The sequence below is a fragment of the Opisthocomus hoazin genome, chromosome 24 (assembly GCF_030867145.1).
Source record: "Opisthocomus hoazin isolate bOpiHoa1 chromosome 24, bOpiHoa1.hap1, whole genome shotgun sequence".
NCBI classification, from domain to species: Eukaryota; Metazoa; Chordata; class Aves; order Opisthocomiformes; family Opisthocomidae; genus Opisthocomus; species Opisthocomus hoazin.
Window position 1 is genome coordinate 4,320,019 of NC_134437.1, and position 142,505 is coordinate 4,462,523.

At 45.5% G+C, this 142,505-nt stretch overlaps 3 protein-coding genes across 11 annotated transcripts in view; 2 read left to right on the top strand and 1 right to left on the bottom strand.

The window, feature by feature from the left end:
- The first annotated feature begins 2,258 nt into the window (after nt 1-2,258).
- Nucleotides 2,259-105,311, top strand: GRAMD1B (GRAM domain containing 1B). Of its 9 annotated transcripts, none has more exons than XM_075442619.1 (20): nt 2,259-2,503; nt 14,939-15,016; nt 65,182-65,392; nt 72,747-72,767; nt 81,149-81,251; nt 82,156-82,259; nt 82,413-82,508; nt 82,990-83,070; nt 85,219-85,334; nt 85,823-85,979; nt 86,669-86,858; nt 87,240-87,383; nt 88,065-88,183; nt 89,652-89,794; nt 90,380-90,483; nt 90,903-91,106; nt 91,317-91,407; nt 93,789-93,896; nt 97,234-97,351; nt 98,064-105,311. In XM_075442619.1, exons 1-20 carry the CDS (start codon nt 2,274-2,276, stop codon nt 98,151-98,153), a joined length of 2,508 nt encoding a protein of 835 aa, XP_075298734.1. In that variant the 5' UTR covers nt 2,259-2,273; the 3' UTR covers nt 98,154-105,311. The 9 variants fall into 9 exon arrangements, with proteins under 9 accessions (XP_075298734.1, XP_075298727.1, XP_075298728.1 ...); XM_075442612.1 differs by having other exon boundaries at nt 2,266-2,503; nt 81,167-81,251; nt 98,064-105,310; XM_075442620.1 differs by lacking the exons at nt 2,259-2,503; nt 14,939-15,016 and adding an exon at nt 30,725-30,763 and having other exon boundaries at nt 98,064-105,309.
- SCN3B (sodium voltage-gated channel beta subunit 3) lies at nt 105,186-113,581 on the bottom strand. The gene is made up of 6 exons (XM_009942232.2): nt 113,497-113,581; nt 111,785-111,948; nt 109,961-110,186; nt 108,794-108,932; nt 108,100-108,196; nt 105,186-107,597 (listed from the first exon to the last, which is right to left on the bottom strand). The coding sequence occupies exons 1-5, from the start codon at nt 113,570-113,572 to the stop codon at nt 108,133-108,135; spliced, it is 669 nt and encodes a 222-aa protein (XP_009940534.2). The 5' UTR covers nt 113,573-113,581; the 3' UTR covers nt 105,186-107,597; nt 108,100-108,132.
- Nucleotides 113,582-140,705: 27,124 nt separating this feature from the next.
- ATP12A (ATPase H+/K+ transporting non-gastric alpha2 subunit) overlaps nt 140,706-142,505 on the top strand; it is a 19,104-nt gene continuing 17,304 nt past the window's right edge. Inside the window, exons 1-2 of the mRNA XM_075442425.1 lie at nt 140,706-140,790; nt 141,526-141,716. Coding sequence (XP_075298540.1) covers nt 140,706-140,790; nt 141,526-141,716 — 276 coding nt within the window. The remainder of the gene's footprint in view (nt 140,791-141,525; nt 141,717-142,505) is intronic.

Genomic DNA, 142,505 nt, shown 5'->3' on the forward strand with positions numbered 1-142,505 from the left:
CCTAAGTTACACATCATTTGCTCTTGGCTGAACTTTAGGAATGATATTGTGGGATTTTCATTGTCAGATGCCATGGGAAGGGAATGGAATTGTTTTGTCTGTGTAAATAGCTAATTTGTAGTATCTTATATACAGGTGGCCTCTGAATGTGTGGTGACATCTTAGAATTCATGGCAACAGGTGACTGAAGTACTTAAGTTCAGGTTTGTCCATGTTGCAGAGGAGGAAGAAAAAGTATTAGTGCTTGAGAGGCAGAGAGGATGCACAGCTGCTCATGCCCATCTTCAATTAGGGAATAAAGGAGTTTTGTCTAATCTGTAGATTTTTGTTTCTTGGACTTGAAAAAACTGCTTTGCTTTAAGGGACTATTTGCAGAAGGCATTCCGATTGTGCACGTACCTGATACATAGATACGGAGGTGACAGGAGCTCTAGAAGTCAGTTTAACATTTGCTCAGCTGTTAACTTGCATGATGAGCAGAGCAAAAAGGACAGTATGAAGTAGAAGGTAGCGACTGAGGATTTTAAAATAAAAAACATATTGAAACATTGTTTCCTTGCACCCTTGTTCCTTTTGTTACGAACATTCCGTTTTGACCTATTCAGTTATGTGTCCTGGATGGCAGGCTTTAATCTTCAAAGTTTATGTGGAGTTTATGTTCAAACAAAACTGAGGCAGTCAATATAAGAAAATCTGTTTTGTTTTGGCTTGACAAATATTTTATGAGATAGAACTAATATTTTTAAAGGCTCAAGCTGCTGAACAGTGAAAATAAAAGCTGTCAAGTTCATGTAGTAACTTTTTTCCTTGAATTTTAGTCACTCCCTTAAATTCTTTAAGTTCTATGTCACTTTTCCACTGGAAAATACAGCTTCATTCAGGAGTATTCAGTGAAACTCTGGGAATCTTGATGGAGAATGTCACACTGTTTTCTCTGGTGATGTTTCATTACCAGATTTCTGCAAGGCTTGTCCTGAGGCTGCTGTTCTTCCAAGTGTTTGACCCTTGGTAGTGCTTCCTTAACGTGTTAAATGCTTGGAAATGTGCTGTGTAGTATGTTTTTCTCTTGGTCTAAAATCTGTTTTGCATGTCTAATTGTCTTTGTGGTGTCTTTGGTTCCCGGTACTGACACAATCCATCATCCACTGTCATTTTGGAAGCAGCATTGCCCTTAAGAAATGTATTAGCTTTCACTAATGTTAATCTGAGCTAAAAACTGACCAGCATCTCGGTTCTAGTGCTGATTACTGCTACTACCTTTTTAGCTCTTCCTTAATCCTTCTCTGAGCAGTCAGTGGGGTCATAAAAAAACTAGCTGTGAAAGAAGCTTCTAAGTACACGTTTGCTTCCTGCCTCTGTGGGGTGGGCTGTCAGAGAAGGAGGGTGGGACAAGGGGAAAGCCTGTCCAATTCGCTTATACAGAAGACTATTATCCCTTCTCCTTTTTCATTTTGTTGATTTGTAGCAGCAGCATATCTGGTAATATAAACCCTGCCTCTTGGGATTAAGAGTGCAGTTACACTTGCAACAGCTGCGTGCCTTATTTCTTCCCAGCTACAGAAAAAGAACATGCTGCTCCTCCTACATTTTCTCCTGATTTTTTCTGGTATTGTTGCTTCCCTCCCTCTCTTTGTTTCTCTTTCTGACCTCCCCACAGCTCCACGCTGCTCCACTCCATACTTGGTTCGTCTCTTGAGAAGACCACAGCTGAGTTTTCTAGAACAGCCCTGGGAGTTTTTCTTTCCTGAGCCAATGTTAGGCAAAGAGGACAGAAGGCAAAGCGGGGAAGGGGCAGGGGAGAAGGAGAAAGTCAGCTAAGCTGTTGCTGCAACCCTTGGCTCGGTTCTCAACCTACTGCTCTGGGAGAGACCAGGCACGGGAGGGACCTCGTGTTGTAGAGAGAAAGAGAAAAGAAATTTGAAACTGGTTTCCTTTGCGGTATGTGTGTCCTGAATGTCCCCTCCCCACCCGGCTGTCTGTTAAATGAAAGCACGTGAATAACATGAGGTTTCCTGCTTGAGGAGGAGGGCAGCACTGGACTGGGTGAGGGAGGAGGAAGGCAAGTTTTGGTGTTGTGGTGTGGTTTACACAGACATCAGAGCTAGTGTGCCTGCGGGTGGGAGTAGAAAGAGAAAGGGCATCTGATACCAGCTGCCAATATGACAGAAACACTGCAGCTCCCAGCACTGCAAGTCCCAGAGCAGGAGGTGGTGGAGGGTGGCCGTGCCTGGTCCAGTTCGTCCACCCCAACCCTGCGCAGAAAGCGCTTCAAGATGAGGCGGATGAAGAACGTGCAGGAGCAGAGCGTGGAGGCCAGCAGGTATCAGGATTCTCCTTCCTCCAGCAAGGAATACCTGCAGCTCCCGTCCATTGAAATCACTCCCTCCAGTGATGAAGACACTCCCTGGTCCAACTGCTCTACACCCACTGCCTCCCCGCGGCGTAAGCGCTTCCTCCTTCGGAATTGGCTGCGTGTGAGAGAGAAGGAATACAGTGAGAGCAGGTATGTTCTTTTCCCTTCCCTGCTTCCACAAAGAACCTAGGCACAATAGGTAGGCAGGGTCTATTGTTTCTCTAGGAATCCTGACGCGCTTGTTGCTGGGACTTTGTCCTCACAGTTTGTCTGGAATGGGTAATGTAGTTGGTTGGACTTCCTGTGATGCTGGACAAAATGGCCTAATCCTTACGTGCGAACAGTAGGCAAGTTAGAAACTCAAGTGCTAGGCTCTGCACTTGGTTGCAGTCCTCTGCGTACTCTCTACAGGTAATAGAGAGCTGGTGAGAAGAACTTGCTTCTGAGTGAGGGGAGACTATCTTGAAATAATGCGAGGTAAGACTTAACTTGATTAAGGTGTCCTGAAGAGATCTGCAAGAGTGGGGATGTGTCCTCTTTGGGATTACCAGGGCAGGGAGTGATGATGCCAAACCTCTGTCTGCGTTTTGTCTTGTTGATATTTACTCTTACTGCTGAGAGCTTCTCTGAAATTCTTCCTTGGGTTGCTGACATTGGGAGAGTGTGAGGACAAGGGAGAAACAAAGTAGCCTTGTGGCTAATGGGTGGGTCTGTGTGGCAAGATGTCTGGGTTCAGTTCTTGGCTGCATTCCAGATATGAAAGTCCTTGGCCCTTTGGCTCAAAAGAGGACAAATAATTCATGAATTTCTGCAAGAGCTTGTCAACACAGAAGAATTATGGCCTGAGGAGTTAGTGGGTTACCCTATGAAGAAAAAGCTGTACTTCATGTAATCCTCCGCAGGTGCAATCAGGGTCTACTGCAGGCAATACGCTTCACTTTGCAGAGTGGAAGTGTCTGCCTTTCCGGGAGCCCCAACATAGACAAGACACAACCAAATTTCTCTGAGAAATGAGTTAATTATAAATCCTTATTCTAGCTTAGTTCTGGCCAGTTTCTCTTTTGTTGCTTTGCAACTGCCATGCAGTCTGTGTGGGTTTATGCCTGAAAGTGTGTGCTGCACTTCCATAAAAAGGAGGAACTTGTGTCTTTGTTGTTGCACCCAACCTACTAGGTTGACTTACTGATGTCTGTGTTGCTTGAATGTTTATAGGACAGCTCTTTTTTCTACTAATATCCACTCTGATTATGTGGCAACTTTTTTCCATGAGGTCCTTTTTGCAAGGTCAGTCTGTCATTTGTATTAACTTTTGGAGAAACTTCATTGATAAACACAAGGCATCAAAGATTTAATAATACCTCATTTAAAAAGCTAACACTGAAAAACATCTCGGTTGAGAAATGTTACTGATTTTCCCTTAGCTGTGGTGATAGAAGTAGTAATTCAGTTACAGCATAGAAAGCAGGGGAAGGATAATGCATAAGGCATGTGCTAAAGTGTCAAAAGCACAAAGTTCAGGTTTGAAGTTCAACACACAGGGTATCTTTTCCAACTAAAGGATTTAACTGGGGCATAGTGATAGGGAATGTGTTTGAGACACAGGCCAAGATTGATTTCTTTTGGTGTGAAGGCATAAGAAAACTTGGTTCATTCACATACACATCTCCATGGCTGTTTTGACAGCTTTCTCCTTATTCATCAGTAAGACGTTTCTTGCTTAACCCCAGTCATGTTTTTGAAGCAGTGACTGGAAAAAAGCTGAAGTGGTTGATGGATTAGGTGGAAGTAGCATATCAAAGCCAGCGTCGCACCTCCTTTCGTCATATGTAGCAGGCTCCAACTCTATCCCTTTTGCAATGGGAAACATGATGTTGTCAAATGGAGCCTTTCACTTTCCAGTTCAGAGAAGGGGAAAAAAAACCCTTCAACAACTGTTTGGCCACTTTGTGCTGAGCACCTGGGCTTGCGGAATGCAGAGATCATCATTGTGCTTTCAAAATTCAGCAGGCATGGAAACAACACAGAGAAAGCAGAATCTGTGGGGAGTTAGTCACAGAAACTGAGCCCTGAAGAATTTTGTGGCTTTAATTTGGAAGACTAGCAGCTAGCGCTCTGGGGTAAACCTTACTGTGCCCTGAGGCTGTTACTTAAGAAAATCTGTTATAAAACAGCAGGGTAGGAAGCTGACTTTCTGTAAAGCAGGTAGATACTGGCTGTCGACCTTTCCCTACTTCAGACTTGGTTCTTTAGGGCAGTAGCTCTTTCTTGCTGCTGTTTTATTATGATGTTGCTGTTTGTAACAGATGCTAGTGATGTCATTTACTATATTAAGCATTTCTTCAAGGGCAACAAGAACTCCTGTGCTAGAGCAAAGGTTGCAGCATTTCATCCAGTGGTTTTTCCACCAAGCCCTGTCTCAGGTTTGAGCTAGTGCTGATGCTTGAACTGTCCAGCTGGTTAGTTGTAATCCTATGGTAACAGGAATTCCCAATGTGGTCAGTCATGTGTCTGCTAGGGATGCAGCAGACTAATAAGTACCCATGTTCCTAGATTTCACCTAGTAAAGGGGGCAGCCATCAGTGTGCAGTTGCCACCAGAGAAATGAGTACAGTTTGCTTCCAGTTGTTCCTTTCTATTTAAATTGTTATAAAGCAGTTTGAGATTTTTTGGAGTCTGGTTAATCTTTACCCGTGTTACTTGGCCAGATGTCTGCCTGTTTGTATGGGTTTTCCTAGGAAAGCTGGTAGTTGAGAGCAAGCTGCACCAGCTGACTTAATTTGGTGATGCATGTGTTACTTGCATGCCTCTGAGCAAGAGCAATAGCTCTGACCATTAGCATACAGTAAGCATCCAAGTGAATAAGCAAATACTTTTAGGACTCAAAATGCTGTCTGTAATGCTCCTGGTCTGATGAAGGCTGGTTGCTTTTTTTCACGTGGGAACTCAGCCCTAAAAAAAGTCCTGTATCACTGCTTAGTTTGTAACAGCCTGGATAAGCTTAAGGTTGGTTTATCTGCTGGTTCTCTAAAAGCTGTTCAGTGGCTGACAGCGAGAGCAGAAGAGAGACTGATTTCTTTTCATTGAACAGCAGAGATGGTGTCAAAGAGCCTTGCTTGCCTATGACACAGTTGTTGAAGGTGAAAGAGCAGGAAGAAGCCATTTCTTGGGGGTAGGGGTTTCCCTGTAACTTGTCCTTGTACAAAAGCGTGAGGATTCAAACAGGAAGTCTGATGCTCTGATGGCCTGCACAGATGATAAATAGAATTATTTTTTTAAGGGATACAGACAGTTTCTTGCCTATACTCTTCATTTGTTACCAAGGTGTTGATAGAAGTTATTTAGCTGCATACAGCTTAGTATGAACCCTGCACTCAAGTGCACAAACTTGTTATCAAGGCATGACGATGTTTCTTTCCTCACAGGCTAGTAGAAGCAATCTGTTAGCCTTTTGCTATGTGTGTAATGAACATGCATTTTTGATTTGTGGGTGTGAGAGTGTATCTGCTTTAATTTATTGACTCTTAAAGCCACCCTTGCTAGTAATCTCTGGAACTGCATGTGATTCCTGAAGTGCAAAGCAAGAAGTGCCGAGAGGGTAGATCATAGGTCTTAAAGGACTTCTCTTTTTTTGGCCTAAGTTTGGTATTGGAATGAGATCCTGTGCTTCCACCCTTCCATTGGTAGAAGCTGAATGTAAGTGGGTGGGCTCTGCGTGATCGTTGCCTGACTTAGGCTCCTGTGTGAATGCTCAACAACAGTGCATACACAACAGTTGAATTACGGTAGATCTCTTATACTTGAACTGTTTCCTGTGAGGCACTCATGCTGGGCGAAGGTCGTGCTAGTGGTAATCCAAACGTGCTCCCCTACAGTGGGAAGAAATGAGTCAGAACGCCAAGAATGGTAAAAATTTTGAGTTGTCTTTTGCTCATTATTATTTCTTCCCAAATCTTATCTTGTAGGAGGTCTTGGAAGCTGCTGTGTCCTGATGCTTGCAATCCCTTCCCAGAGTTCCCTTTCCCTTGAGTTATCCAAGATCCCCTGGTTTGTCTTCTGCTAATCGTTGTCCAAAAGACAGATTTGTTTGGTCATTCACAGCATCCAGATTATTTAATAAATACAAAATGTTGGTGCTCCTAAGAATGTAAAACTTGTTGTGGGTTTCGTTGGATCAGTGAGGAATAGATGGTGATGTAGCTCAAGACATTTCTAAAGGTGAAGGTACTCTGTTACATCTTCCGCTGGGAACTCTTGACACTTGCTGAAGTCCTAAATGACAGGTTCAGCTAAAGGGAAAGACTCACCTAAGTTGTAAAATGCCTCTAACAACATGTTAAAAATGCAAAAGACTACTACTGTATTTAGAGAATAGTAGTAGCAGTAGTTAATAACCTCGGAAAAGTACTTAATGAGGACAGAATGGTTCAAGCCCTGTGCTGCTTGTCATTAGAAAGGACTAGAAAGGCTTGGGGGACTAAAGTTTTGTTCACTTCATGCCATACAATTCCAAGAAGCTGTGAAATGAGTGCAGAGTAAATGTTATAGTTCTCAGTTTCTCTGGCTTTTGTGAACTTCCATGTTTCAGTTATAGGTCACAGGAGAGGAAGTGGGGCTTCTCCTTTGCTACAGCAAGCTGCTGCAGGAAGTCGTACATGTGTGCATGCTGAAATTGCCAGTGCACTTTTGCTTTTTAAGGTTTTGGTAAAATGCTTGTTGGAATCTCCGTTGTGTGAGCCACTGACAGCTCCACAGGGATTTCATAATGGAAGAGGCAAATGGATTGCGGTTTTTTTCATGTTCTGGTTGTAGCTCAAGATGGTTGATTGGTGTTTTTGGGAGGACAAATGTCAGATATAATGTATTTCAAAGTGTAGAGGGGAGTTGGCACAAATTATTTGTTTACATGTTCTAATACTGTCCCAAATTTTTGGAAGATGTCTCTTCTTGTTAATCCCTTAAGCCATGTTTACAACTTAGATTTCCGGAGAAAACTGAAGTAACAGGAGACATGGGAGTATCCTATGGTTTGAATTTGGGGCTCGAATACTTTATTGGGTATTTGGCTTGTATTTGTACTCTGTTTGCATCTTCAAAGCAAAAACGGGAAAAGCCTTTTCATGTAGCGCTCTATAGTAAGCAGCCAATCGTGTCTGCTTTTGCTAGCTCTGTGAAGTCCATAAGCACAAACTGCCATTTATGTGGTATCTCTTCTAATCTGAAGCAGGAGAGTACATGAATGATGACTTAGTAGCAACAGAGCTGTTAATGTAGTCTTTTTCCTTTTTGAACCTGCAAGTTCAAATGAGACCTGATCTGTGCTTCCAGTGAACTGAATTTTCTAAATTGATGTATGCATATCTCTTAGGAAGAGTACTGATGTACCATTTGAATTTTTTTTTGTCACTTGTTTAGGACAATGTGTGTGAAGTGCCTGGGAATCCCACCAGCTCTTTTTTTTTTCGTGGCTTGATCTTACTGCCTTTGTGCACTAGTTCATGGTTTTCTTTTCAAATATTTGCTTTTTGGTGTTGTTTAGGATGGCCAGTCACAAAAGAGTATCAAAAATGACTAATTTACAAACAGCCTGGAACTTCAATGCTATTTATCTACTCAGCAAATATTTACCTTTGGACTGTCTGAATTTCATCTCTTAAACAGCACTGTACCTGTTAGTGGCATTTAACAACTAAGCATTGTGTTCACATGATCACACAGTTGTTTTTCACTGGATTGTGTTTTGAAATTCAGGATGTCTATTGTTAATTATGGAATGTGATGTTGATGAAGGGGCTTGCCTTGACAGCTGTGAAGGTTGATGCTGATCTTTTCATTTATTAATTTAATCCAGTGAAAGGAGAAAACTTGTCCATCCTGTTACTTGTAACCCTTTCCAGGACGATGAGATCACTCTACTGCAGTTTCAGACTCTGGCTCTCCAACTCTGACTGCTAAGGACAGAATTAATGCTTATCATGATGACGGTCTAAGTGTTAAAAGCAACTGTCCGTTATCTTTTTTGAACATTACTAACAGGTTTAGACTGTAAACATTGCTTTACATCCCCCCCATATATGAAACTGAGTTATTAAAAAAAAGGAAGGTTGGGAGTAGGAACTGCTGCTTGGGTTCTTGGGAATGCTGGCAGTATGCTAGGCTCCAGGCAGTGCATGCTCTAAATTGAGGTTAAAAAAGGCAGTAGAAATTTCACCTCCTAGTTTTACCTTCCATTGTTGCACTGATCCACGGTGACAGCTTGGGTACAATTTTTCTTCTTGCCTCTGCATATCCCCATTTCAAATTCAGTTGGCTGACAGGGTGCTTGCCACCTAGTTCTTTGAGGAAACTTCTTCATAGTCAGTCCTTACGCTGAACAGGGTTGTGTAAACAAAGGGTGCTGTGATCCTTAGAGATGTTGTGGTACCTTCCTTCCATAGGGCTTGGTATCAGTTGAGCAATTAGTTTGCCAAACATGACTCTTCCTTAACTTTTGTAATGAAGCCTGATGTTAGCTTGCTGCCTTGAGTGTTGAGGGGTGTGTTCCCCTGACAACTTTACATGTGTGGCTGAGAGTGGGAACTTGCAGCACCAGTGGGAAAGCTGTATTGCTGAAGGTGCTTTGGCTTTTAATTCACAGACTGAAAAGTTCAGGTGTATCAGAAGGCCAGCCCTTCTTGATGACGGAGACTGTTATCCCTTGGAGCTTAGGGTAGTGATTTCGGACTCATGTCCCTTATTCTCCTTTCTTTCCCTCCACCTGACAATTCCTTGATAGTTCTAATAGCACAGTCATTTATATATCTATGCAACCATAGTAACAGTGCTTTTGATGACAGGAATTTAATTGGCTGAGGACAAAGAGGTGCTGTTAGGCAGCTGGGGCTGGGAGGTCTATTTCTGCTGTCTCGTGAAAAATATGAGCGGGGCTATGTTCTGAAAAATGAGTCGAGTAGGAGGGTGAAACTCAAAGACAATATTACTGCTTTGTTTTTGACAAGCTCCTGAAGCCCTCTCTGGGAAAACAGAGGGACCTTTTCTGTCACACCTGAGGCTTGAATTTGAATCTAGTTTTGTTGTCCTGTGTTGGTGATGCCAAGGAAAGATGGGCAGGAACACTTATCTGAAGGGTTTGCAGATGAAGACTGAGCATCATGGAATTGTCTAAAACATTCTAGATTTTTCATGAATCTTTTAGATTTAAGAGTTCTGGCTTCAAATGATATGGGTTTTGGCAGTATAAGAATACCACTTAAAAGGCATGATGTATTTAATTTCTTTGTCACCTTGGAATTAAATCAGACCAGGTATTGGTACTGCTATACATTTTCTGGTAGCAGTTCTTCAGACATTTCAATTGATGTGTAGCATCTTTTAAGGCAGATAGATTGGAGTTTTTGTGTTTGCAGCTGTGAGGATGAGAAGAACCCTTTAGTTCTTCAAATAGCAAAAGAGCTTTGTAAATTTCAACAGAAATCTTGGTACAAGTTGACTGCTGTATTGATTGTAACCTGCACGTCTTGTAGTTCCCAAATCTGTGGATGTCAATATTCATGTATTGTGAGATATCATGAACAGTAGCTTTTAGTTCCAAAAACTGTTGCTACAGTTGCTGAAAGCAATTGAAGAATTTATGTATACCTGATAGACAACTGACAATTTTGCTACTTTTTGGAATGATTAATACTGAACCTAAAGCCTTATGAATAAAGGAGGTTAATTAAACAAAATGAACAAAAAATATTCATGTGGGTTAGACGTAGAAATCTTGCTAACAGCTGTGAAGAACAATAGCATTGTGAAGGCCACAGGTTTTTATGAAAAACACTCCAAACCCATTAACTGATCCTATCTTCCAGGGTATTGCCATTTCTTTCCTATTTTTTTGCCCCATTCATCTTTCACTGCTGAAAAAATTTCCTTTGAATAAAAATCTGCCAAACATGTCTGCAGATCTAAAAGTGTGGCAGACTTATCACCCACATCTGGAGGGTTATAGAAGTTCCAGAAGGTTGTTTGTGTGCAAATGTCGACCTGAGTGTCTAAGCTTTGTGAAATCTGGACAAATATATTGTACTAGAAGACCTGTTTAGCTTTAAAAGCCTGTTCATGTGTAAAACGATAAGAGATCTTGGCTCTGCCTCATTTAGACTGATATCACAGAATAAAATGAGATTATTAAAAAAATAGGAGGATAAGAATAGTACAAACATCTGTAGTATGGTTCATAACTTGCCAAGTTGGGGTACGAGAGAAAAATTTAAATATTTAAGACACAAAAGTTTTGCGCTTTTTTTAGCACCTGTAGTCTGTTCACTTTTGCTTCTGGCAAGATGTGGAAAAGAAGGTTCTTTTGTGTAACTCTCCTGAGTGTTCATCTAAGTATATGTGTGTTTACATGGGTCACGAAGTCAATTAAATCTATTTAAGACCTGTAACAAATTACAGGTGGTAGAAGAGAAAAGTAACAAGCATTTTTAGGAATGTGTTTTTCTGTAGAACAGTGGTGGCTGGGTCTTCTGATGCAGTGGAAAGATGAACTGGCAACTGAGCTGATACTTTGAAGAAAAGAAAAAGGACTCTGAAGATGTTTGGGGATTTGTTTTCCTTTATGCACTTATCAAGATACACTGTAGACGAAACAATACAGAGATTCTTACACTCCAAAACAGACTCTTATTTTTCTTCAGTATTCAGAAGTCTTGCAAATAGTGCAAAACTGACATTTTTATCTCCAGCTTGCAACGAAGTGGGGAGGGTGCGATCAGAACACCTGTTTCTCAGTCAGTAGAAAGATGTTTCTTTTGTACTTCAGCTGCCTGGGTAAGTTGTGTGAGAGCAGTGAGACAGAAGAGTTGTGGAAGTAGACTCTTCAAAGATTTAATTGTTAAAAGATGTGGTTAATCTGTATTTAAAGCTCTTCATCAGTTCCTGAAGTAGTAAGTAATGCTATGAGTCTGAATATTTGCAAGAGAAATGAGGAAAAACCACAGGGTATAAGCCTTAAAGTAATGTTTAGTGTCATGGAAATCATGAGAAGGAAGCACATTGGGCCTGTGTACCCAAAGACTTAAGCCTTGTCCAAATTGAAGTTTATGATTGAGTTTAGGAATGAGGTAAGCTTGTTTTGCAGGTTCTCTGAGATTGTTTTTTTAACCAGCTTTTGGCCTTCTCCGCAGATACAAAACCAACATGACTGTATCTAAAACCTTCCCCCCTTTTTAGTCCTCTGTACAAATCATACCTTTCTTATCTACTTATATTATCTCTAGTATAACAGTAACTTGTTATTATACTGTCTCAAAGGTACGTGGTCATCTTAAAAGCAGGTCAGCTTAAAATCAACTGAAAAGCATGGTAAGACAATAGTCTCTGCATTTCAAGTGCTCTGTACTTTCTAGGGAGTTTAGTAGCTGCACTGTCTAATAGGCAGAATGCTGAAACTATTTTCTCTGTGTGAAAAGCTCACAAAGTTTTGCGAAGTTTCCATGCAAACCACTGCTGTAGTGGAACAGCTCATGTTGAATACCTTCAGACAGACAAGTGGGTAAAAATTAATTTCTTTCTCCTGGTCTCAGTTTATTTCATCGCTTGTAGCCTTGTGCTCGCTAGTGACAAGGGGGTAAGGTGCTGTGTTGCAGTGTGTTGCAATATCTGGATTCCATTAAATTTTAAACCTTCATTTAGAGGACTTTCTGAATGAGAAATTTAGTGGAAGGTGGGTGAGCATGAAAATGTCTAAGGTTCACCTTGTATAACTGTCCAAAAGTGAACTTTCACGTGGGATTACCGGCACAGCAGGTGCTGCTATTGTTGGGCTGCGATATATTGGGAGTTCTCCTCTGGTAAGTTTTGATTGTATCTGCTTGACCTGAATTAAAATGGCAAAGTTTTGTGGGAAGGTATTTTATGAAGAAACAAGTAGTTGTAGAAATAGTCCCTGCCATGCTTTCTCATCAAAAGCGTGACAATTTGTTAGAATTAGGAGGGAAACTGTGGTTCCTTTTGTGCCTCTTCCAAACCACTTTGCTGGGCCATGATTAAGCTCAGAAGTACAGGAAAGATGCTACTTTGCTTTTTGGGGTATATTATTCTTATCCAGCTGTTGATTTATGCCTTGAAGCCAATACAAGATTCTTAGTCTCTAATTATCTTTTCTACTGTGAGACACTTAAGAAAAGAGTGACTAAGTATGTGGGTGTGCGGAGCAGAAAATTAAGTGTCCCCTTGCTGAGAGGCTTTTGCAAAAACGTTTACCTGTCTTTGCACTGATGGTAAAACTGTATACTGTGTAATGGGGAAACAAGCAAAGCGTGTTCTGGGATTGTGTGTGTGCCCACTCAAGTTGTGTGCCTATGACTTCTGTGCAGTGCATGGACTTGGGATCTGTAGCTGGAAGTCATAAATATTGCGTGAGTTTTACGGGTTTGTATGTCCAACCTCAAAGGCTACTTTCTTACTGTTTCTTTGAGGATTTTATAAATACCTATCCCTAATTACTTTTTTTCTGGAAGTTTTGACTTGCTCTCCTTTCTATCAGAACTGTAAGAAAAAGTTTTTTGCCTCATCTTCTGAACAGGTAGCAAAAATGGTGGACAGTGCTAGGTGTGTGTGATGCCTCTCAAATGTTAAGTGGGTCCCCAAGACAGCTTATTGTGGTGCTCAGAAAGGTCTTGTTGAATAAGATGAAGTCCTTGAAGATCTTGGAGAAGCAGGTGGTCAAAATCAAGGTGGTTGAAAAAGTTAAATGAAATAAGATTGACTTTTTTTCTTTGCAGAGGAAACTGCAAACATCTTCGGCAAAAACTCTGGCCTCAAGGGGGAAGATGAAGTACCTCTTTTAAGAGTAAAAGTCATGCTAGAGGAATATGCCATGTTCACCTTAAAACCTGTGAACAGTCTTCCAAGAAAATAAACTAATTAAAAGCATACTTGGTGGGGAGTAAGGCAGGAGTTTTAGGTATTCAGACCCCTCGAAAGTGAACATGGGGGCTTGTTAGAGCCATTTATACGGATTTGTTGAAATGCTGTTTAGTGGCAGAGCATGTACTTCCCATCTGTCACTGAGGTATTTGCTCGCTGTGTTTCGTCCCCTGCCTGCTTTGGCTGTGTTTAGTCTTTCTTTGGAAGAATGAAGACAAGATTATAGATAAACTTTTAAACCCTTTCAGGTATTTTCTGTGTTAATACTCTGTGGTGGTTAAAGTAATCCTTTTTTTGGCATGGGGCTTAATTTATCAATTCAATACACTTGTTATTGTTCAAGGGATCCTTTCTGTAGTTGCGCTGTAAAACATAGGTAGATAAGAATACCTATATTTTTTCTGTGCAAGTGTAGAGTATGTCTAGAGAAGGAAAATGTCAATTTTTTTGAGAACCTAATGTAGAGTGAGACAGAGTATTGCTGAGAGAAGTTAAAGAATGCTTTTTGCACAGCAAAGGCAAGTCTTTTCTTCTAGGAGATAGCATCCTCCTTACAGTAGTTGAAATGGTTAAGGCCCGGTAAAAAGTCCTAAACAAACAAGTAGACTTCATGGAAAAATCCTATTGCTGTGTTCTGGTACTATGTTTTTCCCTTCAAAAAAGATATTACTGGCTGAGAACTATTGCTTTTTAGAATGAAAAAATGCAATTTGTTACTTTTTGATACTGTGTTCTTATTTCTGTGCCTTTGGGCAATGTGATGTGCAGATCTGTGTGCAGTGTGGTAGAAGCTGTGGTTGTGTATGTGTACCTGAATTGGTTTCTTTAACAGTTTAGGTCCTACCAGCAGTGAAGCCACAGCATTTTTAGTGCAGCCTGTGTGCTCAGACAAGTGTACCCAGTGTCCCAGGTGGGAGTGCGCTTTGTGCTAAAACTGTTGCCATGATTCCACAGCTAGTGGTACCCAGGCGAAGCAGATTAAAAGTAGCCTTGGAACATCTGCTCTTTTCACTGTGATCTGTTACCTGAAGGCAGAATCGGATCTATCTACAACTCGGAAGGAAAGCTTTCGCAAAAAAATGAAGCTATACAAGTGAGAATCGGGAACCCCGATGGGTCCCTGGAGCAGGTGGAAGCTGATGGAAAGGAAGAAGGCTAACTCCATGCAACAGATGATGTGCTGGGAGCGGGCTATTCACCCCCAGAACAGCGTGTTAAATGGGGACAGTGACATCTTGTGGGCTCAACATGCAACTCTCCACCAGATACTTTGTGTTGGCCACTTCATCCGTAGTAAGAGTTCGCTGTAACTGCTGTTTTGCCCTGCTGCTTAGAAGGGGGAATATAGGAACGTGCAGCAGTTAGGTGTATGAATGTTAGGCTCTATGAAACTGTTTTGGGATGGCATGATGAAACACTCTTTATAGGTGATGTGCAAGGTGACTTCTTTATTTCAGAAAATTCTTACGAAAGTGTCACGAAGTGAGGTTAGGAGGCTTCAAACCTGTTATGCTCATTGTAATACAGATACGGGCTTACTGTCTGCTGTTGCTTTCTCTTTGCACCCTTGAATATGAAGTATTAACCTGGTGTTTTCCTTGTGGCTTGAGTGTTTCATGGGGGCTTAGAAAAATCTAACTGCTTTTGTTTTCCTGTCTCATCTTGCAGCAGCCAGCAGAGCAGCCAGCAAAGCAGCCATGATGATGACTTATCCCTATTCGTGAGCGCTCGTATGTATACCGATGGGTAAGTGTGTGAGCAGCTGAACTGAGGGAATGTTGGAATCACTCAGGGAAAATAGATGGGCTGGACTCGAAGTCCTTATTTTCTCTGTGTTACTCAGAGTTGGGTAACAAGTGTGATTTTCATTGGTCTTAACGTCTAAACAGATTTCACCTATTTAAAAGTAGAGCTTGTGGGACAAATGCATCCAACTTCTGAAGTACCCTGCATTTTCTTTTGAGACTAATTCCTCAAAAGTGTATCTGGTGTAGATAGCTTCATCAAACTTGTTGTGTATTGATGGTTAGCAGCTCTGATCTGTAAAAATATGCAAGTAAAATTTCGTATGTGGTTCTTGTCGTCAGCGAAGACAATATTGAGCTTAACTTTTGTATTTCACTTCTGATGTGCTGTGACAATCCTGAGGTATATAGAGCTTGTGTAGCAGCTGGGTGAGACCTGCTATGAAGTTCCAGAAGAACCCTAAGTTTCTTGTACTTAAGGTTGATTAATGACTGCTTCAAACTGCAGTATAGGCACAAAAGCTGTTGAAAAATGAGTGCTTATTGTGCATGATTTATTATTGTTGCTTTGCTCAGGGCCACAAGATTGAGTTTTGCTGTACTTGCAGTTTATCTTTTGAGCCTTAATCTGCTTCATTTTCTTCTGCTGTGCATGAACTGTGAGCCCTGAGCTGCCACTGCCTTTCTATCCTGGGTCAGCTCCTGGAGGCTTGTTTCTGTCCTAAAATCCTAGGGTCCAGTGTTACGTCTGGAGTCTGGTTTCTGAACTGCCCGTTATTTTGTTACTGCTTTGTACAGTGGAGTTATGTTGCATTTTACTTAGCTTCTTTTGTGTCTGGGGGCTATAGTGAGCCCGCAGGAGGGCATATGCTGAGATTTGGGAACTGCCTCCTTTGTGCTGCTGTGCAGTGGATTACAAGAAGTGTCTGAATGTGGCGTCTTGCAATCTGCATGCTTGTATCTGGACACGATCCCTCAGTGTGTCTCAGTTCTATTAGTCAGCTATTCCATGTAAGCTGTTACTGACATCAGAGGTCTTCCATGCTAACCATGTAGCAGGGTAAATGCTTAGTGAACTTGAATTCCCTGCTAGGATATCAAAGGCAGATGGGTTGAGTAAGAACTGAGTGGCAGCCGAGTAGGCCTCTGAGGAATTCTCTCATCTGAGAGAACATCCTGACCTGAAGAGCTAATTAATATCTCAACAGAGTTTGGCTCAGAATTAACACTTGGTAGTTATAGTGAACCTTTTCCTCCATATGTTGGACTCCAATTACCAATCGCTCTGGTGCTGCAGAGCCTGGTGTAATTGACTGGTGGGGAGGGGTGTTAGCAATTGGGAAATAAAGAATCTGACAGCAAAGCAGATGGATACTTAGGTCATAACTCGACTTCGTCTGTGTAATGCGTGCTATTATACTATTTGGTCTGGGGTTACACAGGTTAAAGAGCATTGGGCTTCATTAACACTCAGATGGGGGATTTCTGGGCATAGCAAGAAGGGAAGAAGTTGGAAGTGCTTTCTGTTTCTGATGTTGACCTCATTGGAGCCTTCAGACTGGTGCTAAGAATATCTTCCTGGCCTAAAATGACCTGTATGACGGCTAGTGAATTGCCTTTGCTGCTTCATTTTTTTTTTTTTTTTTTTCCTTTGCCAATGCAATTGTATCAGGCTCCACAGGTACAGTCTTCCTTTAAATATCGGTGGCTTGTGCTCATGCAACTTAATGAAAAACAACCGCACATTCTGAGTTTCATGTGAAGTGGGAGGCTGGAGATGAATTAGTAAGAAAGCTAACAAAACCTTTGGGAGCTTGTTATTTACTATTTCTCTTAGCAATCTTGAAGGCTGTTTGTGAGCCATCTTGAATCTGCTAGACTCTTGAAAATCAAATTAAGGTTGGTCTTGCTGCTCTTACGGTGGTTTTTTTGACCACTAACAAGGTCCTTCAACAGGTTTAGAGCTATCTGCTGCTGTTAAAGATGTACAGGCAGTTCAGTTTGCTTGATAAATTGACTATGGTACAACAGCTTTTTAAAAAACCTGAAAAAACCCTGAAAACCAAGCAAAACCTCAGCCACTCAGGGTTTCAGTAGTCCTGCAAGTTGTGACAAAGGCTGAGCAGAGTAGGGCAGAAGAGGGCAAACCAAGAAACCATGTGGTATGTACTGAAAGGTGCCCCTTCTCTTGGCATGCTGCCTCTGGCATTACAGGCAGAAGGAGCCTGTGCTACATTTGAAGGATTAGAGCAGAGATCAAGCAAGGATGCGCACCAACCTCAGTACATCTGGGAAAGTGCTGAAAGAAGCTACTCCAGCCGAAAGTAAAAGCGTGTTGAGTTGTGAAGTTGTCTCTGGGATAAAAAAAGTGGTGAAGAATAGGTAGTTGAGGGTAGCTGAAATCTGGACTAGGCAGAGCCAAGTTCTTCACTGCCTGCCTGCTCTTACTGTAAAATATGGTACTAAGGGGTGCTGCTAGTGGAACTAAATTGTGATGGATTTTCAAGAACCATGCTATAACCTTCGGGTACTTTCAGAGAGGGCTGACAATTCTGCCCTGCTGCTGGCAGATGCATTCACTGCTATCTAATCCTTTTTTTTTAAGACATGAGCACTGCTGTTGTCTTTTGCATGGTGAAGTACAGCCATGGTCCAGAACCCACACTGTGAAAAGGTGTCTTGCAGCACAGCAGTGAAGCAGGTCTGCTATCTGCATATGTCTTCTCTGAGGAAAAACGTTTCCTTCTGCAGTGTCATAGAAGTTGCTATGTGTCTGTCATGCTTGGCTCTATGCTGAGAGGGAGCTTGTAAATATTTTTTTGTCTTGAGGTAATTATGTGCTTTACAGGTATTCTTAGAGCTGTAGAAGGGAAAAGTTAGTCGGACAGGCTAGAAAGAGTCACCTTTTGTATGAATTTGAGTTTGGGTGAGTCATTTCACTTTTCTCCTTATGAAAAAAGGAGAATTTGTTTTTTTACTTCACAGAAAAGTAGAGATGGTGAATTAAGAATGAGTTGCTCAGATGCTGAAACACCACAGCTGTGTAAGTACAAAGATAGGCAGAGCTGAGTTACTTAGTGTCTGAGTAATTGTGCTTGCAATAGTAGCTTGACTTAGAGCAGTTCAAAGAGCGGGTAAGGTTTGGATGCAGATTTGGGTGAAATGTGTGCATACAGCAGACTTGATAATCACTCTAACAAGACGAGGTTATGTATGAATTACCTTGAGCTTTCACCTAGATCAAATCAAAGTTTAAGAGCCTGTTTCTGTTTGATCCAAGGACTTGTTCTTTGTGGTGACACTGAAGCACCAGTCAGGCTTAGGGTGCTTGAATATCTTTAAGAGTTTGAGTTAAGTTACTAAATTGGAGGAATAAATCAGTCCTTGGACTCATACTCAGTCTAAAGAGGAGGCAAACTGGTGAAGAGAACAGTGTGCATTGCGCTAGGACAGAAAGCCATAGGCCTCAGGGAAGTGAGGGGTGCAGAAGTGAGTGGCAGTTTACAAGACATCATATCAAAATGGAGCAAATAGGAAGCGATGGATAGTTTGAAAAAATCTGTCATACAACTGGGTTGCAGCTTAATTAGCCCCTTAATCTGTGTGGTACCTTATTCTGCTAGTTCTAGAGTTGCAGGGCTTGTTTTTAATTTATGTAAGCTAATAAGGTTTTCTCAAATAATAGATCAAAATTCACAATAGAGAGCCTGCAAGATTAGGGAATGGTTTAAGACAGGGACAAGTTTAAGAAATTCTGCCTGCTGCTTGAATTCCCAGGAAGCTGTGTTAAGATCAGAAAGGAGGTCAAACTTTCAAAATGTGCCAAAGTTTACATCCTTGGGGTGTGTGTGTAAGGGATCAGGATACCTTCTGTATTTTCTTTATGTACTCAGGGATTGCTTATTCATCTTCCGAGCCTGTGTCCCTTTCCCCTTGATACAAAGAAGTTGACACTAACATACTGTGCCCCTGTCTGCAAGTGGAGGTACAGCAAAGATTGCTACCTCTGCAGCTTCAGGGAGACTGGAAGGTTTCTTCTGTTGCTTGGGGCAGCTGAAGATAGGTGAGAGCGAAATGCTGCTGTGCATGCTGGGTCTGTTCTTGAAAGGGGAAGGTAGGGCCTAACAGAGCCCGGGGACCCTTGTTTGTGTGTCTGGATGTGATGACTCTGCAAGAAACAGTGTAGCTCACTGGCTGAGCTGTGCCAACTTCACGCAGCATAGTGCAGGCCTCCTGCATTATTAAGGAGAAGAGCTTACTGGAATAAAAGGGAATGGATGTTGCTATGAAGGTGATGACTGAGTAGAAGCCAGCTGCCAACTTCTAGTATGAGTGTGATATTTGGGGAGACTAGGTGACTGCTCTTTCTACCAATAAAATGGTAGCTGTAAGGGATGCCTGAGTTTTGAGTCCTTGGTTGGAAGGGTCTTAATACTAGTCAAATATCTAAGTAGCTTTTATCCATCATGAGTGGATGCCTGATGAATCATTTTCAGAGAGGTTTTCAAAAGTGGTGCTAAGGACCTTCTTGCAAAGAAGACTTGGAGGCTAGTGAGCTCTAGAGCTGTGATGCTGTTGCGATAACTGTAGGGTGAGTTTTGATTTGGATCTAGCTCTGAACTGAGTTGGTTGGACTTAATATTAAATAGGAGGTTTAGCCCAAAAGGAACAAATCTCCTTTGTCATGTAGGAAAGATGATTAGTATTAATATTTAGATTTGGAGCTAGTGTCTTCCCCCTCCCCCTTACAGTTGACGCTGCTTCCTGAACCCCAACATTGATTCTGTGCTGTAGAAGACAAGCGGGGCTGAAGATCAGCTGTCTTCCACTTGAATTGTCAGACTGGCGACTGTCAGCAGGGTTAATGTGAATGGAAATATTACCTGCTTTTTGTTCCTCGTATGCCAGGGTTGTTTTTTCTTTTGAGGATGGGCTGTTGTTAATTGCAGAATATGTCTGTGTTCTTCTGTCAGTGGAGGTAAGGCTGTTCTTTTTGTAGAAAGTCAGTACTGGATTTGATTCATCAAAACTGTGCTCCGCTTGGAGTCTCTTCCATTCCTCTCTTTTAATCTTAAGAAGACTGAATTGAGAGCACTTTGATTTGAAGCAAGGGGAATAGTTCCTGTTCCTTCTCTATGACAGTGAGGGGTAGAAGAGGATAGATAGTTATCTCTGTCTTTTTGAGATCAGGGACAAGGGGGAGACCTTGCAGGATTAATTGGCTTTGTTGTGCCTTTTTCTGTACTCGATGGGTGACTGTTGCTCAGTGCATGGGAGCCTGGAACTTTGAACAGTTCAGAGCAAACTTGAGAGCAGGATAATTTTATTATCTATAGTAATGTAGGCAAATATCGTACCTCTGGGCATTAGTTGATTGCCATTCGGGAGACAGCATCATTTAGATCATCGATAGTTTTGTGCAGACAGTAAGTAAAACAGATGACACGAATCCCCCAACAGCAAGTAAGATAGATTGTGTGAATCCCCACCATAGCTAGAAAGAAATAATTCTTAAAATTTGGCCCTCTGTTCTAAGCTGTCTTAAAAAAATGATACCTGCCTATTTCCCTTCTGAGAAGGGTTAGCTCTGAGACAGAGCTTGTAGTGTGAGAACCTCAATACAGATTGGTAATGTGACTTCACGAGAAAAGGTATGGTCTTACACTAGCTGTGACAGCAGGGCAAACCAGGATTTGGATCTCGCTTCTCTGTTTTTTCATAAGTTCTGTCTCTACAGGACTGGTGTTAAGATTAGATAAAGCCCAATGTGGCTTACATAGCAGCGAATGCAGAGGTGGTCTGACAGGCCTCACATAGTTGCCTCACTAGCTTGTGATGCGCAGGAACATGAGGAGGAGGTGAAGAGGCGTTTAAATGTCCCTCTCTTGCCTTATCTGAGATGTGGGGCAGACTCCTTACCCTTCCTTCCTGTTCCCAAGAGCAGAAGTTCGTTGTGTAACTGCACTTCACTTGCAGACTTCAAGTAATGGTCACCTCATCAGCTCTACTCTCTGGGAGTTCTGTCACTGTCTGAATATTATGGCAGCTATCTTGAAGCGTGTGGAGAAGTGGCAGAGCAGCGAGTAGGAGGCTGGAATGCATTATAATTAACCATCTCTGTTCATAGGTCTCGGTTCTGTGCGTAAGCCTCCTTAGCCCTTGTCAGCAGTCTTTTTTGTGTGGTATGCTGTCAGCTGCTGAGCAGTTTGCATGGTTCCATCTTGCAACAAAAAGCATTCACTGTGCCTCAGCTTTCCCCATGTTGCTAACAGCAGGTCTGAGGGAGTTAGTCTAGTAACCGGATGCTGAAGAGCATGCTGGTACCTATAGCTCGGTATGAACTAATCAAAATTATTTCCCTGTACTCCTAGGGCAGGGTTTCCTGGTGTAACTAGCCTGCTTAGAAATACTTGGGTTTGACTAACTCACCTCTACCAACAAATGAGGCAGTTAGTGGCTGTGGTGCAAAATGTATTGCGCTTCCAGTTTTGTTTTCCTGCTTGTGTGTTTGACATCGGATTTTTTTCAAGTAGTCGTTGCTGTGAGATGCCAACTGGCTGAGAACAGTGAGGCTGCAGTTCTGCAGACTAATTTAGATTTGTTCTGCTTGCACCTCCTTCCTTTTCATACCATTCTGCTTGCACCTCCTTCCTTTTCATACCAAATGTGGAGAAGGCGGGCATTTTAAGAAGGGAAAGTGGTGGCATTTAGCCTCTTTTAGGGCCTCTTGAGATTGTTTGAAAATAGTCCAATTGTTGACCAAATAAAGGGCAAGATTAATAGAGACAGACAAGGCCTTTGGAGTTACTGTTGCTTCAATGCTGCTATAACATTAGTCATCAGAGAGCCTCAGAACAGAACTGATGTTAGACTCTTGCAGCCGGAGCTAGGGGGGTTTCAAAGATGCAGAGAAGAGAAGGTTTTTCTAGGGAGCCTGATGCTTAATTCTGTTAGCATGTGGCCAGGTTCATGCAGTGATGCAGTGAGTGACTGCTACAGAACCTGTATTGAAGACTCTTCCTTTGTAGGCCAGAATTTCCCAAGGTGCAGAACAGACACCTTTTGATGAGGATGCTTTTCTAAGCTGGGGCATGGCCTGGAACACATCTAGGGGCAATAACTGTCCTTCCAATTTAGTTGCAGGTGCCCAAACTTGAAGGCCCTGGGAATTTGAACTGTGCCAGTGCTCTCTCTTCGTGGTAAATAACACCTGTGGAAATGAACTGATGTTAGAAATTAGTGTAGGGTTTCCTTAGAGCACTGTGTAGGCAATATGTCTTTGTCTCCCTGTCAGAGAAACCCACCTTTCTTCATGCTGGGAGCTTTTTAACTGAGATGTCATCAGAAACCAAGATGTGCATGAGTCATGTTGTTAATGTGACTGGTGCTCCCGCTGCAAAGAAAAGGTCTGAAAGTATGTTGTTTCTTGCTTCAATCTTATGTAGTGTGACTTGATTAATACAGTGCAGTAAAACAAAGGTGGTGTTAAAATGTGTTGGGAAGGTGTGCAGGTCTTCCGGTCCCTTTTTCTAATCATTTTTCCTTGTGAAGGGAAGGGGATGTTTGGAGAAACAGCTGGGCAAACACCAAGAAAGTACACCTCAAAATATCACTCTGGAGTTCTGGGTTACTTTTTCTGTCTTTAACAAGGTCTTCCTCTTGTTTCCTGCAGATAAAGCTGCGAATCTAGTTTGTCATATGTTGCTGAAATCTTCTGTTACTATTTGCATATGGCAATGCCTAGGATCCCTGGTCATAGCCTGGGACCTTGTGTGCTGTTCCAGTAGAAGCAAAAGGTGATCTTAACTGCACAGAACTCCAGTTGTAAACCTAAGGGAACAGTCAGTTGATAGAAAAGACAAATAGTACGGGAGAATGCAGATAACTTGTCCTTTAGCTTCTCTGTGACCTTTGGGGCCAAAAATCCCTTGTTTGAAAGAATTCCCTCTTCAGAATACTGCCTGGGAGGTGAAAATGTGGCCTGTGTACCCACTTAATCAACAAAGGAGGACTAAAATGTGATGCCAGACAGACATCCCAGCCAAAGGCCATACAGTGACTCATCTGCTGCTGACTATTCAAGTTAGCAGGTGAAGCTGCTGATTGTGATGGCTGTAAGAAGCATGCAGCACCTCTTTTGCCATCCTTAGTGCAGGGGTTTGTAATTCCAAGCAATGGAACGAGAAGGGTGTCTCAGGGTAGTACCACTTGAGTTGCTGTAGCTTTGATCTGCCTTGAATGTTAAAGCTTGAAAGTTTTGAGCTCTTGTTACCTAACAATGCTAGCGATTAGATGGAACAAAGTCTCCTAATTTGTAGTGAATTTTTTGGCCTGCAGTGGGCACAGAAAAGAAGATAAATGCTCAAGTGACTAGGTGGGGAGAAGTATTGCAGGGACAAGCCGGGTTAAAAATCAGTTGTTAAGCTAATAAATTGACAGGACTAGCATATGCTGAAGGGCAGAAACTGAATGCTTTTTAACAATGTTTTCTAGGTCTCCCACCTCATTTTTTCAAGAATCTGGGATAGTAGTACCTGTCAAAATCAGAGCTGGCATGGCTGTTTACAGCCCTGATTTTCCAGCTAATTGCTTAGAGAAGCTGAATGCCTGGGGGAGGCTGATGGTTCTGCCTAAGCTTCAGACTGCAGCTAGAGGAGAAAATGCTGTTGACCTATGGTGATGCTAGCTCAGCTTCCCCCAAGACTCTGGCAGGTTATGTGAGTGGTGGAAGGGGATTTGGGAATAGCTTTTTTCAGCTTGAATGCATGTGCTTCTGCCCTTAGAGACCTTTGCAGGCCCTTGCTTACAGTGCAGTCGTCAGCTGTTTCTGAAACCCATCTGCTCTGAGCAGGATATTTCTTCTTTTTTTTCCTGTAGGGACAGAAGAAATTCCCCAAAATCTAAGGGTGCTTGTCTCAACTGGGCATTCAAACTGTTCTGGATCTGCTTGGTGAAATGTCCTCCTATTCTTTTAAGATAGCTGTTATCTTTTGTGCAGATTTCTCTCATGTGAGTCCCTGAACAAATCAGTTTTTTCCTAGCTTTAAAGTCAGCATAATAAACACTTTATCATGGCCTCTTCCGTGCTTTTAGTGCTATAGATATTTGCTGTAAGCAAGTATTTGTAGTATTTACCCCAGAAAATGTGTGCATCTGTACACTTCATAGTTGGCTGTTTAATTGTAGAAATACGAAGTATCCCAAATGAGTCGTAATACAAAATAAAGAAGCAGAAACAATCTGGGATGGGAACTATGTGGTTATGGTAAGTATGTACTTAAATCATACTGTGTTCCAGAACCATAGGAAATAAGATGCTGTTTGGAAATACAATGCACAAAGAGTAGCTACTTAATGTAAGAGGTAGTTAAATGTTACATACCTTAGAGACCCCTGTAGCTTTGTGTTTTACCCGCCTCTTTTTAAAAACCTCCTCTCCACACTGAGGTTCTAACTCTTTAGTAGCCTATTGGACACAGTAAGAGGAGTTCATCTGTGTCCCTGGGAAGAAGTGTTAATTGGTATTGGTTTGTTGTTGGGAGCAGGGGGCACCTTAATCATCAAGCAGAAAGTGTCCAGCATCCCCTGTGGTGACCTCTATCTCTCTGAGCCATTCAGGCTGCTCTGTTACCAGTGGATCAGCGAATCCTGGCAGACAAGGCCAAGAGCAGAAAAACTTCTTTGGTTGTTTCAAGCCCAGCTGACCCATGATTTTTATGGACTCTACCTTTGCCAGCCATACTGTGGCATCCTTCTGAGCAGAAGAAAATTGGTAGTGATGTAGATGCTCGGAGCAGTTTTCCTCTCCCTGTTTCAGAAGACTTGGGAGAAGCTGTGTTAGCTTCCACCTGGTAATGGACAGTCTATTTCAAAAGAAATGGTAGTTGGTTAATCCTGGCCTGAAGAATTTCATTCTAGTAATTATTAATCTCAAATTGTTTTTGTTTCTACAGAGATTTCTTATTTGTCTTGGGTTTTTGCATCTTATTCCATAGCACCAGCATATTTGGTAGAGACTTCAGGGCAGCTGTGCCTTTAAAATTGTATTGCCTGTGATGGAAGAAATCTGAGAGCAGAGAAAAGACCAGTGCCTCTTGAGCAGATCAGGCTCTTAGGAGATTTCTCCATAGCTGTGCCTTCTCATCAGCCTAGTCACTGCTCCTTCCCTCTGGGTCCTGACTGCAGCGACTACAAAATATCAAAGAAAGCTGTCCTACAGCTGTCTCAAAGGTGGGGTTATGTCTTTCCACGGTGGATTCTGAGGTCACCACTTTGTGCTGCTTTTTTCCTCAACACTACTGTGCATGTGTAAACAAGCTGGGATTCCACCCTCTTTCAATTCAAGTGTTTCACCCTTGCTGCTGAAGTGACGCTTCCTCAGATTGCTGGGGAGCACATTGGCACTTGGACGGACTTTCCCTTTTCTCCAGATGACCATAACCGTGTGAGTGCTCACTGACCTCTGCATTTCTTTGCCTTTTCTCTCTCCTTGTTTTTCTTCCCATCCATTTCTTTCTTGGCCTTTGCAGAGTATTTGCTGTGCATTTTGGTGATAAGATGGCAGCATGCATCTCCCCACAGCACCATGCATCGTAACAAGGTCAGGCATTGCAATGGTACCAGTCAAGGTCTGTCCTTGAGCCCCTCTGCTTTTTTCCTGTTCTCAAGCAAGCTTGACCTAATGCTTTTTTTTAAGCCTTCCCTGCTGCTTGTTTTCTCTTCTATCTCAACTACCCTGCCCAAAATCTTCAGCTGTAGTATGCTCTGCTATGTGCGCTCTCTTCTGAACCTCTTCCTCTCGTTTAAATGGCAGGCCGTAAGTGATATGGGCCTGCTTAAGGGATATGGGTATAACAGTTTCCAGCATTGTAAGATTTTGTTACTTCTCTCTAGAAAAAAATCTTTGTTATAGGCTTAGACATGTAAGTGCTCAGACTTCTTTACGGGAGTTTGAGCAGGCTGTTTTGTTGTGCACCAGTTCTTCAAGCTAGGAATCTTTACTCTGGGTTCCCCAACGAATTGTAGCTTTGTGGTATGTGACACTGGGAAAACAGGCATCCTCTGTGTTGTTTTCCTGTTTGCAGCCTGCCATCCTTTGATCTACCCTGTTGCTGATGCCACTGCTACTGGAAGACACCTCAAACATGCAAGAGGTAGTGAGTGACATAAGCTCTGGGAGGCTGTCACTGCTGACTTGAAATGCCTAGCTGTTTGCAGACTGGAAGCTTCTGTTTAGGACCTTGGGTCTGGAGCCCCTTCTTTAGCTGCTTTCTTCTGTCTCAGGTTTCAGAAAGGAAGTATCCAGGACCTCTCTTCCTCTCATGAATTTGTAGTTGTTCCTTTAGGGTTTTTATTCTTTATGCCAAAATGTTGTGGTATATGTTCTCACCACAAGGCTTTCGCCCATTTATCTGAACTGTCCGAGGTTAGTTTTTTTTTTTTTCCCAGGACAAGATAAAGACATAAGACAAAGACATCCTATGGGTCCAGACGAGTATAGAAGGCTTTGTCTCTCTGGTGTGCTACCTATGTGTCTCTGGATTATCCCTTGGTAGTGTCAGCCCAAACACTGAATGTAGTTGGACTCCACAGAAGGATTTAGTACTTGAAAGACTTAAGTTAGAAAGGATCCAAAGTGTTTTGGCTGTTAGGCACTTTAAAGTACTCTAATTTTAAGAGACCAGATGTTCAGCATTATCCTGAGTGAAAATATTGTTCTATTAAGGTATTGGGCTATGGTGTGATGTGATGTATTCCATGCCATTATTTCAGAATATCTTGACCTAACTGAAGAAGGGAGATCATTGGGCCATAATACTTCTGCCCAGGGTAATGAAACCTTGTTGCCTTTTCACTGATGGCTGCAAGTTATTTGCAAAGGGAGGTGAAAATTAGAAGGTGGCTTTTTGTTTCCTGAGGAGTTCAAATCGAGGAGCTTCTCTATGAAGCATGCCATGAGTCATGAAGTTTTGTCGGCCTGCTCCTTCTCAAAGTGAATGAGTCTTTTCTGGGGTGGGAGAGGTTATTGCACCATCTCAATCAAATGGAAGGTTAAGAGTTCAAACATGCAAGACGAGGGAGCGGAGGGAAAAGCCAAAAGACTTTGTATGAAAGCAGGAGCCCTCTTTTGTTGTAATATTGCTCAAGAAAGAAGCAGTAGCCATCTGAATCATCCCAGTTCTCCACCCTCCTGATAATGATCCTCTTTCTTCTCACTCAATACTGTTATTTCTCTTCCAAAGTCTCTATAGCAAATTATTTTTCACCTTTTGGTGGAGGGGAGCTTCTCTCCATTCTCCTCTTCCAGGACAGCTGAAGGTACTGCTGTTCTCCTGTGATGCAGTTGTACCTTCATTCCCCCTTCCAAGACCCAAAGTTCTAACTCGTATGCCATGACAAACGCTGCGTTCACTTGGCTTAGAAAGAAACAGCTTACAGGCACTTTCTGTTCTGTATACAGTGTGACTACAGCTCCCATGATGCTAAGAGTGTGAAATGCATATTTTCTTTCTGGAAATGAAGTCTCATGTGACTTCCCAGCTGCTGCACCAAAGAGGGAGTCTATTCTGAGATATTTTTTTTTTTTTTTTTTTTTTTTTGACGGGGAAATGGAGGTGTGCCCTAGCTTGCGGATGCTGTGATTGCATATGGCTTTTTCTCTGACAGCAGAAGCTGTAGAGCGCTGCTGACTTCAGAACGATTCAGGAGCTTATCCTACTGGCACTAAAGTGCAAAACAGTTAAGCTATCTTTTCCTTACATTCTGGCATTCCTCCTAGCAGTTCTTTCTCTCTTCCCAGAATGTTTCCTGACTTTCTTCTGTTTTTCCTTCCCACTAGTTTTGCTACTAACAGTTTTTGTTTTACAGGCATGTTTCACAGAGGCATGGGGGTTTTTTCTTGCACCCCAACTCCTGCAGACTTTCCTTTCTTGCCATATGGGACAATCAAACTGCAGTTTTAAGTGGTGGCCCATAGGTAGCATGTTGTGTTCTATGCCTGTAGGTACTGCACATGTTCTAGTGAACTAATTTGTCTGAGCCTTCTAAGCCGCTTGTTTCCACTGTGTATTCCACTTGAATAAGCAAGTTTTTCAGTTGCCATGAATCTTTCAGGGGTGGGTCTGCTCTGGGTAGTGTGAAGCTAGAACTGTAGTAATGGGCAGTAGTAAAGCCACAATCATGTATGTCCACAGAGGATGTCTTAATGGCCATGAGTAGGGACAGTGTGTGACTACTTGAAGGGGCGTTGCTGTTTGCAGGTAGTGCTTATAAGAAGCCATGTTTTCTAATTTGAGATATCTTCTTAGAGGCAATTACAAGCTCAAACCCTGAGGTAACAGGACTCTTTCTACAGCTATTTATAGAGCTTTGAATTCTTACCCAGACCTTAAGTGTGTCATAGTGGGCTGTTCCCTTCGGAAAAGCGGACTTCCTCAGGAGATATTTCCTGTTTTGCTTTTCAGTTCTTGAGCTATTGCGCTCTGCTGTAACTGCAGATAGTCTCTGCTCTAGAGAGACTGCAAAATGGAAATTCAACTTTTTCTGAATTGGAAAGTCAGGCTTTACTGATTCTCTAGCTTAGAATTTGCTGATGGTCGTTCATGAGGCTGTGGGGTTTTTTCCCCCCATGCTGCTGTGTGTGTTTTGCTACAAGTATTCACAAGTGAGGACTGCATTAGGGAACTGTAGTGGCTCCATAAGAGAGGGACTGGGGAGTAGATTGACCACAATGTGTGCATTTGCTGTTTATGTATCTGTCTGCACTGGATGTCTTACTGTTACTTTTTGGACTACTGCCATCAATGTTATAGCATAGAAGGCATTTGGAAATCCATCTAGTGCGCAACAAGGGTGAAAATTCTTATTCTATTGAGCATAACTCAGGTGGTGTGGTGATATTTTTGCTATGTGGCACTGGATTGGATATGTTGAAGCTACATTATATCCACAGCAATGCTTGGGATGGAGACTGAGAAATAGGTATGTGTTCGTAAGATGGGTTTAATGTCCCCGAGAAGTGTGATGGTGCTGCGTTTGAATATGCTGAGTAAGAAGGTGGAGTGTACAAGCCTTTATTTGTATAAGCAGGTGATGGCATGAATGCATCACAACAGGAACACATATCAGAAATACACACTCCCTGTATGCCAAGACAGGACTTGGTGGGAGTGTTATTTGTGTATATGGTATACTGATGGCCCTTTTCAGAGGTGGCTGGAGTGCTAAGTATTGTTGTCTGTGGTCTCCCGGGGCCTCTTTATGTTGTGCATGTATGTGATAGTGACATCTGTTCTGTATATTCCAGTGCATACTAATACTTATAATGCAAAATACTTTTCATATAGTAAAATCCAGCGGGGGTGCTCTTGAGGCGGTGGTGGTGTATGCTTGTGCACGAGGGAATAGTAGCGGTGTGGTTTTGCAGGGGCTATATATCTGGCTGTCAATGTGTAAACTGTTTAGTGTGTTGTAAATTACTTGCTAGTGCTCCTGGTCTGTGTACTGTACTGTGGTGCCTGCTGTGTGCCTGAGCACAGCGTGCTGCGCTGGTGTATGAATAAGCACTTTCAAGCAGTGATGTTTTGAGCCCTCAGAGGCTCTTAATTTGACTGAGCTCTGCAGTGTTTTTTCTGCCTCTCTCCCAGCCAGGATTGCTCATGTCTGTCTGGTTTGCCAGAATGCTCCGAGGAGCTGCGTACAACGGTTCCTGGGCTGGCTAGCTAACAGGCTCCAGACTGATTTGCTGTAGTAAAGTAGGCCAGGAGGAGCCTGCATGCCTGGGGAGGGAGACGCTGGGTGATGAATGGTGCGGCATGAAGTCATTCTGCGCCGCCAATCCAGGCCGGCCTCGGCCAGGCAGGGCCATTCAGCTACGGATGCCTCTTGCTGCTGGCACAAATGTTACCTCAGATAATGATTTGATATTTTCAGTCTGAGCTGAGCGTGTGCACCAAAGAGTTCCTAATTTAGGCCCAATCATTTCTAAGTGTTACTCTGAGGTGAGTGTTCTCAATAGGGTACAGAAGACTAGCCTCCACCTTGCATTTTTCTCTGTTTGTGTAAATATCTTTACGTGTTCTGTCTCTGGTATGCTTATTTTGCACCATTGCTTCTCTACCTGACTGGCTGCCCCCTTTCAGTTTTTTCTTTCAGAAGCCGCCTCTTCCTTCCCTACATCCATCCTTCTTGTGTCTGATTGCTCTTCCTTTATCTGTGCACTGTCCAGAACCCACTTGCTGTCTTCCTTTCACCTGATCCCTAAAGTACGCATTTGGGGGTTGGTTGTGTTGCTGTTCCTTCCCATACTGTGAGAGAGCAAAAGGAGCAGGATGTCTGAAAGATGGGTTGCCTGCCTGCTCCCTGCAGAAGCTCAGACTTCAAAAGGAAGCTGGGAGGAGGGTCCTCTCTCTCCCTTAGCACCCTGATAGATCTTTGGGTGGTGGTAGAGGGGAGGAGTTGGGGGGGATGGCAGTGACTTGGGTCTTGTACCAGACTCCAGTCAAGTATCTAAATTGGGACAGTCTGAGATGCTTTTTTTTCTGCCCATTTCTGGGGGGCAGGAGGGAAAACTTGGGAGCAGCTCTTAAGTGACTTTCTTATTGTTGTCATCCTCCTGTCAAGTTGTTTGTCTTCTCTTCTTCACCCTCTTTTGACTTTTCCTTTCTTTTCCCTCCTTCTCCTTCAATGCTGTTGTTCACTGATAGGCCAAGCAGAAAACATGGAAACGTCTGATATGGCGACAGCAAAGGTAGGATGGAAATGCTGCCGGCCTCACTGTGCGTAAGTGGTTTCGCTTGGCAACTTCTTACTGTGTGTCTCAAGCTTTTTAGTTTCTCTTGACCCTTTTCCGTGATGCTGGGAGCGGTACTAGAGCTTGGGGCTGATGATGGGGTTCAGGTTCTGGGAGGAATTTATATAGTGGCCACAATCTCTATATGTTGCTTTTCCTTAAAGATGTGAGAAAATCTTGTGATGTTGGAGCTCTAGGCGAAGGTTGGGAGTGGGTGGGAGAGCAATAGGGGAGCCTGTGCTGGTGTTGGTGGCAGTCTGCTGGGGAAGCCTGCTTTGCTGTGTGAGCAGGTGACGCTAGGGGGTGCGTTGGGGCAGCTTTCCCTCTCCCGGGGACGGCTGGGTGAGTAAAAACGCCGTTTGGCAGCCTGCTTTCTTTTTTTTGGAAAGGATCTCGAGGGAGTAGAGAGTGAGAAAGTAATTCGAGCTTATAGATGCATCCGCCCTTTTCTCTGAGACTTCTCTGTTGCCGGTGCTGCTTACTTTTACCAGGTTGTAGGTTCTGCTTTCCTGTGCGCTGGCAGACTGGGAATCTGTGGGAAGGGAGCTGAATGGGTTGAGATGAGCTTGCGAGGTAGAAATAGGAGGTGTATAGCATGCATGGCTTCAGCATGGTTTGGCGAGACCTGGGAAGCACGAGACTGTCTCCCCATTGAATGGTGTATCTCATGGCAGGGACCACTGATTATGTCCTTAGAGCAAATGGTTTGTGTTCTGGCATGAGCCTGCCACACGTGCGACTTCCCTTGGCATCAGAACAAGGTTAATGCACAGGGAATGTGTCTGCAAAATGTATCTTCTGTTGTTATGTTAGCAGGGTCTCAGATTAAGCGTGGTTGAAAAGAGCCATAGCCTGGGAAGAGTGGGAAGTGGCATTAGCAGTTATAAAATGCTTGCACCAAACTGGATGCTCTAGTGTGGCGATACGGTATGCTGTGTTCCAGGAGGTAATAGCTCTTTCTACCTGGGGGTAGAACTCCATGGTTAAAGAAAACTGTGGTGCTGTTAACAGACTGTAGGGCTTATTTTTGTCTTGGCTAGAATTCAAGTTGAATTTGAGTTTTCGCTTTTCATATTTGTTTCTGTTAAATACTATATACTTCTCAGTTCCATTTCCCAGAAGCCTGGGTGGCACTGGTGAACACTGGCCCTATTTTGCTCTGGGACCGGGTTGGATATCAGTACAGGTTTGGAGTGTTTAGTGTCTGTCAATAAATGGTATGAAGCACTTCTGGGTAAATGTTGCTTTATAAAAGTGAAATCATCCTGACTATTGTGTTTGCTCAAGGTTTGACTGCCTGTCACTGCAAACCCACTTACAGCTCTAGTGCTTGAAGAAAAAAAAAAAGCCCCTGAGAATGCTAAAGGGATGGTGGCATCTGAGCCAATTGAAAGTAACACTGCATTTCAATTATAGCTGTTGCGGTATTTTGGGGGACTCCTAGCTTTTTGGTGTTGATAAATAGACATTTTCAAAAACCAAAATGACAAAGTAATTTTCATAATCTTCTTATCTCTACCTGTTTTTTGTAATTTCTTGTTTTTTTTAATTAAAGGAAGATGGGATCTACGGTGTTAAAGCACCGTCTTTGTGTGAATGTATTGAAAACCTAATTATCTTAGGAAAATGTATCTTGACTGAAAGATTGAGTCTAGTTTGAACCTTCTAAAACAGATATGTCTTGGAAATATATTTATGATGTATGTATTACTGGAATGTGTACAGGTTTATCTGGACTTTGACCATGGCAAGTGCTGATGTTGAGTCCCCTATTCATTGTTGAAACCCAAGTGTTCTTCCATGGCCTGTTTTCTGAGTTTGGGTCAGTTATACCCCTGTTACGGTTGCTTTGGAGCCTCCAAAGGATGCCGTTTGCTTTGCCTAATTTCTGTTGAGGTTAGCCTGAGCCCTGGGCTAGCAAGAACTTCTGAGAAAGCTTAACAGATTTATTTTCTCAACCTGAGATGATGCCAAAAGCGTCCATGGGATGTAATATCAGGATGTTACTTAGTTCCATGGCTACTCTCCATTATGTTGCACTGTTGCTTCCTTTCGTGCTGGGGCACCTTCCAGGGTATCTCCACAAGGGGTATTTCCTGACATCCCAAAGAATGGCAGAGAGCAGTGTGGCTCTTACTGTTCTGTAGCCTGTGGTTTTAATCCCAGGGTAATCGACCATTCATCCTCATCTTGAGGCTTGTCAGAACTGTTGGTGGAATCTGAAAATGTTTTGTCCCTTGTCTGTTATAGGGCACCTTGCTTTGGGATGGCAACATGGTGTCTTGTCACCTTACAGCTTTGCTTACATGGTGCCCTGTTAAAGGTAGGAACTCTGATTGTTTTGTCCCTGCTCCTTGCTGAGTGCCAAGGGGAAAAGTTGTTAACCTGTTACAGAGGAGGAAAAAGTCAGGCCAATGTGAAGTTAGAATGTTTCCTGGGAAAGCATGAATCACTTCCCAAGTAATCAACTAGTAGAAATGAGGAACATAAATCAGTGAGCTGCCTTCTATTCCCTGACACGGAAAGGTTCTTGTACTATGTACTGCAAGTGCGTACATGGAAAGTTCTCAGACCTTTTAGGGTGGGGGGAGATACATAAGCACCTGATTTACTTGTTCCATCTTGAAGGAAATGTGATCCTCTCATGAGCTGTAACGGGAATAATGAGTGAAGCCAGAACAGATGCCTGCTTACAATACCATAGAGCTTTTGCTTTAGAGATTATTTGCTTGGCTTTTATTAGATAGCACTTGCTCAGGCTGGGATTGCTTGGGGAAGTATGTGCAAGAGAAAAAGGACAATAAGGTAACACGAAATAGCTGGTGTGTGAACAAAGTAGTGCTAAATATTAAATACTGTTGCATGACTTCTTCTGTAGTTGCCTCTGCTTCATCCAGGCCCTGACAAGGGAGATGGCAATGCTGCATGTGAATTGCCTGTTTCTTGCCATCTGACCAGGATGCGTGACAACACCAAGACCGGATTGATTACTGTCTGTCACTTTGTACACATGTTCTTGCCTGTGCAGAGGGCATGTGAAGCACTCTCTCATCTCGACAGTACCATTTAGTACTTTTTGTCCAAGTTGGAGGTCAGGAAAAACCCAGCTCTGCTTAGCTTTGTGTGTTACAGCTCCAACTTTTTTAAATTTATGTGGCTGTAACAGTGTATAGTTACAGGTCAGGAAAACATCCGGTCTTTTTTCTAACTCCTGTTTTCTACTACTCACAATGTCAAAGCCTTTCTTCAGTTTGAGGAAGTTCTGCGTGGTTCTTACTTTGTTGTTGTTTTTAGTGGTTTTGCGTGCTGTTTGCTGCCTTCATCCTGACTGGCGGTGGAAGCAACGAAAAGCCACAAGGGAGGCTATATTCATGGTGTTCTTGCTCTGGACCAGAAATACTCAAAATATTGCTGGCAGTAGGCCAGGATCCAAATTATCTTGTTTAAATCCTTTTTGAAGTTTATGAGAATTTTGCCTGGGGTGAGGGGCAGGAGATGAGTTGGGACAACAGACACCATGTAAACTTGATTTATAGTTATTTATTGTTTATGCTTAGTGAACAATATACCTAATATTTTGCTACTAAACAAGATGATGCCTTTCCAAAACAATCAAAAAACTCTGTTGCAATAAGCAAATACTTTGACTCACAGATTTATACAGCTAGAAGGGAAAGCTATGAACATCTGATCTAACAATCCTGTACGAAGGGTGGCTGTTGGTGGAAAATATACGTATGGCTCTAAGTAGGTTGAAGAAAAGTGAGTACCAAGAAGAAAGATTGGTATGGGAAGAAATGAAAACATGTTGGGGGGAGGGAAGGTGATCTGATGACAGATATTGAAGGGAGCTGAGAACAGAACACAACACTGGAAGAAGTGAAGGCAGTCAACAAAAATGTTATGAAATAGCTGATGGAGGAGGGATATAAAACAAAGAAAATGAGGAGAAAAGTAAAACCAGGTGTAGAGAGAAGCATGTTCTTTGAGGCGAAAGATGTGGTTTCAGTATGGGCACAGAGGTGGTGGTCGACAGAAGGCCACGAGAACCACAACTACAGCATCTTGTTTAGAGGTGTGTGTGTGGGTGAGGGAGGAGGACTGTGAGAGGTGGGTTACAGAGGTGGGTAGGCACTCTGAACCGGTTGACAATCCTGGTGCTGTAGTTCAGCTTTTGTTATTTGGAGACTATTGCCTTTCTCAGCAGAAGTGAAGGGCATCTCCATAGGTTTTAGACAGCTGCTGTTGAATTCAGGTTTTGGTTAGGCAAGCAAGGAGAGGCCATGGTAGGTGAGAGACAAAGGAGACTATGTCATCGTGGTGTCTTCAGGATTTTGTTTGCTAATGTTGGCTAAAAAGGCACTTGCTCTCGGAAATCTTTCACTGTCTTCAAATATTATGCTTGTTTTGTGAAAGTGAAAACAAACTGAAAGGCAAACAAGTGTTTATGCTTTTATTATTTTTTCTATTTTTTATTGTTCGTATGAAAAAAATAAAAGAATTTTTTTCAAAGCAACAATGGCTTGGGAAAGCTCTTCTGCATGCTAAATGTGATCATCAAAGATCGGTTGTCACTTAAATTGACAGTTATATAATCCAACACAATCTATCACTGATGCTTACTATAACCATGTATTGAAGGTCTTGCTACACCATGTAGTTCGCCAGGGGAGTGGAAGGATGTGGATTATATAGGGCTTACCCAGTTTCAAAACAGAGGTGTGCAGCAGAGCCAGAAATCGGTTCAGATCTTTCAAGCCACAGTTCTGACTGCTTTCTTCTGTTTTCCCATTTTCCTGTTGTGGCGTGGATGCTCAGGATGGAGTAGGTAAATAATTTATCTGGAATTCAATGTGTGTGTGATGCAAGTCTAAGTATTTGTAGCACCGCAGAGGTGGACAGGGTGGCTGTGCATAGCCTGTCTCTCAATATCTACATATGCTTTTTTGTTACCTTATTGAAATTTTAACACCTTTTTCCCTGGAGTGGTTATGTGCAGAGGATGGAGTAAAAGGAAAGGGCTTGCCCGTGCAGCACTAGCTGATAGAGATGGACCAGTCGAACATGGAATTGAGACTGTAAATAGCAATGACAGTCTGTTCACTTGCTTGGGGTTCACTTGCTTGGGGTTCACTGAAGACGGTGGGTGACCCACAGTCCCTTCACCAAGGTTCCTGCTGCGAGGACTCCAGAGAGCAGGGCCTGCCAGCTGGATGCTTAAAAAGACACGTGTTTTTTTTTCCAAGTGGTCTGTCTCTTTTGATAATTTCCTAACCCTCAAGTTATTTAAAAAAAAAAAAAGTACATGACTGCTTATCTCTTAATACTTTTCTTGCCTGAGCTTTGGTTTCTAAACATGTGACTCTGCAGCATTAGTCTGTCCCAGATTTGACAAGCTTGCAGGTCTCCTGACCCATTTTATAGTGTTGTGATTTGCTTCCCCCCCTTGACATACTGCAGGCCACAGATGCAAAGCATCTCATGCAGAAAAGTTGAGTCCAAGCTAGGCATCTGATGTAGGTTGGACCTAATGAGGGCTGAGTCTGGGATTATGTGGGGTGAGATTTGAATGTGTTTTTCTCATACCATTTGTCAGGTGGAAATGCATGTGCCCAGCTTTATGGCTAATTTAATGGGTTTCGTCTAGAAATAAACAAAGGCATGTTCCAAAGTTTATGTTGAAAACAGTTCTCAAAGCTGGTGTTTCAAATCTCTCTGCCTAGCGTGGGGTTCTACTGCAGGGTGCTGTCCATCACTTTCCTTCACAGACAGAGGGCAAGACAGTTATACACAGGATGCAGTTTCACACTAGTTGCTTCCTTCTGCAGCAGGCACCTGAGCGTGATGGTTATTTAATACTGAAGCAGAGTGCAACATGTCACAAGAGTTCGGGAAGCTATTGGGAGGGAGCTAGCACCAAGCTGGGTTTTCCCTTTGCAGCTCAACTCCCTAGGAAGACAATTCTGAGTTACTTGCAGAGTTTCTGAAATTTCAGCCGCACTGCCACGAGCCTGTTCGCTTTCACTTGCCCTGGAATGACCAAAGCCCTCCAACAGTGACTTCCTGCTGAATTCAGAACTGGAACTTTTTTTCCATCCAGCTGTTCAGCATTTGGGAGAATCATGAGAAAGATCTGGTGCCTTCATTAAGCAAAATATTAAAATGGAGAAGCACATGTTTGTTACTTCGCAGAGGGGGTGTGGGCATCACAGCGTCAAGGGTTTCCTCTGACCCTCAGGACAAACTTCATGGAAAGCTTTGTTAAACTAGGAGAGGCTTAGGATTACTACTCCTGGCACCACCCTCTCCACTAAGCGGTGAACAGAATGGAGGAGATGATTTTATAGGTCAAGATTTTTGTATCCTTCTGCTTGGAGACATTACCTGCAGTTGTTGCGATGGGGGTGAGTGTCAGTACACGTGGACCCTTCGGTTTGGGTGCAAAAGAATGACACATAGCATAACAAAACCTTTAAGAGATTAGAATCTCTTTGTTTTCACATACCTGTCTGATGTCTTTACCGCTACTGCCATTGCTGAATTCCTGTAGGGTTTCTGTCCCGAGACCAAAGCTGTTCAGAGCTTTCTGTGTGGGGTGAAGAGTGTGTGCGCATCTTCACCCTTGGACAGTCCCACGCTTTATTTCTTAGTAAAGGATCATCTCAACTTTACGTTGTGTGAAATATGTTGCCGTCTTCCCTACCACTTTGTGTGCCCGTGCTATGAAGCAGCGCTGTGCGTTGAGATGCTGCGTGATGAGTAGAAGCAGTGCTAGGAGAAGCGTAGTCTATTGTAGGGTGAGGGGTGTCATGCAACAACCCCGCCCTTCCTCTACTGTGCTGCAGAAGTACACGGTGTGGGGAGCAGAGGTCTGGGCTCTAATCGTAATGCTACACGCCCCCCTCTCCTGTAGTCGTGCAGCAAGTGCTGGCCGCGTGTCACAGCCCCCCGGCCCTCCCCTTACCCGCTATGCCCGCTCCACTGCCGCAGCTCACGGCCCGTTTCCCTTGAGCGCTCTCTCGCGCTATAGCAGCTGTCCATCACGGTTCTTCAGCCCGCCCGTGCCATTGGGGGCCGCCGCCGCCGGCCCTGCCTCGGGAGGAGGGAGGGAGGCAGGCCCGCCCTGCCCGCCCGCCGGCGGGAGCTGCGGCCCGGCCCGGCCGCGGGGCGGCGCGGCGCTGTGGCGGCACGCGGCGCGCTGCACACGCTCCGCAGCGCGCGGGGCGGCTCGGCCGCTGGCGCGGCGAGCGCGGGGCCGGGGGCGCGCCGGGGGCGGGAGGCGGCCGGGCCCCGGCGCGGGGGGGCTCTGCGCATGGGGCTCGGCGCTGCCCGGGGGACTCTCGCCGGCCGGGTCTGCTCCACTATGTCCTGGGACCTCCGGAGCTGTCAGTGGGCAGACAAGGACGCGGGCGTCGGATTGTCGCGGCTGTACTAATGAAAGGGTTCAAGCTCGCCTGGTAAGCGGAGCGCTGCGGGCAGGGGGCCGCGCCATCGCCCCCTTCCCCAAACGTGCCTCCTTCCCGGCCGCGCCGCAGCGGCGAACGCAGCGCCGTCGGTGTGTATGGGGGGGGGGAGATGCGCTCCGCTAAGTTGGCCGGTGCCTGCGCCGCAGAGCTGGGGCCGCTGCGGCACCGCCGAGGGGCCGTGGGTGCGCGCTGCGGGGGATGCGGCGGCGGGCCGTTCCTGCCACGGGACCGCGATGCCGGGAGCCTCCCTCCGCTCCGGCTGCGTCTTCCTCCCCGCTGCCGCCGCCCCTTCTCCTTCTCTCCCCGGCTTTCGCCGTGCTTGGGCATGAATTGGCATCCGTGCGCGCGCGCGCGTCGCGCCCGCGCACCTGCGCGGCCGGGCTCGCGGACCCTGTGCCTGAGGGACAATGGGCGCGCGCGGTGCCTGCCGAGGGACGGCGGGGGAGGGCTGGAGCCTGCGGCCGTCTGCAGGGGCTGGGGGGGGCGAGCGGCTTCCGGGAGGCGGCCGCGGCGCTCAGCAGTAACGCCTGGGGGGAAACTCTCCGCGTTTGGACAGGGGGGCAGCGAAAGGAAACGCCGTGTGAGTGAAAGTCTGTCAGCACAGCTGTCTGCGCCTCTAAAGTATTTGCGCGTGAATATTTTTGTTGGTCATGTTTGTATTTTACATGGGTGGGTAAATACGTACATATGTAATTTACATAGGTGTAATTGTATATATATCTGTATATAAGCTTGACCAACAAAGATTTATAGAAAATCTTGAGCATGTGACAACTACTATAAATCTCTGGTATATCAGAACTACTTGGTGGGAATAAACAGTCTTTGAATTATTGTGATGAAGTTGATTTAATCAGAACCTTATCAGATGGGAACTGTCCCATAGTTAACAGCAGAATGTGAGTTTGTAATTTGGATTGAAACTGCAAAGTGAATGACATGAGCAATGCGAAGGCCTGTTTCTTTTGCTTAATCCTTTTTCTCTGTAATGAAAAAGGAAGCAATCATAGAAATAACACCCTGTCTCTTAAGCGTGCTGTTTTGCATCAGTATGAATTTAGTGCTTTGAGATCCTTGCCTGTAAAGTGCGCAAAAACAGTGAAGTTATTTCTCATCTGTTGTTTTATTTATTGTTGCTTCTTAGTTTTTTTTTCTGTGTAAAAAATAAAAGCAGTACAACACAGCACTAGGAAGCATCTTGTACTGGGCCCCAGGGGACAGACTAGAGCCAGGGATGACTCAATAGGTCATCTCTTTTTCTAATTTCTGTAATTTTGTCTTTTATTTCATTACGCTGAGAGCCTTTGAAATTTTCCAATGTGCACGTAGCCATGGGTAATATAGACTGTACAAATGATGTAACTATTAGCATTTGAAAATCTTAATTTTTTTTTTCTTTTTTAAAGAAAGCCTAGATCTTGTACTGATTTGCTGCTTTACGTGGTATGCAGTTGGGCTGATGAGTTGCATAATAGCTTAGTGTACTACTGGGAAGGCAAAGCATGTGTTATAAATGCCGTGATCATGCGTATCTGCAATAACATGGCACTCCACTGCATTCTTTTCTGTACCTATCCATGCGCGTCGCTGGACGTTTTTGTTGATTGTGTAATCAGAGTGCTTTTGCATACCCAGTTCTATCACAGCATTTGCAGTGATTAATGTTGAAGCTAGCGTGTTAATTTTGTCGGACTTCAGAGCTGAGCAAGTGAGGCTGGTAGATTCAGGAGCTGGATGGGAGACCTAAGAAGATTACTTGGGTGCTGGATGAAATGCTGACGGGTTTCAGTAGGTGACGCTCTTCTCTCTGTCTCCCTGGCACAGTCCCACGGGCACTGTACAGTCCTGGGTGCGTGTGTTCTGATGGGGAGTGTGGTGAAGGTCCTGATCAGCTCCGCTGGCTCTCTTGGAAACACTTGGAGAGTGTTAACCAAGCCCTGCTGGAGCTATCCCTTCGGCATCCCCCCTTATCTTTCTCTGAATCCAGAAGAGAAACAGCTCAAATATTCTGATTGCTTGCCTTATTTAGTAAAAGTATACAGTATTTTGGATCTTTGCAGCAGTTACTCTGTTGCTCCTCTGGGACGTTTACAGGCAGTTTTATTTATTTGACGGTGCTGCAACACCCAGGCATAGAAGGGTTATTTAAGGATATTATTTCAAGTCTCGTTTCACCTAAGTATATGTGTTTGCTGCTACTGGACTGATTGGTACGGCTCTAGAGGAGCATAGATCGAAGCGTAGAATACAGAGTTCCCTGCTCTTTGCTGCTTGTCAGACTTGTTTGGGGTACCTTAATGTGAGTTTTACAGCCTCCAGTATTTGCAATGAAATGGCTTTACAGGATTAGTATTTGTCTAAAGAAAAAAAACACATCAATCGTGGGGTATACAAACAGATCTTGTGGTCCTTGCTGTAGAAGTGGGGATTCCAGTTCTAGATGGCACTGCTGGGGTTAATGCAGATTTCCTTATGGAGCGGTTCTCAGAAAGACACATGATTTCTTTCTGTACCAGGAAGGGCAGTAGCACAGGGACAGAATGCTGTCAGCAGGAGCAGCCCTCTCTGACTGTTAGGAAGAGGACTTGCTCTTGCCTGTTTTTAGACCACCCATTCATTTCGCGCTGTTAGATTGCACAAGGTAACACAGTGTATTTTATCACCACAGGGAACCTCTGGCCACCTCTCGTTCTCAGTGCAAGCTTGTTTTGGTACAAGATAGCATGCTGATCTCTAATACGATGTCATGCATTTTTGCAGTATGCCACCTAATTGTGCCTAAAATGATCTCATCACCATCTGGTATCATATCACAGCGTAGCTGCATACTGTGGAGTCATTAGGTGGTCACAGTACACTGCGGTACAGCAGAACCCTGATGTATAACTGTCATAGCTTTTTGACATCAAAATGTGACTGCATTGTATCATGATACAAGGTCCTGATGTACCAGCACAGCATCATACTGTTATGGTACAACATCTTGGAATCAGAAATGATGCTGCAGTCCCCTAGTAGGTTGTTATCACATGGCAACAATTTGTCTCACTGGAGCCTAGTATCTTGCTTTAACAGGTCATCTCTATGTCACAGTGCAGTATTTGAATACTGTTGTGTACGTCTTTATGTTTTGACATGGTATTATGAGAAAGAACTTTTGCTTCCAGTTTTACATCACCATTATCTCATAGATCCTTAGGGACTGTAATAAGCTAGGCCCCAGGCGTTAAATATCAGAAAGCCAGAAGCTACAGCAGCAGGGCAGGCAAGCTTTCCCTCCCCTGAAATCTCAGGCAGTGCTGCTTGCTGTTAGCATTCTCCCTTATTAGGAGTTTTGGGGAGCTCGTAATCCAGCATAGATGGGTACTATTTTGGATCTTTTATGAAAAATGAGAATCGAATGACTGAAGAATCTCACAGGAACACAAGCAAGCTGGTAGCTGAACTTGACGTCCCGTAAATGGGATACTGAACAAAACTCTGCTCATCTAATTTTCCTTCTTTTGTGCTTTGTCTGCATTGCTTGTGCTGATTTGTTGGTTGGAATATTTCTGAGCCACAGAACCCGCTACGTGGAACGTACAGAGAAAATAAGGGCCAAAGGCTCTACCTAAAAATAAACCTGTAATTCATTTTTCTGCTAGTGCCTGTGGGTGAGAAGAAACCCCTCAATGTTCCAACACCCTACTTATCTGAAGGAAGGATCTATTATATAGTTGTGGGGGTGGGATGGGAACTAGGTAGGGTTACAGAACAGCAGAGCTAAAATTAGAAGTTGTTTGATGTTAGGCGGCAGTGAAGATTAACGTTAGGCAGTTTCAGTTATGAGTGCTGTAAGGCTGTGACTTTATGAGCTCTTTGTAACTAGACCAAGCTAACGACACCTGCCCTTTCAGTTGGTTCTTTCAGTGTCTCAGGGCCACAAGTGCGTAAGAGGGGAGGGATGGGGTTCATAAGCTATCACGCTAGCCCTACGTAGCTCTGTCCTTACAGTCTAGTCTTGCGACTTCTCTGAAGTCTAAAATAACAGGTTAGCGGAAAAGAGACAGGAAGAACGCGTTCTTCCCTCAGTTATACAGAATTTGTGCTTGCTGTAATACAGAAAAGTGACAAACGTGGGTGTTTGGGATTCTTGCCTCCTTAATTACATAGCGTAACTATGATGTTGTTTAAATCGCTTTCAGTTTCGTATCAATACTGCAGAGACTTGAAGAGCTACCATTTGCAGAGAAGATGAACTTTGTTCTATAGCATTGCAAATGAAAGAAGAATTTCCAAATCAATTCTTCTTCAATTTTTTGGAGAAGGCGGACAAAATAGTTCTGTTGAAGTTACATAATTGTGCTGTTATGCGTATTGTGCTGTTCAGCCTTCAAGTTGCAGGTTAAAATGTGATCTTTCAGTGTTCTTTCCTCCTCTGTCTTAATTGATTCTTGCGCATCTACATCTTTCTTCTTTGTGCTTTTTATTCAAAATGAAGAAATAGGTGCTGATAATCCTCCACTAAAAACCGTCAGTGATGACCCACATACATATAAATATGGCTCTAGCATTTTGGAAAGCAGAGGCTTTCGCTCCTTATAAATTTTGCAAATGGGTCTTAGGAATCAGAACGTTCCCATTTGCTGTCGATGCGGTAGGAAGAGGAAACCATATTAATAGGTCTCTGGTCTCTCCTTGCGTCAGAATATTCTGGACAATTTGACTGAACCTCTGTCTGTACAGTACGGTTTCTATCCTTTCTCTCTCAACAGGAAGAAATGTTATGATGTTGTGTGAGGTGACTCGAAGAACAACTTCGAGCGGTATTGGTAGATTCATTTTGTAAATGGTTTCATGGTACAGCAAAGTGGTTAGCAGCGGGTTTTGTGCTAATTTATCTGGGCTTTTCAGTAGTGGGAGGTGACAGTAAGCAGTTAGGAGCGTGATCGAAGTGCATTAATGTCAAGGAAAAATCTGGCATGTAATTCACCGGCCAGAGTGTATTCATAGTCACTAACTGAGTCAGAAACAGAACCAAGATCGGCTCATTACCAGTTTTTGTCCTGGACTGCACACTGCCACACTGAATTAATGCCTTCAGTGGTAATATGGAATAAAGTACAAGTAAAAAATATAAAATTACAGTGGAAGGAGACTCTTTGAAGAAAAACTGACTGAATCATTATGAAACCCTTGATATGAGATTTGGTTTACTGTAGCTCTTTGTGATGATAGACTGGCAAAAATATTCCTGTAGTGGTTTTTTTTTTGTTATGTGGTATGCTTTTGGTATCAATTTTTGATTTAAAATTGGATAAACATCTGTCATTTTGTTCTCAAATAGATATGTGTTTACTGAAACCTCTCTGAGGGCAACTAGATTTCTAAGAGTTCTTTGACTTATGCCACGAAGATGCTGCACTTTGCAGAGCTTGCTGCCAACACCCGGAATCTATCCTTCAGATCTCTCCTTGGGCTGCAGATTATTTTGGCTAATTGAATCCTAATCATTTGTTTTGCTCTAAAATTGCCTTTTCTGCTTGTCAGATGGTAAAATCACCTTGCACTCTCTCTAGTCCTTCAGCAGCCTCACAAATGTCAAGTGAAGGGCAAACTGCTTGGAATGGTTCTGGAATTCTGCAGCCATTGCTTGCTCAGGGTCTTAATTTAAGATGAATAAGGCTGCAGTGAGGCTTCTCTGGAGAATCTTCTCCTCGCGTATGCGGGAGGAAAAAGCATGAAAAGAGTCAAATTCGGTCAAGAAGAGCCTGTGGATAAAATATGGCAGATACTTTTTTTTTTTCTCTCTCAAAACTTAAGTGTGGAGCTGAGACCGTTGTGTGCTGTTTAACTTCTTGGTCTCTTCAAATGAGAAGCAAGGTCCTGGCTACCGGAGCTAGAATTCGTAAGAGGCCAGGTTTATGCCTGGATTTGTCATTGACTGGTTGTGTCGTAATCTTGCCTCTGTCCCAGCTTCCCTGCCTGCAGAATAGGGGATATCATTCCTCTCTTCCTTCTTCCCTTGGGCTCCCTCTCACTGAAGCAGTTCGATATTTACATGTGATGAGTGTTAGAAGGGGTGTGTTGAACAGTGTTCCGCAATCTGTAAGCACATGATTCCCCCTGTGTGTGTTAGTAGTTCTAATGAACTAAATGGAAACAATCCCATACTTAAAATTTCTGCTTGATCAGGGCTATTCTGCTTCAGCAAGTGGGCCTGGTCAAGGTCTGAAAGAGCCAAATCTTGCCATCCAAGCCTCTGTGGTATGTTATTCAAGAATCGCCACGTCCTGGTCAAGATCCCTTTTGGTTAATTGCATTTGCCAACTGAAATTCCCCTTGGGAACAGGACTTTTCTTCGCTCTCTATTCTGAACTTGTCAGTGGTATTCCTTTGGTTGATTAAGCAGCTGCTGTTTTTACGTTTGAATCTTCCCTTGCATGCCTCTGATTTCAGGCCTGGTTAGAAAGTGTATCTCAATGACAGACCACCGTTATTATTCTGATTGATACTTGCTATGAATGGTAACTGTTACTGTCAGTATTTTGAGTCTGGTGAAAGTAAATTGTATTAATTGAGATATAATAGCAATAGTAGTACCCCAGTGTAAAATAGTCAGGAAATGGAGAGACCAAAGCAAATTCTGCGCATAAATCAGTAGCTTTTCTTTTCCTTCTGTAACTTCTGTATGCTCTTGCAAAGCCACGTGCTGGATACAAGATGGTGGAATGTTCTCTGAGCTTCTCCTTTACGAAAGTTTTCCATTTGGCCAACTCTAGGTCTGTGCGGTGGTTTATTCTCTGTAACCATTTTTCCGGGACCGAATGCGCTCTGTGGCTCGCTGTGGTCACAGCCAAGTGACCTGGGGGTTGATGCTCTGCTTTTTTCCAACTGACACGAGATGTAAAATGCTGTCGTTCTCATTTGACAATGTCACAGCCACTCTATGCATATGGCAAAGGAGCAAAGAAGCAGGGATTTGTTTGAGGTTTTTTGTGTGGTTGTTTTTTTTTGTTTGTTTGTTTTGTTCTTTTTTGTGGTGGGAGAGGGATATATGTATTTGGGGTATATATTTTGAATCATTTTGAAACCACTTGGAATACCAGGTTTGGAAGACTGTGGCTTGACCACACCTAATTTGAGGCCTTGGAACTGGAAGAAGGAAAATGGAATAGAAAATGAGTTGAATGAAAAAGGCTCGGGGAGGAAGAAGGAGGTAGATATTCAGGAGTAGCAAAGATCTGGTAACAGAAAAAAAATATCTATATGTGTATGTAATATAAGGCACTAAATTAGCTGTGGGGGGAGGGAGGGAGGACGACTTGTTTATCTTTAGTGTAAGAACAGTGCTCTAGAATCATTCTTTTAATGAAATCCTAAGCAAACAAGCCTGTGTTTGAATGACAGGAGGAAGAGATGGCAAGGTCTGAGGATTCCAGAGAAATCATTTGCGAGGTCTCATCCCTTATTTTTGTAGTGATGACAAATGAAGTGCTGTGAATTAAAAGGTTTGCACTGGAGACAGAGGCGTTTTAGAAAGCTGGTTGGAAAGCTAGAGCTGTAATTTTGGTGTATTTCTGACCTTGTAGGAATAGAAATAAAGCAGCCATAGAGGTCTGAAAGAAGTGCCCTCTGCTCATGAGAAGACTGGGTTGCGGCTGTGCAGCCCTCAAAACTGTTATTTGTTTCAGAGCTGTCAGCTATTAAGAAATGGTGTACTCATGTGGCAGCCTTCAATCTAACGTACATTTTAGGAATGAGGTTTGAGAGGCGAACTGTTGCTTAGCTGTAGGCCGTGAAAGAAAAGGTATGTGTCTAGGGGCTGGAGCTTTGAGAATCTGGGCAGTATTCAGTGGCTGCTTCAAGGCAGTAAAACTACATCGTTGCTTCAAATACCTGTTACATTATTTTTCAAATGTTTTCAACAGGAAGAATAGGCTCCCCATTGAGTCTTCCAAATTTCTGTTTGAAAGTCAGGTAATGGCACACCTGGTTTTGGAAATGGATCTGTTTCTAAGATTGTGTTGTTTTATAGTGAGAGAGGCTCTGAAAAGAAGGGCTTTTGCTGTACTAGGAGATTTTCATGCACACCTCCAGAGACAGTTTGTCCACTGAAGATCTTACATCCTAAACAGGCAAGATGGACAAGGGGTAAAAGGGAGCAAGTGGCATTAGCCTTGTTTTGCACGAGGCACACAGAGATTAAAGGTATGTTTACTTGTAATGTGTTTACTGACAGCGGTATACTAGAAAACTTCTCTACTAGAAGCTTGACTTAAGTAAGCAAAAAATGTTATAGCTTAAAACAGTTCTTTAAAGAGAGCTAACTATACAGGCGTAAGAGCTAGAATCAGCAATGCAAACCGGCCAGCCATATCCCCCACACTGCTCTTAGATGACTTGTCCAAAATCACAACCATATAATTGCCCCAAAGCAACCTATGTCTTGCTCATATTTGGAAATACCATAATTGTTGTAAGAGCATTTGTTCTTTCAAGGATCACAGCCGACATTAAGAACTTCAGATGATTTAGATGTTGCTTTGCAAGATGTCCTTCACAAAACTCAGAATCATATGGAGAAGTTTCACTTGGAGGTTTTGAGAACAGTAATGCAGCAAGTCAAAACATTTCTCTAAATCATAGTGCTCAAATAGCTGTTACACTTACCAACCAAATACGAACTTTTAAAGAGTCTTGCATCGCTAGCGAGCAGCAGTAACCAAGAAGTTGTTGGACTAGGCTGCTGCCTATTAGGAAAATTATGGAAAGCAGAACTAGACACGGAAAAAAAACTTCATGGAATTGAGGCATTGATCCATGCTCCTGCCAGTGCAGGAGAATTCCCGCTTTCGTCATTATTAATGGTTACCTAATGCTGTTTATAAACATGACAAGTGAATGGGTATATACCACTTCTTTCATGCTCTTGACTGCAAGGATTTGACTGCAGCCTCGTTTTTTCCCTCAATTTCATATAATCACATTGCTTGTTGTTATAAAATCTTTTAATACAGCTTTTCTTTGGTATTTACATTCTTCAAATATTTGTTGACGGCTTCACTTTATTTAACCTTCAAGTTTCTTTTCATAAATGAGCCTCATGAATGTTGTGATGTTTTTGTTGCTTTGAACTTACTGCTGTTTAAGAATATCTTTTTGGTTATATGATATCCGTCTAATGAAGTTCCTGGTAGAGATTAACTGATCATACAGAGCAAATACTTCATCGGCTTCCGTGAGATGTGATCGATCAGACTATGCAGCTCTGCATCACGTTAGTCTTTCTTGCTTCTATATCACGTTGCAAGAACAAATCTAATTTGCTTTGTGCTCTTACCCTGCACTCTGTCGAGCTGCACTGCTTTCTTGCTTTCTCAGTTCTTTAATTGCTGGACATGACTTTCTTTTTCCTCCGTTATGCCTGTTTGGAATAGGTAAAAAATCAAGGACGGTAGTAGGATAGTGTTCTTCATGCTTTGCCCGGAAGAGAATCAGTCACAGTCTCTGTTTATTTTTCCTGTGAGACAGGTTTTTGTATATGTGTTTTTATACGCTTTCAAAATGAGTCACATTATTACCTTCTGCACTTTATAACCTTCTCTGTACAAGATGGCCTTTTAAAGAGTTTATATTTGAAAATACCCGTGCGTCGAAGACAAATATTTCTCCTGTCTCTCGCTGCGCTGCCTGCTGTTGTATCAGGGAAGTAGATGGTTTGTGTTGCGTCTGATACGGTGTAGAGAGGGTGCATAGTGCCTCTAGCGCAGCAAGATGAAGAGTTAGTATGTCTGTAGAAATGACTAAGTAGTCATAGCGTAGTGTTTTGTGGGAGTAAGGAAGTTGAATTCAGAGGTGATTGGGATGCTTATGTCAATGCTGACTGCTCTTCTCCTTTGTTGTTGCAAATGTACTCCTGGTGGTTTTTACAGTGAGGAGTACAGGGATATTTAATAAAGCTCTGCTAAAGTGCCCCTGCAAAAATGTTTGGGATGCCAGGGATGTGCAACAACATGGAGAAGCTGTAACAGGGCAGCAGAACAGATGGGGAAGAACAGGAGAAGAGAAGTTGTCCTGAAATGTCATAGCTGTCATCAGTGAATGGAGTGAGGAGCAGCCAGGGTTAACTGAGCTCTAGCGATGTGGGCCACAGGGCATTCTTAAAGAGACAGTGGGTGCTTTTCTTTCTCGTGGGCAGCAGCCAGTTCAGATGCCAGAGCTGGGTAGCAAGTTGCAAAGAAGGCTTTGTTTCGGCCATGCCAAGCTGTTATCAGAGCGGGGAATCTTTTTGTCAACTACTTTTGAGAGCATAAAATGCATCGGAGCAGTAAGATTCTTGAATGGTTTAATGATCTCTCCCCCAGCAGAATTGCTTCTGTCTGCAGTTTAAATGGTGGTTTCAGAATTGGAGAGCAGAGGAGCGGGGAAGACACGCAGCTGCGCCCTGGGAAATGCGATGTGGTAACAGGTGGCGATGTAATCTTTTTTGCTCTTCATTTTTCATCTCCCAGGCAAGCAGGAGGACTCCTTCCTGTGGATGCAGGTTCCTTTGTGTCCTTGTGTGTGTGTTGTGAGGTCAGACAGTTCCTGAGGAGAAGGATGCCCTGACGCAGTGCAGGGCTGGGACAGAGATACAGAGGGTTTGACTGAGAAATCGAAGTTGATGTGGAAAGCATGATGCTGAGCAAGAGTATTACAGAGCTATGTTCTGCCTTCGTGGGTGTAGGGGCCAGACTGAGTAGCTGCTTATTGTCATTAGTGAGTGTCTGGGTGAGCCGAGCAGAAGATTACAGGGATCTGAGACCATCCTGGAAGAAAGGGTCAAGCAAGGTTAAGAAAGTCGGTGAAAGTGGGGATGAATCCAGTGTGTGTGAATGGGTATTGGGACTGAAAATTGGAGGTGGCTTAGGAGGAGCCTGAAGGTAGCAATTGGGGTAGTGCTTTGGGGAGAGGCTTTAGGAGGCTGTTTGTGGTTGGGATAAACAGGTTGGAACAGTCCAGAGGAATGGAGATGCTGGCGTAACTGTATCTGTATTATATGACATAGAAGCGTACACCGTACCAGCCAGTGCTAAAGAAAGATCCGACCCATTTAGTGCCGTTTTTGTCTTCCTTCTCTTCATAAATCACAAGTCTGAGCTGTTCCAGCTTAGTGCAGCATGGAATGGGCAGTGCAGGGGTGGTGGAGGGGATTGAAGGAGTGGCATACATCTGTACCAGGAGATCGGCTGTAGCCCAGCCCCTGGCACAGAACAGCCGATGTGCGTTTTGCTCTCTCCAGTGGCAGCTATTGAAGCTTTATCCAGATGACAGGGAATTCTCTTTGTGCAGAGCTTGCATGGGAACAGCATATGTGAGGGTTGCTGCCCAGTCACTGGGAGCAGAGGGGGATGTGGCTTTCTCATATTCAGAGTGGTATCCGAAGAACGTAATTTATTTGTGTTGGGTTTCAGGTGAAAGTTTACTGCTGCTTGTGCCCAGTGACTACCTTTGCAATGTAACTAAAAGTACAGCGGCAGGATATTTAACTCTGCCCTGAAGGAATTAGAAAAGAAGAATACCTAGATAATGGAGGAAGTACTGTAATGATTCCCCAGGGACCTGTAATTAATGGGTGACCTCCTGTTCCTGTTGGGGGTTTTTTGCGTGTATGATAGTCTTCCCCTGGTCAACCTGTTGTTTGGTTTTTCTCTTCATCTTCTCTTAACCTGGGCACTGATCTGGCAGCTGGGATGCACTCGCACCCTGGTGGTCCAAGGTGGCTCCCTTGATTGCAGTAGGGTTTGAAATCAGTGCAGCCTCTCGCCTTCACGCCTTTCACTGCACAGTTGAAGTCTTGCACTGTGAGCTTCTCAGGGTGAAGGCCTTGTCTGTCTAGAAGCTGCAGAGCCCTCAGCATGGTGCTATAAAATGAATAAATACAGGAGTTACTTTTACTAGTGCTTGATCTCAGAGATGTCTCTTAGGGTTATTGATGTGTTTGTTAATCTTCATTTTCAAGTACGCTGACTGCTGTATACATTATCTGTCAGTGTGGTGCAAGTGCTTCTGGGGTAAAATATTCACCAGTTTATCAACAGTGCGCTAGATCAGAACATATAACGGTTTCAGAGGAAGAAAGAGATGGATTTAGTACACGTGGAAGTTGGCAGGGGACTTAAGGATATGTAAGTATCTTTGTTATATGTGATTAGAAATTCAAGACAAAGAATTTGTGGGAGGTCAGCTCAGCCAGCCTTTTGCACTGCATCATCCCGAACCGGTGTTTTCCAGGCCGGGAACTGTTACCTGTCCGTAATCCGTGGTGCATTTGCTTTGTGCTGTCCATTACCCTGACCAGGATGCAATGCCTACCCGTGCTGGGATGCGACTCCGTTGATCTCAATCTGCAGGGCAGAGCTGGGCCTACAGAGAAAAATTGACTATTCCCCCTGTGCTGTCCTTCCTTCTCATTTTCAGAGATCACACTGAATCAAAGAGGGCTAAAAGTGCATTAAATATCCTCATGGATAATACTGTTTATGAAAGTGATAGCTGTAGTTACCAGAGGGATCTTGGGCAGTTCCATATGTCATGGCAAGGGTTGCTGAAGAAACTGTCTAGAAAGATACTGGCCACGCTAAAAATGCTTGTCGTGTGTGATGTAGGCTCCAGCTCTCACTTGAGCACTTCACTTGATGCTGAGCCTGTCTCCCTGTAGTGGCTTTCCTAACATCATTTCACCTTTCCTGCTTCTGGCTTTCCATGTGCTGATTGTTTGAGCGTGGTGTTGAGGACAACAGGTAGGGATCTGTTTCCTAGGCGAGGTGGGATCTGCAATTTGTGAATGTCTTTAATTCTGTGTGGTTTCTTTTGTGCAATTAAGGAGAGCTAATGAGCTCCTTTTAGTGCAGTCTCCTTGCAGAGGTAGCTGACCTCTTGTTAATCCTGGATTAAGTTCTTACTAAGAACTGGCTCTTTGTGTGTCCCAGTTAAGATGTTGACACTTTGTTCTCTCTCTCCTTGTTGTTCTCCTCCCCCTCTTCCTCCCCATGCCTTTGAGCACATGATTGCCTGCCTCCTCCATCCCCCACTACTGTAGGAATCCATGCGCTCTTAGCAGCCACTGTGTCTTGCTCCATGAAAATGCTGTTGTCAAGTCGGAGTACTCTAAAAAGATTTCTGCTTGTTCTGGTACCTGTCTAGGAGCCCATTTTCTGCAAGGGAGAAGGAAGAGTTTTGGCAATGCTCCTTAACGCTTAATAGGGTGAAAAGACTGTGGAGTTTGAAGAGTAGCACCCATTTTGTATGCTTGAGGCTGGAAGGATGTTTCCTGGTCTGAGCAGAGGTTAGCAAACAGGACCACATGTCCCAGGTGGAAAACTCAGCCTGTACAATGTTGTGCATTCAACAGCAGAGTCCATACATTCATAGTTAAAGAGGATGTCTAGGAGAAAAGCAGCTTCCGTGCTCCAACAGTGGTATGAGCAAAATTATTAAATCAGTGCAAAATATTAACTACCATCCAGATGCATCAGTTACGCACTAATGCTAATCCTACTTGCAGACCTTGAGGTTGTAGCACTGCACTCAGTTCTCCCTGAGGACATGCTTTCTTGACATTTCTGATATGTCTTTTTGAAGGCAAGGCCAGAAGTACTATGAAAGTTTAAAAGTCCCCTGGTTCTGTTCTGAACTCGACTGAAAAGTAGAGATGTTGGGGAATAACTGTCTCAATGGCTGTAGGCTTTCAAAATAGATCATATTAAAAGTGGACAAAGAATTACTGGGGAAGGGGAAACGAGAAACCTTATGTGTTTTCAAATCCAGGTGCTCAATGAGATTTTGCAGGCAGACTTTTAAAGACTACTGTTTGTTTCCATATCGCTGGTGTGGCTTACAGGGAAAGTAAGATTGCTCTAGCTGGATATAGAGTTTATCGCAAACCCACTTGTTGCTCTGTAGGCCTGGGTGTTCAGGCACTGGGCTGTCTCCTGTGTATCTATTGTCAGCTGATTGAATTACTTGGACAGTGAGTGCATCATTTCCTCTCACCTGTGAGATGCAATATGTATGCGTATGCTTGCGTTACGGCTCTATCTGAGACCGCAGAGCAGAAAGCAGCCCTGCCACTCAGTCCAGCAGGCAGTAAAGGTACGGCTCGTGCTGTCTGCATGAACACTGAGGAGCCTGCCACAGACAGGCATGCTCTGACTTAGAGCATCCTTGGAGGGAGTGCTCCTTATGTATGATTTCACCTTTCTGTAGGGCTTGGTAGACCTGTGGTATTCAGGCTGTGGTGTGTGACCGTGTCGTGCCATGAATAGCTCAGCAGTCAAGCCCTCCTAAAGCTGTCCTTCACACATGAAATAATGCCCTAGTGCTTGTCTTGATTCTTTAACACCGGTACCAGGGTAAGGGCTGAGAGACATATGTGCAAGTAACCCAGCTGACAAAATGCATTCTGCAGCCCTTGAACAAAACAGGAACTGGTAGCTTTACGCTTAGAAGAGCTTCCTGAAAGGCCCCTTAAGATCCTCTGCTCAGTGCAGTATTATCAGAGTATTTTTGCCATGAAACAAAGTGTCTTCATCGTGACATGAATGGTGCTGCAAAGACCCAGAAATGTAACAAGAGTATTTGTCCTTCTGAGAGTTCTGGGTTGAATTTTGCAGATCTGATAAATTTTGTAAAGCATTTGAGGTGTTGCGTAATTTTCAAATTACACGTAATTTTGCCTTTTGCACACCATCCCAGATAAGCCTAAGAAGGTTTTCTCTAAGTACGTCTTGCATTTTTACTACTGCTCTTATAGTGCTTTTGGAAGCAGAACTTTTGCTTGATTCATCTTCTCTGCTGACTGTCTGAAGAGTGGGTGGGTCTTAGGTGTTGAATCTCTCCTAGCACTTCCTGACCTGCTTTGAGCCGTTGCATTTTCTCCATAGTTCTACATCTGAAATAGCCATTATACTGAATTTCATCAGAGCCTTTGGGTCAGTGCAGCTCTCGTGTAACCATTGAAAAATAGTATCTTGTTCATGTCTTAACAGTTATTCAGACAAAACATACCAAAAATTGTAGAAGCTGAGAATCGCACTCCCAACGATTTTTGTACATCTTTGAATGCCATAAGAAAAAAACACTGAAAGATTCATAGACTATAAAACAAAATGGGACCATTCAGATATCTCTGCTAAGTGCTGTTGAATGCGAGGCGTAAGACTTGCCTGAATTGATTCTGGTTGAGGTACAGAACAGTATTCAGGAAAACACAAAACACTGCTTAACATTGTTTGCCGTAACTCTTCATTGCCAGTTGTTACTAAGCTTTACATCTTCCCCTGTTAGAGACGGTGCGTTTCCACATAGGTAGAAAGCTCCAGCCTTATGGGGACTTGCAGGTTTAAAGCCTGAAGTCAGACGTTGCTGGATGAAGTGGCAAATATTATTGTCAGCTCTTGTGATTGTGTTATGGATTCATTTTGTTTGGTACTCTGTAAATCTCCAACACTTGTAAGCATGTAATTGCATGAGAAACTTCCTCATTTTAGTGGAAGTTTCTACCATCACTGCAGAGAGAACCTTGAGAACACGACCTGAACAAACGTGTGCTAATGGAACTAGAGGAATAAAAAACAGGTTTGCTTTTATGAAACTAGATTTTATGTGCCAGGGTTATGTTTGGGGTGAAAGTTGATGTGTTTTAGATGCTGCTGATTTGCAGCACTGTAAACAGAGAAGGTGAAGAAAGAAGCTTGGTTACAAGGAGAATGTCACAAAATTAACATGAAGCTGATGGATCTCTTAACGGAGCAAAGCATTTTTTAAAATAGTAGCATATACACAGTGAAGCCATGTGCATCTGTGTAGTCTTTGAGTAACAGGAAAAGGTAATGGCACTGTTGTACTATCCTGATAAAGGCGCTTGTATGGTGATAGTGTTTTCAATTTAAAGTCTCGTGCAGTATTTGAAGAGCACAGTGGTATGAGTCTGCTGGTACAGTGCATTGATTCTTAAGAGCAGAGCACCTCCTGCTCCCACCGGTTTTGATTACAGTGAAATGATGGATAATCAGCCTTTTGGAAGGATGCTCTTTTGGGACATTAGCACCAAAAGCTGCGACTGATTCTAAAGAGAAGAGAAAATGGTCAACCCTGTGTATGGAACGGGTAGAATGCAACAAAAGAGAGCGAAGGGCAGAGTGATGAGTATTTACATCACTTGAAGCACAGCTCTTTCTGTTATCGGTGCGGTAACCCCCTGAGGGGGGCCATTCGCAGCATGTAAATTTGGCTGGAGTCAGACTCTGAATCATATTCTGGAGTAGCCTGCCTGGCTCGGTTAACACCACAGGGAACTTTGAAAATAAACACCTAAGGTGGGTGATGTGAGTGTAGACTGGAGAGACTGCTGAGGAACAGAAGTGATATAAGCTGTAAATTTTTGAACTACTGTAGCCACACTGGTACAGAAGCTCCTTGGGGTACTCTTTAGGGCTTCTTTAACCTGGAAAGTTATTTAACATTTAAAGCGTTATTTAACATTTAAAGCCCTAGAATAACCCAGCCTACTTCCACACGTGGATGCTTGTGCTTAAAATCAAGGGTGTTAGTACAGGAAGCAGTTCCAGATCAGTTCTACGCCATTTCATTACACAGACGAGGTCTGATTTCGTATACTGGAAGGAAAAGTGCAAGCTAGTCAGTTGTTTTACTCTCTTCTTTTTCGTCCTTCAGCCTCTGTAATCTACAGCGTACTGCGAGAGCCCTTGGGAGGGACTGAAACCCTTCTCCGTGTTCTGGCATGAAGGTGTCCGTGAGCGGGTGTGTAGGGATACAGTGGTGTGTATGTCCCCCAAAGAAACACCATGTACTGATACAGCTGTAGAGTTGTAAACTTTGCTTGATAATGTTTCTTTAAAAATCCTAGACCTGTTTACACATGGTTAGGCATGAAAAATGAAACCAAATTATCTTCCTAGATGAAGTAAGCTAAATTGCATTGAGGTCACCTGAAATCTGAATGAGTGTGTCCTCACGGTGTTTAATTCAGTTTAGATTATCCGCTTTACCAGTTAATTAGAGTTCAATTTTCCTGACTGTTCTTGTATTGACACGCTTACAGCTTCCAAAACTTTCTCCCACATGTGTGAATAATAGTCGAATGTGTACACAGGGAGGATGAACATGATTTCTTCAACCTGTTGGATCTTAACCTGTAGGCTTTGCCAAACTTTATGACCAGCATCTAAAAGTGACAGATAGAATCGGGGGACCTTGGGAAAAATCGCAGGAGCTCGGCCTCCGCCCGTTTCCTCTGGCAGACGTGAGTAATGAAGGCATTAAGGGGGTTGCATTATGTAAAGCGGCAGCCCACAGGCTGCGTGCCTGCGCGCGCACGCGTGCGTGTGTGTGTGCGCGTGCAGGAGCGCGTGTGAAAGAACTGGCAGCGAGGGGGAGAGCCGCACAGGGCTCAGTCCAGCTGCACAAGCAAGCATAATCACAAAGAGCCGGGCAGGGGGAGAAGAGAGGCTGAGCCATGGCAGGAGCCCGAGCAGTATGGAAGGCAGCTGAGACAGGGGGCTCTGGGTGCCCATGAGGAGCCCCAGGCACTCCCTACTCCCTTTCCCCTTCGGGAAGGGCTCTGAGATGGTGCAGGAGGTGAGTACCCTCCCACCGCATCACTGGCCCACCCTCGCTCTCCCCCCACCACACACAAGTGCATGAATGAATGAATCCTAGCTGCTCCGCGCTGCACTACGGTCCCTAATGGCTACCAGGTTAGTGTTACTCTCCTGTTCCTTTTGCTGATGCCTCTCTTCCTCTCCCCTCTGTGTGTCGATGTGCTGTCTGCAGTCCCTGAATGTGTGTGCATGCGCGTGCACGGATGCTTGTATGTGTGAAACACGGAGCCTAAGGGCTGTATGTGCTATGCTCAGCACAGGTTTGCCGAGCAAATCTACCATCTGAGACATACGCTTTCAAGGCAGATTAAATCTGGAGTCCATGTTGGTTGCTGCTGCTGCTCCTTTCTGTTTGGGGGACTTGAAAGCAGACAGCGTGACATCATGTTGCAGAGATGCTTCTTTTCTTTTCAATTCCACAGGCTGATTCCTTTTTTCCTTGTCCTCCCCTATGCACGTGCCCTGCCTCTCCTGCAGTGGAATTGCTAAAGCAGCCTTTTCGATTGTTTGAAACAACCGACGAGCAAATCTGATTGTTTTTTTTCGGCTTTCATTCCCTCACCCCTCCTCCTTTTCCCTTTACGCCTACTGTCTCCCCCATCCCCCATCCCCGAAGGGGCAGTTATTGCTCTCATAACATCTGGGTGTATGAAGAGAGGCAGAAGGGGGTTGAAGTTGGATGAACTGGCAATGCGTCACAGGAGGGCAGCTGGAGCTGCTGCAGAAATAGGCTGTATTTGTTTGCCCATGTGCTCCCTTGCTCTTAAAAGGGCTCGGAGCATGCACACTGATGTCTTGGTTCTGCTTTGCATTCCTCTCTGTGTTTATATATTTGTAGTGATGGGAAGGGACCGAATTTGTTTTGTGCTGCTTTTTCAGGCTGTCCTCCAAAGTTTTTTTTTTTGGCAGGGAAGAGCAGTAGGAAATGAGGACTCATTGCACTGTGCATGTTTATAGGCAGTGAGAAGCTGATGAATCCCCATTCACTAAAAATTGCTTTTTCTTAGATTGCTGGTGACTAGCATTGTCCTGTCCATCATGGAAATCACTGGTTCAGTGAAGAGGATGTATTCCTGTTTCCTTGCTTCATTAAGACACATTCATCTGCAGGAGAGCTCCATAGGTTTAGGACGGAGCTTGTGATTTTGGCTCATTAGCATGGAAGGAAACTTCAAGCCAAATCTCAGAGGTGTGTTTTACATCAGTGCAATAACTTCGGATGCCCAACATTCTGCTAAGGGAAGCCCCCAACTGCCCATATCACTGAAAACCAGAAAGCTGCATAGAGCTAGAGAGAATATGCCATGTGGGGGGACAAGGCTGAACCAAGTCCTCAGGACAAAGGGCTGCATGTGACTCTTGCACTGAGGGTGTCTGACTCTTCCCAGTATCGGCTGCAGCCCTTGGCCCTCCCTGTTTTTAACTTTCCACTGGATGGTGCTGCTGCATGGTTAGAGCAGAGGAGAGCGATTGCATGGAGGATATCAGGGTGAGGGGACATGAAATTGTTGCGTTGTTGTTTTTAGGACAGTCAAGGGATGAAATATCAAGGGGTGAGCAAAAGAAATTGATTTGATCCCAGCTTTGAAGATCACAGCATCTTCTATTAACCTATGGAAGCTGATGCTGATGTGCAGCAGGAGTGAGTGGGAAGATGTAAAGCTCTAGCTTTGTCTTCTACTCCTGAGATATACAATATCCCTGTCCACCCTTGTTTTCTCGCTGATGAGATGTGGTATGAGGCTTCATTAGACGTTTAATCTGTGGTTTATAAAAGCCCTGCCACAAGACTGGAATGTATTTGGGAGGATGCTACCTGTGCTGGGGACAAAGTCCTGAAATTGTCATAGCCTTTCTGAAGTTGTAGCAGGAGATGGGCAGAAAGGAAGAATGCTTGTGCTCTTCTTGAGGTAATCTAGAAGTCGTATCACACCTATGTCCCCATGCAAACATGAGCGTGGATCGTAGTTGCTAGCTATTTAGTGCTATGTTGCATTTTTCTCGCTCTCCCTTGAAAAGATGCACATGGATTGATGTGTGACAGCAAGATTGTGTCTCCAAACCATTGAAAGATTTTGATGTTAGGTTGGAAATAATGAGGTTTAAAATAAACATGCTCGGATGTATTTTCATTTTATTTTTATTCTTTAAACTGTCAAGTTTTCAAGCTTTTATTCACATCAGTGATGGCTTAACAGTGTTGTTCATTATTGTATTTACTTTTTAACCAAGAGCTGTGAGCTCTGTTCTGTCCCAGGTTCCAGGCGCTATGATTTTGAAGTCAGTGTCAGATATTGCAATTTTTGCAGTTATTTACAAGAATCATTGGCACTGCGGTGGGGAGGAGAGGGAACAAAGCCCATATCTGTTCCTCCTTTGGAAGTACAGCCATAGACGGAGTGACCTGCAGGTGACCATGTCGGGTCTGTGTCTGAAACAGACATGCCGTCAGCTTCAGAGGGATGTGAAATTCTTATTTTGTGTTGTTTCCCCTTTGTTGCTTCCCAGATTTCATTGTATTATACATCATACTTTGTTCCATGGGGTTTGTCTTCTTTTGGAGCAAATGGAGTTATATTAATTTGTGAGCGATGGAGGGGTTTAGTGTGAGATTTGTAACACTTGTTTCTCTGCAGAGTAACAGTCCTTTCTAAATTAGGACTGTTGTGTTATTGGACAGCATTGTTAAGATCTGTCTTGTTCTATTTTGAAAGCATTTTCCAAATTTTCTTGTGATTTTTGCAAGAACTCCAAGTAGGAAGGGAGTGGTGGAGAGATTTTTTCAAACACGGCACAGTGGGAGTTTCTGTAAGATATCAGACCATTTGTCCATCAGAGTTGATAGTCTGGCTCTAGTGGTAACTCATGTTGGATGATTCAGAGAAAGACAATGACATTGTTAATAATACATTTCAGCAACCTTGCTGTGCTGTATATGGGCAGAAGGCAAATTCCTTCCTAACGCGTGCAGTGATTTGCTAATCCCCCAAAGCACAATAATTGCATTAATTTTATCTCATGAATGTGTAAATATGCTATTGAATGTCATAGGAGGAGGACACCGTTCTGTGAGATGTCAAAATAATCAGAGTAAATCTTTGACAAGATTCTATTATTCTAAGGGTATTTTGTTAAAAAATGGTTCTTTAAAAAACGTGCAGGAAGTATACTATTCTCAGTATTCTTTTTAAAGCAGTTTGTCATGAAACACCGATCAGTTTATGTACAACCCTGCCGGTGTCATTGCTTTTTATTTTAATGCTTTCTTTTTTGTCTTTTTTCTGGGAGATGCAATAGAAGTATAGCATTTAGTTACTGCTTGTAGAGCAATGGCAAGCCTAGGGAATTTCTTGAGGATATATGGAAGTTCTCATTCTCGAATTATCAGTTTGAAGTGAGTGTAGGTTGGTGCTGACCAAAAGTTGTTACCATCTGCTTGCTGTTTGGTAGACTGCATAATGAGTTTCTGAATCTCATCTTTTTCCACTGATGTCAGACTGTATCACAAAAAAGTATCTTTGTAGGCTTCTAATTAACCCCCTTACTAGCTGTTGCTGAGGAGAATTAACTCTTTTTGTACTACAGCCACGCTTGAGGTGCCTTCTTGACCTTGTAGATTTTTCTGCTCTTTTCAAGACTTTATCAGTAGAGTTCTGTTTTATGCTTGAGGATCTCCTTCATTCTTGTTTAGGAAAACATGGAAGCAGAGGCTTGACTTTGTTTGCACAGCTCATAGACTTTAGTGGGTCTACATACGGAGTTAAATATGTGCTTAAGTTCTTTGCTGGTTTGGGGACATAGTGCTCAGCACTTTCCAGAATTAAGCCAAACATTTGCAAAGCTGTTGGTAACCCCAGCTTTGGGCCTTGAAGAGCTTACTATCAGGTAGGTGCTATGGGCTGCAGGGAGACGTGAGCTACTTCATCAGGTTTACGCTTGTGAAACACATTCTTTAGAAAACTGTGGCAGATTTGGAGGATGCTGATCAGCTTTCCAGATAAGGACTTTCCTCAGGAATTCCAAGGGTTTTAGAAATACGCTCCAGGAAACAGTGTCATTGATCTGTTTCTGCCGTCCGAGAAGCTGGTGATCACAATGAAGGTAGGGAGCATTGCGTGCCTGAAGCTGCCACTCGTTTAGATGAGCTGCCCTCGTTCTTACAAATCCCTTGGTGCTCTTCATAACATAATTATTACTTTTGGCTAAATTCTAATTCACATCCTGCAACTGGCAGAGTCAAATGGACTCGCTGCGCGCCTTCTTAATTTGTGTGTATCACTACCTGAGAGGAGAACAACAAGCCGCTATTGTACAGCATAGCCGCAGGTGCTGTGACACTGCTCTTCTGCAAACTATTGTGTCTGGGGGATGATTGCTGGCTATTGGGGCCTGCGGGATTTGGGAAAGAACTGTTGCAGGGTGCTTGTCTTAAGCCCAGGGATGGCTGTGGTGTGGTGGCAGGCAGAGTGATTTATTTCAGAAGATGTGGTAGGATAGGCAGACTTTCATGTCAATTCAGGGCTGCTTGAATGTCATTCATGGAGAATTTATTTAAGAGTCTTGAGCAAGTCAGGTTTCTTGTGGAGTTCTCCTTTACAGCATTGCAAAGAGTCCTCAGGGTTCCTGTATAGCTGTAAGAATCCCATGATTAGCTTGTGGAGTACAAGCTGTAGCCTCTCCCAAAAGCTACTACTTGCTGAAGTCTCTGCTCACTGGCTGGTCCATATCTTTACAGGAAATATTCTGTTGGAGGAGGAAGTTTGGCCTTTTTGCATCTTGCCTTGCATCCTTGCTCTGTGGAGCATCCAGGGTAGGGTGTGACCGGGTATCTTGTCTGTGTATTGCCAAATGTTTGTTCTTTTTCCACCACGTGAAGAAAAGCTCAGTTCTTCACTATGCTGCTCCAGTTATCAAGGGTTGGCCTCCATGTGATTGAACAGAGTTTGGCCTCTTCCTAGCTGTGTCACACTTGCTCATGTTATTTTTACTGCAGCTCCAATCGTAAGACAAGGTGTTTCTCTTAGGCACAGTATGAACATAAACCAGGAAGTCGTACTCTGCCTTCTGTGCTTTCATGTACTGCATGCAGAGCTTTCACCTAGGAGCAAGGGGCTGCCGCTTAGGTGGGCTTGTTTGTGTTCTGTCCCTGACTTAATCTGTTGCTTCTACTAAAGGCTACACTGCAGGGGTATGTGAGGCCCTGAATGCACTCTGGTCAATTAGGTCTGTAAAGCATTATTTATTACTATTATTTTTTTTTCAAAGTGGGTCAAGCCATTTTGGCATTTCAGGCATTGATTCCTGGTTCAATTGCAGGCATTCGTCACTATGGCAACTGCAGAAAGCGTTCGTCATGGCTGTGCCTTGGGTCAGATTCAAACTTAAGGGGCTGAGCAGGAGCAGTGAGAGTTTTGTGGGGCTCAGGGCAAGGGGACGCAAGCGGGACGGAGCTGCAGGCGTGCGTTTTTTGTGCCCATCCCTGCTGTGCTAGAGATGAAAGGCTCAGTTAACAGACTCTTCATGTTCTTCGTTATGCACACACCCATGGAGTCCTTCACGTGAGAAATATTCAGCACTGCCCAGTCATCAGATAGTATGACGTGGATGCAGACCTCCAGAGTTTGGTCAGCTCTCTGCCACTGACTGAAGGGAGAGCCAAAGAAGGCGCCCTCGAAGCCATCTTTTTTTCCGTATCTCTGCAAAGGTGATACATACCTAACACAATATGTATGGGTGGATTTACTTTTTAAAGCATGCCAGAGATGCTAAGTGACTGGAAAACAAACTTGGAGGCCAGAGCCTGCTTGAGATTGCGCTTGGCAGAGCTGGCACCAAAATGTATGGCTACGTACGGTAGTGTGGACTGAGCCTGGACATATGCATGCGTGCGAGCTTTAAGCTAGTTAGTGCTGATGCTGCTTCTGTGTAGCTGCAGTAGTTACTCAGCCGTGACTGAAAAAACCCACCCGAGGAGCTTTGTAAGACCTTGGGTGATTAGCTTGAATTGGCCTCTATAGCCGCACACTGCTTAGCACTATCTGTGCGAGGAGTGTTGAGCCAGTTTTGGAGCATGCGTGTGCTCGAGAGTGTGAAAACTGAGAATGGATCTTCTGTGCCTGCATGCGAGTGTGTGCATATTGGAGCATTAAATTAGCAAATTAATGTATTTGCAAATTAATGTATTTAATGCAGTCTGCAAAAGGCAAAATTTGTCTCATTTCTCATATGATTACAATAGGGTAAAAGAGTACCGAACTTTATAGTGGGTTTTATCCGAGTTTCACAGGCATGCGGTGCAGCTGTACCCTTGTTTTGAACTGGTAATGTTGTGCTTTACTTCAGAAGCAGTAAAACCTCAGTGCTCCTTCATAACTGTAACCCAAAAGCAAGCAGAACCTTGACTGAATTTGACTTGGTCTTTAGAGTTGCTTGAAGCTGAAACTCAAAGTGAAACTTGTGAGTATGAACTCACGTGAACTGAAAATGCGAAGGAGGTTGTGCACGATAAACTCAGGTTTCGTGGAGCTGGGAGAAGAATATCTAATATGTCTGTTCAATCAAATTTAGCGCAGTGAGACATGACTCGGGAACGTTGCCTTCAAATTCTTGCCTTGTATTTCTGGGGACCTCTCACGTAAACCAACGGTTTATGTTGAGTCAAGCATGCTGGGGGCAAGATTTAGGAAATGTGATGTAATGCCAGAGAAGCAGTAACGCAGCACAAGCAGTAACAATATAGCCTCAGAATTGAGAGTTCTTCACCATAGGAATGGCAATTCAAAACCATTTCCACTCTGGAAGTGTTGCGAAGTCTAGTACTAAGACTTGAAGTCTTAGTACCATTTATACAGCACCTTCTGCACATGCACGTAGTTGCTGATTGCAATTGGTACACTAGATGCAGCTATGCTGAGCTGCTAAAAAAGTGTGTACGTCTGGAGTTTAGCCAGAAGTAGCAGCAGGGGGACAGAAAAGGTGAAACACCCCTTTTAACTGGATCAGCTGTAAGCCTGTGAAGAAACCTCATACTTTTGTACATTTCAACAAGCTAAAAAAACCCTGATAATTTTACTTCATGATATGTCTAGACTGTTGCAGGCAATGTTGCTGGGGAGAATGGTGCAGATCATCTTTTCTTCAGTCTTTTGTTTGGTTTCAAATATGATTTGGAGGGATTAAAGCATGAATATTGCTACAGTTGTGCTGTACATGTAGTTAGTATTCAGTATTCCGGTGTCTTGACCAGGGAGAGGAAGGACACAGTATGCTGTTGGCATATTTCACTGGGGAGATGTGCCGTTGTTAGGTCTGAACTGTGAAGATACAACCTAAGGGGGAGAATCTGCTGATCTTCCACTGGAGCTAACTTAGGGGTGAGGTGGCTTTTGAACATGCACCTTTTTGTTATTCAATATCTATATGATTCTCGGTCTATGAAGTACAAATAGGCAGCAGAGCGGAGTCTGTAATTTAATCCATCTTTCTTCCTGCTTGCTGAACATTTTTCAAACCCATTTTTTCAAGCCTGTTCATTATCTCTATGAACTCCCACACTTTATATTCTTGAAAATATCTTTTAAGGGTTTTCTGCAAAGTGCCATGCTACTGTTCTTGCCAATTGCAAGCTCGTTGGGTATATGAGTGTGAAATTTGATTCTGTTAATGTTTGCATAGGCAACTTTACTGTGTGCTTTCTGCAAATTGTTTAGGGAAACTTTCATCGTTTGTGTGTTAACACAAGCGGTGAGCAAATAGACGATCATTTATGAGACCAGTTCATCCAGTACTAAACCAAACCAAAGTAAACCTGATAACTACTGGAGGAGTGTATTACTTTATCTACCTGTATCTGCTAACTAACATTTGTAAAATGTTTTTGGTATCTTCAGAGGTAAGAAGTAGATATGATTTTTATCTGAGAATTAATGAAACATCAGGCACGTGTTCAACTTTTCTAGATTTTCAGAAAGGAAACGATGCATTTTAACTACCTCACTTTACATCCCATTGTGAGACGCAAACTTCAGTTTGCTATATGTAATTGGGCTTAAGTTATAGCCCTGAAGAGTTTGGTTGTACTGGCTTCTTTAATTCAGTCCCTTACAGTTGTCATTCCCTCATCCTTTTTCTATTGCCTGCTCTTCTGTCGCTCAGATGTGGTCTGCTTTCTAATGCTCAGAAGATAACAGGGTACTGTAACAACTCAGCATGGCAGGGTTAGCACAAAGGTCATCCTTGGATCTGCCCAGGTTCCACTGTAACCTGCAGGTTGCAGAGTTGAACAGGACCAGCTGGAAAGGCCTCAAAGATGTTTGGGCCAACCATGAATAGATTTGACTGCTGAAGGAAATGAGTTACGGAGGGAAAAACGGATATAGCGTGAGGTATTTTGAAGGGTCTGGCAGGAAGAAGAGGCATCAAAAGAGAAGGAACAGTGAGGAAATCTGAGTTTTCCTGTTCTGTGTAAATATGTATGTAACTGACTTTCTGATTTAGGTGTCAGGGCGTTTGCTGAAGATATGGGATGAGAAGTTCCATTCCCTGAAATGTTTCATAATTTCCATAAAACTCTTAAAGGTCTTGCTTTTCCCTGTTATGAACGGGGAACTTTTTTTTTTTTAAAAAAAAGGAAGTCATGAAAGTTTTTATGTTATAACAAAACATTTTCATGCTCTGCTCTAACCGGGGTGGGAAAGAATGATGTGAAACAGGAAAACATGACTGCATTGTCTGTCATCATGACGCCCGTCCCAGAGCCCCATCATTTTTGACAATCTTTAATGGAGTGTTTCCTAAAAGATGTGATTCCATTTTTGTACGTCCTGTTGAGAATAGTTACGCTTGCTGAAATAAAATAAAGGAGGGACAGAGTGGGACTGCGTCGAGAACACACTGACATCTCCCTCATTTATGAGTACAAGTTTAGGTTTTCTAAGCTCAGATCGTCAGTTTAAACTCTCATAACTGACAGGAGAGAATGAGTTCATTCTTGTAGGCATTCATCTGTGGTCAGAGGAATTGAAGAGTGGGTGGGGAAAGACACTGGCAGACCATTGTAGTTCCCTTTGCCACTGGTAAATGATAACTGTCTACTGCCTAATTTTACCGGGGACATGTGGCATTGGGTGCATTGCTTCAGGAAGCCAGATTTGTCCGCTGTGTTAGTGGAGAAATCTGTGGGTAATGCTCCACCTCAAGGCATGGGTGCAGTTGCTTTCTGTTTGAGCTGAAGATTATTAACCCTGCTCTTTCGTTCTTTCTGCAGTACTGCCAGTAACTCAAACCGCAGCACGCCTGCCTGCTCCCCGATCCTGCGCAAACGCTCCCGGTCCCCGACACCGCAGGACTCCCAGGGAGAAACCATGGTGGAAAAAGGCTCAGACCACTCGTCAGACAAATCCCCTTCCACGCCGGAGCAGGGTGTACAGCGTAGCTGTTCCTCTCAGTTAGGCCGCAGTGGGGCCAAGAACTCCAAGGTGAGGAGCGAGCAAATGACTTTTGATCAACATGTGCATGTGTCCCCAGTTCTAAACTCTCTAATGCGATATGCTGGCTTCATCGTGTGCCTTTATTCTCTGTCTAACTTTCCCGCTTTTTCCCCTGTCACACTTCTAAAAATTCTAACCGAGAGCCATTTGCATAAGTCAGACTTCAGCACAACTCCGTCATCCTTTCAGTGGCCTGAGTCCATGAGTTGCTGATGGTTTGTACTGCAGTTCCATAAAGGCTTATGCAGGCTAATCTTTTTGCAGTTAAGGGCCTGTTTCCTTGGGAGGCTCTGTGGTTTTGAGAAAGAGCTTGAAAATCAGCTGTTGCAAATTCTTTTTATCATCTGGATCACGAAGGGTCATGGAACAAATAAAGGTTGCTCTGTGCAGACAGCCTGTGAAGGGCCCATGCATTTCTCCAGTCCTGTCTTACGCCCTGTGACGAGCTTCAAGTTGCACAGAATCAGTTTGCCAATCCTCTGCACATTGCCTCCTGTCGGTGCAGTATTATGACTGTCTGGCAAATTCCATGAAAATCTTGGCAGGGGTAGATGATACTTTCCCTAGAAAGGTATTGTGTATTTTGACTGTATTAGAAACACTATCAGCCTTGTCTTTGCTGTACTAAAGAAGGGGGTTTCAGGTTTGGGGACTCTTGATTTTCTGTGAGCTGTGGGACCTGGTGAAACATACACGAGGGCCTTGGGAGCCAAACATAACCTATGATTATAATCCTAATGTCAGTGGTATGTTAGAAGATAGTTAGCTGTCAGGAGCACTTGTGTTTTTCCAGATTTGTGAAGTATTTCAGCCTGAGTAACTTCACAGTGTCACAGGCATAACTCTTACGGCTTGTGTGAAATGAGTTGTTAGATCTGTGCCCGATTTATTGCTGGACTGTGTCACGCACACAAGAAGTCTTCATCCACTCCCCTTCGTGGTCACTGTCAGTAGAGGAAACAGGGTTCACTGGCCCACATTCACTGGGCTGAACTGATCGCTCATCACTAAGGGGGAGATTATGTGAGCTCAAACGAGGGGGCGAAGGGTTTTTTCAAGATGAATCATTTGAGATCTGTCAGTTCCGAGGTTGCCCTTGAGGTCAGACTTGCTTCCTGTGCGCAGAGTAACCTACAAACACCGCCCTGGGGCTGCAGGACTGGAGAACACCCTCATGCGTGGTGGTGCCTGCAGTCTGTTCCCAGAGGAAAGCCATGCAGGTGGGAGGCTGCAGGCAGGGCACACCGTGTCTGTAGCCACACTGGGGAATGCTCTGTCAGGGAAGTGGCGTCCTTGGTAAGGGGCAATTGCAGAGATGAATTGCGTTGCCCTGGCCCGTACAGTGCTGCGATTTAAGGCCACGGGAGTGCGATTTTTGCCAAACACGGTGACTACTAAAGCTTGCCTTTAATTCAAGGTAGGGGGAGAGATATAATGCTTTCTCTTGGGTTTGTGGGTTTTCCTTCTCTTGATTTGCCAGGTAATTTTTCTTCTTTCTTTAATTTCTCTCTTTTCATTCCTGCATGCTTTCTCTCCGATTAAGTCACACAAGCGCCTCTCCAAAGTAAGACTTCTTTTTTCTCTCCTGTCCCCCACTGTAGAATTGTCTCATCACTCAGAACTCCTTCCCCTGCCCCATGGTAGTGAGCAGTGACCCCAGTAAGGCATTCTCCTGGTGCAGCTGCGAGAATGTCAGCAAGAGCTCAGCCCAATGCCTGTAGCTGGGAAGCTGGTTTCACTTATATCACTGGCATCTCATTAATATTTGCTCACATGGTGTGAGAACTGTCCTGTTCATCACACTCCTTCAATTACTTCCAACTAATTTTAGCCTTTGTTTTAAGGTTTGCTTTCCCTCTCCCTTGAAGTGAGCTGCTGGCTTTGGTAGGCTGAAGAGTAGCATACTCGTGTCTCTTTCCTCCCTTCTTACTTTAAGCCTTTCAGAAACAACAGCTGAGCTCCACAACTTCTTACCTGCCGTTTATGATGAAGAGTAGTTTTGCGGCCAGTGATCTCAGCTGACTGCCCTTGCACGCTTGCCTGTGTGATGTAAATATTAAAGATCAGTGATTTCAAATGAACCCAGCTTAAACCTGTTAGAACAGACCTGTCCCAAATGAATTGTGAGAATTCATGGGCTCGCTCTGAAAGGTAGTAAGTAGAAGATCCCTCTGTGGGTGCTTGGATTGGAGATAAGCTCGTATGAGATTTGATCTCACATCTCTGTGCTACCCTCAGAAGAGTGTAAAAATCAGAAATGCACATGGGATGCTTATTGCACAAAGTGCCAGGCTGTTGGCATTTCCACGTGTATACAAGTAAAGTTAAAACCAGAATGGCTTGGATGGCTTCATAATCCACAACATCAATGCCTTGGCCTTTCCCCAGTTGATGCCTTAGATTTCATTCTAGGCAAGTTCTCAGAGAACAGTGAAGTCTATCATGCTGGCTTAATGTTTTTCCTTGGTCATAATGCCTCTTGTAACCAGCCTGACCTTGCATGATTGCTGGTGTCTGCTGGAAGCTTCTTTATGTCTCTTTTTAGACAGATTGTCTTGTGCTTGGTAACTGTAGCTTGGATAACTACAAAGGAGGACTGTGGCAGGTGTGAAAGAAGTTCTATGGAAAATGCAGGTCTGGAGTAGCAGAGAGTCCTGAAAGGATTGCTGGTGAGTAGAGGTGTGTGGGTCAGGACAGGTCATGGCTAGGCTGTGGCAGGCTGGAGGCTCTTTGCCTAAGCTATGTAGAGGTTTGTTAGGAGAGACTGGCGGCAAGAACATTGGTACAGAGCGATGTATACATAAAATGTGTGTGTAGTGGTACTGTGATTTGCTTGCAGCCAGCTCCTTGCTTTTCTGAGAGAAAAAACCCAACAACTTTGAGACAATTAGAGTAACGAGAGAAACGGACCTTGGATGAGTTCCATTGTGAGGAAGCTGATGCAGAGAGGGAAGGGGATCTTGCCAGCCTGCGTCTGAGCCTCTTGCTCTGCTCACCTGTGGTCTGTGCACAGGGCGAGTCTAAAGCAGTGTGAAGGCTGAATCGCTTCTCTGTGCTCCATAAGGTGGCTTTCCCTGGTACAAGTGAGGAATCTCAGGTGTGACAAGCCCCCTGACTGTCTCCACAAGAGGAGGATGGCATCTGTTCAAGACAGGGAGAGGTTAGGAACAAAGAACTGAAGGACAAAGATTTTTATTTCTCCTTTCTCAGCCTCTTCTCCTCTGCCCACCCCTCTTCTGGAAGAAGAATGGTCTAATTTTCCAACTTGTCTCGCTAATGAAAGGAAACAGCTTGAGCCCATGAGTTTGATGCTGTGTTTATATAATTGCTGACAGATCTGCTTGAAGTCCCTTGCCCTCTTTTTGTCTGTTGTGTTAATTGTCGTGCTGCAGTGTTGCCATCAGAGGGAGCACTTCACCAGGAGTTTTTAAGCACTGGATTACATCCGTAGGAAGTCTTTCCTGGAGCTTGCTTTTCCATGCTGTCCACCAGTATGACATGGACCGAACCACCCATAGGCCTGCGTCAGCTTTAGGCTTTTACTGGCAAACACTGCTGCTTCTGGAACAGCTTTATGAACTCGGCAAAAAAGGCCTTTTTACTAGCAGTCAACAATGAAATAAGTATTTTTAACTCTTTTGCTCTTGCCCAAGGATAAAAGTTATATCTTCTCCATTGCAAAGCCTTCAGATTCTTCCCACTATCTGTAGCTAATAATGAATGGTGAAGATAAATATCAGGTTAGGGGAAAACATAAATTTTTATTTTAGGCCCTGGAGACTGTAGAACAGTTTAGGTCGGAAGGAATCTCGGAAGATGTCTAGGTCAAGTGCCTGATCAAAGCAGAGATGATGCGGTTGTATCAGGTTGATCTAAAGCCTTGGCCAGCCACATTTTGCAGACTTCCAGGACTGGAGATCCCATGGCCTCGTCGAGCCCCTGCTCCAGTGCTTAACCCCTCGTTGTGAACGGCATTTTCCTGCTATCCAAATAGAATTTCCCTTACTGCAGCTTATGACTGTTGCACCTTGTCCTTTCAGTGTGCGATTATGAGAAGAGTTTGGCTGTGTCTTGTCATTTACCCCTCCCATTGGGTGGTATAATCCGCCTTTAGGTAGTAGGTCATGAAATTCTGATTGTTTTGGAATGAGGTGAAAGATTTGGGAATAAATTTTGTCAATTTCTTTGAGGTATTTGGCCATGGGCATTTAGCAGCCAGGTGAATATCATAGGTTTTGGAAGTACACGGGTCAGGAGGCAGAGCTTTGGAATCCGTTCCAAGCTCTGCCCTCACACTGGTTCGGTGCCTCTGTTTCCGCAGTTGTAAAATGGACCTAGGGATACTTCTAGAGCTCTATGACATGTTGTTCACTTGGAAAAAGTTTTCTGTTCCACTGGAAGCAGTAGCATGTAGGAGTGAGTTGTGATCCTGCGCCCAGTAATGCTAAAGCTGGAAACTTCTCTTGGCATCAGGTTAAGCAGACTGCGTGATCTCCATTGCACTGTAAAGCTGTAATCTTCCATAGCAGAATATTCAAATAGGAGATCATTAACCCATGAAGATTTAGAGGCAACACTGTATTAATTAAAGGCTCAGAGAAAATACCCCGTTTTTCACCTTCAACTTCTCGTAAGTTCTTCCTGGTTTCAGCCACCATGTAACTGTGAACTCTGGTATCTGCTCCTACAGCATCGTCTCTGCAAATCAGTGACATCTTTTCCACTTCTGTGTGCAACTCCATTCCTCTGTTACTTATTTATTTTCTCTTTTCGGTTCTAATAATTATGGTTTCTTTTTCCAGTATGACAGACTTAACCTGCTCAAAGTAAGAATATGTTTTTCCTTTTTCTTTCTTTTTCCCCTCCATTAGACTGTCTCTTGATTTTCACAGTTCACATACCACTATACTCTGACTCTCAGTGAGTTAAAAAAAAGAAGGTAAATAAATTCGAAGACATTTAAGGACTCAGATAGCCTCCCTTCTCTTTGAACTTTCTGTAGTGTGTTCTACCTGCAAAACATAGGGGTCAGGGGAAGGAATCCTCTCATGTTTAGAACACTTGGTGGAGGCAAAAGATGAGGCTTGGATGTCAGTGTAATTGCATGGAAGAGCTGAAGAAAGGAAGAGCTGCAGAGCTCCTTTACAGAGGAGAAGTGGTTGGGGAAATTCAAATGTGAGAGGGGGGGAAAGAGTGACTGCAATTAATGTAGCAGAGGGGAACGAAATCCTGTTGCAGTGTGCTGACACCACAACATGTGCACCCTGATTTAGAAGACACAGTGACAGCAGTGTCTCTGTTTTCTCCATGCCAATTATAGTTTGATTATGAATTTTTTTTCCCCAGAAATTTCTGAGTTACGCCTTTTGCTCATTAAGGCAGACAGATGGCAAAACAAATCTGCAGGAAAATCACTCCATCCTAGACCCTGTGCTCCTGAGGACAAGGTGGTGTGTACATGGATTAAGATTAATTCCCCGATTTTTTTAATTTTTTTTTTTAGTGTAGGCTGAATTGCATAACACCTTTTTCCGTGTCCTACTTGCAGAGAAGTATGGCTTTAACCAGACCCTTTATGAATGGAGGATATGGCCAAGTATGGAAAAGTGTAGGAAGTAAGAGGAGATTCCTCTGGTTACTGGATGAGCCATACTGTGTATTCCGTTCTTCAGTTCATATCCTTTCCCCAGGATTTGGGGAAAGGCCTTATGAGTGTTCCTCTTTTTAAAGTCAAACTTTTGTATTTTGGCCTGTGGCATATACTATGTTCCTGTGGGGTTTTTTGTTAGAGACCAGTGCCGTGAAACTGGCAGAAATGCCCAGGGTGGCAAGGGATCCTTCAGAAATGTTGGCTGCATGGGTGAGATCCAGATGCCAGTAAGGTTGTCTATTGGAGTGGCATACAGAGAGCACAGGAAACTGGAAACAGGGAGGTCTACGGAAAAAGCAGTGCCAGCAACCCCGTGTCTTTGTAGAAATCTGTGGTCCAGTCTGATCTGATTAATACTTTGTGCTTACTTTCCGATGGGAAACATCCTGTATGGTGTTGGTCCTGTAGTGGGCTACCCCAGCGCAGGTAGTTTCTGTGTTTCTGTGAACATGAATTTAACTCTCTGAGTGAAACTTCCACAGGCTCTGTTACAAGTTGGAGAACAGTATGTTTTCCTTCATACTCCAGACTGGGTATAAAGCTGTGAAAAATACTCCCAGTCCAAGGTCAGAAGCAAGATGACTTCAAAGAAAGAAATGCAGTGAAATATTGCTTCTGTCCTTGTCTGTTAGACTCAAGTCTAATGCAGACATGCTGCTGCTGGTTGGCAGAAGGGGACGGGCACAGCTGTGTGGCTGCTGACACACAATGTGCCTGGCAGGATGCACTGTAGCTGGCCACCCGTAGTGGTGAAAGGCTACAGTGCCCCCAGGCTTCATTGCCCTGAGGTGGATCCACCCTGAAATGGGGGACTGCCTGCACTTTCTGTCACTTCTGCTCAGCGCCCTGACATTGGAAAGCCAGCCTGACTGGAGTGGGAGTGTGAAGCTTATTTCTTCCTCTCTCTGTGCAGATGAATCTCACCTCCAGCTGAAAATTGCCAAGTGTGGCTTTCCAAGCTGAGCTAGCTTTTTCACACGCTCCAGTGACATGTGGCCTGTCCTCTCAAACCATCTGAAATGCCATATTAAGGACAAAAAAAAAATCACATATGCAGATGATACTAAACACTGTGCACCGAAATTCTGAAAAAATCTCAGCCTTTTTTTTCCCGCTTAGATTTTCTAGTGATTTTCTTCATCAGTTTTTCTGGCTCTGTATGTGTCTCCCTTCTAAAATTTAAAATCCTATTGAAAGTTTTGCCTGATGGCTTTTGTGAGTAAGATTGTTTCCCTGCCTCCTGGTAGTTCTTCGAGGACTCATTTGCACAGGGTCTGTTCAACGCAATGTGATTTTTGCAACCTAGCCAGCAGACGTGGAAGAATGAAGCCTCTGAAGGAAATGGCTGGCGGTGACTATGATTAGCTCCTTGTTGCTAGTGGGCGCTGCTGTTCTGCAAACGTGATTGCAGCATGCGCCCGTGAGTTTGTGCGCGTGTGTGTGCATGTGGACATGCACATGTTAGCCTGAACTGTTTCCTATTATGGACTCGTGCTTCTGGATTTGTTCTTTGTTCTCGTAGCTGGAAATAACTGTGTTAGACCGCACTGTGAAATCCATTGAAATCTTCTGTTTAATCCCACTTTCACTAATTATACAAACCAGATTGGACCTAGTTTCTCTGTCCATCTTGCTTTTTGATCCTAAGATCTCTGTGCTAACTGATGCTTCTCTTTTATTTTGTCCTTACAGAAAAGCCAGAGTTGGTATAATGTAAGTACTCCAGTTTCTCTTGTCCCTGGGTGAATATGGGCTGGGTACCTGGGCGGGGGGGGAAGGTGCAAAGGCGCTTTGTAGTGGCACTGGGGCATACTGACCGTTTCCAAAAAGAGGAGATGGAAACGGCTCAGAGCTGGCAAAGGAGGACTGACATCCCGAGGGAAAGGATGCCAGAGACAGAGAGCAAAAGCTTTGTCTTTTCAGTCACTCTTCTGGTGATCTCCACATCCTGTACCTTCCTGTTTCCTAGCGGAGTTGGTCTTGATGTGGTGACAAACAGATCTGCCACCATGCAAACCCTTTGCACCTCTCAGGGTGGTGTGGGGCGAGAGAGGAATTATTTTCTATTGACCACACAGAAACACGAACCATCTTTTGCTTCTGCCTTGATCTTATTTTTGTTCTGCAAGCACGAGTAGCAGTGCTTGCAGTACAAAACTGGTGGTGTGCAGATTTCCACAATCGGTGTCCCCTTTGCACGGTTGAACCCCTATCCCTCGAATGCTCGAAAGTAGATACCAGCAGTACCGTGCCTTTGTAGGCAAACGCAGAAGCCATTCTGTGTTCAGCAACAGGTCCTACCTTCCTGCAGCCTAAGACATTAGGACCAGCGATTTTGGCTGATACAGGGTGGTCAGATTTGACAGAGGCGTGGGAGGCAGACTGACTTACTTGCTGTATATAATCAGCACCAGGATAGTAGCAAGGACAGGATAAGAAGTGATCTCAGAAGCAGAGAGAAGCATAGAGGCAATGGCATTAAGAATGAAGTATAAATCACAGTAGGGCAAAAAGGCAGAGAAGTGGCAGATAAAGGAAGGTGGAATGAGGCAGTTCGGGCAGATGCACAGGCCCAACCAGGCTGCTGCAAATATGTGAATCTGTGGCCACGGCTAAAGGTGACTTATGCTATTATGCAAGAGCTGCTTCTGACTGTAGCTGCTGAGTTTCATACCCTGCTGCATGATGCTCTGCTGTGTTCTGCTTCCATGGGTCTCTTGTGTTTTCATGTCCTCTCTATCTTATTTTTCTGTTCTCTTGTTTTTCCTCCATATATTTTCAGCATGAGAGACAGTACATCCGGAGAGTAAGCACTGGCTGCATTTTTTGTGGTTTTCCCCCCAATTATTTTCCTTTAGAAAACAAAACAAAACCATGTTCTAGTTAGTAGAGACGTTCTGGCCAGATAAAAGCAGCAATGTGGAAATATGAACGGGCTGCAAACTCCAGAAAGGCAGTCATTCCTCCTAAGCGGTGTTATTACTATTAAAAATTTGCTAATGCATCTCCTTGTTATAGTTTCCCTCTTTGCCAGCTCATTCCAGGCAGGATTTTTTTGGCATTTGGATCGTTCTGATTCTTCTATGCTTTTCCCCACTGAGAGCAGCTCAGAAATGAATCTGTGGAAGCTACTACTTCACAAAGCCTTACAATTTCCTTTACTCACTTTTTCCCCACTTTCATTTTATGCAAACTTCACTATGCTCAGAGCAGACACTCTCCACATTGTTCTTTCTGCCAGTTCAGCAGCCCCGGGTGCCAGGCACTGTACAAACACAAACCAAAAATAAAGTCCTTGCCTCAGAGAGCATGTGGGAGCCACAGAGCATCAGTGGTCAGAATGACAGTTTTCTAAGATGACTTCATTTTTTGCTGCTTTTAACTGGTCTTTCTGTCCTTGTAGCACTGTATCACTCTTTGCTAGTTGGAACCCTTCCTTTTCCCTCTGCTGGATTCCTTTTTCTCTACTTTTTCCTTGTGATGCTACCAACTTCTCTTGTCTTGTGTCTTCTCCTTTTGATCCTACCAGTGCTTTTTGGGATTGACGTCCCTGCCAGATTGAGAAGTGGGAGAAAAGGGGTAAGCCAAGGTCATGGACTGATTTGACAGGGCTGTTCTTTCTTGGTCTTGGTGTGCTTTCTCTGCTTTGCTTTCCAGAGGACGAATGTGAACTGGGCCAGGTGCACTGTGAGATTTAGAAAAGAACACCATGTTTGAGAATAAATATACTTAACCTGATGGGGTTTGCTTTGTGTTCATGTCCTCATGGTGGAAGAGCAGACCATCACTGGGCTGCCCGAGTTCACTAGCAGTGGAAAGAAAAGGTCCATGAGGTGTTTCTCATGCATTTAGTGAGGAACCACAGACCTGGAGACTCTGGTTTAGAAGAACTGTTATTCTTATGAAATAAAACTCAGTTTGTTGGTCAGCTGTGGTTTAGGCCCCAGCTGTGTAGGCTTTGCCATCAGGATGCAGTTTGCGTGTCTGCTTTGGACTTGTATGTCTGCATGCTGAATTACTGTTATTTGATATATTATATTACAAATAATTAATTTTTTTAATAGACCTCAAAAACAAATGCTCTCCGTAATTTTATTTACTGAAACAGAGCTGCATCTTACTCTGTAGACCTGATGTGCTTACAGAGGTGGGAAATTTGTGTTTCACTTCTCTGATGGCATGAAGGATGAGGTTGCACTGGGTGTGAGAGTGGCAGGAACACCACAAGTTGGTAGAAGGAATTTGTCACCCAGTGGACGTCATTAAAATTAGAGACAAACTGGAGATACTTTTCTGCCAGGGGTAAAAGCTATCTCCTTTGTTGTTGTTCTTCTCTCTGGGCTTTGGGTGGAGGGCCCCCTTTCTGAGCATGGAGGAGCTCTCAGTTTTTGTGTCTTGAGGTCAGTGTACAGTTAAGGCACTGAGCCTAGCAAGTCTGCCATAGTTTTTTCTGTCTACTTCTCGCTCAGATGGACTGTCAATCCTTCTACTTCCCTGACTGTTCCTAAACTAGGGTGTATGCCTCCAATTTTCTGCAGTGTTTCTAGTTGCCACTGTATAGCAGGGCTTGCTTCTGTAAATGTCTTCATGTAGTTCCTGTGCTGGTAGACACCAGGCGTCAGGAGAATCTACAGAGCATACTTCCAGAAAAAAGAATAAGATGATCTTGAAAAGTTAGAACAAACACAGTTGACACCAGAGAAGAGGTGAGATTTATATCTGTCCACGAGGTTTTCATTTTACTATTCAGATCCCAAGGTCTGCCCTACTCTCTACTCCTTTCCTTCGAGTTTATGCACATTCCTTTCATCTGCCTTGTATTTTGCAACCATGCTTGAATTTTTTTCTCTTACAGCTTCACCCTATAACTTACCTGAACCACCCCCTCTCTACCTATGTGCAGGATAACCCCAGAGTGGTTAGTGGGGAAAAAAACACAGTACAGTGAAAAGACACTAATTATCTCTTTCAGGTGTTTTTAAATACCGCTAGAAACATTTGCTGTCCTTATAAGTCTGAGATGACTAACAGGAGCGCAGTTCTGCCCCCTTGTCTTTGGGAGAGCAAAGTCTGCACTGAGCATTGCACGGCGTGGGACAGGCGCCTTGCACCTGCAGTTCTGCAAACAAAGGCCGTGCACACAGGGCAACTTTCAGCCTGGCTTGCAAGAGGTGACAATCTCAAAAATAAATCCAGTTAAATGCAAGTAGGTAGTCACGTAAAGGAGAGAGCCCTAGGTTTTCCTTTGGGAAAACTGAGGCAAAAGCCTGTGCACTAGGAGATAGGAGGTGACTGAGAATCCGTCGTAGACTGTGATGCTGCGAAGGGCCTTCCTTTGTGGAGACCTTTGAGCAACGCTTGCCGCTTCTGAAGTACAACGTCAAGACTGAACACCATAAGAAATCAGCCTTTGCTGGTCTTGGTGTGCTTTTTCTCTTGCAGTACCCTCTTGGAGACTTCGTAGATACGGGGAAACTCAGCTGCTGAAGAGAGTAAAATGTTCCCTATAAAATCAGAGAGAAAATATGCATCATTTCAGGGAAAACATCAGAAACAGCTTTCCAACGGGTGGCAGCCTGAGTCTCACTCAGCAACAGCAATCATGTAAACGGGGTTTATTGCAAAAATCCAGGCCTGATGATGAGTTAGCATGGTATTGAACAAACAGCCTTTTTCTCTGTAAATCAGTGCAATCATCTTTTAAGTTCCAGTAACCGTTTTGTCAGACTATTTACGGAGCAATGTTAACTCATTACCTTCCAGGTATTTTTCATAGGCAGTTCTCTTCAGATTTTCAATGATTTTAGGTGTATGGATTACCAGGCCTGGCATAGTTACTGTGGTGTAGAGACACTAAATTAAAAATGAGCTTTTGGTGTCAGCTCATGTGATGATGAACCCAAATCCACTTTCCCCACCCCAAATGGCCAGTGGTTACTTTGAAGCTTCTTCCTTTGCTGTTCATTCACTTTTAAAAGGAGCGGGGGTGGGGGGGAAAGAAGCCATAAAACCCGAGAGACCAGACCGGGGTTGGAAGAAATGCTGTGGGACAGGTGGCCAGTTTCTTTGCTGGCATCAATCAGCATAGCAGTCCTGCTGTCAGTGGGGTCTAAACTCTCCCACACAAGCAGGGAACGTACTCTGTACTTTTCCAGTATTTTTCCTGTTCTGTCTAGAAACAAAGTAAATCTTCCCTAAAGAGAGTAAGTCCATCAGTCATGCAAATCCAGTAAGATTTTCCTTCCCCCTTTTCTCTCTGCCTCTTGCCATCACTCCTCACCTGTTTTCTGTGCTGTTTGCTGTACGAGGCTATACCGCTCTCAGTTCTTGTGTTGTTGGACTTCCCTGTCCTGTCCCATTCCGCAGCAACAGTTGCTTTAAATTTCCTCTCAGAGGACTCATTTGTGTATGAACAGGGAGATCCTGCCATGGGGAGTCTCCCGTGTCTCCCGTTTCTCCCCAGTGTCCTCATGGAGCCTCTTCTCTCCACCCTTTGCAGTGCCATCCTGTCCCGTCTCTCTCTGTTTGCAGTAGAGTTAATGTTTGCTGTCTCCACCTCCGGGTTAGCTCTTCCAATGGCTTGTGCCATTCTCTGACTCTCTGCAAAGGGAGGTGGGGTGGCTGTGTAGACAGAAGCATCCTGGTGGTGTGGTGTTTTTTTTTTTTTGGAAGTAATCACATAAGCAATTTCCAGCAAAGAGGGCCATTCAGTAAAGCAATGCAGGTACCTCACAGATGTCTGTAACCCTAATTCTTTGTCGTTCCAAGGCTATAGAAGTTTTAGTTATTGTCCTCTCATCTTGGGGTAGCAGATGGATGTACTGCTGCTTTCTAACAGGGCTAAATGGAGAGACCGTTGTGCTGTCTAGCACCAGCAATCCTTCTGTGGTGCATCTGAGAAGACAGAGCGCTTGACAGTTCTTCCTTTAAGTGAGCAAACTGCAGTCACTGGCCCTGGAATAAACAGTGACTTTACAGAGGTTCGGTTGGTTGCTTGATTGGAGTTTTCCTGGTTTTGGTTTCTTGAGATCTGTCTGCCCAGTTTGTTAGGAATAATGAGGATTTTACTTCAGCATACTTGTGTCTAGTTTCTACAGACTCAGCATCACGGCTGAGCAGCACTGGTGTTGTGGTGTGGACGTTTACCTGTGCATTTTGACACTTGAGCGGAGAGATGGAGAGGCTAGGGACTAGGAGCAGAGGGATACAGGGAGTTCCACTGCTCCAAGCAATCTTCCTGGGACCTGCAGGGAGTTTATGTGCTGGAGCCTGAAGGAAGCCCTTGCCCTTCATTTCCGAAGTGATGTGATTAATGAACGAAACCTACAAAGACCTATGCTTTTTGGGGGTGCTCAGAGATATGTGTAAGAGTAGCAGAGCCCTTAAGATTTGTAGTTGTGTGGGTCTCACATGGCTGGTTTCTCATAGCTATATTCTTCAGAGTGGTCTCTCCTTACTCCCCTTGCGCCTCCCCCAGCACGCTCTGTCCAGCAACTTTCCATTACAGGAAACATCTGCTGGGAGGCAGGGCTGAGCCTGGGTTACTGCAGGGCATTGGCCGACAGAATTACCCAGCTACAGTAACTTAAAGCATGTGCGAGTCATTTTCGTATCTTCCCTACCCGCTCCTTCCATGAGAAATGTTAACAAAGACTGAAGCTGCCTTTCAGAGCAGAGAGGGACTAGAGAGGAGAGCCTGAGGCAGGCACTGAAGGAAGAAGAATAGCTGCTTTTCTGGTTTCAGAGGGGAAAAAAAGCAGCTGAAGTCTCTGAGCTGTTTACCGTCCTGTCCAGTCCTGGAAACCGCGGCTAGATCTGTGAATTGCAGCTGGTCTGGTGGGGTCCTGGCGGTCGGAGATACTTTGTTTGCTAGTTCTGGCAGTCCTGGGCATCAGACCTCGACCGGGAGTTGCAGATGCCTTGCACAGACCTGCCTGGGACTGCTCAGGCTGTCGGCATTTTTGCAGTGCTCCTTTAAGGGATGCCCACAGCAAGAAGCTGGTGAGACACGAGCAGAAGAGCACAAAGGTTGCGCACCAGCAGGCTTACCCTAATGTGCCGCTTTTTCAAAGACCTCTGGAGGGCAAATCCTCTCTCAGATGTACAGAGACCGCTAGGGCAGACAACCTGAATGCAAGCAGGAAAGTAAGGGAAGGCACGTAAACTCCTGCCAAGCTGCTGTATCTCTTTCGACTTTGAATCTAAACAAGAAGCGGTGACAGCAGGAACAGGAAATCAGAGTTTGACTGAGAACACGGGGAGCTGTGCAAGTGCTGAGGGAACGCTATGGATTCCTTGCTGGAGTGCGGGGCTCTCTGGGAGCTTGTGCTGGATCAAGATCTGCCATGTCTGCTGTGGGACCTGGAGGGGCTTGTCGACTTGTCGGAAGAAAATATCAGCTGTGGATCAGATGAAATTCCAGCTGTGAGTGTCTCTAAACTCAACTGTTTGTCACCCTAACAGAAGTTCTGATGCTAAGCGGAAGCATCTGTTGTAGTACAGGTTTTAGACAGGTCAGAACATCCCTTACTGCAGGGAAGGGAGGGGAGCGCCCCTCCACGTGGAAACTGTACTGCCAGGTTGGGTTGCTGTAATGCATTGAATCCAAAGCTCAGAGCTGATGATAATCTCTATTCCCCTCTCCTTTCCCATCCCGTCTGCTTGCCCCAGGAAATCTTGGGCTTGGGCTCTTGCTGGAGCCCATCTCTGGCCAAGATATTGTCCAGATGTTCAGACTAGAAGTTTGGTAAGTAAAATTCATATTTCTGTCATCTGCTAGTTAGCAGATTTTATTCAGAAGTGTGACACTTTGGGCTCACAGGACTGGAGCAAATAAGTGAAATGCTGAGCTGATATTAAAAATTCTGTTTCTAGTTCATTGAATTGGTGTGAGGAAGAGGGAATGCTTTTGGGGTGGTGGTGGTGTCTGTGTTTCCTTCTTTGATTTGAGAGCATGTGACAATTTTGTAAGGCTAATGCTAGATAACCTTCATATTCTTCTCACCCCTGCGACCTCACCAACACCACTTCTCAAACAGAAGCTACCTTCTATAATCACTTTGATTTTTGGGGCCCTTGCTGGGATACTCTGAGGTGTGTGCTGGGATACTCTGAGGTGTGCCCACTGTTGGGACATGTGTATTGCGCAGCTGGAAGAGATAGGAGAGGGTGGTTGAGAGGAAATGGAGATAGGGAGGGAAGAGGCTGTACCCCAGGTTGTTTCGCCTCCCCTGCACTTGTGGGAGGAAGAACAAGAAGATTCGATGGGAGTTACGGGCCTCCTCAATTTGCAGCTGCCTCTGTTTTGGTCAACTCTGCCTTCGAAAGATGTTCTGGCTATTAAGAGCAGCTGTCAGCATGGGCATGGCATGTAGGAGGTGGTCTAATGTTGACAGAGTCACGTTATAGTTTAGTAAACACCAGAGAGAAGCCAGCTCCTGGTCCCCCTCCAGCCAACAACACCGTTTTCTCTGAGGCCTTCCGTGAGGCCAAGTGTCTCCAGAATAAGCGCAAAACGTGGTTGAGTCCCTGCGAGAGCCTCTTCTGAGCCCCACAAAAGTGTTCTCACTATCCCAGCGGGTAGCTGTGTGTTCACTGCCAGGTGGAGCACTTGACAGGGAGAGGAATGGGGATGACTGCGTTATTCCTGAGCTCTGGATGACAGTGATCGTGAAAGTTCCTCTGGCAGGGTTGCAGCTGTACTAAAGTGCCTATTTTCTGGGGTTGCTGCACTGTTCCTGGGAGAGCTGGGGACTGGCGGCTAACCGATGCATTGCGAACAGAGCATGTGTCGTACCGTGTACAGTCTGGGGTTGCAGGAAAAGAGATTTCCCCTGCAGTCACAGCTTCCGCGCAGTTTCGGTTTGCTACCTGGCAGATTTGGGTGTAGCCCTTCTTCTCTGCTCTTCCAAGTCAGATTCTCCTCTTCTCCCTTAACACACTAAATCCCAAATCCTCCTGTCTGTGTGTCTGCTGCGATGGGAGCTCCTAGCCTCATGCTTTGTAAGTGCAGCTGATCCCCCTTCTCCTGACCAAGGTGTTCGTGTTTTCCCACTCCATTTCTCTGTACTCATGCCTGCCCCTCTCTTTAACAGGCTCTCTGTTATTTGCAGGTGTTGAGTCCAACTTACAAGCAACGGAATGAAGATTTCAGGAAACTCTTCAAACAGCTTCCTGACACGGAGCGCCTCATCGTAGGTAAGGTCGCCCCCTTGGTGCAGTGCTCCGTTGTGCTGGCCCATGGTTTGGGGAGGCAATCCAGAACATGTGCATGCAGCTTTTTCTTCTTCTTCAAAGAGATTGCCACCAAGGAACAAGCCCATTGTGTCTTTCTGTGCACAGATGGAACCCCTCCTCACCATTTCTAACAGGGTTTATTCCTTTTGCTTCAGGGAGAGCAATGCTGATTTGTATCAGCTATGGCTCTGTTCTCCAGTGATTTGAGGAGGATATTTTCCTCCGCAGAGCCCCCCCAGACCTGATGGTGTGTTAGTGTTTGAGCCCTTTCCTCATTTGGCCAGGGTCGCATGTCTCAACATGCATACTACTGAGCTTCACTTTTTTCTGACATCCCCGATGCTTCCTACTCACACATGACTGCCCTTCCTATATCCATTTATGCTTTGGCCTTGCAGCTGATTAGTGACTGCCTAGTGCATTGCATCTGTTCTTTTATCTTATGTAACTGGTGATCTCATACCGTGTCTTGTGCTGTTGACGGATGCATGTCCTAGCAGAGGAATAGAAATTGTTTAGGATGCTTAAACTGGGAGAGAAATGAACAATGGCACTAGGAGGCGAAAAGGAAAAGACAGATTAAAATCTAGAAACAGTACATAGGATGCTAAAGAACGACCAGCTAATAAGGCAAGGTCATCAGTCAGTGAGAGAGATTGTCTGTGACGTGCCCACGAGAGGAGTCCTAACCTAGTGGACAGAGCAGCAGCCGTGGCTCAGTCGCTTCTGGCTCTCTGCCTTTGGCTTTCTGCAGGATTGTGTCGAGTAGCTACTCCTCTTGATGCTGCTGCTTAATCCTCACCTATAGGCTGTCCCGTCTGCTGGTTTTGGTGTATCTAAATTATCATCTGTTGCCCACCCACAGATTACTCATGTGCGCTACAAAGAGACATTCTCCTGCAGGGCCGCCTCTACCTCTCTGAAAACTGGATCTGCTTTTACAGCAACATCTTCCGCTGGGAGACACTGGTAAGGCTGTCACACTGCTGCGTTGAGCATGTGTTTTATGTCAGCATATTTGCTGACATTACTTTAAAAGCACCCTTTCTGTTGTCTTTCTCATTAGTGTCTCTACCTGTGTTCTTTTTCTGCCTTCCCCTTTCTGCATGGCTCTGACTGTAGCTGACAGTTCGCTTGAAGGATATCTGCTCGATGACCAAGGAAAAAACAGCACGGCTCATTCCTAATGCCATCCAAGTTTGCACTGACACTGAAAAGGTACATCCTGGAAGCCTCCGCCTCTGGGGCCGCGTCGTATGGCTGTCAGGGGCTGGGGAATATATGTGTTTTGCGGGATTTTTCCAAACTGACTGCTTGTGCTACCTGGGGCATGGGAGGAAGCACCAAGGGAAAAGGGCTGGGTGCAGAGCTTCTGCAGACCTTGGGCTGAGTCTGGAGCACGTGTAGCTTGTGTGTGGGGTGCGGGACCAGGTAGAAGATTTGCGTTATGTGGTAGCACATCTCTAACAGAACTGTTTGTGTGCTCAGACTTGCTCCCTTGGGTAAGAGGCTCTGCGCCTCTCTGTGAGGCCTCCGTGATGTTCAGTCTCTGTCCAAGGACTGAGCAGCTGTGCTGTGAGGCTTGCTCAGGCTTTCTGTGAACTGTAGCCGGAAGGTGATCCAAACAGGCTTGTTGCTTCTTCTTCCTTGTTTTGGGCCTTTTCTGGACTAATTTTTCTCTCCATCTCTTCCCATTCAGCACTTTTTTACTTCCTTTGGGGCTCGAGACAGGACGTACATGATGATGTTCAGACTCTGGCAGAATGCTCTACTTGACAAGGTACAGAGCAGCACATCAGCATTGGGGTGGGAGGAAAGGGACGTGGTGAATATATGCAGAAGCATGATACCTGTGACAAATGTAGATGTATAAAAAGACGTAGGGACAGTAAGCACATGTGTTTAGGCAGACCAGGCACGTAACTGCAGGTGCAATTCTCTCTTTTCACATGAATTCTGTTTGTACAGCCATGTTCTTGCACACAAAGTAGATGCCACTTTGCCTCTGCTGAGGTGTGGAAGCATGTGTCTTGGGAAGGAGTCTTTTTGAGGTCTGTAATTCAAGTGAAACAGCCCAGAAGAAAGCAGTTCAAAATGCAACAGTAATAGCTGACTGCACAGGTAAAGCTCCTAGTAAGTCTGTGCTTCAAAAGTGTAGAGTGTAAGACAGGACAGAAAAAGAGCATGTCTTCGGGGCATCCCAAAACCGAACGAGAACAATGGTGGGTGCGGGGTGCACTGGGTAAGGCTCAGTGGGTTGGATTTTTGAATAAAGCAGGGATGCGCACCTGCTATGCCAGAGGCCCCACATAGCCTATATGTGATCTGAGTATCTGTTCCACAGTCCATTGAGTATTTCTGGCCTCACTGTAGGAGTAAGACTCATGAACTGATCTTACAGTGCTACGAGCGTTTCGAGCTGTTCTGGCTTGAGTTCATACCGTACTGGGAGGGATGAGTAATCAAGCACCCAGAATACTCTGTCTTGAAAATCGGCGTAGTATTTAGTATGCAAAAGGATCGCTTTGCATTGGGCAGTTTGTGTTGCTACCGTGTGGTGTAATTTGGTCAGCCTTTTGAAGTTCCTGACAAAATTCAGTGCCCTTGGTTTCAAGGTCAAAGCAAACAGGAACAGAGACGTGGAGTGATAAAGGCAGCAAACACTTCCAGAGCTCTTTTTCCAAATGTAGGATCCATGCCTGGCAGGAGAGAGGGAGAAAGAGCCTAGCCCATTTTTCCTGATAATACATCTGAATTAGAGTGCATGTGGGAAGAAGGTGGAACAGAGACATTTTTCTGGATAAAAGTTTCTCATTAGAGTTTTTTTCCCATACTTTTGACTGCTACCTTTGGGAGCTGGATTAAAAATTTCCTACCTTATCCCATGCAGTAACTATGGGAAGAAGTTCAAGCCAGCAACTTAGAAAAAAATCACGAGATTTATTTTTCCTCATTACCAAGACATCTTTGTCATTGGTCGTAACTTTCTCATGGGTGAAAATCCATCCCCTTTCATCCCCTGTACCACGTTTTTAAATCACAAGTTCTCCTGCCCCATTTCTTAAGAACCTCAGAACGCAGTCATATGGTGATCAACTGACCTGCATCCCTAAAAAACAGGGCTTTTGTGATCGGTCTTGAGAATTCATTTTCTCTTTTTAACTGGAAGCGTATACAAGCTTTTCACAATAGTATCTGGGGAGACAGACTCTTTGATTTTAAATGCAGCAGGAAATGTTTTTCTTTGTTGCTGTTTTAGATCATTTTCACTGCAGCTGTAATTCTTTAGGCAGCTTTAGTTTAAACAAACTTGGAGGGAAAATAACCTCATAAGGCGTTGCGGTTTGGTGTGGTAGGAGACATTAAATGGAGGCACAGCAGAAGAGGTAGGGAAAACCTGTGTGGAGGGAAGTGCAGGTTTACTGCTTGCATTCTTATATGCACAGCATTGTAGTAGCGGGAGATGTCATTTTGTGTGCTGTTCTGGGTGTAGCCTCGTGTTGGCTTTCTGATAGGCCTGAGTAATATGAGATTGTGGCATGGAAAAATAACAAAGTCGGATTTTAGGGCGGAACTTGGGCTGACGGTGAAGGCTTACTTGGCAAAAGGGCACCTTATTGCTTGGTGGGGGCAACCTCTAAGCCAGCCTGCCCTAACTGTATAAGGATCCATATACCTGCAGCCCTTAGCCAGCATGGGGGCCAGCCTGCCAGTAACACACAGTCCACCTTGTAGCATCACTGGAATTCAGAAGAGATGAGTCCATCAGAAGGCTGTCACCTTCCATCAGGGCTGTGTCAGAATCTCTCACTTCTACTTTCAGGGCAAGGAATGTAATACTCCTGGCAATGATAGTTCCAAAAATATTTTCGTTATATTTTAATATTCTCGGGTGAAAATGTATGCTGTTCTCTGTTCCCTCTTTTAGCCTCTCTGTCCAAAGGAGCTCTGGCACTTTGTCCACCAGTGTTATGGGAACGAGCTGGGTCTGACCAGTGATGATGAAGACTATGTGCCTCCTGACGATGACTTCAACACAATGGGGTGAGTAATGAGGAGTAAAATCTGCCTGTGATGAAGAAAAGATGGCCTCAGGAGAACAGGAGTGCTGATACATTTCATCCCTCAAACTGCTGTTTGTCCCTGGTGAGAGATTCTGGGTTCTGGCTGAATGTTTGCCCTTAAATGTGTTATGTCTAAAAAGCTGAAAGCGTACCATTTCCCCATGGAAGTCGGCAGGGACCGAAATGCCTGCCTCTCTACTTGCTGAGCTAGATGAGCAGTTCTGTAAGTGCCAAAGCATCCCAGTCTCAAGGCCAGTCAGCGTGTTACATGGTCAGAAAGTGCTGATGCTTGTCAGTCTGCGTATAGACACTTGAAAAGTTTGAGCTTAATCTTCCCTACACTGAACCATTTCTGCTTCCAGTGAGACTGGAAACTTCATAGAATTATTCTTACTTGCTCTGTGTGTCCAGTTGTAGCTGTACTGAGAGGGGTAAACATAAAAACCTGTGTTCTCTGTGGCGTCTCAGCTACTGTGAAGAAATCCCCGTGGAAGAAAATGAAGTCAACGACAGCTCCTCAAAAAGCAACATGGAGGCCAAGCCAGACGCTAGCCCTCAGCTGCCAAAGAAATCTGTCACTGCCGGCACGTTGACACCTACGGGAAGCAGTGAAGCGCCAGCCTTGGTAAGTGTCCTTCCTCCGTTGCAGTGGGAGCAGCAATCCTTTTCTCTGGATCCAGCTGGTAGCCCTTGAATGTACGAGGTAACTCTTTACCCTGCAGCTCCTCTTCCACTGCAGCTGACCTCGGTCCCCGAGTCAGTGGTATCTGTGAGCATGGCATTTGGCCAAGAAATGGTGAGCAAAGAGTGCCTGTCCTAAAAGCCAGGGAACTGGGACTCTCAGCAGCAAGTGCATTTTCCTTGCTATACTTTCAGATGAAAAGAAATGGAGTGTTGGAGATAAAAGGGTTATAATTTCCTCTCTGCCTTCAGTTATTCCCTAGGAAACAGTGTGTGCCCTCATAGTATTGTGGCAGAGCGGACCTTGTTCAGATGTAACCTCAGATTTTCCTAGCTTGTTCGGGGGCAAAACCAGTATTATTTTGTGCTTGTCTGAACAAATGGAAAGCCTTGTGTGTGTTCCAAGCTTGAACTGTGCATGGTTCTCTGAGAGGAGGTGATCTAGTATGTCCGTGTGTTTTACAAACACCGTATGGTAACCTTCCTCCCCTCTCTATATTATTTGACTTCCAGACATGTTGAGGCCAAATGTTCGAAGGTATGAAAATTGGCCCAGAGGTGTAAAGTTGTCAGAAATAACTCCCAGTTTCCAGGTGCTGATCTTGCCCTTGTTATGCTCTCTCCTTGCTGCAGTTTGATGGAGTTCTACCCGAAGAGGAGGAGGCAGTGGCAGAGAGTCCTGTGGAAAAGGACCTTGGCATTGCAAATATCATGGGAGAGAAGACAGAGATCATTGGCCCTGTGAACTCCCCTTCCCTAGACTTCAATGACAATGAAGACATTCCCACTGAGCTCAGTGACTCGTCAGAGACCCACGATGAAGGTATGTGGGGAAGGGCCGTTCCACCGGGGGTGTTCGCAGCCTGCTCCCGTCCTTTCCAGTGAGGGACTGGAGCGGCAAACACCGAATTCCTTTTCTGGACCCTAAGAGTTCAGAAGATGCAAATAATTCCCATCCTGGGCCGCAGAAGGCGAATGCGTGGGGTATTTGGAAGGATGTCCCTAAAGTAACCTATGTAGTTAATTACTCCTTCTGATCTTCCAACTGTTGTTCTCGGGTCAGTGGAGGAAAAGGGTTTGAAGTACCTCCTTCGGGTTCCTTCTTCACAGAGTGAAGTACTAAGGTCCTGGTACTGTGAAAACACAGCCTCTGCTGTTGGCACAGGGGATCATGGCTGGGGTTTGTGGGCCTGTTTCCCCGCAGGGGAAGTCCAAGCCTTTTACGAGGATCTGAATGGCCGTCAGTACGTGAATGAAGTGTTCAACTTCAGCGTGGATAAGCTGTACGACTTGCTGTTCACCGACTCCCAGTTCCAGAGGGACTTCATGGAACAGCGCCGGTTCTCTGGTAAGCTGCTGCTGGCAAAGCCTGGTTACTGACAGGGGCTGCGTTCCCTGCAGGGTACAGAGGCCTGTACAGAAGGAAGGTCTCGGCACATGCCTTGGAGGTATGATTTTGCCTGACGACAGAGGGACTGGGTAATAATCTGAGCAGATCTTGGGACGGCTGTAGTCTGTACTGACAGTAATCCAAAGCAGGTACAGCCAGCCTTGTTTGGCTATCTGGTTTTATTTTCTAAGAGCTGGATTGAAGTTTATGGAAGAAGCAGACTCATATTTTTTAACATCAACTAAGGCCTGATCCTGGGTTCAAGGCTTAACGCTGTGAGGAAAAAGCAATTTGAGCTCTGCACCAGGCACTGGCACGGACTGTGCAGCTGATGATGCAAAGAGAGTGTCCCTTGGCGCGTCCTGTGGTTCTCCTTTCCCTGTAACTGTAGGGAGATACGTCCCCAGCCTCTCCCCCTTTCTCTGCTCTGCAAAACAGGGGAAAGTATTCACCTTTAGTACAGGAGACCTTTCCTGCTCGCTCAGTTGAGCTCTAGTGCTTCTGCAGCATGCTCTCCAAGGGGAAGGAAATACTGTCTTATGTTTTATGTGTACTGTTTTATGGCTGTGCCTTTCCCTAGGGAACTGACCCGAGATCCCTCTCTAGTTAGTTCAACACAATATTATTTTGTCCTCTCAGATATTATTTTTCATCCGTGGAAGAAGGAAGAAAATGGCAATCAGACCAGAGTGATCTTGTATACCATTTCCCTCACCAACCCCCTGGCCCCCAAAACTGCCACTGTCACTGAGACGCAGGTATGTGAAAGGGGAGCAGGGGTGGAAGGCTTTGTAGAAACAGATCTGCAATTTACTTTCTTGTCTTGGGCATGCTGCTTTGCATGTTTTTATTCTCCCTATCCATTTTCCTTTACACATTTTTCTTGTATTAACTTGCTACCCAGTGTCACTGCAAATGTGAGTAGCTAATCTTACGCTCGTGCTGGATTGCATTGCAAGGAAAGGATTTTTCCAGTTTTCCAGCAAAAGCAGAGAAGTTTGTACACAAGCCAGCAGTGTGTGTCACCCGTACTGGTGTTTTTCGAGCTGCGGTCAGACCAGCAGGTGTTATTCATGAGCAGGGCACAAGAAAGTCAAATACTGTCTGGCCAGTCCTTCTCACAGCTCCACATACAGGTGTCCAGGCTTTTTTACTGGCGAGGACAATTAGATGATCTGTTTTAAAAGATAAAAAATGGGAGCATCTGCAATGCACTGGGAAGAGCCAGGTTAGCTGTATCTAGTAGGGGCTGCAGCGAGAGAGGGAGGGAAAAGACTCCTTCTGTGTCCAGAGACCTGGTCAAGTGGCTAAAGGGTAAATCCTGAGAGTTAGCTTGAGGGAATACTACGAGGGAGCCAAGAAAAGATGGGGTGCCTGAGCATTACCTTTCAGGGAGAGGAGGATCCCAGCGGCACGGTGTACCTTGTAAGGATGGGATGGAGCGTGCTGTTCAGAGTGAAGGCTGTGTGCAGGCAGAAAGAGAAAGAAAAGGGGAGAGCAAAGTGATGGGCAAAGGGAACAGTATACTTTCAGGCACGCAAGGACGTGGCCTATATTATTCTGAATTTGGGGTCAACCACCGAGGTGCACTTTGCTGCGTCCTCGCTGCAGAGCTGAGTGGAAATCGTCTGTAAGAAAAGCCGTACTTTGGCGTACAGATGTCCAGTTAACTGCGTCCATCCCCCCTGTGAGGTTTGTGCTGGGGCAAAGAAAGCAGCAGATCAGAAGCGCTTCAAAGAAGCAATTGACACGTTTGTGCAGTGTTTAGAATCGCAGAATAATTTATACTGGCCAGGACCTCTGGGTCATCAAAAAGCATCAAGAGCAGGGCCATCTCTGACTGTAGATCAGGTTGCTCCCCGACAAGGCAGACATCAGTTTAACGAGAAGAGGTGACACTTGCAAGGGTCCCAAAGAACCGGTCCTCCCGTGGCAGCGTATGCCGCTCCGTCTCTGATACATAATGCTGGAGGTTGAGCTGCTGGAACCGAGTGCCCCTTTTTGTAGTATGCCTTTGGGAAACATCCCAGTGAAGCACTGGGTTTCCTGGAGTATGCCCTCCCTTAGAGGCATGCTGTTCACGGAAAAATTGCAGAGATGGTGCTTGGGCCAGGGTGTGGTCTCCTATTCCGTGGTAGAGCTGTAGAGCGCTAGGGAAGGGGCCAATCTATCAGAGCCGTGTTCTAACCAGACTAATAGTTGCCTTGCATGCTGTCTTTTATGCAGACAATGTACAAAGCCAGCCAAGAAAGCGAGTGCTATGTCATAGATGCAGAGGTGCTAACTCACGACGTCCCCTACCATGATTATTTCTACACCATTAACCGCTACACGTTGACTCGTGTTGCCAGAAACAAAAGCCGACTCAGGTACACTTCTTGTGGGATAAAGAGCTTTACTGACGACCAAAAGTCACCGTCGAGGGGAAGTTCTGCTGTTTTCTGTGGTGGAAGGGGTTGGGGAGAATTTAGCCTTATTTCTTTGTCCTGTTGCCAGAACACTCCTATCACAGAGAGTTACCGCAGGGGCAGCTGCCTACTGTGGTGACATCGGCACTTGTCACACACAGTCAGCTACATGTGATAAGTGACAGGGCGTATTTCCAGGGACTGTGCCTCTGCGACGCACCTGGGGGGACAAGCAGAGGAATTTGGTACCAGGAAAAGCTATAGGCTTTTGTGTTTGACTTGGATAAGTAATCTAAATGTCTGCCTGCCACCTGGCTGAAGGTCTCGGGAGTCCTGTGGGGAGAGGCTCTCTTGAGGCCTTCCTGCCACTGCCTTTGGAAGGACTTCCCACGCAATGCTTCTCCTCGAGAAACACGAAGGGATGAGACCATTCCAGAAATAACAGTGTGCATGATTATGTCTCATTTTTACATTGACAAAAGGCTGGGAATTGACATTGTCTCCAGGAAGCAAAATTGGGAGAATGACTTTCCTTTCTTCACATAGGGTTTCCACAGAGTTACGTTACAGGAAACAGCCTTGGGGGCTGGTGAAATCCTTCATTGAGAAGAATTCTTGGAGTGGCCTAGAGGATTATTTCCGCCATTTGGGTAAGAGTGGCCATGACTGGAGCTGCGGTAATGACCCTCGAACTGTGGTGCCTTCCACGGTTTGTGCGTGCCTCCCTGCAAGCGGGCAGCGTGACAGTGTGAGACCTGCTGCCGGCCGATGGGAATCCGACCTCGGAGCGGCTTGTGAAAGGGGCCAGCCACACTCATTACCACAGCGTTGGTAGCACTTGCTGCAATTAATCAGGTCATCAGATCCTGTTCTCTGGCAGGAACGCAGGCAGTCTGGGGTCAGAGTTTGGCAAAAGGTGTAAAGGATGCGTCGTGTGTCCTCTGGCACGGGCCTCTGAGACCCTGCAGACTTCTTTAGCCCAGCGGCTGTGCCGTTAGAGGGCTCAAGCGCGCGTCTCTGCAAGGCCAGCACCACTGCTATTAAACGCTTTCCCTCGCTGTCTCTGCAGAGAGTGAACTGACCAAAACTGAGAGCACGTACCTGGCTGAGGTCCACAGACAATCCCCCAAAGAGAAAGTGAGCAAGCAATCGACCACGCGCCGGAGGAAACGGGCCCATGCCCATCTGCGGGTGCCACACTTGGAGGAGGTGCTGAGTCCCGTCACCACCCCCACGGACGAGGAGGTTGCCCATCGAATCAAGCACGTGGCAGGTAAGGAACTGCAGACACCCCGGGCTGGGGGACGGAGAGCTGGGACCGCTGGACAAAAAAAGGAACTTTGCTCGCGGAGGGTTAGTGGGAAGACGGGGCAGGGAGGGTGCGTTATGGTTGCCCGCGTGAGATGGAGGGGTGGGCAGAGGGAAAAGGGCTGCCCTCCCCATTGGGCAGCGTTCCCTAGCCTAAATGCATCTGTCTGCTCAGGTTCCACACAGACACGGCACGTCCCTGAGGAGAGCCCCAGCGGCTTCCACCTGCAGAGCGTCTCCAAGCTCCTCCTTGTCATCAGTTTTGTGTAAGTGATTTTTTTTTGCTTTCCTTCACAGTTAGCCTTTAACAGCTTTGGCCCTTTTGTGTTTCTGGTGTTCTGTGTTCCCCTGTGCCAGTTTTTCCTCTCTCATATTGCTCTCTGGTCCTAAACTTTGTGCGGCACAGAGGAGAGAAAAGCAATGACAGGCAGCAAAGGATTAAAATTTCCCCCAAATGCCCCATCAGCTGTTTTGTCTGTCTCGATCCCAGCTTTTGCTAGTACTTAGCTAGCCACTGATCGGGATCTTGTATTATCAGTGTCTCTCCTTTCCCCCCAGTTTGGACCTTGTTTTAGCCAGGCACGGGCTTTGCAGACCTGCATGTTTCTGGGAGTCCTAAACGCAGATGTTGACAGAGGCAAGCAGGGTGAGGGGCAGCTGTGCAAGCAGAGGGGAGTCAAAAGAGAAGAAATCCAACAAGTAGAAAGAGTCTTTTTTTATTTCAGGGACTCAGAGATTTTTCAATGACATCTAGAAACTGTGGTGTGTTTTTATTAAATTTGAAATAAGTCATTTAATGTAATGTACGAACAGACTAGCTGTTATCATGAAAGACGAACATGCAAAGCTCTCTGGGAGTTACTGTACTGTCACAACAGGTCTCAGTGCAGGTGAGGCGTCTGTCTGTTACTTCTTTCCTCTGGTCTGGCAAAACCTATTCAGGTCTGGTCTTGGGTGGTGATTTTGACGAGAGACACCATCTCAGAAAGAAGCTGGACCGTTTAGAGATGATTTCTGCAAAAGAAGGGTAGAAACACAGGAAGCAAGAGAGACTGGCATGATTTCACTAGTTCAGGAACTGCCTTTGGTTTGGGTCCCTGTTCTGCCACCACCTTTCGCAGCTGGTAGTCTAGGACTTGGCTGGATGTGTGCTCAAAGCGAGCTGGGTGTGGGCCCCTCGTATCCCTGTGGCTCAGTCTTTATGGTGAAACCCCGGCATATTTATTGTTTCTCTGCCTCTCGGGCTGACGGTAGCTTTCACGTGTTAGTGCTGCAGCGGTTGCTGGGCAGGTGCTGTGAAGCGGTGACGTCTAAAGGAGCAATCCAGATATGGTGGGTTTTCTCATCACTTCGGGGAGCGGGAGCATACTGTTAACCCCGGGGAAAAGCAGAACTCAGGCTCATGCTTTTCCTAATCTCCACCCACCTTTTAGTGAGGGGGGAAGAAGCTGAGATTTGTAGACTGAGGTTACTTTTCAGACTGAGCTCCTTTTTGCATTTCCTTTTCCCAGTGGGGATAAAGACTGCAGAGGTTTGCAGCAACAACCCAGCTAGTTCCTGTAACGAGAAGTAAGGTAGCGTAAGGTACTGTACGGAGAAGATAGCCTCGTGCTATCTTCTGTATCTAGATGGGCAAGATGCGATTAAAACTTTGAGTAGGAAGGCACATAAGCTTTAGGACAACCTCTCCTGATAGGCTGTTGCTTAGCTTAGAGAGGTCAGAGAGCCCTCCATAATGTTTTCAGAATACTCTTCTGGCCGGTTGCCCTCCGCCTGACTGAACTGGGCGATCGCAAGCCTTTTTTCCAGCAAACTGGCTGCGCTATTCAGAGACAGGCACGAGCGTGTTGTTTTGGGATCTGTTCCCCGAGCGTGGCTGACGGGCGGAGAGGAAAGGAAATGCTCCTGCGTGGCGGTGGGGGGTGAGAGGAGCGGTATGGCAGCTGCTCACAGCACTGGTGTTCCCGTCGCCGGCTGTGGCAGGAGTGGGTAAGGCTGGACGCGTGCAGGCTGCAGCATGCATTTGTGTGTCAGACGGTGCCCTGCACGGGCACGCTTTGGGCTTGTGCGCAAGAGCCACACACAGCTCATCTTTCGCTGAGCACATTTCACCGCTGATCGCCGGCACACAGCCACCCATCTGTCCTTCTTGCCTCTCTTCCCACTGTTCCTTTATTCCCTCCTCCCGCCCCATGTATCTTCTGCGCCGTCTATGAGCCTTCTCTGCTCAGCGCAGCCTCTCCTGTTCTGTGTCAGTCCATTTCTAACCTGCAGCTACTCCGTCTTTTCTCTTCCCTGCTCCCATTAGGATCTGTTTCAGGTACTGTCTCTTTTTTTATACCTCTTTACTCTCCTGTTTCCCTCCCTTTCTCTGCACTCAGCCCATCACTCCTGCATCCTCTTCTGTCTGGTCCGCCATCCCTATCTTTCTGTCTGTCTGTCCTCCTTGCTCACACATTTCTGCCACCAAGTGAAGTTTGGGGTTCTGATCACCTGGCCCTTACTCAGATTAAATTCCCACTCACATACAGCTTGGACCTGGGGCCCAGACACCTCTGTAAAGCCCCAAGGCACTTTCCCAGGTGTGACTGGCAAGCAATGGGCTATGAAGTGCTCCTAGTAAACTGATGATTTTCTTTATTTCCAGCCTGGTGCTGCTGGTCATTCTCAACATGATGCTGTTCTACAAACTCTGGATGTTGGAACATACTACACAGACGCTCACGGTGTGGCAGGGCTTGCGGCTACAGGAAAGGTACGGTCATACCTGCTTTGTCTTTGCGTCTTCTCGCCTGTTACCTGTGGGTGTTGCAGGCTTTCCCAGAACAAGGCCAAAGCCTTGGGCTCTCTTGTAGATCGCTTCCTTTCTGTGCCAAACAGATGAAGCAGGTAGTGAGCTGAAGCTGTGGGGCCATCAGCATTTCAAGATCTGAAAGTGCTGAACAGTTGCATCAGAAGACAGCGAGTTAAGGCACCTTCTGCCCAGCATGCCGTGTAACAGAGGGTGCTCTCCGAATAAATGTTCTGCAGTCTCGGGCCAAGGCATCACCTCCCCCCCTCTGATGGCTAAATTCCCTCTGAATGAAAAGCTGTGTCTCAGAACGAACGCTTTGTCCTCAGAGGAGAATTTGGCCTGTGACACACGATCAGCTGTTAGATGAGTGCTTTGAAAGGTGTGGGTCCAGATATCGGCAAGTTGTTAAGAGTGTGGGAGGACAAGAGAGATCACTAGGAGGACACAGGGCACTCTGTAACAACCTAAGAGTTCCCTGGCAGTACTGGATGGTAAGCAGTGACGTGTGATTGCGGGTTGATGTAGTTTCTGTAGTAATTGGTAGTGTGCAACCTTGTCCAAGGCTTTGTGGACATCTGATTTCCATGTGGTGTCTACTTGGTGTGTGCTGAGATGTGTAGAGCTCTAGGCCGTACGGCAGCAGGCCCGCAGCCTCCAAACAGACAATTTATTGTTGGGATCAGTCTTTATTATATAGACTCCCTCATGTTGTCTAGGGTCAGCGATGGACCTGCCAGTCTGCAGAGCACCTTTTTCACAGGTGGCGTTTGCAGTGGTGACCTGATGTGCCATAGGTGTTTGTTTATGATGATAGCCAGCAATTTTGCACTGTGAATTCCTTGCGGCATCTTTAGGTGAATGCTTTTTTTATGTATGTAAGTGCAGCTAGGTGTCCTGCCCAAACAGTCTCTTCTCTATTTGCAGAGGTTGCTAACATCCCGAGTCCACTTTGCTGCGGCGTTTTTGTCCCCTTACGTCCCCTTTCTGGCTGAACTTTGGTGTGGTGCCAGTTGTTCCCTTGCTAAGCTGGGTTTGACTTTAAGTATCCACAGCCACGTGTTACTGTTGTGACGACTTGTTTGCATGATTTGTCTCATGTTTTGGGCTTTCTCATTTCTCTTCATTAGGGAAGGGAATTACTGTTTTCCCCAGAATAGCCCTGCTCCTTTTTCCACAGGTAGCTACATGAAATCATTTTGCCTGCTTTATCTTCCTCTGGCACTCTTGGTATTTATTTGGACTGCTACAGTTTAGTATTTAAGTACAGGACTGACATGCTGTTTGTGTGCTGCTTGTAACGAGCATGTACTGGAGCTGCAGGGGTAACTCTGTGTCCCCCCACCCCACCCAGGTAACTTCACTGTGTGGCCACCGTGATGGCTGTGGAAGCAGATGGAACCCAGCTGCGGGGTTGTGCTCAGAAGCATTGCGCTTGGGGCTCCCAAGACATTTTTTCCTGTCTGGTTCTACTGAGACTTCAGTTCTCTGGGGGCAGGGGCAGTCCCCCAGACTGAGTGTACCGATCCCACGCATGTAGCTCCCCCCCTCATATACGGCAAGCAGTCTTTATTAGTAGTAGAGTGTCACTTATTAGAGACTAGGACTGTGATGAGTGGGTGCATTTTTTCACTTTTGTTTATTTACTGTCATGCTTAATTAACATTTCTTTGTTTTACCTCCAGGTCTGGAGCAAGCTGAGCAGAGCAGATGCCAGCACTCAAGGCGCTGATGGCAGGATCACCAGGACTGGCTGCCCTGAGCTGCCAGTCAGGGCCTTGGGCAGGTGCCGGCACTGAGCCTGGCGAGGAGGTGGAGCTTGGCCTGGCCCAGGCAAGGATAAATCTCGGTAGGGCAGAGCGACATAAGGAGCGTAGCGACGAGGAGCGTAGTTGAGGCAGTTAGCACGGCAGTTGGCATCGGCAGGAAGGCACGGCACCGGCACCCCACTCTGCCCATTTCCTAAGGTAAGAGGGGAACAAGTTAGGTTATGACATTATATTGCCAGGAAGAACTTAGCCAAGAAGTGAGTTCTAGCTGCAGAGGAGCTCTCACTAACACAGGCACTTCCTAAAGGAAGCTTGAAAATGTCTACTGTAGCCTGAGAGGAGGGATTCAGCTATGCTGGATAGTAGCAGAAGTAAAGAAGACTTGTAGCTGTGTTAAAGCTAAAAGGTCTTTCCTGCTTTGTCTTCTCCTTACCTCTACTACTTTGTTAGAAGAAGATAAAGTAAAGAAGACTTGTAGCTGTGTATCTACTTTAACAGAGCTACAAGTCATCTTTACTTTATCTTCTTCTAACAAAGTAGTAGAGGTAAGGAGAAGACAAAGCAGGAAAGACCTTTTAGCTGGTGCTAGGAAGTAGCAGAGCCCAAAGTAAGGAAGGCTTTTAGCTATGTTAAAAAGTATCATGACTTAGCTGTCTTAACTAGAGGCATGCAAAAGCAAAGAGCCATACCTGCAGAGAGAAATGGGCAGAGTGGGGTGCCGCTGCCGCGCCTTCCTGCCGATGCCAACTGCCGTGCTAACTGCCTCAACTACGCTCCTCGTCGCTACGCTCCTTACGTCGCTCTGCCCTACCGAGATTTATCCTTGCCTGGGCCAGGCCAAGCTCCACCTCCTCGCCAGGCTCAGTGCCGGCACCTGCCCAAGGCCCTGACTGGCAGCTCAGGGCAGCCAGTCCTGGTGATCCTCCCATCAGTGCCAGCATCTGCCCCCATTCTGCTCCACTCAGCAGCCTCCAGCGCTGTTCGGGAGGGTTAATTAGGCCTGCAAGGAGGGGCCTGATACCTCCATTTACCTGCCATTGGAGAGAGCCAGGGCTGCTATTACTCCTAATAAAGAGAAAGCCTTGTATTAAATAAAGACTGACACAGCATGTCCAGAAAAAACAAACTACAGAAACTGTACAGGGCTACCAGCCCACAACATGATGTTGCGTTGCATCCTTCCCCATCGATGGCCACGGAGCCACCTTCCAGTATACACAGCCCCCGCGCAGTGGGAGCGCGCTGCCTTCTGTCCGGACGTTCCCCTCTGGCAAAGGGGCCCTCAGTTCCACCCACACTGCTATAGCTTCTGCAAAAGGCACATCTTTGCTGGTCCTTAATTAATTACCATGGTTAAGACAGAGTAGCATTGATATGCAATTTAGGAAAATACTAAGCACATTGAAATGCAGTTTTGCTCAAGAAAACCTGCCCCTTCAGTGACAAGACTAGACGGAGACTGACACAATCTACGTGCTCCCCCTTGACTTCAGTTTCCCCGGATTCACGCTTGCTCATGTTCTGCCTGACAGGTTACCCCAGTCTCAGACAGAATGGGCTCAGTTACTAGAATCGCAGCAGAAGTATCATGACTCAGAGCTACAAAAATGGCGTGAGATCATCAAATCCTCGGTGATGCTTCTAGATCAGGTGAGACCACGCGGCCAGTTAGCGCTGTGACTAGAGGGTCACCGTGTCCTCCCAGCCACCCGCTTGCAATGCCGCAGCCTTACCGGGTTCCATTGTAGTCCATCAGGTGCCTCAGCTCCGCTGCCGTCTCCCTTTAGGTCCATCTTCTGACGTCGTGGGGGGCAGCAGGTCCCAAGGGCCAGTCGCAGCACATCGCAGCTTCTCTGTCACCTCACAGGGGCCCACACACGTCAAGGAGAGAAATCTACAGGGCCAAAAACCTTACATTAGCACATCTTATATCTAGTATCTGGCATCCCAGCTGGGAAAGCAAACTATTTGCCCGCAACCCTGGATTCATGTGCAGCTTGTGTAGATGAAGGGGGCCTGCTCTCCGTGTGCCCCGAACAGCACAGAGGGGTTTCAGTATCTGCTGCCTAAAGACAGGTTGTACACCAGGCGGCTTAGAACAGAATTCATAAACGAAAGCCCCTCTCCCCTATGAACAGAGCTGCTCACCCCTTCTCTGTTGTCACAGAGAACGGACTCTGATGGGCTCCCATCTTCTCAGCCCCGATTTGCACGTGCCAGCCCTGATGTACCGCTCCCCAAAACCAGATGATTTTGGTGTCAATACTTTACGTGGAAGAAGGAGGCACCAGTGGGGAAGGAAATCCCGAAGCGCTCTCACCTCTAGGGTAGCATCACAGTGGAGAAATTTCTTGTCTTGCAGATGAAGGATTCACTGATAAATCTTCAGAATGGCATCGGGTCCCGGGACGTCGGGTCAGATCCAGAGGAGAAACGGAAACGTTTCCACTGACAGGCAGGAATGCAGGAGGCCAGAGTGCAATATGTGTAAATAGGTTATATAAATATATATATATAAAAAATATATTTACAGAATATATATTATATACAGATTTTAAGATTAAAAAAAAGCCTGCATACTGAGAGGAAGGATTGAGCTCCAACACTGGCTGAAATGGAGCGTCTCGGTGGCAGTGTGGTGTGTGCGTGTGTGGGAGGGCTGTGCTCTCCCGGCACTGAGGTGCGCTTAGGGGCGCGCCCAGGTGTGCTCCCCTGGGCCCGTGCACCACTCTTCTGTAATATTCCTGGCTGTGTGTTTGTCTGTCTGGTTTGTTTTTCTTGTTTCAAAGGGAAGCATCAGAGTGAATGTCCCCCCACCCCTCCCTGCGCATGAAGGCTCCTGGCTGACTGTATTTATCTAGCCACACAAAGGGGACACTGTCAACCTTCTTACCTTGCTGGCTTCAGGGCAGAGAGGTTTCGGCCATCACCGGCAAGCCCTTACAAAACTATTCCGCATTTGGAGAGGAGGCCTCCAGAGGAATTGCTGTAGGTCTGTAGAGAGCAGATCTCGCAGGCAATCGCCTTCTGTACTTCTTGGAGCAGCAATACAATTCGCTGTCATGCCGGCCAGCCTGCTTCGGAGAGCAAAGCACAGAATGTAAATGAGCTGAAACGCTTTCTCCAAACACTAGTTTGCCGCCTCCTGTTATTAATACTGCATTAATGACCAAGGAGATGGTGGGCAGGGGAGTATCTGCCTACAAGGTGCACAGGTGGAGGAGAGCCGCACCGCAGAAAGCACACGTCCATTCCCTTTGACAGTGTCCCCTTTACATTTTCTGCAGTTCCCTGCTTTCCATGTGCTTGGGCCCCTGCCGTTAAGCCATCCCTGTGCTGAAGATCTACATTGGTGCTGAATGGGCTACAACCCTGCGGCTTCCCACGACGGGGGGAGTACCCCAACTTAAAACTAAAATCAGTGTTTATTTGCAATGGCTCCCACTGCCCTGCTCAGCAAATTTCCCTCCTGCCCCTCACCTGCAAGACCATTTCGCTCATACCACCTAGCCCTTACCTTGTCATACAAACTCTGCAGGAAAACATTAGGGAGAAAAAGAACAGTTTCCTTCACTGGGATACTTACAGGACTGCATCTATAGAGCAGCAAGGCCTCCAAAAGTCCAGGAGAGGTTAGGAAGGGTCATGGGGACCAAAAAAGAGAAGAAAAAAGGGACCGTTGGAGGGTGGCAGGATAGATCTGGAGCAGTGTCCACAGCGTGAGGCATCTGACTGGTCTCTCTCATAAGCTGGATAGCGAAGCATTTGCTCAAGTCAGGCGGTAGAGCTGCATTTAAAAGACAATATGCATTTTCACTTGTTCTGGGGGATAATTCCGGACTCCCATTAAGTAGCCAAATGAGGAAGAGGGGCGGCGGAGGCTGCGCTATGCAGTGTACCAAACACCACTGTGACTGCAATAAAAAGTTTTCTCATCTTACCCAACCAGGTAGATTAGGTGATATGTGAGGCTCTCGGTCTCCACCTTGTTCAACACCAGATTTTTCCACTTTCTGAAGAGCAGGAGGGAGTCAGCTGCGTGCTCCCCTTATGCAAGCGGTGCAGTTCTGACTCCTCCGTTGGGCACTGAAAGAACATGGGACATAAGTGTGAGTAACTGGTCTTTGTATCTCTGTACCAGAAACTCTCATCCGTACAGCTGGGTGACAAAGTGGAGTCTAAGGAAAACCCTCACAAGCACCCGCTCGCGCGTTCCAATGAGGTAAAGGTAATGTACGTAGAGGTAACCCGCTGATGGCTCCCAGCCTCCCAACAAGTTTCATGACCAAGTGCTAAACACAGCATGTCCTGCAGAAGATGACTCGCATTTGAAGGAGCGCAGATGAAGACGCATTATCAAAAAGACATTTAAGAGTTGAAAGCAAGGGACAATTGGCAAAAAGATGCCTCAGCAACTAGAGAGTAACGTGTACATATGACTATTTATTTAGTATAATGCTGCTCACTACTGTACTGCTCCCTGACTTTTTTCCAGGGGGCTGCTGAAATGGCTACTGTACAATGAAACTGAGGTGCTAGTGCCTGGCCAGGGCATTCTGTGGCGCGGCGCGGCGCAGGAGGGCCCTGACTCCCCGCTGTGACTTGCCACACTGGCCAAGAGTCCTGTTTCCCCATTAGTCACTCCCACAATTACTAAGCGCAGAAAAATCCCCTACTGCCCATCTTTCCCTTTTCTAGAATTTAATTCCAAGCACCAACAAAGAAGACAGAAAGGAAGCCCTGTGCTTGCCACCTTGCCCATGCCAGAAAAAGAAAAGGCCACATCTTGAGAGAAAAACCTGGAATGTGGGGTCTTTGCCACCTGGCCAGGACCGTTTTCTACGTGGACAGACATAACTCATCGAGAGGCAGAGAAAGCCACCTCTCTGAGACGGCTGAAGATAAATGCTCATGATCAGAGTTGGTTTCTTACCTAGTTCACATTCTCTTGCTAGTTATGGAGGCAAGAAATCCATTTGCTCATCCGCGCGTCCTTCCTCTGCAGCGTTCTTCCAGATTGCTGTCGCGTTAGCTTCAGGATGTTCCTGTTGACATGGCGTCCTTGGGCTTGACCCTAGAGACAGAATTGCACAAGCTCTGTTACATTCATGCGAGGCCACGCAGCGGCACCTCTAACAATCTCAAGCACTAATACTCATTCTGCCTGCACATTGCTTTAAACTGGGTTCCACACGTTTGACGTTCACCCTGACACACAGCTACGTGAAGTCGTTCAACAAAGAGCGCAAGGGTGGTGGTACCAAACAGAGACTTGTACATCCCTTCAGACCGAGGGAGGTTTCTCTCTGAGGCCTTAGGTTTCTTTTTCTCCAGTTCCTAGTTACTTATGTTCTTTTTGCCACTTGGCAGCAAGTCTGGCTTGGAGTTGGATAGGATTCATGATCTTTTATTGCCTCTTCATTTATCACAGTAATAATAAAAGAGAAAAAAGCAAGGTCTTAAGACAAAACCCACAGTGGCACTAAGGGTGAAGGCTGAAACAAAACTGGGGCGTGTTCTCACCTAGATGCCTTCCTCTGGAGGGCTACGACAGGAACTGCCTGCTACTGTGGGTCAGCAAGTCCCAGCTGACAGATTCATTCCTCTTGCAGCCATAGACAGTTTTGGATCCATCAGTTTATGACTACATTTCCTGGAGAAATTAGTAACGCTTTCTAGGAGCAACGCTGAACAACCCAAATAATGTTAGGGGGGTGGTACTTCTGCCTTCCCTAAGCAGCGACGGCCAAGTCGTAGCTTGGCTTCCCTTGTCAGGGTTTCGCTTCTTTACTTGCTTGCCTTGCTCACCCGTGCCAGAAATGCCACATCTGTGGTGGTTTTCTCTGTAGCACCTCCCAGATGCGTTTCCCCGCCAAGTCCTCCCTCTGACCCTTCTGCCGCTGGTAATCTGCCAGGTGAGCGCAGCTGCATTTTGATTTGCAGAATCTGAACGATTGCAAGAGAGATTTTTCAAAAAGCATTTCTCCGGCCAAACATGCAAACTAATGGCAACAGCTCGTGGCCTCATTCTTGCCAAGTAAGGTGCTGCCTGTCGGGAGGAGGGAGAAGAAGGGACAGAGGCTCCCATTTGCCAGTTTGTGTATCTCACCCTGTTTATACGGGACAAGAATATACTCGCTACTCCTAGCGTGACCCACGCTCACTTCTGATAAATACACGCCTTCTGATGCTTACCTTAAAAGAGGTGTTTGGGTTCTGGCATCTGGGATGAGCTCAAAGTGAAGTTGAGACCTGGATAACTGCTGTACAGCCATGCATTCAAAAAGTAGATGCCAAACGTATCCAGTGCAGCACCTGCGCGTAAAAGACCAAAAGACAGAGATTATTCCAGGTGGCAAGATCAGAAGCACGTGCCCCCAGCGCGGGGGCATTGCTGGGGCTGCACATTCCACTTGAAAGAGAGAAGGGTACCTGCAATGGGGAGACCAGGAGGTAGCTATGAATTAAGTAGATAACTATGCTTTTAACTGATAAGCCAAGAGTCAGAAAACGTCACTATTCATTGGTATTAATTAACTTCTGCACAAATCCCTCCGGCTCCCTTGAGTCCTCTGCGAGAAGAGAGAAGAAGTCACACAATTTTGATGTCCCCTAGCACCTCTCAGTTAGGTTGCTGACAGAGTATGCATTTACACACAGCTTACACGCTACCGTACCAGTCTGGGGCGGCAGTCTGCTATTTGACCGCCTGACCCCACTTGTCTGCTTTAGGGCTAATAAAGGGAAACCCAAGAGATATGCAACTTGGCTTTGTTACAAATATGACCCCTTTAGTTTCAGCTCACCTGGGTGTAGATGGGGACACAGACTCTTTAGATTGCTTGTCTCCTCAGCGCTAAACCGTGTCGCCTACATATATGCTTTTTCCTACTGTTACTCAAGGTAGAAATTTGTTTTCCAGATAGCGGCTGGAGACACTTTAGGTCTGGGTGCTTGAAAGGAGACTTTTTGGATATGCTCTACGGCCGTTTCTGTGCAGATAGAAAGGCGACAGGAAGGGACCTGCGATACACCAGGGCTAAGCGAAAGACACCCTTGCAAACCTCACGCTTTGGCTTTCTGCATCTCAGGTGCCACCCAGAAGGGTGTGCGTACGTGCAGGTGTTGGTGAATACAGTATTTGTGTGTGACATGGCCTTAATCCCCCTTTCCTGGTAGCTTTGCCTTCTCAGACTTGTGCTTCCTAAGGCACCTACCTAGAGGAGACGGAGAGAGAGGGCAGCCCGCAGCTTTCGCAGCATCCAGCGCTAGGACAGAGTGGTGGAGATGGTCTCCAACCCTAAAAAGACCAGCGCTGCTCGTGCGGAATGAGCTGCGAAGTAGAGGTTAGTGGCAGACATTCTGGGGGAGCGAATCGCTCCTGGCTAGTCAGAAGGGTCTTTCCATGCTACTAGGAGTGGGACAACATGTGGGACGCTGCTCTTCCTCTCGGGTTCATTTACGTGAGCACAGTTAGCATAAAGCCAGCGTCTGAGTTCATGTCAGTGGAGAAACAGTCTGTGAAGGCCGGTACCCTGGTGTACACGGTCTCTAGCCTAGTGCAGTGCGGGTAGTGGGGCTCAGTCAGCGTGTGGCACACACGTTGAGTACTCCTCCGCCATCAGTGCGGAGACGCTACGCTCCCGAGAGGACTTCTCCACATAACGTCCGTACAGCGGTTCCGTGATGCGTGCTGAACTAGCCATTGCAACCAGGAAGCGCTCTACCAGTCAGCATCTCCTTTCCCAACAAGGGTAGAAGCGAACCGCTTCCTAATTTAGAGATGGGACTTGTGGTTCCGCAGCATGCAGAAACAAACAATTTAAACAGTGCCTGGCTCAGGGGAGGTGATTCTGTTAACGTTTGGCAAGGCAGTAGCGGCTGTCCCACAGCTCTAGACCTACCCGTGCTTTCTGTGCTCCCTGCTGAACTCCGAGGAGATCTTTCCGACAGGATCTCTGCTGGGCTTGCTGCCGCTGGTACGCTTCACAGCACAGTCATGTGGACTCTGGCTTAGTCTTTTCAGACAGTCTCAGCACTAGTTAAAACATCCGGCGGGGGCTTGCTTCAAACAATACTCGAAACAGAGACTCTTAAACCAAAGCATCCGAGGTAAGTGGCTCACGGAAGATTTGTGTCAGTGTAGTTTCCGAGACGCGACTGTGCTGACTTTCTGGCCCACTCCCCCGGCCTGGCATGCTGCGATCTCTACGCTTTGTCTCTCTGTGCCATACTACCTTTCTTTTTTCTAGATGTGCACACTGGCCAAATCATCTCCTCATGTCTTCATTGACTGCTGGTTGCGATTATTTCCCGACCTAGCCAGACAGCATGGGCTTATCTCTTAGCATGGATCCGTGACGTGCCATGCCCTCCTCTCCCACACACGTTCCGCAGTGCTTGCTATGGCTTTTCCCTCTCCCCTCCCACCTTTGCTGCTGGACAATCATTCCCTGTGTCACAGACAGACTGACCTGGTGCTGTCCCTGCTTGCCTTTCCTTGCCGTGGTCTGTATGCTCTTTAAGTGAATGTGTTTTATTTTTTTCAGTAGGAAAAGGACTTCCTTCTACTGAAGGAATTATATTTGCACATGGCTCAGGGAGGTACCTCCTCTGGCCGTTTCTGTTACCTCACTCATTTAGGCCAATTCCATTGCTAACGTTAAACGGCCACCTTCCCCAACCCAAACTCCGAAAATAGGTAGGGAATAAAACCAATGTGCAGCTCAGGTTCTAGAGCCATTTGGTGGTGTCTCAAGTTTCGGCCCAACCTGCCCCAGTGGCACGAGCATTCGGGAGCGCGGCTCTTACACAACGGTGACTTTACCCAGCAAAGAGGTGGAGCCCGTGCCACACGCGCATCGCTCCCCATCTGCGCAAGCCCACCTCCCCTGTGATAGCTCTTAACAGATGCGGGAGCACTAACCTGGCTCTTGGCCCAGCGCGGTCGGCGGGAGGGAGGAGCAGCAGAACCACTGTGGCGTTACAACCACCCAGGACCGGCATCGTGTGGCTGCGGCACCTCTGGGACGTTCCATTCTCACGGCAGTTCACCTCCCGTCGCGTGCTCCAGGGCCGGATAAAGCTGCTAAAAACCTCGAGCGTGTTCTCCCCACCCGAGGCCCTGGATCCTGCAACCCCAATTGCTGTGCGTAACTGCAGATTAACGAGGGTGGGTCGTACAGTCACCCGTAGCCGTGCGCCTCCCTTCTGGATTTCACCACCGGAGAGCCTGGGAAGCGGGGGGCACTCGGCTAAGGCTGGTTAACGTGAACTCTGGGTGGGGGGGAAGAACCATGGTTTTGTTTTAGGAGTCGTCTAACTGTCACAAACTTTGCGCTGTGCGCAAAATGCGATAAAATGATAATGAAACTTACCTGCTAGAACCTAGGAATTGTGAAGGCTATGCAGCCAAAACAATGTAAAGTAGCTAGTACAGAGGAAGTACAGTATAAATTAAAAAAAAAAAAAAAAAATCTATCAAACAAACAGTGCGACTCGCGAGTGCTTTGTTCTTTTTATTATCCTGCCTGTTCTAAATCTCTTCTGTCATTTCCAAATACAGAGAGAGTCTTTTCAGAGACCAACCAGGACCGTCTCTTCCAGGACAGCCTGCCTTTAACACCACCCTCGAAAAATCCCATTTTGTTTTTTCCCCCACTCCCCCCCCATGAGAATCTCAAGCAAAATTTAGACACCATTTTCTCCTGCCTGGCACACCGCAGGGCAATAGCCATATCTGTCTGCAGGAACTGGAAAAGTGAAAGATGTGTCCAAAAAAAAGCATCTTAAGAAGATGCATGTACGGTACCAGAAGGTGCAGGACTAGAGGATGGCCCTTCTTTACCACCTGAGGTAGCTCTCACACAGTTCTCAGTTTACTCCTTTTTTGACTTAACATTATGACACCAGAGGGTAATCAACGCCTCACGGGCACTGAGGAGCAGAGCTGAAGTGGGAGAGAGGTTACGTGTCCTTACCTAAAAATCACCGTGGGCATCAACGCTGTGGTCAGTGACGGCAGCTCTGGTGTTACAATCTAGGCACTCCTCTGTTGCCGTGGGTTTAGAGTTAGGATTATGCCCCAAATTGCCCCGAGGCCAGGCAAGCTGGCCTACGGAAAAAGACAACATCCAGCTGAATTAGAAGAGAAGCTGCTTTTTCCCCTTTTGGACATCAGGTTTTTAAAGGAACCGGTGCCCAGACTACGTGTGTGCTTCATCTGGAAAATGTACTCGGGTTGCCAGACTCTGCTCTGCACTGGAGAGCGATCCGACTGCGAAGGCTGCATTGTAGTAGTTTACTAAAGTTGACACCCACTCTAAAGAAGGAATTTTGAACAACTGCCAGTCAGAAATCTGGCCTGGGCCTGACTTACGAATGGAGTAATTTCTGCGATTGCAGGAACACATAAAAAGCAGCAGAACAAAGCAGAGGGAATTCCACAGGTGGGAAGCATGCCTTGATTCACAAGCACTTTGTAACTATTTAGAAGCAGTCAGTGTAGCAAAATTTGTCAACTCTTGCAAGCAGTACAGGCTCCATTGCAGCAGGGATGTAACAACATCTGCTATATGAAATAAACAAGCTTCCCCCATTTGGTCTTAAGGTGCAGTTCCACCCTGGGCAGCGTTTCGGCCTTGTTTCTCCTCCTAATCCTAGTTGTTGAGCTCAACTGACCTACGTTTGAGGCCAGAAAACAAATGTTCCTCTGCTTAATCCACTACAATTGAAAAGGTAAGTTTGCACAGGAAACACTGAATTTACAGCGTGATTCCTGTGCAGCCGCGGATCATTAACGATGAATGCTGACTATTCAAACCAGTGACTAATTATCAGAAGAATGAATTACGATTAACTAGGAAAACCCCAGCGTTTTCTGCCTATTCCTCTAGGTGGTGGCACGCTATAGTACAAAACTGATGCTGCGCTCAGAAATAGAGATGCCGCTTTCCAAAGCTGACCGGCCTTTTCCCGCGAGGGCTGCGCCTCCCGTTGGCCTGGCCTGCCTGCTGGCTGCCTTCCTTTCGAGGCTTTCCCCAGACACGGGCAAACTGCCTACCTCGTCCCGCTGGCCTGCCGGCTGTTGCAGCACGCGGCTCCTATCCCTGGGTCTCTGCGTACCTGAGGAGTAAACCTGCTACGCGAGGCAAAGGGAAGGAACTAAGAATTCTGAGCCTTGATAAGTGAAAGGGGCGGTACGGGGGATTCTCATACTTAGGTCACGCTGTCTCCCAAAGTAGGAGCACGGCGGGATCCCTGTTCTCAGTTCTTTCCTTCAGAAGCGCGAGTGAACATGGCATAGGGACTCATCCTTCCTACTACACATTTTCAACAATTCTAATGCATTATAGTCCTCATCCTACTCCGCCTGTGCACGGGCAGGCCAAAGTCCAGAGCAACTTACCAAGCAACAACCAATTAATTAAATTCTTCCTGTTTTAACACTGAGAAGACTGCTTGGGCTGTAACACATGGTGGAACGTCACCCCAAGATGACCTCGATCCCAGTCCCACAGGTCACAGTGACACGACATACATACCCTTTACCTCTGCAATGGAGAACTAGCATATTTAGCAAATAAAGGTGATGGTGACCGCAGCTAAGAAATGACATTTAACATTTACAAAGCCATTAAGGTGATGAAGGGACTGAAACTTGGGAAGGAGCCGTGCTGCCCGCACCCCTGTGCCCTTTGCTCAGCATGATTCAAAAGAAGAGTCCTTGAGCAAATGGGCTGGCAGCACAGAATGGAGTCATGAGGCCAAAGTCAAGGCTGTACAGAGTCCAAGGCAAACGGAAGAGAATTTACACTTCCCCATATTTCCTCCCGACGACACAGAGCTCCCCCTCAAACCTGGCTGGCATGACGCAGTCCTTCTGTCTTCAGAGCCCCTGCAATGGAGAGAATTCCTCTTGAAGCACGAGTCATTTGCCCTTACTGAATTCAGGATCGCGATACAATTAGCATGACAAGGGACAGGACGAGAACAAGACTTTAAAAGATGTAGATTTTGGTCTTTTGCACACAAAATCCTTCCCAGTAGACGCTTCCTTTGGAGATAGTGCCCTTATACTCCTCCTGAGTGCAGCTACCCATCTGCAGGGGACAGTGACTGCTCCCACCTCCACCGGAATGGGCAAAGGAGGAGCAATTGCACCATGGTCTGAAAGTGAATGTGTGTGTTGGTTAGGGGTTTAAAGTAGCATTAGTACACGCACCACCGAAAGATAGCTGTATTGCTTCTCCGGTCACTGAGGAAGCTCCAGAGAAGGAGCACAGCCGGACCCCAGAGTCTCCCGTCCGCCTCTTCTCCAGCCCCACGCAGGCCTAACCCACTGCAGTAAGGCTGAATTGTTGACAGACACAAGCAGCAACTGTTTCCTCATTGCCTACCTTGGTGCCATTTGTTCTGCTGACTCCTCTCTGCTACTCCTCCACAGGCACGGCACAGTTTTCCTTGTTTTCTGACGGAATCGCAAGATAGTCTGTCCTGTAGTTGGAGGGAAAGAGAAAAGCATAACCTCAAATGCTATACTGCAAAAAACAGTTTGGGTCCATTCACTCTGAGATACTGAATGCCTAGAAGTATCTCTAAGGTAACAAAGGTCACCTGTAGAAGATGCTCACAGCAGGAAACTCTCCTCAGCATTGTCAGGAGCAGACACCGAGTCCTCCCTTCTGTAACATCCTATGCATGCAGCCTTCCTACCATGTACAACAAGCGCCCTTATCCAAGCCAAGTACGCAGAAAGATGGGAATGGGCCAGTATAAAAAAGGAAACATCTCTGCTGTGTCAACTGCACCTGTGAGTCAGATCTCTGAAAGCAGGCCTTCAGGAGACATCTCTGCGCAGGTCAAACTGGGCCACTTTGGACACCGCGCACGGTGGCCACGCTCCTTACTGGCGCATCGTGCAAGTGCAACATCTCTTTTGGTACTCCTACACGTCGCAATGATTTCAGACACAGCAAACATCAGCTAGAAACATGCAATAGCAAAATCCAGTCTTCTTGCAGCCTGATCTGGACTTAAGCATCCGAAGAACCCTCACAGAACGGCGCGCATCGGGAGAGATTTCACACTTACGCATTTTCCTGGGCAGCCTCCTCTGCCTTAGAGACTTTCCTGTAGCAATAGACCATTTCTATCAGTAGCCACAAGGTGAGGAAGACCAGCAGAATATACATCATGATTTCAGAGATGACTGAGGTGAAGTCTTCTCCAGCTGTTAAGAAAATGAAATAATCTTTGATGATTGACATGCAGGTCCACGGACACTTTCCACCCTTGTGTCGTCCTTCCTAAGCCACCTTGCCAGAGATACCCAGGTGCCACTACACTGTGAGGGGGGGGAAGAGAGGGAACAGGCGAGGCTGCCAACGGGACAAGCCAGCAGCGATCCCACTGCGTGTTTCCAGCGGAATCAAACACGCACTGGCTTGCATGTGTCTTGCGTTCTCTGCCACCCACACATTCGCACAGACTGCTCGCCGTTAACCTGACTCACCTTCACACGCTTTCCTTTGTGCATCCTACTCGCTGCTGTTACTTGGCTGTATTGTGCCGCCAGTGATTTGAAGGAGATCGAAACACAGAGATGCTTGTGGGGGAGAAGGGAAGGGAAGACACAGTGGGAAAAGGTGAGGGCTAAAGGCTCTTGTCCCTCTCTGAAGAGAACAGCAGAATTCCCACGGATTTCTAACACGCCAGGATTTCATCACTGAGCCGAGCAAAACCAAGAGGAACAGAAGGACTCAGGAGCACAGCAAAGGGAAGGAGGGATTGGGAGAGGGTGGAAGCAAGAGACTGACATCAAAATGGAGAATGAGTCGTTCCAAGAGGGAGGGGGTGGAAGCGGGGAAGTGGGCGCTGCGGGAACCCTGGCAAAGGCTGTGCTGTAGCATCCTGGAGCCACCATGGGAGAAGCCAAGTTCTGAGCAGAGAAACTGGAACCTCTGCCTGCTTCTTGTGGCCACCCAGCCATTCCCAGCTGTTGCCCCAGCCTGCCAAGCTTATTATACCTTGCCACATTCACACACAACCACTCTGAGCCTCAGGAGAGGCTGCAGCTGGCAAGCAAAACGCAGGTCTTTCCTCCTGAACCCTGTGTAGTGTTTGCTGCTGCCAAGGACAGGCACAATTCTCTGGCAGCTCAGCCTCCCCTCTCCCGCAATGTCATGGAAGACTATGCCCCTGGATGACAACACCCAGGGCGAGACACGGCACAACACGCTTCCTGCCAGTCCGTCATACCCTCCTCCACCACGGTGAGGTGGATCAGTCTGGAGCTTGTGAAGAGAGGGCGGTGAATCTCGAACTCAAACTCCCGGGTGATGTTACAGGTGTAGATACCCGAATCGTTCAAGGTCACATTTAACACCGTGATGGACACATCCTGCATGTCTTTACTCCCATTCCACTGCAACCGACCACTGAAGCGGCCTGAAAATTCACGGTTTGTCTTCCTGTACTTGTAGATCTGTGAGGAAATGCAAAGGGGTATTCTGATTAATCACTGACTCAGATAACAACACAGCATGTGGAAGGAACAACATCAACCTCTAGCTACACACGTGTATGTTCGGGGCTATGGCTTCCTTAGTAACAGCAGCTATTCAGATTCTGTCATCCTTTAACTCAAAATCTCGCACTGCTTTACAAAGACAGAAAACTGAATTATCTCCATCATACAGGTAGAAAAACTGAGGCACAGGAAAGCAGCGACACCTGTGGACAACGACACAAAAGATCGGCAATGGACCTAAAAGCTCGGATCCTGCAGCCTCCGTGCCTAGCCTGTCGGTCACTGCACGCGAGGTCACCCTAAGAGGGAACCACAGAAGAGACACAGCAAAGACAAGCGGCCATTTTCGGTAGGCCCTGGAACATTCAGCTGAAACGCAAGTGTTGCAGGATAAATGTGACAGCGTGAAAACGGGACAGCACAACAGAGCTCGGGTGGTGTTCCCAGGCCTCATCTCCTGCAAGTTTCTGGCTGACCACAGTCCCCATCACTCAAGTGCCTGCCCCAGCTCACTTCCGTTAGCATTCTTCGGGCTGCCACTGGCAAACAGATCACCCAGGTCCCTGAAAGTGAATTCCCATCTCATTCCTTAGCACAGTCGCTGTAGTCTCAGACAGTAGGAGAGTATTTGTCATCTTGCCTGGCCCTGCTCAGTCCCGATGAAATGCAACCACTGATCTAATGCTTCACGCTCAGGTAAAATAGCTAGAAACATGTGCACTCAGCCTTAATCTTATCCTCCGTTTTACCATTCTTTCTAGAATTCCAGTTGCCCCCCGTCTGTAGTACGATTCCCATTTTGATTCACTCCGAAAATGAATTTTACCTCTTCCTGACAGGGATCCAAAACAAGTCACAGCGATCCTCCCACAGACAGGATACCACTGCTTTCTCTGAGGCAAAAAGAAGTAAATCCTGTCCTGCAGATCTATTGGAGCCCAATTTAACCTCGAAAGAACAACTCTTGGATCCAGAACTGCCCTGTGAAGGGAAACTTGGCCAAAGGTGCCAGGTGTCCCTCCATACTTCTGTTTCCCTTCGTGATTTCCTTACGTGCTAGACTGTACGTATTCACAGAATGGCACTGGAAACTGACATTCATCTATGTACCACCCCAAAGGTTTGAACTCAGCAGAAGTTTCTAGCTTTTCTTGCCAGGGGTGCATGCTGTGCCCAAGTATGGGAATCAGGTAAGCGAGGAAAAGACACTTCAGTTACTGCTCAAAATTGGTGCTGTGGAATCTCCAGGCAAAAACACCGCAGAAATTGTGGAGATCTGCAGCTTGGAGCTGAGCTCCAAGCTCGTCTCTCCTCTGTGACATGAAAGCAGCCTGCTGAGCACCGCTACAGACTTTGAATAAGCATGTGCCAGAAGGCTTTTATTCATATTTGGGTCTCTCTTCCTTCCCTCATACGGTCTTCCCTGGGGATCCTACTGCAGGACAAACTTACACTCTTATAAACACCTTCTGGCTTCTCCCACATGAGTTCACTGGACCGTGTTTCACAATACGACCCATGAAAACAAAGGCTCAGCTACCAAACATACATACAAGCTCATCTTTTCCACCCTCTGGCCTGTAGAACCATTCCACCACCGTGCTGGCTGTGACCTCTTCCCTCTTCATGCAGGAGATACACAGTAGCTTCATGTCTGTTCCTTGGACAGCCTCTGTCTCTGACGGAACTTCAACACATACTGCAGAACAAAAGCCAGCTGGGGAAAAGGAGCAGCAGAGAAGAAGCGTAAGACAGAATTAGAGAGACATCAGTTATCCACATCTTGGCATCTGTGATCATATCATCCCCAATGGAAAATCGTTTGATTCATTACTAGCAGCCTCTGACAACATAAGTCTCAAAAATCAAATTTTACCAAGCTCTGAGATATAAACAATTAGTAATAATCAACAGAGGATGACCACTTCATGCAGATTCACCTCTCCAGCATCTGCTTTGCCACAGCTTTAATTCTTCCCATAGCCATTAATGCCACTTCAGAGGCACTGCTCACTCTCTCCCCTGCACGCTGAGCATGCTCCTGTCACAGCAGCAATTACCGTCTGGTACGAGAGAAAGCCCAGGATTCAGGTGTGGAGGAACAGCTCGCTCTTTGTGCAAAGTTAAAAGGGCTGGGTGTTTTAATCGGGCAACGTGCTCGAAACAAATCGGGAGGATTCACCACCCTTTGTGTTTCTAGGTTTTGTAAGCAGCACTAAGAACCGAGGGGCTTGGACCTGAGTAAATTTGCAGCAGGAGGAATTACTGATTTTACATGAATTCCTGTTCAAAATGCTTCCAATCAGATCTCTGCTAACACTGGCAGCTCTAAAATACTGCTCTCCCAAACAAGACAAGAATCACTAGCTGTGAAGCTAAACACATGATAAGACAAGGAATGCTTCTGCACGGCATCTCAGACTAAATCCCCGCTGACATTTGTCCCCTGGGCTAAACAATGCTGGGTTCTGTCTGTCCAAACCTGTCCCCAAAGCTGAGAGTTTAGCTCGCTGAAGATGCTGACTTTGCTGGCTGCTCCCTCCTCCCCAGCCTCAGAGATACCATTAACCCTCTCTCTCGAGCACTGTCATTATCCCAGAACCTATCCTGGAAATAGCCAGATTCCAGTTCTCCTGTACTAGCAGCTCCGTGGGCAGCACCAGCTTTCTGGGAGAAGTAAGGAAGAAGCTACCGGACCATGCTCTACTCCTGGTTAAACTAGGCACGTACACGCAGCTGTGCCCACACACAGAGCTGCAGGTACGCGTGCACACCAAAGGGAGCTGTATTGGCAAAACTACCCAACCTTTTCTTGATGGCAGAAGAAAAACTGTAATCGCAGTAAAACCATTTACCCCCTTTATACAGACTGCACGGAAAACTGGCGCTAACATGCACTGCTTAACGGTTTGCACACCCTTCCTGAGGCAACTAAACGTTAAATTACATTGCAAATTTCAAAACACAGCGAACAGGAGACAGTAAAGAACTCGCAGGCATATTCAAGCACACGCTTTGTGCCGTAAGTCTGCTTAGCAGTAATATATTTTCTCTGCTCATATTAACTCCATTACATCCATACTAACTCTGCACGAATATCATTTCCTTCTCCTCTCATAAACAAAAGAGCCACTTCGAAGGCTGGTCTTCGTGACCGCGGCACCTTGCTACGAAAAGCGGTGCTTTAAAGAAGCACCCTGCAAGAGGCGAGCGCCAGATTTGGCGGAGAACCCGGCTGAAGACAACACGGAATGGAAGCACCTACCCCAGACGGCCAACACGAGCGAAGACGCACACGCCAGCCGCGGCAGCGCAGCCATTGTTCCGAGCCACGAGCGCATCCCAGCCCGGGCAGAGGCTCTTTCGGAGAACGCCGCTCCCCCCTCCCCGCTGCGGCCCCGGCGCAACAGGGTGCCCGGGCGGCGGGCGCGGCCCGGCTCCCCGGCAGCACCACGGACAGCTCCGCAGGTGGCGGCGGGCAGCGGGCGGGAGGCGGCCCGGCGGGGGCGGGGGGCGCGGCGGCCGGGGGCGGCTGCGCCGAGCCCAGCCTAGCCCGGGCGGGGGGCGCGGCCCGGCTCCCCGGCAGCACCACGGACAGTTCCGCAGGTGGCGGCGGGCAGCGGGGCGGGAGGCGGCCCGGCGGGGGGCACGGCCGCGGCGGGCATGCGCGGCCACCGCCCTCCCTCCCTCCCGCCCCCGGCCCGGCGCGCTCCTCGCCGGCTGGGCTGGAGGAGCCGGGGACTGGGGAGGGAGGGGGACCGGCGTCGTTGGTCCGGGCTCCGCAACGCAGCCCAGGGGGGAGGGCGGGGGAGAGTTCTCCCTGCGGGGTCACGCCAAGGCCTCCGCCCCCCGTGGGTTTAACGCTCGCCTTCGCCCAGCTCTGAAGGTCACAGCTGGAAATACCGGGAAATCCTCTCTCCTCTTGTTCCGGCCTGATGCCCAAGAGTTTACTGCCAGCGGCAGGCTGGGCTTTCTCTTCTTGGACTGGGGCCACCGTGCCCCGAAGGGCTTCTCCAACTTTGAAGGTCACAGTGGACAGACACGGAAAATCAAAGTGCTTGTTAAACGTGCTCTCTCTTTTTAAAGCATCTGCTCTGATGCCAGCTCAATAAACGGCACAATCTATCGCATTAAACCTGCCCAAGCCCATCAGAGAATGCCACGCGAGCATCTTGCAGTGCCAAACTCCAGCGCGCAGACGGCGAGACCCCTAACTGGAGAAATCTGCAGCCACCCAAAAGCATCAGCCTCAAGCCCTTGCGCTGTGCTCGGACCCTCAGCTGGGCACAGCGCTGCCGGCGGTGCTCGCTACCACGGCTCCGTGGCCTCCCGACGCACAGGCGGCCTGGTCCCGGCACTGCTTCAGCGAAGCAGGCACAGAATAAAGACCGCCAACACTTTTCCTAGACATCATCTAATCATGTTTGTATCAGCAAGCTGCATTCATCGTCTGCCAGTAACACAGCAACTGGCTGCACGTCACCCTTCACAGCTTACTGTGACTAGTCCAAGTAATTCCTAGCAAAGGACATCTTCCTGATTCCTCCTTCTGCTGCATTTTACTGACTGGACGGGTTACTCTGCCCTGTCCTGGCCCACGTCCGACTGCGAGCCCTGAAACCTTTGCAGCCCTGAAGTACTGCAGCAGGGACTGACCAAAGCCATGACAGTCCCTACACGCTGGCCATCAGGTTTCACCCATCCATTCAGCCATCCAACATGAATATCGCTATCATAAAATCTGACTTTTCTCCACAGGAAGACAATATGGCAGCCACGATACCCAGAGACAACGGAAGGACGTAGCCTCCTACATTAAGCCGTTCGTTTGTCTCCCACTGCCCCTTGCTATATTCACAACAACTTACCAAAGGGAAGGGCAGGCTAAGCCACAGGATTTGCTCCTAGCTCTTCTGGAACAATCCAGCCCGTGTGCGGCGGATGAGTGCTGACAGTGAGTTTTTTATAGACACAGGAACTACTGGACAATGTCCTCAGCTCTCATTTGACAACCACCTGTTTCATGAAGTACAGTGGAAATTGCGTTGGTTCTCAGGAAGCCAGGTGCACTGCCAGAGAACACAGAACGCAGATCAGCAGAGCTGTACTGTTTGTGCTACGGCTGCTCTAGTTACATCTATTACGGAGCATCCTGCCAGGGAGGAGAGAGAGGGTCTGAGAGGATTAAGAGGAAGCAGCAGCTCTACGAGGCTGATTCAGTCAGCGGCCACTGACTGACCCTCCTCCCCTTCTGCTCCTTTCTCAGTGCAGCCCTGCCGTCAGGTAGAAACCCCCAGGCAGAAATAGAAGCCTTTTTCTCCTCTAACTCCAGGCACTCCAGGACTCGCCTGCCAAGCAATTTAAATTACAGAGGCAAATAGACATCCTGAAAAAGTAATAAGTTGTCCCTCAGAATCGCTCAGGTACAGACCTGAAGCACTTCATGCCAGACCAACATTTCAGTTGCTGTTTAAAGAAGGGCAATTGTGCCCAGAGGTGAAGAAAATCTCTAGTGAAAATGGGCTTGGATTTGGGTGGAGAGGCCAGGGAAGCAAGTGGAGATCACACCCTCTCCCCCAGCTCTGGAGAAGTTTATTCTTCACCTAGAGCATGCTTCACATACTACAGACAAAACCAACCTTGATTTGAAATGAATACTTGTAGTCAGACCAGTTTATTGAACTGCTAGAACCCATGTTGTTTTTTTTTAAAACAAGCAAATGGAAAAAACTTCTCTGGACTTCTTCAGGGATACTGTACGTTTTTAGAATGAAAGGATAATCTCCTTTCTTGCTATGATCTGGCCTTAGCTGGGAACCACTCCAATGTCTCTGTGCCCTGTTTTTGAACAGGCAACAAACGCTGCCCAGCCCTCTTCAGGAGAACTCGCAAATAAACGGGATGCCACTCTGGAAGCCTGTTTCAGTCTTCAGCCCTGGTGTGCTGCGAAAGAGACGGAGAGCCCGTATTCTCCACACCGCATCCAACGCAAGGATGCACGGCTGCTCCCTCTTGCCCTAACACAGCCCCGACTCCTCCAGTGAACAGGCTGGAGGACAGGAGAAACCCTTAGGGTGCAGGATGCTCGGCACCACAAAGCCCTCGGCCATTTTGCCACTCCCAGGGTAACGGTGAAGGGAACCAAACGCTGAGAGAGAGAAATCATGAACGCTGCAAGAAGCTGCCCAACTTATCATGCAGGGGTTGCTATGGCAACCCACCCAGTTAATGCTTCACAGGGAAAAAAAAAAAAAAAGGAAAAAAAGAAAAAAGGCTGGCACTTTTGCACAGGCACAACAAGGCGAGGAGATAAAAATAATGTCACCACCCTACCCCCACTAATCCCCCACTCTTATGGTCCCTGAGCCAGGCTCTGGGAGCGGGAACACAAAACCTGCGTGTCTGGCCTGCCTGTGACAGCCATCTCGGCAGCCTCCTCTGCCATCCACAATCGCATCAGCTCGCTTCAGTGCAAATGTCCTCTTCATCGTGCAGCTAAACATCGGCAAAGCTTGCTCCTCGCACAGCCCCTCCTGCCTGTCGGGAGCCAGCGCCCACCCACCCCCGGGGATCAGCAACCATCCCGACCTCAAGGCCACCAGAGCTGTGCAACAGCCGCGCGGCAGCGGTGCCACCCCCTGACGCACAAGTGCTGGAAGAAAGGGCACGAAAAGGAGGAAAGCCCCCTTGGTATTTGCTCACCCGACAGACCAGCCTCTCGCTGGTAGGGAACCAGTAACAGTGGGCAGAAAAATCGCGCAGGATAATGTATACCAATTTAAAAATGTCAAATTTAATAGATGTAGGCATCCTGCCCACGCACTTTAAAAATGATTCTACAGAAATCTGTAAGAAGGGAAGACTTCTCTAGCTGTCTTTACAGGGTGCCTGGAGGGTTACAAAAGCTCATTCAGTTTTCTCTTTTTCACACTGAAGTTTTAAAACGCATTCTCCATGGACTGGCCAACAACTGGGTCCCCATCGTATACCCTACAGACAACTCCAGCTATACTCTTGACACATCTTTCCATCTGCAGGCCTTCATTTCCAGCTGACCTGCGGTTCCCAATGCTGGGGATGAGGTCTGCAGCATTCAGGTGCACCCAGCCCCAGCTGCGTGCCCTTCTCAGCCCCCCATATTCAAGGTAGGTCCCCATTAATGCTCTTCAGATGCAGGTACCTAGAGTGACTGCTGTCTTACACAGTCTCTCTATACAAACATCTGCTTGCCTTTGCCTTGCACCATTTTTTGCCAGATCTATTTCCCCACGCACATACCACTATGATTGCTGAAAGCTATGCTCCTTACTGAACTACTCTGTTTTCTGTCACGTATGTGCTGCAAAACCTCTTTCCACGATATACAGATTGTGCATGTTCTTGATTTCCTACTGCTGCCTGAGCTGGGCTTAGCTTCCTTCATGCTGGCGGAAGAGGCTGATTGATTTCCAAGGTCTCTGTTCTGGCTGGGCAATATTCTGACCCTTTACTGCTGGCTGCTCTCCCTTTCTGCTTTCACTGAGGACCCACAAGGCACAGTCCCTTTGCCATCCTTATCTTCCAGAGAAAACACAATGTGTTTCTGTTCAACATGCCTCTATTTACCCTTGGCTCAGAGAATTGTTTTCCCTTCAGGACTAAGAATGAGCAGGACTGGGTGTTTGAGAGTCCTCCCCTCTGTGAACAACAAGTAACTGCACTGGCAAGCAGACGGCCTGAGCTGTTTGTGAGCCTTTAATGCTTTTCATCGCAGCGCTCCCTGTCAGAGAAATACTTCCTCAAAGGCAGAACGGTCTTGCGTAAGCCAAAGCCTGCACATGTACAGAGGACTGGCAGGGTCTGGGGACTTGGAGCCCTTTGAGCAGCAGTTGCACTCCGAAGGCTGGGTCAAAAATTCTCCCCTCTATGTCCAAGAAACGCACGGAGCTACATTCCTGCACATTGCTAACGCTTTGTGGTCAGCAACTAAATAAACACGCTTTTTTCAGACCTTTAATACAGGCCGCATTTAGAGGTGTGTTATTGTATACATCCTGGAAATTCTAAGCCCTGGTGTTGGTCCAGGTACTTTTAGGGTATTGTTTTCTGGGACTCCATGCCAATAAAATCGAGCAGTGCATATGCACATAGGCGAGCCTTTGTGTGCTGTAACTGAAGTGCTGTTTTACCAATCTGGAGTTTAATGAGGTGGCACTTTCACAGATAAGCTTTTAGGCCTCTCCTCAGCTCATTCACTTCAGCAGCGGATGGAAATCCATTAGCGTGTCAGATTGGCACACATATTCATTCACATTTGCTCATTCAATTTCTCAATTCTTACTGCTAGTAAAATACATCACTGCATCAATTATTTTAGCACCATGCAATGATTGCATTTTTGTAAAGAAACGCTTGTTCAGCAAGTGTTACTGTCTTACCTTGGCTGGATTAAAGTCCTAGCTGCTGCTTTTCTCCTTCAATGGTGAACGAGGCTGCAGCTCCTCCCACAGCTGTCAGTAAACACTGGCATACACCTTTACGTTCATTTCCAAGTCCCCTAGCAGACAGCTCAGGGCTTCTCACATGTGGTTCGTCTTCACAGGAGTCCAGGGAATATGAAGCACTCCAAGAGATGTTTTTTGTACTGGAGATGTTTGGTCGGACACACTTACTATCTTGCAGAATCAAGTCTTCCATTGTGAAAGAGAAACGCTTTCGGTCTTTGGCTCTGTTGTTCGCCTTCCATCTGTGGGTTTCCCACTTGCCCCTCCTAGCAGGACAATTGCCATTGTCTTTCATCTAAAATGACAAGGACGTATGTAACACATTAGACATCACACAAGAGAAACAGTTTTTCCAGCTTCAGTATGACAGATTTGAAAGGTCTTTCATCTTCTGACAGTGAGGAACATCTCCCTCATCAAATTCAAAAGTGCTGTGTAAAATAGCAAAAGTTACACAGAGCTTTGAATCTGTAAAATGTCACTTTCTCCTTCAAAACCGCCATTTTTCAAAGGGAATGCCTTCCTAGCACTTAGCTGTCTAAGCAGACACCTTCTCCTAGCTAGGTGTTCTACTACAATTTGGTTACTTTCAGTAGCTGTTTTATTAACTTTAAATAAACAACCAGAAAAAACACCAAACAAATTTAGAGCAATCCTATGTTTCGATCCAGAGGCCAAATACTGTACAGGAAAGGAGAGATCACATGGTGAAATCCCAAGGGCTGTAAGGGGAGAGAGAGAACACACACGCCTGTACACGTGTGTCTGCGCACGTGCCTCAGTGTGCGTGTGGGCAGGAGCAGAACACGCCTGGTGCTGCGCTGGGCGATGCTGGACCACAATGGCACCGTTCCTGCGGATACGGCAGGTAGCGCTGTCCCCACGGCACCGCCGGGGCGAAGCCCAGCTCCTCTGTCCGGAGACGTTTGTCAGGCAGTACAGATCTTCGAGCTAGGGAAACCGTGTCGCTGCTGCTGTGCTCTCATCTTTCTAGCTGCATCCACTTGTCATCCGGTGTTATTACTGTTAATTATTCACGTCAGAGAGTGCCCATCACAGACAGGACGCTTTACAAATGCTTGACTAAGAGCTCAGTGCAGCCTTTCTCTCTCATGATTTACTGATCCTGAGGCTCTTCAGTGTCCCAAATGGTGACTGATTAAAGTAATTTCTATACGAAAACTCTCCACTTTATCTACAAATGGATGATGTGTCTGCATCACTTACACCTTTTCCCCAGTTACTGTGAAACTCTACATAAGTACATCAATTCTCTTAGAAAAAACGGGGGTGCAAGCCTATATTAGAAGTCGCACATGGTAACTGAATCAGCTGCAATACTTAACACTTTGCGTGCAAGTGCAAATATTCCCCTTTCCCCCCTAAGATCTGAAGTTCTTGATTTAGCAACACCATTAAATCCCTGCAGCAGAAGAGCTCTTCCATTGGTGCCTGTCAAGTTCCAAAAGCATTTGGCCATAAAGGACATCAGTGACGCACAACCTCGATACGGACTTCAGAATTAAATTTCTGTGACATGATAAAAGCAGGAGGGATGCAGAAATTCCTCTCCAGACTAAGCCCTGGAACGCAGCACCAGCTCTGCTCCACTCCACATGCTTGCCTTGCCTTCTCCTTCTGCTACACCTCTTACTGCCCTCTTTGCCTTGCCCCACTCCTACCCCTCCCACAGGAGCCCTTACTTTCTCTGTCACTCTGCTTCGCCTGTGCCTCGCCAACTCACGTACCATTACCCGCAAGCCTTCCCTGCCCTTGTCCCCTCTCACCACCCAGCTGATGGGCACTCAACTCTGCTCCACGGTGCCTCTAAAATCAGGTGGTTTACACTGAGCAGAGAGAACGCTACACAAAACTAGGCTGTATTGCATGCAGTAACCCATTACACTGAGTCACTACTTTTTACAAGAAACTACAGAGTACATAAAGCACTGTCTTTGGCTATAATTAAAAACCCCAATGCTCTTAGAAGAATGAATTCATAACTGTTGATATCAAGTACAGATCTCTGTGTTCCTGCCAAATATCAGTCAGAGCTTTAAGATAAATAAAATAAGATATCATAAAATGTCTGTGAGATCGGACAAGCTGGAAGGCACAATTCCACCAGCAGCCCTTGAACAAAAGCACCCTTAGCTCTGCAGCCTGCAGACAAGATAGGCAGCTACCTGAGTCATGTAATTGCTTGAAGGTCATGTAGGTTGCTTATTTCAAGGTCAGCTGAAACTAGGTCATCAGCTCAAGTCTGTGTTTTGGCAAGGACTAAAAATTAGTGCCAACTGCCAGCAACGTATGCAGGATGAATCAAGCTCAAGAGTGTTCTTGGTCCTAATGGTCAGGTGCCACTGCTACCTGCCCACCCTCAATACTAAACAAAACCAAACCCAGCCTTCTGGATGGTGCTTACTTTGGAAGCAGGAACAGTTTCCTTCCAGCGCTGGAGATGGGGCTGTCCAACTCAAGAACAACCGTGGATGTACACTCCCCGATCACTCTCACGCATGCAGGAACACAAAACGCTGGCACAACGCTTTCAAGAAGGCCGCTATTGTGAGTACCGCTTCCTATTAAAAAAAAAGGGAGTGTTTGTTATTATTCATACTTGAGAGAGAAGCTTGCTGTTCTGAAGAGAATTAAGTTTATTTACTTTACTTACTGCAACTTACATAACTTTTTCCCTATTGTTATTCTTATGCGTACGTTTAAATAATCAAAACAGGAAACCACTAGGAAACACAATCTCTTTTGTCTTATTCTTTCATATTTGTACAGAAGCAGCATCATAGGATCCTTGTCCAGCTACAATTATCCAGGGATAACAATGGATTTTTGATAAGAAGTCACGCTGATCGTATCCGAGAGAGCACTACATGAAAGAACACTATGCATCTGTATTCCACTTAAAAAGACACATACATATCCCTCTATATAAAAGTGCTTACGTCGGAAGCCATCCACTCTGTCACAAATGCCCGGTAAGAACGAGGTGAAAGGCTACTTATGTGACCCACTAAGCAGGGGCATGATCATTGCCATTCCAATGGTGCTACACGTAGCCACCGGCCCCTGCCCATACACAAGTTATTAAACTCTGATCATTCACACGCTCAGGATGCTCACAGCACATCTACAGCAGCTAGTTACTGCTTCTGTGATGCAACATAAGCAATCGTTGATTAAAAACATTTTTGGAAGTATAGTTTTTGTTCTAAAACCCCAAGACATTTTATATTTTCAGGAATGTCTGTGGGCTCTTCTCTTGTGCGTGGTGAGCAAACGACGATGGGGTGTCCACTTTTTGTCCAAAGTGCCTTTGAACAAAGCCTTTGGGGGAGAGACAAAATTAACTTTTTCTATAAAATACACAAGCTTTGTGCCAGAATGTTCATTACATTAAAAACCCAGCTGTGCACTATAAAACAGAGCCTTGACAGATGTTCTCAGTCAGCTGTGCTTAAACATACTCCATTTGCCTGGCAAGGATTATGTTCTCATCTCCCGCACGTAACTGCTCTCCCTGCGCAGCTACTCCACGCTCCCGGACAGCCATGGTGCAAGGTGCTCAGCGGGGTTTGGACTGCTCCCTGCAGAGGGCAACGCCCCTTGCTCTGACGATAGCCTTTCCTCCTCCTACACCCATCCTGATGTAAACCATACAAGGAATGACACTTCCTAACAAAGGAGCTGCTTGTTCTATAAATAGTCTTTTTCTCACATACCACAGACCTTACCACCCTTTCCCAGCATCTCAGAGCAACAACACACAAATAAGTATCAACACTGGTTGTTTCTCTAGGAAATGAAGATACAAAGCACATCAGCGATATGTACTGAGGGCACAAGCATAAAGATATTTCTGAGCCAGAAATAAAATTTCACACATCCTCAACAAAAGCTGGAAGCTTATTTCAATTTACAAAGAAATGTGTTTTCTCTAACATGCCTGAGCGTTTCTAAACTGTAACAGAGTATTAAGTATGATTTTATTTTCCCAGCTACTGTGGGTCCGTAAATGTAGAATTTGAAAGACAATATAGATAAGTAGGGTCAATCCTGCACCTACTTCTGACTTCAGTGGGTACTACTGCCTAAGTATTCATCCACAAATTAATGAAGTCTTTTAACCTCTGAACCCATGAGGTGTCAAATCCTCCCTCCCATGAGGAAGAGCGGGAACAGAGGTAGATCAAGGTGAAGTGATTTGCTCAAGGCCACAGATTAAATCTGGGGTTGAGGTGAGGGCCCTTCGCTTCCTGTTTCCTGTTGTAATGACCAGGTTACGGAGCCTCCGCCCCCCCACTGACCCCCATACCTTCATTGCTGTCCCATGATGGCACATGGGCCTGTTTAGCAATTTATCAGTGTTTCTCCTTCCCTTATGCATCTTGCTCAGCAAAACCTTCTCACCTCATTTCCCTTTCTAGGCAAAGCTCTGCAGTGCCTCCTTTTCCCCACCTTGTACCACGCTCGTGGAACACACGGGTGTGCCAGCACACCGACAGGCAGCCCTGCAGTACTGTACAGCACGGAGAGCCTTTGTCTGTGGTGATGGCAGCATCCTCTGAACCTACATAATGTCACCAGCAGCTGCAGGGCAGACACTGCAGCAGCACAGCACAAGGTCCTCTTCCCTCGCAGTTCTTCTGTCCGTTAAGTAGTAAACCCCACGAAAGGCGGGTACAGAAGAGGGCAGTGTACAAGCGCCTACTCTTTTGACACAAAAGGTTAGCGACATCGATATGCTCATTTGCAAGACACAACTGATCACTGCAGAAGGATGGGGGAGCAAAAAGAACACAAGGTTGGTAAATCTAGACTAAACCAAATTCTTCCATTTTAACTTCAGAGAGTGCTTAACTGACTGAAATGCAAAAAAAAAAAAAAAAAAATCACCTTTCCTCTTGGTGATATCTCAGAATGAAATGTTTCATGTTTTATTCCTTCTCTTCCCATACATTTTTCCTTCTTGGAGCATTAAGTAATTTTCATATTATATTATATATATTATTAAATATGCAAATACCTACAGTTCTCTATAAACTGACTCCATATTCTGCTAATTTACTGTTTTCCAGTGACAATAGTCATCAGCCAGCTCGACAGACATTCCATGAGTCACAGTCAACACAAGCATGAACCGGACCAACACTGAACACGAGTCTGGGAATCCACGCACAACTCCAAATGCAGGCTTACATTGATAAGGCAGATCTAATGCAGTCAGGAACATCTCCAGCAGCATATAGATTTTCCTGTGTGTTATTTTAGTCTCAAAGCCAAAACAGAGCTTGGAAGGTTCAAATATTCCGATTCCATTTGGAAAATACAACACAGACAAACACCGTGCTGTGAGAAGGAGCTATCTCCCTGGCGTGTTCTAGTTTTGATCTGAGTATTGGCAGTGACACCAAAGGGATCTACTTACACTAACAGTAGCAGCATTTCCTAGCAACATAAAAACACTATCAGAGAAAACAAAAAAGCTTACACTTTGCAGAGCACACACAGGCAGCTCGCAGACAGCACCGTTCTCTGGCCCAGCCTACCCGAGCAGAACTCGGGCTTAGCAATGGAAAGTACTACCTACTGTTAATCAGAGCAGGCAGAAAAGCTCACCAGCTGCATATAAAGGCTGTCAGTTACTAATTTCTTATTACCAGCTATTTTAAAATTATTTTTAAAAACACTTATAAAAAATTATGCTGACCCCACCCAATGTAATTATTGAGTCTGAAAAACATCAGTTTCAGTTCCACCGACTACTGTTTTATGAAGCGTCTCTATATTCCTGAAAAATCTCCCTGAACACCAAGCTGCAAATTCTTGTCAGCTCAAAATGTAATAAAACGGTAGTATCATCAGATATGTATGTGCTAAATTGCATCAAAGTGCTGAGCAGCAGCCAACGGAAAACTTCAGAGAGAAAAATCAGAAGAGAGTACAAGGCATCACTAAAGCAGGTTGTAGAAGACGACAGCACAATTACTGGATCACGAAAAGTGGCTGGATGCATTAAATAGCAGACCCCAATACTCACCTCGGCAACAAGAAAGGAATCTTGGGACAGGAGATGTTTTGCCGCCTGTGTCCTGCTCTAATGAGGCCAACCCAGTCTTGGCTTCGACTGGAATTTCCTACTGCAACCAGAACAAAGCTTCCCAGCCCTTGCCCGAAGCGGTCTAGAGTGCAGTTCACATGTGATAGAGGTTCTTGTTTTCTGGTGCCGTTCTCGGAAGTGGGAAGGAAGCAGCATTCCCACAATCCTTAATCCCATTACCAGCTGCTTGCTACTAAGCATTTTATCACCCACCTATCTCCCATGGCTTAGAATACTTTCCATAAAGAGGCTGGCAAGTACAAACTGGCAAACAATACTAAAACAGGGTGCGCAGTCCTGATGAGCATTAAGATAAAGATGACAGAAAACTCACGTCACTTGAGACTTCAGATATATAAACTACATAACGCTCTGGTTCAGTGTAAATATTTAACCCTTTTCATACCTTTGATTCTGCAGGGAATGAAGAATTTGCTTTTTTCTTTCAGTAAATTATCAAGAGGCATCCTGATACCCCCCCAGCTCCATCATTTGATTCTCGTTCCCTCCCAGGCTCTTCCAAGCCACTCTTGCCACCCCTGTTTAGCCACTCAGTTTTCCTGTTCCCCAAAGCAGTGTGCTCTCATGCTGCTTGCAGGCAGGTTTTGTCCACGGCCTGAACTTGCAACTAGCCTCTTTACCTTTGGGGTGTATCAACCTGCTCAGCTCACCATTTTGTGCAGATCTACACATGTTGTTCAGAATCGGTAGGAGACAAATCAGTTGTAAGGGAACTTTATATGTAGGTATGACAAGATTTATGGTACTGAGACAGTGATCAGACTATGGAGCACGTACCCACAGGATCACAGGAGCTTTCTGTAAGGCAGCAGAGTATTCATAGGGAAGCAAACACCTCAAAAGTGGGATGGGTTTCTAGAAGTGAGGGAGGTGAGACACTGAGGAGCACACGTCAAAGAATCAGGCAGGGAGTTCAAAAACTGTGAGGTAGCACGGTGGTTTGGAACACGCTCCAAGGCAGCGTCCTGACATGTCCCGTATTACCGAAGTCTCTACCGGAATCAATGCCGAAATCTCATCTCCTCTCACTCCTCAGGAAAGAGTCTCAGAAAACACACAGCGCACATTGTCTGAGGGAATCAGCAATACATTACTGAATAAAGACTGTTTGCTGTCATGGCCCTGAGCACAGTCTGAACCTCAGTTCAAGTGCTGGGAGTCCTGACAAACCTCAGGGAAGGAATTAGGTGATTTCGTCTTCCCAGACACACAAACTAGGAGGCCGAGTTTTGCTGTTTGTCAACTTATAATGCAAGGACAGAAAGTAGGTCAGCAAGCATGATATCTCAAAAATGAGGAAAACTATCTTCCAGTCCCTTCTTCCAGGATGGTTTCGATTAATGTATGTAGGCATGAACAGAGCTGATTTTTTGGAATAAAAAACTGAGAAACTGCTTGAGCCCAAGGCTGTAGCGGACTGCCCAGACTATGTCGAGTAGCAGTATAAGTAATTCAGTGCTCAGGAAAGAAGAGAAAGATGTTCACGCCTAAGTTCCTGGGGGCCCCATGCAGAGGCACATTACCAGCTCTGGGTGCTGTAACTGCATCAAAAATCAACCCAATGTACAGCAAAGCAGTGATTATAATATCAGATTGAGCACGGGCACACACAGCTTTAAGCTATTCTTCCTGAGTGTCCTATATAACAAACCCAAACAAATTAAGGAATGAGTAATGCAAAGGTAGGAGGTGGCAAGACTTGTTTTGGTTCAGGAAAGAATTCCCATCCCTTGCTTGGAATCTAAATTAGATTCAATTTAGATTATAGCAAGGCACAGCCAAATTCCCTTGATGAATGAGTTGCTGCAGTAGACCACTGGTATTTTGCAGCCACTCTTCAATAAATGCATTTTTCGTCTCCTGCTTCTACTTTTGTTTCTGATCTTGCCAGCTTCATGCCGTGGCCGCCTCTGTTCCTCTCAGTTAGGATATCCCTTATTATCTCTCTTGGTAAGGAAAGATCTAATTTGTTGTTTAGCAGAGAGAGAATGTGCTCTTGCCCTGATAAGTGGATTATCTCCACAAACATGCTTTCTAATGCAATGACACCCCACACTCTCACAAAACCAAAGGAATTAATCACAACCAATGATGCGACACCCAAAAGTGAAAGCTCCCTCTCCTGCCCAATATGCTAGTATTACAGCCACGTTTTTTGCTAAAGGAAAAATCCAGGTAAAGTGCGCATAGGACAAGAAAATCCACACTCACGCTTACCACGACTGCAAAAGGATCTCTGCCCACTTAACAGACTTCGTATGGTCAGGGCACTCACATGTCCAAGGCAGATGTACAATTGCAAAGCAACATGTTTTACACAGGCAGCGCTTCCATGGTTTTGACAACCAAATCACGATGGGCAGTTTCAGAGCTTCAGAACCTACCTCCAGATTGCAAATAACTACCGATGCACCACTATAAACCGCATTGTATGAACAGAGCACTTTACAAAGCAAAACTTCCACCTAAAGATTGTTTAATAGTCTGGAAACATAAAATGAAAAACTACGTCAGAAGCGCAGTACAGACACCGCCACAAAAGGGACGGGAACAGTGCCAGCCGCAGGGGAGTCGGAGTCTATCTACCCCCAGCAATGGGACAATGTTTAGCCATTACCTGGTTGGCTTGTTGCAGTCTAGGCTTGTGATTTTCAATCTGCTGATACTCTCTTCCCCACAGATTATCGTTTGCGATATCAGTGATATCAGCTAAGATGTTCAGCCCTTCTATCTCCCTCTCAGGAGAAATCAAGAACGTATAGCAACTTAAAACAGCTACTCGGTTCCTCGCTGGACTGAAACTCCTTAGCTTCTGACTCATGTCCATGAGGAAGACAAGCATATATAAATCATATGTTTCTCCAGAGCAGTGTACCTGATAGACCTTTACGTGCCACCTTCTTCAACAGAAAAGGGATTAATTCATCTCACATTTGCAAGTACTGATTTACAACTTGTTCTTCCTGGGCAGTAGGGTTTGTGTAAATCAAAAGGCCATCCATCACCGACACGTCCTGCAGGAGGCTGGAATGCTGAAGAGCATCCGTGTGGCTTAAAAGCACGACTACGTCAAAGCTCATGGGACTTGGGTTGATTCACCTAGAAACTCTGGACGCACGCCTGGCTTTCCTCTCTCATACACTGCACATTTTAGCAGTGCTGCTCCAACATATGCCAAAGGGGAACCAGCCTTTAGATTTTTTAACTGGCAAACAGTACATCCAAATATTGGGTAGGACAAATTACTTCCAGTTGACAAACTAGATGTTATACTAGATTAAAGCTTAATTGCAACAGGCACAATTGTACAGCAAGTTATCACAAAAGCATGTGAGGCAGCTGGTAACAAAGAGGGACGTGTCTGAAGGCAGACAGTATTTTTGTCAGAAGAAAAGGCAAATGGGTACTGAGCAGCAGCACCTTCAAGGCACCAACAGAGATAAACTTCTCCTGTTGCTATACTAGGTTTTATAGAGCCCATGGAGAAAGACAAAACCTTACGGGGCAATTCAGAGGAGGAGACTGAATCCAGTATGTCAAATCTATGCTTAGAGGAAAAACCTGCAGTGGCTAGGCTCCTTATTTTAATTCCACAGTCAAGCGACAAAGGTAGCTGAGATGATTTTGGGGGAGAGGGCATAAGCAAGGAGCTTATCTGGGGATAATATACCTTTCTGATGTGCTTCCACCAGTTTCCTCCGATGGATCAAAGTTAAACCACTTTATTTCACTGATCCAGCTTCCTTTACAAGTATTCTAATTTTTGCCTCTTCCTTAGAGAACCCAATTTCACGATGAGCAGCTGCAAAAATACTAAGCTTTCATTTTTAGTGCTTACATTTTGCTTAAACACGCTACCTTTGGCAGACTCAGTCCATTAATCATTCTGGTCAGAAGAAAAACACAGAACTGCTTTTCAGCGTACAAGACAATTCCCACAGGACTGGTAATTTATTAAGACTGATTTTCTTTATGATGCTATTTTCCCTTTCTGAATTTTGGCGGCCTTTGCAAAACTGTTTCATTCTTGTATTTTAGTCTTTGTTTCCTACTAGCATAGGATATAATTCTTCCTTTCTAATGTTTGGTTTCACATGCATTCACTTTGTGATTAAACGGTACTCATTTTCTAGTATCACTTCAGCAGCTAAACAATATATTTTATGATGATACTGCAAGACCATAGTATTTGAATGCAATGCTGATTTTGTGCAATAACCTGATAAAAACAGACATTGTTCCAGGGAGCTGCTCTCTTTAATGGATGATCAGAAACTTTTGAAATTACTAATCTTAAAATACATTATGTTAAAGAGTAATCTATTTCCAAATGATGCAGCAGCCTAAATTCCTACACACTGTGAACACAAAGCCTCATTTTGCCAAGTAGTGTAAATTTTCAGAGTTCTGAAATAGCTAAAAAGAAAGTATTATCATGCGCATGTGAAATAGCAAAGTATCCAGCTTCACTTCCAAGGAAGAAAACACTAACTCATGTATTTTAATTTGCCACGATTAAATTTTCCATAGGAGAAATGAATAATACCCATTTTGGAACTTTTCTAATCATCCTGAATGCATTATCTGTGTATACTGTGCTGCCTGCCCAAAACTGCATTACAATTTAAAACAATTACATGAGAAGACAAAGATGGAGTTTACTGTCGCTAAAAAGCACATGGCTAGCGTCCAACAAAAGCCCAAGACAGTAACTAAGCTATGCACATTCCCAAATTTAAATTCACATCGACACCAAGAAGGATGAAAACTCCAATAAAGTTAACATTACGGCACTAAGCACTGTAAATCTCATCACACAACGGCTCACATTAACTAAACCAGAGCACGGCTGTTTCCAGGGCGTTTAGTGCCTTCATTTGTGGGACCAAGATCCCAAACTGCTACACATTCCTCTACTAACAGTTCTCGAAGCTCAAATAGTTTCACAGCCCATCTACACGTTTGAAGAGGAATAAGCTTGTCTAGTCAGAACCAAACGGTAAAACAGATATTTGATTCAATCCTTTGTTTTACATTCATATCAAGCATCTAACTGCCTAATTAGCCGAGAGGGCAAGCTATACAGGCAGGCTGGAAGCCAACCTATTTATCATTTGCATTTAAGCAATGCTTTCATATTTGCAAAGTGCTATGCAAATAGCAATTATACCATGATGCAGCAGAGCTTATTAACACAAGCACAGTGCTGATGTGATTATGCTGCTTCCAGCTCTGGAGCTAGCTCATCTGCCAGCAGCCCAGCGGTCTCTGCCCTGCCTGCCTCCTGTGTTGCAGGGTATAGTTACGCTGTGACACTCCCATCTCCCTCACACTATCCTGGAAAGCACCTGGAATAAGAGTATCACAATACCAAAACTGACTTCCAAAGCATGAAGCTCAAGTTCAAGACTTCACACGCCCCTGATACTCATGCTGCAAGGACAGCTCTGCAGACAGGCTGCACAGCAGCCCGGAAGAAGTAATAAAGCTCATTTAAGAGGATGTCCCAGTTCCCCCCTGCTTTGTCCATTTTTCACAGGGTTATCAAGTGTATGAGCATATATTGCACTGGACAGTCCTTTGCCTTACTAAGTTCAGAGCATCTCCTGCATCTTTGTTCACCTTTGATTCCTCTCGTGCACTTCGAGAGAAAGACATGGAGCTCATGGCATTTGCCCCAGGAGAGGAACAGCCTCCTGCATCGTGCTTACCCACATGTAACTCGTGACAGATCTCAGCCACCAGCTACTTACTCATCATAAAACGTTGCATGCTGAACATGGATTTGGTGACATAGGGAACCTTTCCTTCATAGTTAGCTTTTTCACAAACCATCTCACCCCAGACACATTCGGAATAATCAACTCCTGCTGCAAAACTTGATGAGACTTGCAAGATCCTCTTCTGGTAAAAATGGGCACTAACAGCAAATATTTCGCCATGGCGAATCAGTGTGACTGACTGAAGCTCAGCTCCTAGCAAAACATGCTAAAAGGAAGCCCAAGGACTACGCATGCTCACATCTGCGACTAGTGCAGACATGTCTGTACACAAAAGCCAAACCCAACCAAGCAAGCTTGGGAAATGCTTGTTTTGATATTCAAAACATGTAATCTGGACTCATCTACATGCATTTGTTCCTAAGGACAGGATGCATTTCCCCTAAAAGCTAGGTATTTCGTCTGAAGTATTCTTCCAGGCTGCTCCTTTATGCAGGCAAAGAACAGGTTGCTGCTACAGGGTAATTATTATCTCACATACGCCTAACGCGAAGGAGATTAATCTGTCTGGAGGTGCTTCTTTCTTCCTTTTGGCTATAAAGACAACCCGAGTGACTAGCATAGCCTCAGAGTTGAATTAGATGAGCTGTATCCCATCCTAGGCAATCTTATTATGGAGATCTTATTATGTTTTGCAGCTATCCAGCAAATTATACGGGGAAAGGACACACACAAATCAAGCAAGCAAAAAAAGTCAGGTCTCAGCCTTTCACTGGGACCCTACTGCTGCTATTGATTTCACTACAGAAGCACTCAGATTGTGGAGACCACCAGCTGCAAAAGCCCTAGAGCAGGCTGCCCCTAGCAAACAGCAGTCCTCCCTGCCCCCCTTTACACAATAATGCTGGGAGCCCACCCTATTCCATCAGCGCTTGAGGCAGCAGCCCGAAAACAGAACAGGCAAAACCACTTCTTGGGGGGCTGCGGCACTGCACCAAGCTGACACGACACTCAGCTAGGACCCCAGATTTACTGGTTGATCTTGTACAAGTCACTGCCTCTCCGTGACTCATCTCCTCCATCTGTAAAGTGGCAATGATGCTCCTGACCTCCTTTGCCAATTATTATTAGATCTATTGATGAAAAACCCCCCAACTAACACATAGGTGTTACTACTTACTAACTAGGGGCATTTTACAAATGCCTTTAAGTATGATACTAAAAAGGGCCAGTCCTGTGACCTTCCTCAAGTGAAGCACAGTAAAAACAAATACCACAGACACGACTTCTAAAAGAAGAGCTATATGGAGAACTCTAAACTCAGCTAACGTTTTCTACTGAAGACAACATTTCAGAACTGTTAAATACAAATGCTTCACTAAAACAAGACTACAAAACACTTAAGTACATCTTGGATCTAGCAAAACTTTGCACTCCTTGTGAATAGACTGGCTTTTCAAAACATTAACCATGCTATCCTGAGCCACTTCTAAAGTCAAAAAGACTGTGAAAACTAGTGAATTCACTGCTAGCCAAGCCCTAATCCTATAACTTTATGTATGTCCAGTGTATATCAAAGTCAAGGGTTTTTTCCCAAGAGGAGAGTAGGTGAAAGGTAAGGCTGGATTTTCCTACAGCATTAACTGCCCCAAGACTGAAAGTGCAAGGTGAAACTCTTCGGCGTTCATGTACAGGGAGGTGATGGCAACGGTACAGGCAGAGGCAGAGTGCCTCACCTTCGCCAGCTTTGTAGAAGGCTCTGAGGAGATGCACAGGCTCCTTCCTCTCTTTAAGGCCGTTTCTCCCTTTGAGGCCACCGCTCCACGCGTACAGACCTACAGCAGAAGCACAAGTACCTTACATTCGCAGTGCACAACCAAAACTGCTGGGCTTTTAGAAACTGGTGAGAATTGGCACTGTGCATTTCTTGCGCTCATCGTGCAAAGGCCCTATGCCATGGCACCGGCAATTTCTCCAGTTCTGCATTTCACATTTCAAATTGCTCATCTCCCTCCTGCAACATCTCAGACCGCCTGTGTGACCCTGAAGCGAGACACTGGGTTACAAGCACAAAGGGTGGTGTGGGACCAGAGCAGAGGCACTGGTGGTAAGGGCATGGAGACTTGGCCAAGCCCCTTCAGGTGGCTTTGACAGATATGAAACAAGTTTTTCTTGACCCTAACTATTTTCTGTACAAGGCTGAGTGCAAGGTCTGAGCGGGTAAGATTTCACTCTGCTCTGCGCTCCCTACGAACCCATGTGATTTTCAAATTCCACAGGTTAAATGCTGTTTGCAATTTCATATCACAGCTCAAACATGCTGGGTGTGTAACAGCCTGAACTATTTCAAGACCATTTTCTCTCACCCCAGAAAACTTCTCTGAATTTTACTCAAGGACACAAATGTGACCATTATTGCTAAAGAACAGAGTTTCAGAAGGAAATACAAATGAAAAGTGAGATACATACAGATTCTCTGAAATACCTCAAAAGGTATGATAAATTGAGTAGAGAATGCTCTCCCTCTCTCCCCATCTTTTAAAACAGCCAACAGAATTCCACTGCAATGATATCACATGTAAAGGAAAAATAAAAAAGAAGAGGGGGACACAGCATTCTCTGTTAATGCTTCAATAGATGCCTACCACCCTGCCTGCTCTGGTAGCAGCTCCACACAATCCTCCCCCTTATCTGGGAATGCAAAGGCAAAATGAAAAAATAGTCTAAATCCAGCCACTTTTAAACATGGTTTACTCTTTTCTTCCACTGAGCCACTGAAGCCCACAGCTTTCAACATCCTTTTCAACTATTGGCCATTTAAACTTTGCTTCCTGCCTATAAATCTGCGAGCATTGCTACAGATGGGAATACCGAACACAGAGGTCAGTCTGTATCACAGCAATGCTCGCTGGCTGTCGGCTCTTGTAAACCATGAGCCATCACTTTGTCAGTCTCAGCCTGCAAGCTGTGACTAGAGATCCTGACTTGCTCTGCTAGCAGCTGTTGCAAGCTGTGAGCCAGCATCTTGGCATTCTCAGCTGAAACACTCGCCACTTCCGTGCTCACAAAGTGTCATTTTCAGTTAGCAGAACTCACAGGTGACATCGCAGCAATGCAAGGACATCACAGGGTACAAAAAACCAATTATTCGTTCCAACGACCCACATTCAGCCAACTGACTCATTTTTAATCACTTTCCAATAGAGGTCATCCAGACAGTAAACATCTGGCTGTGACACCTCAGCCATCTTCCAGTGAGAACTTCTTGCTAGTCAACATATAGTCCCGCTGTATCAGTTGCCGGTTACTTGTGCAGCCACATTACTGCAATGACCTGTTTTTCATCACTAAAAGACCCAAAAGACACAGGACCAAAATATTCTATGCAAAAGAGCATCTTTGCCAAATAACGCTTGTTTCCACATGAAATTGGAAAATAATTCTTGCCCACTCAAAGTGACTTTTGACAAATACTGGACAACATGCTTCCAAAGGCTGGGTATGGAAACCTCTGCTGACCACAGACTGCTGTTTCTAGACAGCATTACTTGAAACATGCGACACACATACCGTGTATTTTACAAGTGAGTCTACCCCAAAGCTTCCTTGCCTACATTTGCATAGCTGCTCTGTGGCAAATTTACCTCCAAATTACTCTCCATTTTCTGTTCCCAAGTCTCCAGCTCTAGCTATACACAGTCCCATACTCACACCCCTCTTCTAACTGTCCCTTTTTCATCCTGTCTTGGATGAGTTAGATTGCCTCTGCCACTCGACAGGCTCTGATGTCTGGCAGGAGTGAGGTTGGGTGTGTCGGACTAGAAGAGTAGCTTCAGACCACAAACTACAGGTTGGCCCCGCAAGTTCTAGATGCACTGGTCTGGCACATTACCAGCACACCAGACAACATTTTAAAAGGAAAAATGTATTGTTTTACCTAAGAAGGATGAAAGCATCAAGACAGCAGTTGTTTGAAAGAAAGACTAGAATTTATAAATTCCTATAAATCATTTATAATTGCAAATGAAATGTTGGAATTATCACTATATTTAAAGAAGAAAATTACACTGTACTTCCACACCAGCTTCCAGTCCTGACTGTACATTTGCACAGCGCCAGGAAGTTGCAAAGGGGATCAATTTTCCTTACTGTTTTTATACCACGTTCAATACGAATTCAGTAATGGTTCATATTAATAGCACTAGGAAGCAGGAAGATAAAATATCAGGAAGAATAAGAAAGTCCTAGATACCATGACTTGCTTGTGGCTTCTGTTTTCTTCCTCAGAGACAGAAAGTTTCAACAGAAGATTGCTTCTGAGTAACATACTCCCCCCCCACCTTCACAAGAAATGTTCAGGTTTTACTTCTTATCTTTCTGAACTTTCTTTAGGCAGAGAGCAACGAACTCAGCAGTTGACAGTATGCCCTGACAGACACACCTCCATAGCACACTATTTCAAGTAACCCAGTATGACTTCAGACGTATTAGAGATAGTCATGGCTTCTTGACGAAACGTGAAAATGGTTTGAATGAGCAGTTCTCCAAATACAAATGACTGTGCTGTTGCAGAAATCTCAGCAGAAACTCTAAACAAGGACTAGAGATGCAAAGACCAGTCACTTCCCCCATGCCTAACTAGCTCTTCTTCAGATGATGTGAACAAATAAATGATACATTGAAATATATGTAAGAAGACATTTCATCCGCGTTATCTCTTTGTAGATATACAAAACTCGCTTCAGCAGTATTTTAGCTTCAAAAGTGTGAGGGTAGGCCAAATCGCTTTGTAAAACTGAGATAACACTTTCACTGAAACAGACTACAGCTGCGGTGACTGCGCCAAGTCCCTAGGGATATCAAGTCAGCATGGTATTTATAGTAAGGCACACTATAGTTCACCATTTAAAATACCACCTTAAAAGCTGGGAATTAAGCCTATTGCTCCTCATAATTTCCTACTCGTCTTTGACTAACAAGAAAGGACAACTACAAAAAAAGCACAGAAACATACCTTCCCATGAACTCCATACAGTACTACAGAACGCGCAGTTCCCGGATCGCTGGAAGATGAATGCTGTAGGCACTCCGACACGGAGTGGTTTACAATCGATGCCTACATTACCAGTGTCAAAATATCGCCTAAGCTTTTGTTTTAATTTGGCTCCTGAGAGCTCTATGCACGTGCTTGGTTCATCACTTACGGCCTGTGAATTATGGTTTAACATCTTTGGGTTAAATTAAGAAGGAAAAAGAGACAAGATTTAGCACTAGCTTTACTCTCTGCTGAGAGGGGAGTTTCTCCACTCCACTGAGTAAGGAAACATGGAATCCTCAGAACTTCCCACCTTTGCTAATGGATGGATCCAGAATGCATTCTCAGCCCCTTCTATTTGCCTTCGCTGACAGGCTGCCTGCCACTGGGGACAGCTGGCTGCAAAGCCCTGTTTTAAAGGCTACTTGGGGGACAAGGAAATCACACAGCTCATGTACATTCCTGCCAGTACGTGCCTAGCTCATATGCAGTTCTATCTCACCTTTGAAAGATGATTTCAGCACCACAAAACTCACCTGAAGTTCACATTTTCTTTTACCCTTGGCCTCAAAGAAAAAACACCAAACCCGTTCTCTGTCACTGGAGATACAGGCCTGTGCTAGGACACCAAGACAGACACACACTGTGTTCTCTGAAATCTTCTTTTTGCTGGGATGAACGCACAGGGAAAGCACTAAGCGCAGAGGCTGCTGTGCTCCCTCTGCTGGCTCTCCCTCAGGAAAGGCAGCAAGCTCTCCCCACACCTTGGAAAAGCAAACTGAAGTATAGATCGACCACCCACTCCTGTGTCTTCAGACACTTCTAAAGCTGCATGCTGCCATTTTTGCTAATGCAGGCCCCACTTCATGCAAGATAGGATGCATATAAATAACATCAAAGTTCAAAGGCAAATCGCGGGCAAATGTGTGATTTTCTCCCTACTCCAAAAGCCCTTAAAAACATCTACACCTGTGCTTCAACAACCTGAACAAATTAGAGAATCTGAACACAGGTATCAGCAACCTGCAGTCTTCACATGCTACAGTTCAAGAAGTGCGATCTCCTTGTGTCAAATAACAGCAAAGCATTCTCCTGGCTGTCTTCTTACAGGACTCGCATGCAGACACAGGAACTCAGAATAGGGTCAAAATATGCCTTAAATCTGGTGAAGAAGTGCGAGAGACATAACAATGCACAGGGGACACGTTCTTTTTCTAGACTGATTTTTAGAATTCAGAACAATACTCCTGCATTTTACCCTCTGAACAGGGCTCAGCTCCGAATGTCGAGACGCACTAGCACATGTGATGATCACAGCTCTCTGGCACAGACCCAAGCATATTCCTCTCTGCACACGCCAAGTCTTGCCAAAGCCAGGCACAAGTGCTTTGCTGGCAGCACTCAGCTGGGTACAAGCACTTGTCCAGAACCGCAGCCCGAATTCTCATGTGGGCTCTATTTCTGGTACCTTTTTAGCAGGGCCAAACGACAAACCATAAGATCAGAGGCAAGTAACTACTGTTAACAAGGACAATTTCTCCCAGCAGTGGGATATTATGCTGTCCAAGCACAGCACGTTGGTTCACGGGGAACAAGAGAGATGTCTTTTATTAGTGCTTCTCATCTTTATTTTCTAACTCACAAGAAAATGATTCCCTTCAGTGGACAAAATTAATGAAACTTCTGCCACAGAACTTTTGACCATTAATTTTGCACTTTGACCTTGTCAGCTGAAGACCGATCGTTTGTCAGCAGCAAACCCGGCTCAGTACTTAGTAAATATTCTTAAGCTACAGTACCGTCTATAGGGCTTTCCCAGTTCAATTAATTTGCTACAAAACATACCCTTTGAGAAGACAGATGCGTCAGTGTAAATACTGCATGTAGACCCGGGTGTACGGGGTACTTTGTTGCCCAACGCTTTTCCAATTTGTATTTCTAACATTTATCCCCAGGCAGAAGTAGTCATGATTTACAGAAGACAAACGCAAAAACTGTCCAATGACCTGGATATCATTCTAAATCACAAACCATTACTAAAAAGCACAGGGTAGTTATTTTTACAAATCTGTGAACAGCAGGATATCATGATACACACTCTTGCTTTCCATCTACCAGCTATTCTTCACCACTGGATCATAAATCTCAGTTCCCAGTTAAAAGTTCTAAACGAACAAGATGAAGTATGCTGTTTTCCAGCCCACTGGCTTTACCAACAGATCTGATGGACAATGCAGCCGCATTCCTGGAAGGCATTTCCCTATTTCCAAGTCCATGTTTCCTTTCACATGTCCCTCCCTTCCAGCCTCAGCAGTCTAGTTTGATGTCAAATGCACACACTGTACCTCTTGAGCATCTTGCTGTAGTATCTTTTCCAGCAACTGAGAGGGCAATCTAGCAACGGGTAACACACGACACAGGCGGATTCACTGGATATAGTCAATATACTACTGCTTTTGCATATGACACATAATGTGAAATCTCCAATACTTATATACAGATGAAAAGGTTTATATTCAAGCTCCAGGACACAATCCAGTTCCCAAAACAATCAACAGCAGAAACTGAACACGAAACCTTTCCAGATAAACTTCCGTATCTTGCGCAACTTTCTAAGATTAAAGAATACCATGGAAAAAGACCAATACACATAAACTGAGAAGCAGAAACAGCTGTGCTTTTTAATATAAGCATTGTTTAAGAAGGTATGATACTTGTATCATTGGAAACCTGCCTGTGATTTGAACGTGAATTTATTCATGCTCCTGTTTAAGTAGTAAAGGATGATTCTTGGTTGCCTTCCCAACATGAGCAGCTTATACATATGGCTTGAAACGGTTAACATTAGTTGTCTCCATTAACATGTTTTATCTCTCACCACAATTTGAGTCATCTGGTAGCGACTGTGGTACCTCACAGCACCTCAAATGATGCAATTTGAAGCTTGTGAATTATATAATGTAAAAGACCAGCTGCTGAAATGCTGTGTTGTTCAGTGAGACCAGTTCTGTCAGACAGATGGAAAGACAGTCTTCCCCCAGATAACGTTAAAGTACAGAAAATCTTTCACCATATTTGACTTAGGTTTGGTCAGTTAAATTTCAGAGGTGAATAAGAAGTTAACTTTACTTGTAGGTGATGAGATATTCCAGGTATCAAAAGTGTCATAAATCTCATTATCACTCCTGTATGGAAGCTGGCAATTGGTGCAAGATGAACAATTTGAACAAGCTGTTCAGGTGAGCACTGTTGCTGAAAACGCACCACGAAATGTGCTTTTCAGCTAAGGATGGTTAAAACCTCAACAAATGCAATTCCAGAGTTAAAAGCAAAGTCCAAGCTAAGAGGCTTGAAGGAGCACCACTCCACTAAATCCCTTTAGCACCCAAACAGGGCAGGGATCTGACTTTTAGGGACCCTAGGCAGGCAAAGAGAACATCATGTAAGCAGGCAAGACAAAATGTGCACAGACTTCCTTTACCCCACCACACGTGTCCATGACAGTTGGAAATCAGAAGGGGAGTCTGGTGCTGGAAAGTCTCTGAAGGAAACTCTTTGCTTCTAGCAAGATGAATAATACACCCGTTCCCTAGTTGTGAGCAAACACTACAAAGGAATAATTAGAAACTATCTGACCTGAAACCCACATGCCCATTACTGTGGTATTTTTCCACCTACTACAGGTGAAACAGAAGATGGGCTGGACCTGGAAGGGGAGGGGTGGAGTGGCAGCACAAGATGCTGATTTATAAAGCACTAGCAAACAGTGCTCTTTCTCCACAGGCTCTGGACAAAGAACTTGTCCTGCCTGAAGGATGCCGAAGTGCAAGCAGGATTCCAGCTAACGTCTGCTTGCCAGCTGAGAGGGAACTACAACCTCTGTGAGCTTCTGCACTCCAACAGCTGAAACTGCTCTGAGCTACTTCATTCTCCAGTTGGGCTTTTGCTTTTCATCCAGAGACTTTGGCTTGGCTGTTTCACTCCATCAGGAAAGGAATAAAGTCACCAAGATGGTAAAGGTGAGTACACTGTTCCTGGAATTGCCGCTACTGCATACGTGTTTCTTCTTAAGAACAAGCATTAATTTAAGTTTTAATATATTATAAATATGAGCCAGGTGAAAAATAGAACTAACACTAGACACTGTTGGGCATCCAGTGTAACAACTAAATTATTCACTGTAGATGGGTATGCATCTCTAATCCTAAAAAGTAAAGAGATCAGATTGGATAGGGAAGAATTCTAGGACTGGCTAGTTTCGTAATCAACCGTTTCATGAACACTATCCCTTTTGCAAATGCCAAAATCTCAGATTCTATGAAAATCTGCAAGTTAAAGGTTAAACATAGATCACGCACAGAAGTGGATCAATAGTTTTTACTAAATTCATTGATTTTCTTTATTATTCTCTGTCTGCTAAGTTCCCACAATAGATAGCTATTTTCTTTCTGTCCTGGTCTCTCTACTTTATGGGGATTTGAAAAGCTGAACAGATTTTTGGGTGGGATAGTTAAAGGGAGGAGGACGAGGAGCAGGAGGAGGAAGGTGAAGGGAAAATTGCAATAGATAAACCAGATTGTGATTCTTTGGCAAGACAGAAAAAACAGAACTTTTCGTAACAAACACGTCCTTTATCTTGGATATGTATCACCAAGCAAATACAAGTGCTTCAGGAAAAGGATTTCAGACTTTTAACTCCCCAAACTACCCACCAGCACTTAGCTTTTTCCCTTCCTTAAGATACAAATGTTCAGACTTCAACACTTCTCTAATTCAAGGGCATCTGAGGACACAATACCACTTATGAGTTCAGAATAGTATTAAGTAATAAGATGTCCCAAGCCTTTTTTTTTTTTCTTGTTTCCATTACTTAAGCTCTCTGGTTTAGTCTATATGTTATTAAGATGTCTACTCTCAACCCATCCAAAATATTACCTCTGCAGGAGACCAGACACTGATAAATGCCCTGCAGAGTGCATCAGTACTCATTAGACAGACAGCAGCAGCCTTCAAGCTCATCTGTCCCCCTAGCAAAGCACACCATCAGATAAGATCCAGTATGACTCTCTCTGACGGTTAATCTGTAAGGAAGCCTCTAAAATGGGGTCAACCAATAGTTCTCACAAGGCATGGCATGTCGTTTACAAGACAATTAGGATCTGGAACGTTATGATTATAGCAGCTGGTAAATTAGCAACACGGGAAGTTTGCCCTTCAGACTACAGTATTAACTTGAAAGTTAGGAAACAGCACCCTTCCCAAGTTATCAATCAAAACCCCCACATCATCAGAGCTTTGGCAGCTTCCCTAGGTTAACAGTTTCCTGTATTAGTGAAGGGATTGCTAACTCCCTGTCAGTTCTGAGCTCGAGGTGAAAAAAAACAGACTTGTTTCTTCTGGGCTATCGGTATGGTGTTTGCCTCTGTTTCTCACTATGTGATCAAGTGCAAATGCATAAATATAAACATGTGTTAATTTTAATTAAAAAATAAAATTGAATCTTGAAGCCATGTATCTAAAAAGCTCCAGAAACAGGCAAGTTCTCAAGGACTATTTTTTTCCTCCTCTTGCCTTTTAAAAATCTTTAGCTTTTACATCAATCTTTTCTTTGGAGCTGACAGATGACTTAACGGTTTTCAGTAGTAATGCTGAGATACTGGGGCAGTGTTCTTACACTTTGCGTTAGACCATGAACTACTAAAAGTGTTGCACATCTCTAAAGGAATCACTGCAATTTACATCTGCTGAAGACCTGACCACGACTGCTGTAAGGTACGCTGGAGAGATCTCAGGATAAGACAGGAACTAGCACTCTTAAATCGCCAGGAGAAAGAGACAGTAGCAATTTGTAGCTTGTCTAAAAAAAGTAGACTTGTCAGAGTTAGAGTTGTTTGTAGTAATTGTTACTGCTTCCTTCAAGTCCCAGCAGATGTTCACAATGCCAAAACCTTATTTCTTTTACAGAAAAAGTCTGATGTTTACTCAGTTGAGATCTACGGGACAAAAGATCTAGAAAAAACAGAGATGGGAGATGAAGAGGAGAAGTACAAAGACTTGAAAGGCAACAAGAAAAAAAAGACGACAGAAGACCTTAAGAAAGAACTGGAGCTGGTGAGTGTTGCTAAGCTCCCATTACACCTGGCAGGACAGCCTCTGCCCACTGTCTGAATGAAGTCCAGTGAAGGGCAGTGAAATGCCAGTGCCCTGTCATTTTAACAGAAGACATGCTGCACTAAAAAACCTAACACAGGGAAGGATTCACTTCCTCACCCTCCCCAAGTGTGCCAGAAAAAAGTTGTGCAGCATTAAAACCTAGAGTGAAAGAACGATTCTGGCTTAGTTAAGCCATCGATGGTACAGAACATTATCTCCCAAAGAGAAGTTATTCCCCAGACAGAATAACCGTGATCAGTATTTCCTCTGAACTGCCACTCGCACAGTCAGCCAGGCAACAGAGTGAAAGGCCGAAGCACAACATTTTGCTCCAGACATTTCTAGTAGATCTAAAGGCATGCCTCAGCTTTAAGCAGAGGTTTTTCCCCCAAAACTAACTGCGCTGCACTTGAAGGATAGTGCGCTAAGCTCAAGAAACCCGTATTTTACTTCTGGCTTGCTACTGACCTGCTGACTGATCTTGGAAAAGCTGCTTCCTCTCTATACGTTTCAGTTTCCCAATCTGAAAAATGAAGGTGATTATACTGACCACTTCTCTGAATTGCTTTCAGAGCAACTCAAAGGAGAGGCTACTTATGGGCTAGGAGGTATTTCAAAGGGAAGGAAACCCCAAAATAAGCCATCAGTTTACCCATCACGTTTCCCAGATCTACCCAGTACTACTTAAATAATTCTCACCGTGTCTTCCCTTGCCACCAGGGGATGTGACATTACTCTCATGTTTCC

Excerpts from the sequence above, each read along its gene's own strand:
- GRAMD1B (XM_075442619.1), top strand. The coding sequence starts at position 2,274 with ATGAGGCGGATGAAGAACGTGCAGGAGCAGAGCGTGGAGGCCAGCAGG. Across the intron at positions 81,252-82,155 it reads CACGGAGCGCCTCATCGTAG|ATTACTCATGTGCGCTACAA; the intron begins GTAAGGTCGCCC and ends GCCCACCCACAG. Across the intron at positions 82,509-82,989 it reads TTTGCACTGACACTGAAAAG|CACTTTTTTACTTCCTTTGG; the intron begins GTACATCCTGGA and ends CTTCCCATTCAG.
- SCN3B (XM_009942232.2), bottom strand. The coding sequence starts at position 113,572 with ATGCGCTCGTGGCTCGGAACAATGGCTGCGCTGCCGCGGCTGGCGTGT. Across the intron at positions 108,933-109,960 it reads CCTCACCGTGGTGGAGGAGG|CTGGAGAAGACTTCACCTCA; the intron begins GTATGACGGACT and ends TTTTCTTAACAG. Across the intron at positions 108,197-108,793 it reads GAGGCTGCCCAGGAAAATGC|GACAGACTATCTTGCGATTC; the intron begins GTAAGTGTGAAA and ends CTCCAACTACAG.